Source organism: Trachypithecus francoisi, unplaced genomic scaffold (genome assembly GCF_009764315.1).
Source record: "Trachypithecus francoisi isolate TF-2019V2 unplaced genomic scaffold, Tfra_2.0 Lachesis_group10, whole genome shotgun sequence".
NCBI lineage: Eukaryota > Metazoa > Chordata > Mammalia > Primates > Cercopithecidae > Trachypithecus > Trachypithecus francoisi.
Window position 1 is genome coordinate 80,364,460 of NW_022681455.1, and position 144,179 is coordinate 80,508,638.

A 144,179-nucleotide genomic window follows, 5' to 3' on the forward strand; every position below is an offset into this window, starting at 1 on the left:
TACACATGCGTGCCCGCCATACTTGCAGCCCCAGCCCTATGCCCTGCTATTGCTCAAGTTGCTCCCTGTGCTTGCAATGCCCATCACCACTTATCTCCACAAATGTCCACAAACAGACCAACTCAGATGTCAAATTATCCACCCAACATTCCCTGATTCCTCCTTCTGAGACTTGTCTCTTCATCCTCTAAACTCTCACAGTTTCCCCATCTTCCCCTGATCTATCATTCCCTATAAGGCATCTCAGTTATCTTTGCTTGAAACAAGTTAGCATATGAGCTAAAACTGAGAAGGTGGGGAGGTTGGAGTCATGAGCTGCAAAACCTTAGGCAAGGTACTTAACCTCTCTGTGCTATAATTTTCTCACTGAATCCTTTGTTTATCCTCAGTCAACATGAGTTCACCACATATTCATTAAGAGCCTGAACTGCACCAATCCCAGTGTTTATCCTTGGAGAAAGAAAGGTGAACAAAATGCTAAGTTACTCCATTTTCATGAAGCTTACATTTTAATCACGGGAAATAGGTATCAATCAAAATACATCATAACAAATTTGTAGAGTTATTCCTGTGATGGGTACTTGAAAGAGAGATATATAGGGTATGCTATGGGAATTTGGTCTAAACAGGGTGTTCTGCTAGGGAAATTGAATTGAAATCTGAAATATAAGCAAGAGTTAAGTAGAGAAAAAGGTGAAAGAAGCCCAGTGATGGCACAGTGAAAAGCATGTGCAAAGGCCCTGGGGTGGCAGGCAGTATATTTATTAGAAAAAGCTCAAGGAAGGCCATTGTGGCTGCAGTGCAGAATTGAGAGAGGGTGTGCTCTAAGATGAGGCAGAAGAGATAGTCAAACACATTCAGAGCTTCCTCCAGGAAGCTCTCCTGGATTGATACAATGAAAATAAGAGGAGTCCTAGAGTCTCTGCTTTGGGACAGGTGTTAGGGTCTGAAAACCCTTTGTTTTACATGGGTTAGAAGAAACAATATGTCTGTGAATTCCTACGTGGTTAAAGTCATGTTATTCTTATGCTTATCTCAGGATATCATGCTTATTAGACATTAAAACATACCTGCTGTTGGTTCACACCTTTTCCTCAGTCACCTATGTTTGGACGAACGGAGGCAAGATGGTGCACTTCCGGATTCTTCTTCACCAACTTTTCCAGCGCGCGCGAAAATGCAGCCAGCACCAAGGGAGGGTGCAGACCAACTGGGCATGCGCCAGGTGACGTCAATTCGAAGAGACCAAGATTTACCTGGTCGCACCTGCGGAACGCCCCCTGACACGCCCGTGCCCCGCCTATTGCCCTCCCACTCCTAGAAAAGCCGCTCCGGATGGACACCACGCAGGGACTTCCCAGCCCCACTCCTGTCGGGATGTCGGGACTGTATCAGGAACCCCGCCAGAGAGCCCCACCAGGACGACTCTGCCGGCCTCCTTTGCCGGAGGCCGACAGACCTCTCCCCCACACCTTAGGTGACCAAAAATAAACTTGCAGTTTTGCTCCTACACTTGCCTACTCGCTGGTTCTTTTGTGCCCGCTCTGGTGGTCTTAGAAAAACAAATCAACCTAGAGTTTCATTTTGCTATTAGTTTGTGCATTTACTTGATTTGTTCACAATGAAGGCTCATGAATTTGAATTCTACTCATTCAAGAATTTGTGATACTAAAAGAAAAATTGAGTTGACATTAGGAAGCACATAAGAAAGTTTCAAGCCACATTAGAAGTATTCAATTAGATACAAACAATTACGAGGCTAATTATAAATCCTTCCTACCTATTCATTAAAGCAGGTCCAAGATGGTAGTTAAAAGTAATAAAGCTGCATCTCTTTGCAAACAGTCCATAACTCAGGATGTTGCTAATTCAAATTAGCCACCCCCTCAATCAAGGAGATTACTGAAGTGTGTTGGCTTGCTCGTTTTAAAATTAAATGGAACATCTTTCTTTTCTTATTATATAAGTGCACCTACAATGTAATAAATTTAGAAAAGTCGGAACAGGACTGTGAGCATAGTGATGTGGTTTTTCATTCTCTTTAAATACAGCTTGATAAATTAATAGATGGGTGGAGACATAGATGGATGAATAGGTAGATTTTTGGATTGGTCATAATTTCTAAATAGATATGCAGATTGATTTTCTAAAAATTGAGATCATAGCGTGTCAGAGATTGTCAATTTTAACCAACTACCCATGCTTTCCTGTATTTCTCTGCCTTCTTTAAAGCGAATTGGGCTATAAGACTCGGTCTGGTCAAAGAGATGGGATAGAATTAATACACACCATTTCCAGTCCTGGCAACACAAGTCCCTCTAGGATGAACCGCACCCTACCTCTGCCCTTCTGTCTTATGTTAAAAGTCACTTTGAGATCATCATGGCGGATGGGAGGCAGGACTAGATTGCAGCTCTACACAGGGCAGCATGTGGTGGCTTGCATTGTAAATTTTAGCTCCAGATTGACTGCAAGATCAAATCAGTAATTCCGGGAGGACCCATAGACCCTCTAACGGAAGCAGACTGCTCCTGCAGGACCTGGGAGACCCCTCAAAACTGTGAGTGCCCCAACCACGGAAGTGGGAAAGGGAGGCCGTCGTCTCCCAAACACACACGCCCACTGGAGAAGCTGAAGGTCTGTTTGCGGGAGAAGTTTTTGACTTTACCTGGAGCTGAGTGAATTTGGAGAGCTGAGGGAAATACAGGGTTAGAGGGAGCAGCAGAAAAGCTCTGGGAGCTCGCTGGGTCCCCAGGCAGCCCATCCCTGCCTGGCACCACAGGGATTCAATGGAAGAGGAGCAGGGGTTGAAACTACCCAAGGAAAAGGAAATCTCCAGCTGAGCTTTGTAGCAGTTTGAACCTGGCAAGAAGCCTCCTGGCCAGAACTCAGGGGAGGGCGCAAATCCAGTGTGCAGACTCCACCAGCAGGGAAAGAACCAAGCCCTTTTCTTTCACAGCTGGGAGGCGGGTACCCTGGGGCAGGTTTTCAAACGCATATTGCTCTCCGCAGACTCAGGGCTATAGGGGTGGTACTGTGGGAGTGAGACCGGCCCTTTGGTTTGCGTGGGAGCTGGGTGAGGCCTTTGACTGCTCGCTGCTTTCCCCCACTTCTCTGACAACCTGAATGACTCAGCAGAAGCCCCCGTAATCCTCCTAAGTACACAACTCCAGTGACCTGGGAATCTCATCCCCATCCCCCACAATAGCCGCAGCAAGACCTGCGCAAGGAGAGTTTGAGCTCAGATATGCCCAGCCCCACCCCCACCTAAGGGTCCTTCCCTACCCACCCTGGTAGTCTAAAACAAAGGGCATATAATCTTGGGAGTTTTAGGGCCCCGCCCACCACTGACCCCTCTATACTACCACAGCTGATGCTCTCGGGAAAGTGCCACCTCCTGGCCGGAGACCAACCAGCACAAAAGTAGAGCATTAAACCGCGAAAGCTAAGAGCTCTCTCACGGAGTCCATTGCACCCCCCCAACACCTCCACTGGAACAGGCACTAGTCTCCATGGCTGAGAGTCCCATAGATGGTTCACATCACAGGACTCTGTGCAGACAACCCCAGTATCAGCCCAGAACTGGGTAGACTCACCAGGTGGCTAGACCCAGAAGAGACAACAATCACTGCATTCAGACTCACAGGCAGCCACATCTGCAGGAAAAGTGGGAGAGTACTTTATCAAAGGAACAACACCTAGGACAAAATAATCTGAACAACAGCCTTCAGCCCTAGACCTTCCCTCTGACAGAGTCTACCCAAGTGAAAAGAAACCACAAAAGCAACTCTGGTAATATGACAAAACAAGGTTCTTCAACACCCCCAGAAAAATCACATTAGCTCATCAGCAATGGATCCAGACCAAGAAGAAATCCCTGATTTACCTGAAAAAGAACTCAGGAGGTTAGTTATTAAGCTAATCAAAGAGGGACCAGACAAAGGCAAGTCTAATGCAAGGAAATCTCAAAAAATGATACAAGAAGTGAAGGGAGAAATATTCAAAGAAATAGATAGCTTAAAGAAAAAGCAATAAAAAATTCAGGAAACATTAGACACACTTTTAGAAACGTGAAATGCTCTGGAAAGTCTCAGCAATAGAATTGAACAATAGAAGAAAGAAATTCGAGCTTGACGACAAGGTCTTCAAATTCAATCCAACAAAGACAAAGAAAAAAGAATAAGAAAATATGAATAAAGCCTCCAAGAAGTCTGGGATTACGTTAAATAACCAAACTTAAGAATAATTGGTGTTCCAGTCAGGGGCAGTGGCTCGCACCTGTAATCCCAGCACTTTGGGAGGCCAAGGCAGGTGAATCACCCGAGGTCAGGAGTTTGAGACCAGCCTGACCAACATGGAGAAACTCCATCTCTACTAAAAATACAAAATTAGCTGGATGTGGTGGCACATGCCTGTAATTCCAGCTACTAGAGAGACTGAGGCAGGAGAATCGCTTGAACCTGGGAGGTGGAGGTTGCGGTGAGCCGAGATTGTGCCATTGCACTTCAGCCTGGGTGACAAGAGGGAAGCTCCATCTCAAAAAGAAAAAAAAAAAATCGGTGTTCCTGAAGAAGAGAATTCTAAAAGCTTGGAAAACATATGTGGTGGCATAATCAAAGAAAACTTCCCTGGCCTTGCTAGAGACCTAGACATCCAAATACAAGAAGCACAAAGAACATCTTGCAAAAAGAGCTTTGCCTGGCCACATTGTCATCAGGTTACCCAAAGTTAAGAGAAAGCAAAGAATCTTAAGAGCTGTGAGACAGAAGCACCTGGTAACCTATAAAGGAAAACCTCTCAGATTAACAGCAGATTTCTCAACAGAAACCCTGCACGTTAAAAGGGATTGGGGCCCTATCTTCAGTCTCCTCAAATAAAACAATCATCAGCCAAGAATTTTGTATCCAGTGAAACTAAGCATCTTATATGAAGAAAAGATACAGTCATTTTCAGACAAACAAATGCTGAGAGAATTCTCCATTACCAAGCCATCACTACAAGAAACTGCTAAATGGAGCTCTAAATCTTGAAACAAATCCTGGAAACACATCAAAACAGAACCTCTTTAAAGCATAAATCACACAGGACCTATAAAACAAAAATACAAGTTAAAAAGCAAAAACAAAGAACAAGAAACCAAAGTACACAGGCAACAAAAAGCATGATGAATGTGGCAATACCTCACATTTAAATACTAACATTAAGTGTAAATGGCCTAAATGCTCCACTTAAAAGATATGGAACTGCAGAATGGATAAGAACTCACCAACCAACCATCTGCTGCCTTCAGGAGACTCACCTAACATATAAGGACTCACATAAACTTAAAGTAAGGGGGTGGAAAAAAGGCATTTCGTGCAAATGAACCCCAAAAGTGAACAGGGGTAGCTGTTCTTACATCAGACAAAACAAACTTTAAAGCAATAGCTGTTAAAAGAGATAAAGAGGGACATTATGTAATGGTAAAAGGCCTTGTTCAACAGGAAAATATCACAATCTTAAACATATATGCACCTAACACTGGAGCTCCCAAATTTATAAAATGATTACTAACAGACCAAGCAATAATATAGATAGCAGCACAATAGTGGGCAACTTCAATACTCCACTGACAGTACTAGACAGATCATCAAGACAGAAAGTCAACAAAGAAACAGTGGAATTATACTATACCTGGGAACAAATGGACTTAACAGGTATATACAGAACATTTCATCCAACAACTGCAGAATACACATTCTATTCAACAACACCTGGAACTTTCTCCAAGATAGACCATATGATAGGCCGTAAACTGAGCCTCAATAAATTTAGGAAAATTGAAATTATATCAAGCATTCTCTCAGATCACAGTGGAATAAAACTGGAAATCAACTTAAAAGGAACCTTCAAAATGATGCAAATAAATGGAAATTAAATAACCTACTCCTGAATGAGAATTGGGTCAAAAACACAATCAGGATGAGAATTTAAACATTTTTCAAACTGAATGACACAACCTATCCAAACTTCTGGGATACAGCAAAGGCAGTGCTAAGAGGAAAGTTCATAGCCCTAAATGCCTACATCAAAAAGACTGAAAGAGCACAAACCGACCCTCTAAGGTCACACCTCAAGGACCTAGAGAAACAAGAAAAAAATCAAGCCCAAACCCAGCAGAGGGAAAGGAAATAACCAAGATCAGAGCAGAACTAAATGAAATGGAAACCAAAAACATACAAAAGAGAAACAAAATGAAAAGCTGATTATTTGAAAAGATAAAATCGATAGACCATTGGCAAGGTTAACCAAGAAAAGAAGAGAAAAAATCCAAATAACCTCACTAAGAAATGAAACAGGAGATATTACAACTGACACCACTGAAATACAAAAGATTATTCAAGGCTACTATGAACACCTTTATGCACGTAAACTAGAAAACCTTGAAGAGATGGATAAACTCCTGAAACAATACAAACCTCCTAGCTTAAATCAGGAAGAATAAAATACCCTGAACAGACCAATAACAAGCAGTAAGATTGAAATGGTAATTTAAAATTACCATCAAAAGGAAGTCCAGGACAAGACAGATTCACAATATAATTCTACCAGACATTCAAAGAAGAATTTGTATCAAACCTTCTGACACTATTCCACAAGATAGAGAAAGAAGGAACCCTCCCTAATTCATCCTATGAACCCAGCATCACCCTAATACCAAAACCAGGAAAGAAACTACAGACCAAAAAAGAAAACTACAGACTGATATCCCTGATGAACATAGATGCTAAAATCCTTAGCAAAATACTAGCTAACTGAATCCAACAACATACCAAAAAGATACTCCACCATGATAAAGTGGGTTTCATACCAGGGATACAGGAATGGTTTAACATACAGAAGTCAATAAATGTGATACACAACATAAACAGAATTAAAAACAAAAATCACATGATCATCTCAATAGATGCAGAAAAAGCATTAGACAAAATTCAGTATCCCTTTATGATTAAAAGTCTCAGCAAAATTGGCATACAGGGGACATATCTTAATGTAATAAAAGCCATCTATGATAAACCCACAGCCTACGTAATACCAAATGGAGAAAAGTTGAAAGCATTCCCTTTGAGAACTGGAACAAGACAAGGATGCCGACTCCCACCACTCTTCTAGTACTGGAGGTCCTAGCCAGTGCAATCAGACAAGAGAAACAAATAAAAGGCATCCAAGTTGGTAAAGAGGAAGTCAGACTGTCACTGTTTGCTTATGATATGATCACTTACCTTGAAAACCCTAAGTACTCCTCCAGAAAGCTCCTAGAACTGATACACTTCTACACTGCTGGTGGGAATGTACACTACTACAGCTGCTATGGAGTTAAAACATACTACTTAATCACTTAACCACAAAAGAAGACAGTAAGAGAGAAAAAAAGAAGAAAGGATCTACAAAACAACCAGGAAACAAGTTACAAAATGACAGTAGCAAACCCTTACCTATCAATAATAACCTAGTTGTTGTAAGAATTAAAGAAAGACAAAAGAAACACAAAAGTTGGCTTGCCAGTTAAGACAGGTTTATTTTAGAGAAAACAAGCCTGATCGAGGCATTTGGGGAAGGTAGGTTAGAGGCACAATTTTTTTCTTAAAGACTAAGAGTTTTTAAGGATTTAGGGTGGGAGAGTTTATTAGAAACTTGGACTGCTTTTGTGTTTTTTTGTTATGCTTATTTGGGAGGGAGAGTTTTGTGTTTGTTTTTATACATTTTTCTGCAGCTGCAGGCATACACCCCTAGTCCGCTTTTAGCTTTCCTATTTTGGTGCACCTGAAGGGAAACAAATGTGCTTATTAAGGCCCACGGTCTTACTGGGGCCCATTGTATGAGGGTGAAGTTTGGCAGTTACTCAAGAGACGTTCCCTCAACCTCCCTCTATGCCTGAGCTGTTTTATCTGTGTTTCACTGCCTGCTTTTTCTGGCTGCTTGTAGTTAGAAAAGAAGTGATCTTTTTTGAAAAGCATGAGGCTAGAAAAGGAGTTGGAACTTAAAGTGGCAGTGTTTGTCCAAGATGACAGTGCTCCTGCTCTGTCAGATATAAATGGATTACATTCACCAACTAAAAGGCACAGAGTGGCTAAGTGAATTAAAAAAAAACAAGATCCAACTGTATGCTGTCTAAAAGAAACTCACTTCATCTATAATAACACAGACTAAAAGTGAACAAATAGAAAAACATATTTCATGCAAATGGAAACAAAAAAGAGCAGAAATAGCTATACTTATATGAGATTAAATAGATTTTAAGTCAAGAATGGTAAAAAAAAAAAAAAAAGACAAAGAATGTCATTATGTAATGATAAAGGGGCCAATACAGCAAGAGAATATATCAATTGTAAATATATATGCACTAAACACCAGGAACCCAAATGTGTAAGGCAAATATTAATAGATCTAAAGGGAGATATTAACTATATCTCCTACTATTACAATAACAGTAGGAAACTTCAACATCCTACTTTCAACAATGAGCTGATCATCCAGACAGAAAATAAAACATCAGAGTTAAGCTACACTGTAGCAAAAATGGACCTAACAAAAATTTATAGAACATTCCATCTAAAAGCTGCAGAATGCACATTATCTTAACAGCAATGGAACATTCTCCAGGATAAACCTACCATATGTTAGGTCATAAAACAAGCCTCAACAAGTTTTTAAAAATAGAAATCATAAGTATATTTCCTCACTACAATGGAATAACCCAGAAATTAATAATAAGGAATGTTGGAAATTATTAATTCATTGAAATTAAACAAAAACAAATGAGCCAATGATGAAATTAAACACGAAATAAAAAATTCCTTGAGACAAATGAAAATAGAAATGTGACATACCAAACCTATGGGATACAATAAAAGCAGCTCTAAGAAGTAAGTTTATAGCAAAAATGCCTACATCAAAAAAGTAGAATGATCACAACAAGGAAACAACTTAATACCTCAAAGAACTAGAAAAGTAAGAACAAATCAAACCCCAAATTAGTAGAAGGAAAGCAATAACAAAGCAGAAATACACAAAATAAAGATTTTTAAAAATCAATGCAAAGGGTCAACAAAACAGAGTTGGGTTTTTAAAAAGATAAAATAGACAAACCTTTAGCTAGACTTATGAAGACAAAAGAGAGAAGACCCAAATAAATACAATCAAATATAAAAGGAGACATAAGAAATTCAAAGGATCACAAAAGAATATTTTAAACAATTATACACCACAAAATTAGAAAATCTAGAAGAAATGTATACATTTCTGGATATGTACAACCTATTAATATTGAATCATGAAGAAATAGAAAATTGAATAGACCACTAATGAGTAATGAGGTGAAGCAGTAATAAAGGCTCTCCCATTAAAGAAGAGCCCAGGACTTGATGACTTCATGGATGCACCCTACTAAACATTTTTTTACAAAAACTTATATCAGTTATTCTCTAACTCTTCCAAAAAACTGAAGAGAAAGGAACACTGCCAAATTCATTTTATGAGTCCCACATTACCTTGATTCCAAAACTGGACGAGAACACAACAACAATAAAAGAAAACCACAGACCAATATCCCCTAGGTGCAAAAATCCCCAACAAAATACTAGCACACTGAATTAAATAACACATTTACAAAATGATTCACCATAATCAAGTGGGATTCATCCCAGGTATGCAATGGTAGTTCAATATATGCAAATCAATAAATATGTACATCACATTAACAGAATCAAAGACAAAAACATATGATCATATCAACAGATTCTGAAAAAGCATTTGGTAAAATTCAATATCCCTTTATAATAAAAAACAGGACACAAGTTGGGTGTAGAAGAAACGTACTTCAACACAATAAAGGCCAGTATGACACACAGTTAACATAATACTGAATGGGGAAAGATAGAAAGCTTTTTCTCTAAGATCTGGAACAAGACAAAGAGGGTCTACTTTTATCACTTTTTAAAAAATGTAGTACTGAACATTCTAGCCAGAGTCATTAGGCAAGAGAAAGAAATAAAGGTCATTCAAATAATTGGAAAGAAAGAAATTAAGTTGTCGCTATTTTCAAACAACATGATCATATATGTAGACCACCCTAAAGTCTCCACCAAAAAACTTTTAGAAGTAATAAATGAATTTAGCAAAGTTACAGGATACCAAAATAACATACAATATCAGTAGTGTTTCCATTGATATATGCCAGTAGCAAACTACCTGAAAAAGGAATAAAGAAAGCAATTTCATTTACAGAAGCTACCAAAAAAAAAAAAAAAAAAAAATACCTGGGCATAAACTTAACCAAGGAGATGAAAGATCTCTACAATTAAAACTATAAAACACTGTAAAAGAAATGAAGAAGACATAAATAAATAAAAAGATATACTGTATTCATAAGTTGGCTTTTGTTAAAAGACTATATCACCCCAAATGATCTTGGCTTTTGTTAAAAGACCATATCACCCCAAATGATCAACAGATTCAATTACATCTATCAAAATACCAATGATGTTCTCCAAAGAAATAGAATAAACAATCTTAAAATGTATATGGAAATACAAAAGACCCTGGATAGCCCAATTCATCTTGAGCAAAAAGAACAAAGCTAAGAGCATCATACTACCTAACTTCAAAATATACTACAAAGCTATACAAATCTAAACAGCACGGTACTCACATAAGAACAGAACCAAAGACCAATAGAATAGAATACAGAATGCAGAAATAAATCCGTGCATTTACAGTAACTAATTTTCAATAAAGACTTCAAAACAGACACTGGAGAAAGGACAATCTCTTCAATAAATGATGCTGAGAAAACTGGATGTTTACATATAGAGGAATGAAACTAGATCTCTATCTCTCATCATATACAAAGCTCAACATTAAATTGGCCAAAGACTTAAAATAAGACCCCCAAACTATGAAACTAGTGGGAAAAAAAAAAAAAAAAACACGGGAAATGACTCATGAAATTGGAACAGGCAAGGATTTTTTGAATAAGACCTCAAAAGCACAGGCAACAAAAGCAAAAATTGACAAATAGGATTACATCAAATCAAAAAGCTTCTGCAAAGCAAGGAAGCAATCAACAGAGTGAAGAAACAACCTACAGAATGGGAGAAATTATTTCCAAATTACGCATCTGACAAGAGGTTAATGCCTGGACTATGTAAGGAACTCAAAAATCTCAATAATGAAAAACCACAAATAATCCAACTTAAAAATGGGCAAAAACCTGAATAGACATTCCTCAAAAGAAGACATTCAAATGGCCAACAGCTATATTTTAAAAAGCTCATCATTACTAATTATCAGGGGAATCCAAATCAAAACTACAATGAGATATCATCTTATCCCTGAAAGTTCAAATGGCTATTACCAAACACAAAAATAACAAATGCTGGTAAGTATGTGGAGAAAAGGGAATTCTTATGTACTGCTGGTGCTAATGTAAATTAGTACAGTCCTTATGGAAAACAGTGTGGAGTTTCCTCAGAAAATTAAATGTAGAGTCACCATATGATCCAGCAGTACCCACTGGGTATATATCCAAAAAAGCCATAGAAAAAAAAATTAAAAGGAGCAAATAAAAATAAAGCTATGATAATTAAGACAATGTGAGATTAATAAAAACCAGTGAATCACAATAAATCAATGGGACAGGATATAGTATACAACTAAAGCCATTTATTTATGATCATTTTGATTTTCAAAAATGGTGTGCAAGCAGTTCAATGAAACATGATAGCCTTTTCAATAAAAGTTTCTGAAATAACTGGATATCCAGATGCAAAAAAGTGAATCTTGACTCATATCCCATGCCACACAAAAATGAATCAAAATGGACTACAGACCTAAATGCAAAATCTAAAACTGCAATGTTTTTAGAAAGTGACATAGGTGAAAATTGTTGCCTTCTTGCACTGGGGAAATATTGCTTAAAAATAACACCAAAAACTCAATTCATAAAAGAAAATTGACAAATTGGACTTCATCATAACGTAAAACATTTGCTCTTCAAAAGATATTATTACAAAAATAAAGAGGCAATTCAGAGACTGGTAGAAAATATTTATAAAACATATATCTATCAAATGGTTTATATCTTAAAAATGTAAGAAATTCTAACAACTCAATAACAAGAAGGCAGATGCCCTAAATTTTTAAAAAAGCAAAAGTTTTCAGCAGGCACTTTACACAAAAAGATAAATAGATGGCAAATAAGCACCTTAAAAGATACACAACATCATTAACCCTGGGAAAATTCAAATTCAAACAATAACAAGATAATATCATGTACCCACCAGAATGCCTAAAGTTAAAGATAAGTCATGCCAAATATTGGTAAAGATAGTAAACAGTTCTTACACACTGCTGGTGGAAATATAACATTGCATAACCTCTCTGGAAAACAATATGGCAGTTTCTTAAAAAGTTAATCATGTACGTATAATACCACATGGCCCAGCTATTCTTCTAGGTACTTATCCAAGAAAAATGAAAGCATATGGCTGCACAATTACTTCTAAATAAAAGCATATAGAAACATTACTTAAATTGGCAAAGACTGGAAAAAATGAAAATGTCCATCAACAGGAGAATGAATAAACTGTGGCATATCCACACAATGGTGTACTACTCAGCAATGAAAAGGAACAAAATATTGATAACTATTGAGTCCAGAATTGGTTCCTTCTGGTGGGTTCTTGGTCTCTCTGACTTCAAGAATGAAGTCTCAGACCCTTGTGGTGAGTGTTAACAGTTCTTAAAGATGGTGTGTCTGGAGTTTGTTCCTTCAGATGTTCAGATGTGTCCAGCGTTTCTTCCTTCCAGTGGGTTCGTGGTCTCACTTGACTTCAGGAGTGAAGCAGCAGACCTTCACAGGGAGTGTTACAGCTCTTAAAGGTGGCGCATCTGGAGCTGTTTGCTCCTCCTGGTGGGTTCGTGGTCTCACTGACTTCAGGAGTGAAGCCACAGACCTTCACAGTGAGTGTTACAGCTCATAAACATAGTGTGGACCCAAAGAGTCAGCAGCACCAAGATTTATTGTGAAGAACCAAAGAACAGAGCTTCCACACCACGGAAGGGAACTCCAGCAGGTTGCAGCTGTTGGGGCGGGTGGCCAGCTTTTATTTCCTTATTTGACCCCGCCCATGTCTTGCTGATCAGTCCGTTTTACAGATCACTGATTTGTCCATTTGACAGAGCGCTTAGAGTGGTCCGTTTTTACAGAGTGCTGATTGGTGTGTTTACAGACCTTTAGCTAGACACAGAGCGCTGATTGGTGCGTTTTTACAGAGTGCTGATTGGTGCATTTACAAACCTTTACCTAGACAAAAAAGTTCTCCAAGTCCCCATCCCACCCAGAAGTCCAGCCGGCTTCACCTCTCACTATTAAGTATAAGTGAATCCCAAAATTATTCTGAGTGTAAGAAGCCAGACAAAAAGAGTACACAGGGTATGATTCAATTCCTAAGAATTCTGCAGAATGAAAATTTGTCTATAGGAACAGAAAGCAGACCAGTGGCTGCCTGAGGATAGGTTGGGAGAAGGGAGTGATGAAGGATGTGGTGCAATTTGAACCCTCACACTTTGCAACTGCTTTGGAAAGGGGTTTGCTGGTTTCCTACAAAGTTAAATATACCCTTCCTATAGAATCTGGCAATTATATGACTAAAAGAGAAATAAAAATTATATGTTCATAAAAAGCCTTGTACACCAATATTTTATAGCATTTCTCATAATAACCCAAAACTGGAAACAACCAAATGTCTTACAAAAGGTAAAGGTGTGAAAAAGTGATATATTGGTGTAATGAGTACTTGATAGCAATTAAAAAGAACAAATTAGTGATACACACAATAATATGGATGAAACTCAAAAGCATTATGCTGAGCCAAAAAGTAAGATAAAAGGAAAGCAGGATCCCTTTAATTGAAGTTCTAAAATAGGCAAAACTATAGCCATAGATACTATATCAGCAACTGCTTGCATTATGCAGTCGGAGACGATTTACTGCAAAAGGCTCTTGAGGAAACTCTCTGACGTGGGAGAAACATTCTCTATCTTTATTGCGAATGAGGCTTACGTGGGTCCATAAACTGGCCAAAATTCATAGAACTATACACCTAAAATATGTCCTTCTTATTGTATGTAAATTATGCTTCAGTGCAGTTGATTTTGAAGTGGAGAGAGTATGGAGAATTGGAAACAGAAGTGAAAGAGAACAAGTCCCCGAGGCCTTAGGATTTGTGTTTCCCCAGCCACTTTATAAGAAACAGCAGGTGGCTCTTGCCAAATTGAGTTTATTTTTAGGCAAAGAGTTCATTGGTACACCCCAGAGGGTTATTTTCTAGCACTGAGTATTTCCTTTTGCATTTTGTTCTCTGCAAATAAAACAAAATAGTTGGAATGGAGCTTGGCTAAATAAAATTTGAGAGAGTTTTGTTCTTCCTGGGATACATAGTAGCGTATCCAAGGTTTTGCTTATGTGGTTTCACTCCTGCAGTTTCCATTACCAGTGGTCAACTGCAGTCTGAAAATATTAGGATATTTTGAGAGGAGGTCAGAGGAGAGAGAGAGAGAGAGAGCACATTTATATAGCTTTTATTATGGTATTTTATTATAACGGTTTTATTTTATTAGTTATTGCTGGTGTTAATATCTTACTGCGCCTAATTTATAAATTAAAGTTTTATTTATTCATTTATTTTAGAGACAACATCTCACTATGTTGCCCAGGATGGCCTCAAACCCCTGGGCTCATGTGATCCTCTCACCTGCCTCCTGAGTAGCTGGGACTACAGGTGCACGCCCCCACATCCAACTTATAATAGGCATGTATGTAAAGGAAAAAAAGTAGTGTACACAGGGTTAGGTACCATCTTTAGCTTCAGGCATCCACTGGGGTTCTGGGAACATATCCCCGGTGGATGAGGGGTGACTACTGCATCTGGAAATCAAAGTTTAATAGCATTTTCTCTAATTGTGATGATTAGTACTTTACACATGGCCTCTGGAATTATGAACATGAAAGGAAGAGTGATGGGCGGGGTATCAGAAGCCCCAAGGTGTTCATGCAGTGGCGATGAGCATGTTTGTGACCTCAGGAATGCCGCCACCTGACACTCAGCCTTGATCTCTTTATCTGGAGAAAAAGGGTGAGCGAGTCTCCGTTGGACTAAGCAGTTAAGAAAGATTCAAACATGATCGTGTCTGTGAATTCATTTTTGAAGTAAAACAGTGAAAAATAATATCTAAATATTAATTTCATTGATCACTTAACTTTAGAGAAACAAAGGATGTACTTTAGCCATAATTACGCAGGCTGGGGGAGGGAGAGCACCCACATTTCGTGGTGACCGTCTTAAGACCTGAAATTGTAATGTGGAATGGGTGAAGCAAAGACCGTAGAATCAGAAAATCTTGGTTGGTACTCCCAACAATTTAATATAGAAAAAACATAAACTGTTTAATAAGGGGCAAATTATTTAACCCCTCTGGACCTATGTTTTTCTAGCTATATAGATTTAATGATTATGTGGAGTTTTACAAGAATACATTGAAATAACTTCTGTGAAAACATATAATGCAGTGCCTGACCAATAACTTAGTTTTAAATTAAACTTTGGTTATATGTAATAAAATAATAAATGATAAAAATTTAATAAAATTTAACAATAAAAATAACAATAAATACATAATAAAAATTTTCTCTAAAGTGTAATGATTAGCCTTTTGAAAATAGTCCATGTAATCATGGAAGGCAAAGTAATGCAACAGGTGGTGTTCTGGTAATGACAGCAATGAGGATCATAAAAATCATAATTATTATTATAAACATTTATTGAGAAGTTATTATATACCAAACTCTGTACTAATTGTTTTTCCCACACATCTCACTCAATCTTTTTATTAACCTATAAGATAGGTACTAAATACAATTTATCCTCATCTTACATATAAAAGGTGAAGGTCAGATATGTTAAATCTCTTGCCTAGAGTTATATAGCTAGTGGTGCTAAGATGAGTTTGACTGTTCAGCTTGTTCCAGGCACCAGTCTAAACATACCAACTGAGCCATTGAAAAGATTTCACTATTGCCGAAATGTGCACTATATGCAGTTCAATGACAGTAAAATCATAGTGTGAGAGATCCCACAGTACAGAGGTCCTGCTGTCTGTCTCTCAGAGTGAAATCATTATTGAGGCCTTCAGGCTTTTGTCATTACAAAACATTTGTGCATCTCCAGACATACCTGCAACTAGATGCTCATTTGGTAAGATGCAATCAAAAGATTCCAGAGCAGGTGGCATTTACCCCCATTGATAAGCAAACATATCCATTGTACAGATGCACCTGCTGTTTGTAGGGATTCCTACACTTAATCCTTTTTAAAAAGAAAGAACATTTTGCAAGGTAGGAAATTCTTAGGCCCTCATTTAGAAGTCTCACAAATTCACATTTTTCTAAATATGCTTTCTTACATGTGGAAGAAAGAAGGGCACAAGATGGGAAACATTAAAAGATGACTATAGGTGGACTGTTTCTATCTTTTTATATATACCAGTCTTCTATTTGGATGACCAAATGGAAAATTGGTGTAAAAAAAGGTAAAAAAATGGTTCCTAAGCACTTGTTCTATGTCCAGCACCCTTTTAGATAGTTTTCACTTGAGCCTCAAAACAACCACACTACGTTGCATATGGTATTATAGGATTGCCTAGGTTATGCAGCAGTGAATCAGAGAACTCTGAAATTTCAGTGATTTCCCACAGCAATAGTTTATGTCTCATACTAAGTGCCCAATTGGTATCAGTAAGGAGTTCTGCTCCACATAGCCATTCAGGGACTCAGGTTGATGGATGCTCATCATGTGGCTGCCACAATTATTGTATTTTATTGTAGTGAGAGAAACAAAAGCTGAAGAGGCACACAATGGCTTTCAAATGTTTCAGCAAGAAGTGGCACATCACTTCTACTCACAGTGTATTGGGCTGAATTAGTTACATGGCTTTGCCTAACTGCAAGAAGGCTGGGAAATGAGTGGTGAGTAGGAGAACATTGATATTTGGGAGTAGATGTTTCTAACACAAATAAAGGTTATTATCTCCCATTTGACAAAGAAACTAACTGGATCAACGAGGTTATTTGACTTAAGGCACAGTTTTAAAGCAGCAAAATGGTATCACAAATACATGTCTTCTAAAATTTGATTTCTGAATTACTACATTGTCAAATTCAAATGTTCAGCTTTTAACAACAACAAAATCACAAAACATATACAGAGCAGGCAAGTATGACCTATTTAAAGGAAAAAATGAAATCAATAGAAACTGTCTCTGAAAAACCCCTGATGGCAGATCTACCAGACAAAGCCTTTAAAACAACCATCTTAACAATGGTCAAAGAACTAAAAATCAATGTGGATAAAGTTACAAAAATGATGTATAAACAACATGAAAACATCAATAAAGAAACAGAAAACCTAAAAAGAAATAAAAAATACATTCTGGAGCTAAAAAGTACAATAACTAGATTGAAAAATTTACTAGTGGAATGTAAAGACATATTTGAGCAGGTGGAAGGAAAAACAGCAAACATGAAGATTGGCAACAGGAATTACCAAGCCTGGGAATGAAAAGAAAAAAAGATTGAGGAAGAGTGAACAGAGTTTAAGAGACCTGTGGCACATAAACAGACCAACATACACATTATGGTAGTCCCAGAATGAGAAGAGAGGGAAAATAGGTGGAAAGAATATTTGAAGTAATAATGACTGAAAATTTCCCAAGTTTGAGAAAAAACATTAGTATAACCATCCAAAAAACTCAATGAACTTCAAGTAAGATAAGCTCAAAAAAACCAGACTAAGACACATTTTAATTAAGCTCTCAAAAGACAAAGAATAAAATAAATCCTAAAAGCAGCAAGAGAAAAGTGACTCATCTCAGACAAGGGATCCTTGATATGATCTTCAGCAGATTTCTCATCAGAAACTTTGGAGGACAGAAGGTAATGGACTAATATATTCAAAGTGCTAAGAAAAAAATACACAACTGTCAGCCAAGTATCTTTATATCTGGCAAAATTTTCCTTCAAATGTAAGAGAGAAATTAAGACATACTCAGAGAAACAAAAACTGAGGGAGTTTGTTACCACGAGACCTGCCCTGCAAGAAATGGTCAGTGGAGTCTTGCAAGGTGAAAGAGAAGTAGTCTAGGCAGTAAACTGAAGCCACATGAAGAAACAAAGATCAAAAAACCAGAGAATGGCATGAACAATTATAAAAGCTTCTGTTGTTGTAACAATAGTTTATAACCCTACTTTTTGTTTTCTAAATGGTTTAAGAGACTAATACATTTTAGAATTATTATTCTAAAAGCTACTATTATTGTAACTTTTTAACTCTACATTTTTTCTACATAATTTAGCATAATACTTCATTGAAAGAAATTGCTAATTTATGTTTTGAGGCATAAAATGTATAAAAAGGTAACCAAAATAGGTGGGGATGAAGCTGTTTACAAAACAGAGTTTTTGTGTTATTGAAATTAAGCTGGTATAAATTCAGTTCAAAGTGTTATAACTCTAGGATATCAAATGAAATCCTCATAGTAACAACAAAGAAAATAGCTATAAAATATATGCGAAAAGAAATGAGACAGTTATTTAAGCATTTCACTATAAAAAATCAACTGAACACAGCAGGAGGTAGCAATGCCGAAAATGAGGAACAAAAAACTATAAGACAAATAGAGAACAAACAGCAAAAAGACAGAAATAAATTCCTCCTTATCAGTAATTACTCAAGTGTAAATGAATTAAAATCTCCAATCAAAAGACAGAGACTGGTAAAATGGGTTTAAAAATATGGTCCAACTATATGTTGTTTATAACAGATTCAGTTTAGATTCAAAGACGTACATAGATTGAAAGGGAATGAATACAAAAAGATATTTTATTCAAATAATAATCAAAAGAGAACATGGGTATCCACACTAATATCAGACCAAATAGACTTCGTCACAAAGCTTACAAAAGACAAAAAATTATGTATTCACAAAAGTTTCAATACAGCAAGAAGCTATAACAAAATAAACCTTTACATACCTAATAATACATCTATAATATTTCCACAACAAACATAACACATCTGCATACAACATAAGAAATCTAAAACAAACATCTATAATATGTGCACATCTAATATTTGTTAATTATTTTTAATAACCATCAAAATGTATGAAGCAGAAGCTGACACAATTGAACAGAGAAACGGACATTTCTACAATAGTAATTGGAGACTTCAGTACTCCACTCAGATACAACCAGACAAAAGATAAGTAAGGGAATTGAGTACTTAAACAACACTATAATCCAACTGGATCTAACAAGTATTTACAGAACACTCCACCCAACAACAGCATGCATATTCTTCTCAAGTGTACATGGGATGTTTTCTAAACTAGACCATATACTAGGTCACATGTTAAGTCTCAATAGATTTTAAAAGATAGATATGAACCAAAGTCTCTTTCTCAACTATAATGGGATAAAGTTAGAAATCAATAACATAAGTAAAACTGTAAGATTTATAAAATTATAGAAATTAAACTACACCTTCTTAAATGATCAGTGAATGAAAGAAGAAATCAGAGGGGAAATTAGACAATACTTAAAGATGAATGAAAATGAAAGTATGACATACCAAAACTTATGGAACACAGCAAAAGCAGTGCTAGAGAAAAATTTATAGTCATAAATGTTTACAGTAAACAAACAAGAAAGATCTCAAAGCAACAACCCAACTTTACAACTTTAGTAACCAGAATAAGAACACACTGATGACAAAGCTAGCAGAAGAAGGAAATAATAAAGATGAGATATCAACAAAGTAGAGAAAGAAAAACAGAAAATATCAATGAAACCAAAAGTTAGTTCTTTGAAAAGATCAGTAAAATTGACAAAGCTAGCTAGATAGACTAAGAAAAAGAGAAAAGATTCAAATTTCTAAAATCAGAAATGAAAGTGGGAACATACTCCTGATTCTCTAGAAATAAAAGTGATTATGAGAGGATTGTGAACAATTGTAACCCAACAAATTGAATGGCATAGATGAAATGAACAAATTCCTAGAAACACAAAACCTACCAAGACTAAATCTGAATAGACCTATAATTAGTAAGGAGATTGAATAAGTAATTTTTTAAAATTCTTACAAAGAAAAGCCCAGGACATAATGGCTTCATTGGCGACATCTACCAAACATTTGAAGAAAAACTAATAGCAATTCTGTTCAAAGTTTTCCAAAACATTGAAGAGGAGGGAATACTTTCTAATTAATTCTATGAATTCAGTATTACCTTTACACCAAAGTCAGGCAAATAAGTTACAGAAAAAGAAAACTACAAACCAATATCCCTTATGAAAATTGATGCCAAAAGCCTCAAGTAAATACCTGCAAACTGAATTCAGCAGCATATTAAGAGGATTATGTGCCATAACCTAGTGGGATTTATTCCTAAAATGCAATGATGGTTCAAAATATAAAAATCAACTAATGAAGGAAGTTTGAAAAAATCCACATGATCATAGCAACTGAGGCAAATAAAAAGCATTTGACAAAATTTAACACTCTTTTTAAATCAAAACTCATAATAAACTAGAAATAGAAAAAAGTGACTTCAACATAATAAAAGCCACATATGAAAAATCCACAGTGAATATTTTACTGCCTAGTGAAATACTGAAAACTTTTCCTCTGAGATCAGGAACAAGAAAAAGAGGCCTGCTTTCACTACTTCTATTAAACATTATATATTCTAGCCAGATAATAAGGCAAGAAAAAAATAAAAGGCATCTTAGATGCCTTTTATTGTAAAGAAGTAAAATTATTTCTGTTTATGGCTGATATAATCATATATTTAGAAAATTCTAAAGAATTCTTACCAAAAACCTCTTAAAGCTAATAAATGAATTCACAGTAGCAGAATACAAAGTCAACACAGAAAAACCAGTTACATTTGTATACACTAACAATGAATAATCTAAAAATAAACTTATTAAAACAATTTCATTTACACTAGCATCACAAGAATAAAATACTTACAAATTAACTTAACCAAGGAGGTTAAAAACATATACAATGAAAAATACAAAACATTGCTGAAATATTTTTTTTAACTTTTATTTTAGGTTTGGGGGTACAAGTGACGATTTCTTACACAGATAAACTCACAGCACAGGGGTTTGCTGTACAGATTATTTCATCACCCAGGAATTAAGCCCAGTACCCAATAGTTATCTTTTCTGCTCCTCTCCCTCCTCCCACTCTTCACCCTCAAGTAGACCTGTGTCTGTTGTTTTCTTCTTTGTGTTCATAAGTTCTCAGAAATAAATTTTATAAGACAGAAATAAATGGAAACACATCCCATGTTCATGGATTGGAAAACTAATATTGTGAAGGTATCAATATTACCCAAAGCAATCTATTCAATGTAATCCCTCATCAAAATCCCAGTGATGAATTTGTAGAAATAAAAAAACCCATCCTAAAATTCATATGGAATCTCAAGAGCCCCAAATAACCACAGTAATATTGAAAGTAAAGGACAAAGATGGAGGACTCACATTTTCTGATTTCAAAGCTTACTACGATGCTACAGTAATTAAAACAGTGAGCTCCTGGCATACAGATAGACATATAGACCAAAGGAATATAATAGAAGTTCAGAAATAATCTGTCACTTCTTTGGCAAATAAGTTTTGACAAGGATGCCAAGACCATTGAATGGAAAAAAACCAGTCTCTTCAACAAATGTGCTTAAAAATATGAATGTCCACATGAAAAATAATGAAATTGTATTCTTACCTAACACCACATGTAAAAATCAACTTAATATGAATTAAAGTTCTAACTGCAAAATTTAAAAGTATAACGCTCTTAAGAAAAAATGTAGGGCCAAGGCTTTATGACGCTGGATTTAGCAGTGATTTCTTGCATATGACACCAAAAGCCTGGATGTCAACAATGATAAAAATACATAAATTAGGCTTTATTAAAATTTTAAAGTATTTGTGCCTCAAAATACAATATCAACAGAGTAAAAAGGTAACCAACCAATTGGAAGAATATATTTTCAAGTTATATGTCTGATAAGGTATTAATATCCAGAATATATAGAGAACTCCTAAAACTCAACCAAAAACCAAACTAACTGATTAAAAAATGGGCAAAACACTTGAGTAGACATTTCTCCAAAGAAAGTATATAAATAGCTATTTTCTTTAAAAAACACAGTAAACAACGAGTGTTAGTAAGAATAAGAAATTAATTGGAACCCTTGTGCACTGTTGCTTGGAATATAAAGTGATTCAGCTACTGTGGAAAACACTGTCATAATTTAGCAAAGCAAAAATAGAATTAGCATATTATCCAGCAATTCCACCTTGGGATATACACCCAGGGAATTGAAGGCAAGGCCTCAAACAGGTATTTATACACCCATGTTCAGAGCAGCATTATTCACAATAGCTAAGATGTGGAAGCAACACAGATGCTCGTTGACAGAGGAATGGATAAGCAAACTGTGGAATAGGGATGCAATGGAGTATTATTCAGCTGTTATATAAGAAGGAAATTCTGACACATATGGAGGAAACTTAAGGACATTATGCTAAATTAAATAAGCCAGACATAAACAGCCAAATACTGTATGAATCCAATTACATGAGATACCTAAAGTAGTCAAAATCATAGAGACAGAAAGTAGAATGGTGGTTGCCAGGGGCTTTGTATCGGGTAAGTGGAAATTTATTATTTAATACATAACATTTTGGTTTTACAGAATGAAAAATGTGAAGATGAGTGGTGGTGATAGCTGCACAACATTATGAATGTCTTTCATACCTTTGTGTGCTTAAAATGGTTAAAGTGGTAAATTTTATGTTATGTGTATTTTACCATAATTTTAAAACTTGGGAAAACATCTGTCTTCTGAGCTTCAAACAGTGATCATTTAAAATCTCTGCAGTGCCTCCATGGAATACAAAATCAAGAATCCTTCTATATTCTGTGGACAGATCTTTGGATACTATTTAGTCAAGCAGTATGAAGGAAAAGTTGCATATCAGTTAAGTTTTAGCAGAAAAGTAGAAAACTAGAATAATTCAGAAATTTGGAAAAGCAGAACCAGTAAGAGATTGTGTGTGTGTGTGTGTGTGTGTGTGTGTGTGAAGAGATTCCTTAGATAACTGACACGCAATTGTGGAATCTGGTTAAGCAGTCTCTGTAAGTTTCTGTGTCCATGTCTGATACTAGATTCTAAAGTCTTTAGAGCAGGCAGTTAGGAATGGAAGATCATGAGCATGCTGGAACCTAAAAACATTAGCTGAAGCCCCACAAAGATGAATTGGAAACCACATCTATTCTTGTTCACTATGACCTTGGTAATAAGGGTATCTTGAAGAAGCCAGGGCCCTTCATCATGGAACTAAGCACATAGTTCTAGTCTTGGAGTCAGAGAAGCTAAAGAGGAAAGTAAAGCACTTAAAGGTCAATATGCTACTTCACACCAAGAAGGTGAATCAGCAACGTGTGAGCTACAAAATTGCTGCTGCCTTTCTTCTGCCATCCAGATCCCCCCAAATCTTCTTTCTGCCCTACTCTAATACAAGAACATACAACAAAGTGAATTCTGGGGAGGATAGTTCATCCTTGCCAAATTGACACATTACACAACCAAAACACACGCTTTGCCAACTTATCTACCATACACATCTACTTAAACCATACCTAATCTCCAGCTCATGATAACAGTTATACATCTGATTCAAGTATCTTATATATAACAAAAACCATATTAACCCTCTCCCCAAAAGAGGATACAAAGTCCCTTTTTTTTTCTGTCCTTGAATGGTTTTTACTCTTCTCCTACCGAATTTACATTCCTCCTTGGATATCCTCTAATACAAACACTGAGATATAAAGTTAATTATCATGAATGCATTTTACTTTAAAAGATAAAGGCAAAAGAGAGGAATTAAACACAAATATTTGATGAATATATAAGGTCATGATGTAACTTGGAAAGCTTTGTGACTCCCCATACATACTAGAAATGTCTGGATTGACAGCCATGTGTAATTCCCTGCCCAGTTGCATGCCTCTGTCTGTTGACACACCTGACACTTGCCTTGGTCATGACAAGTGTGAAAATGTAGTAGTATGGAGCCTACAACAGGGATTCATCAGTTCACCAAGCTGCAGAGGACTGGGAATTTCCCACATCAAAACCAAGGTCAGGACTATATCTGCTTCATAAGGCTGCCCATTTCAATATTTTGTTTGGTTTTTGTTGTTGTTGTTTGTTCTTTGTAGAGATGCAGTCTTGTTATGTTGCCCAGGCTATTCTCAAACTCCTGGGCTCAAATAATCCTCCTGCTCCAGCCTCCCAAAGTGCTGGGATTACAGGCGAGAGCCTCCACACCCAGTCCATTCGAATGTCTTGATAATTAGTTGCTTCTGAATGTTATTGATCATAACAATCATAGAAACCATTTATTAAGTGCCTTCGTCAGAGGCATTTGAGCCAGAGCAACTGTATCTTGAATTGAAGCTGAGTAAAATAAGGCTGAGACCTACTGGGCTGCATTCCCAGACGATTAAGGCATTCGATGTCACAAGATGAGAGAGGAGGTTGGCACAAGACCCAGGTCATAAAGACCTTGCTGATAGAAACAGGTTCCAGTAAGGAAGCTGGCTAAAACCCACCAAAACCAAGATGGCCAAGAAAGTGACCTCTAGTTGTCCCCCCCTACATTCCCATCAGCACCATGACAATTTACAAATGCCATGGCAACGTCAGGAAGTTACCCTATATGGTCTAAAAGGGGGAGGCATGAATAATCCACCCCTTGTTTAGCATATCATCAAGAAATAACCTTAAAAATGGGCAACCAGCAGCCTTTGGGGCTGCTCTAGGGAGTAGCCATTCTTTTGTTCCTTTGCTTTCCTAATCAACTTGCTTTCACTTTACTCTTCGGACTCACCCTGAATTCTTTCCTGCCCGCCATCCAAGAACCCTCTCTTGGGGTCTGGATCGGGGCCGCTTTCCTGTAACATCTTTGATGTGGCTTGGGTTACCTTCATGTGTATTGTTTATTCCCATTTTATATGTACAGAAACTGAGGCTCAGAGGAGGTCTGTTACTGGGAATGCCCAGTTTACACATGGTTAAGGTGAGAGCTCAACCCAGATTAGTTTGATGTTAAAGTCTCTGTGCTTAACCATCAAATTTTCCTTCCTTTCGAGACACTTGCCCATGTTTTTTTTAAAACTAGTCAAAGAACATTTCTTACTCAGGCTTTTTCAAGGCAATTCCATTTTCTAGAAGCTTTCTATCCCCACTTCTGGTGAACATCAGGCTGCCTTGTTTGCCCTCAGATCATTCTGAGATTCAAATTGCATTCACTTATCAACTATTTATAAAGTTTATACCATATGTCAAGTACCGTTCTAGGCATTAAGAATACAGCAGTGAAAAAGACAACAAGACCCTGCTCTTAAACAGGAGTAAGATGGAAAATATACAAGCAAATGAAGAAGCTAAACAAGAAAATTTGATGAGAAAGATTAGCTATAAAAGAAACAAATAGAATGATGTGACAGTTTATGTTTAGTTACTGATTTCAACATAATTCATATTTTCATTTGATCTATACACCTTATAAAATGTTCCATTACATTAGGCTATAGCTTGGTGCCTGAATTCTGAATGCTCTCCTCACAGACCACTTTTGTGTGTTTTACCAGGGAAGAATTGGAGCACTGATAAATTTTAATTAGTCAAATTCACTTGTGGTCTGTTAAGTCTTAATGTCATTCAAGAGGGAGAATTTCCCAGCACATGGATTGTTGCTAACACCTCTTGCAGTGTCATGACATTGAGCAGGTTTAATAGTTCTTGAGCTATGCAAGCTTTAATCCAGATTTCTTCAGTGAATATGTGATGCCATCTGAGTGGACTTCACAGATTGAGGACCTCTACACAAGTCTTCATTAAAAATGGCTGAGATTGGCGGGGCATGGTGACTCATGACTGTAATCTCAGCACTTTGGGAGGCCAAGGCGGGTGGATTACCTGAGGACAGGAGTTCGAGACCAGCCTGGCCAACATGGTGAAACACCATCTCTACAAAAATTATCTGGGCGTGGTGGCAGACGCCTGTAATCCCAGCTACTCGGGAGGTTGAGGCAAGATAATTGCTTGAACCTGGGAGGCGGAGGTTTCAGTGAACCAAGATCGCACCATTGCGCTACACAGCCTAGGCGACAAGAGTGAGACTCCATCTCAAAAAAAAAAAAAAAGGCTGAGATTATGCTTAAATGGATATCGTGAAGTAGTGCAAATTGAAGTTCGTGTGAATGAAAGAAACACGTTCTTATCTTCAATCAAACAATTTTTATCCGGTGTTAGGCTTAGGCAATAGTTTTGACCAGGGCGATTTCATCCCCCAGGGTACATTTGATAAAGTATAGAGACATTTTTGATGTTCACAACTTGCAGTGGGGGAGGGTGAGGGTGAGTACAGGGGTCACCCAAGTGGACGGAAGCCAGGAATGCTTCTTAACATCTAGCAATGCACAGGACAGCTACCCACAACAAAGAATAATTAAAATTTCAATCGTGCTGAGGCTGAGACACACTGGGCTTGAGAATGTTTGACCTCTTTTGAAACCAAGAGTCTGGAAGACCCTCTTGCACATAAAAATCTAAAATTCTACATAGAACTGAGAGGACTCAGCTGCACGTTCACTGTCAGAAGGACAAGAAGCCATGAACCCATAAAAGGCATTGACTAATCCTTAAGCAGATTGAAAATGATCCCTCCTAAATCACCAACAGACCTCAGAAGCTGACTAAAACCTATAGCGAGGAATCGTTGCATCCTGGAGAAATCTATGGTAACATGTTGAGGATGAAGCATTGCAAAATCCAACCAGGAGCTACATGAAGCACAGGGCTCAATCTGCATAATTTTAACAAGTGCATTTAACAAATGGTTTTCTACTCTTTCTCAACTTTCTCCCTTCTCTTCCTCCTCTCCAAATTCAGAGGGCTGGGGATGCTGGAAGATAATCAAGGTGGAAGGTAAGAGGGGGTAGATGAAAAGGAAAAGAAATCATGTTTGATTCTTGTTCTCTAAACCCTGGATGGGAGGAAGGTGAGGAAAAAGAAGGGTCAGAGTTGGGGGCTGTGGAGGGGAGGATCCTAAGCCTATGGCCCCTTTTCTTCCTCCAAACCCTTCTCTGCATCCATCTCTGGCTTTTCCTTGTGAGAGTCACAGAATAAAATATCAGAGGAGAGGGAAATTAGAGATTTTCTTACTCAGTATTTCCCCAAATATGAAGCAAACTACTTGGGGCACAGAGATGAATGTAGATTATTTGCAGATGCGGCATAAGGTGCTATTCGAGAGAACTATTTGATAGCAATTATCAAGAATTTTTGACCTTATTTTTCCCTCTGCCTGAAATGCTCTTCCCCAGATCTTTATATGTTCTGACTTCTCATCTTTCAGGTTTTAGCTCAAAAGCTTCCAAGAGATCTTTCCTGAGCACCTTAGCAAAAGCAACACAACACTTCCATACACATACACAACCCTCTGGATTTCATTACCTTAGTTTGCTTTCTTTGTAGTACTTCCCACTCTCTGAAATGTTGTTATTTATTTAGTTATTTTGTTGCCCGTCTTCCTTTCCTCTGCCCTCTAAGAATCAAGTTCCATAAAGATAACTACCATCTTTATCATGCTTAAAGCTGCACAGGCTCTAAGGACTCACAACTGAGTCTGGAACATAGTAGGTTCTCAATATAAATCTGCTGAAATCGATTACCTTTTATCCTCCCAATTAAGTTTGGTGCACTCCTTAAAGCTAAACAAATTCTCTCTTGAAGGGAGATGATGCTGCACACCTGCAAGGTCGCCATGCTCAGTTTCTGTATTCACAAAGTGGAGGGACTGGCAGGGGAGGTGAAGAAGGAAGAATAGGGAAAGAAAAATGCAGGAGCCATAAAGACAAGCAGAAGTCAGAGGTGTATGGAGTTCCAGACTTGAAGGAAACGCACCCAGCCTGCCCCAGGTGACAGGGATTTTGTAGTTGCAGTGAAAGACCTTGAGTCAGTGGGAGTCCTGGCAAGACAGTGGCTCACCCAGTGCCTTGAAAATCTGCCCAAGCCTAGAAGCATGGGTGCATCGAATATTTGCTAACTGACATTCAGTGTCTCATTGCCTCACTCTGGGATCCTGAGACCTGCAATTTCCACTTACTGTGAGGAAGCCTTCCAGAGCCCAGAGGGGATTTTCCAGCAGAGGCAGCCCTCAGATGAAGATGAAAATCTTTCTTCTTTGGAAAGGGCTATTTACTGATTCAGAAGACAGGACTGAGGCATGAGAAGCACCGAGCCTATTCCATTCTCTCCCATGCTACGCAGAGAAAACTATCAAGGGTTCTCCTAGAGTGCAATAAGGAGTTAAGCACAGCCACCATTGTAAACACCTACTGTGGACCAGGTTGCGCATACATGCAACTACATGTACCTAAACAGATACATGGTAAAACGTGTGCAAACACATCTTTTTAATTATTCACAGTGTCTCTCCTCCATCTCATTCCAAAAGAGATTTGAAGTGTCTTATGCAAAAGTCACATATATTATGAGGAGTAAAATGAGAATAAGAGAAAGGCATAGTTCTGAGCAGCAGGAAAGTCTCTGGGCCAACCATGTGCCCTTTCTCCAAGACGAGTGTGTCTTAGGAAATACAAGTGTTGTTTAAAGGAAGTGGCAGTGGGCAATGTGAGGTCTGGATTCAGACAAATCTGGTTTAGCTACAAGCTGCACTAATCAGCCATAGGTACCTTACTCCATGTCTTCTAATGCCCTTATCCCTTACACTAGGAATGACTTTACTCACCTCCTGGCACTGGGGATTTAAAGGAGTTAATGGAATGGACCAGGTAGGCATTCAATAACTGTAAGTTTTATTTTTAATTCATGTTTTCCCTTCTATTTAAAGCTTTTTTACTTTTTTGGGGGGGGAGGGTGGGGAGACAGAGTCTCATCTGTCACCCAGGCTGGAGTGCAGGGCATGATCTCTGCTCACTGTAATGTCCGCCTCCCGGGTTCAAGCAATTCTCCTGCCTCAGCCTCCCGAGTAGCTGGGACTACAGGTGTGTGCCACCACGCTCAGCTGAATGTTGTATTTTTAGTAGAGATGGGGTTTCACCATGTTGGCCAGGCTGGTCTCGAACTCCTGACCTTGTGATCCACCCGCCTCGGCCTCTCAAAGTGCTAGGATTACAGGTGTGATCCACCGCACCCGGCCAACTTTTTACTATGTTAAAGCATAATAAAACAGTTATTAAAGTACCATGCACAGTTTTCTTGACAAAGTTCCTGTTTATAAGGAAGCTGGCATATCTCAATTAGTCTGCAGCTGTATGTTGGGATGTGCGTCCTCTGGAAAGAACCCAGGATAACTGTGGGTCGGGTACCTAGACCTTTACCATGCATCCCCTCAACACACAACACTGTGGGACCGTAGTGTCCACTGCACAGAAAGAAGACTGAGACTCAAATTGTGTGAAAGGTTTGCCTAGACTCTCACAGCTAGTATGTCGTAAGACAGGGACTTGAATGTACTGATTCTAAATCTCATGCTTCTACCTCCCTTCTCTTCTCTTGCAAGTCTATCTGAGCCAAAGAATCTGCCTTATATCGCAAATCAGGCCTAAAGTGGTGTTTGCTAAATCTTCATTCCCTGGAATGAGCCCAGACCTCAGTCCTGGGAGTAGCTGAGTCCTCAATAACTACTTTTGGAAGCTGCAACAGCCTCATGTCTCACTCCTGACTTTTCCATAAAAATATCTATAGTTCCTCCACAGCTGCGAAGTTCTCATTGGGTGGTCTGTCTTTCACTCCATTATGGCTCAATGAGCTTACTCCGGGCAACCATGGTTATCTCATAATGGAGCCCGAGTTTCAGAGGGAGCTAAACCTTTAGGTCAGAATTACCTCTCCCTACCACACTGCTATCTCTTAGCTCAACTATAAGGCAGAGTACGTTTTGTTTAGGCTTCAGTCAGGGTAGCAAGGTGTTTACACTCCGCGAAGCTTGTAGCAGCTAAGATCAATTGAGAACCCCTGATTTGTATATCCTACTTAACACTCACTCCAAGTGTATATGTTCCCTGGGCAAAGTGTCAGGGGAAACCATCAGAATTCTTTGACTCCGTTTTCCTCTCTCTCTGTCTCTCTCTCTGAACTGCGTAGTTGAATCATCATAGCTTATATGCATTTCATTATGGGCAATGCCTAGCGATGGAGCCCTCATTTAGTGTTTGACTATCTCAATCCACTTTTGGGGCTTCCCTTCCACCTATACCCTTAAGTATTCTCTGAGAATTTCTTGTTGTATTCTGTGCTCCTCCTTTGCTGAAGACTATCTGGAACCTCAGTCATATCCCCAGTCTTGCCCCTTTTATGTTCTGATGACTTTCAGATCTGTGCTTTTGCCCAGAATTCTCAGCTGAGTTCAGGCGCCATATAGCTTGCTGCCTCTTGGGGTGTACCCCACAGAATTTAAACTCAGAGGTTCACCTTAGCAGTCATTACCCTCTGTACAACCTGTCACCCCAAACGAAGGCTTCCTCCTTCATTCTAAGCAAACAAGCCAGAAAACGGGAACTATGCAACCTCTTTTGTCCACTCTTCCTTTACAGCCCATCCAAACTCCAGGTTCTGTAGATTTTGCCTCCTAAAAATCTTTGGGATTCATTCTGTCTTGGTTGCTGTGATAAAACAGAATTGTGATATAACAGCTTAAGAGCAGACGTGAGCTATTTTCATATGATTTTGGATTCTTGGTTCCTAGACATAAAAATCTGACTAATGAATAACATAATCATTAAGAGAATGAACATGGGAGAGAAAATGGGCCTTGTTTTTAGTGCGAGCTCTTCCACATAATGGTTGTGTGACTTTAGCCAATTTACTCAGCCACTCTGTGACTCAGTTTCCTTATCTACAAAATGGATAATATTACCTATCACCTTTAGAGCATATACTTTATGCCAGGCATATTCTAAATGCTATATATGGATTAACTCATTTAACATTCCCTAAAGTGTCTGAGATAGCTATTATTATTACCCTCATTTTATAGATGAGTAACCTGAGGCAAAGAGAAGTTATACAACTGACTGCATCCATTCAGCTAGCAAGCAGTAGAGCTGGGTTCTAGCTCAGATGCTGTGGCTCCAGAGCCCTTGCTCTTTGTTTGTTTGTTTGTTTGTTTGTTCGTTTTGTGAGACAGAGTCTCGCTCTGTCGGCCAGACTGGAGTGCAGTGGCATGATCTCGGCTCACTGAAACCTCCACCTCCCCGGTTCAAGCAATTCTCCTGCCTCAGCCTCCAGGGTAGCTGGGATTATAGGAATGTGCCACCTCACCCGGCTAATTTTTTTATTTTTAGTAGAGACGAGTTTCACCATGTTGGCCAGGCTGGTCTCGAACTCCTGACCTCAGGTAAACCACCTGCCTCTGCCTCCCAAAGGGCTGGGATTACAGGCGTGAGCCACCATGCCTGGCCCAGAGCCCTTGCTTTTAACCACCAGGTAATAAGACTTATCTCAAGGGACTGTTAGGAGGATTCAGTTCATGCATGTAAAATGCTTAGCACAATACCTGGTACACAGTAAGTGCTTGACAATTAGTTAACATATATACCCAATAATGGGCTTCCAGTCTCACAAGGAACACAAGGGTTTTAGTGATATATTTTCCTAAAGATAGAGATTCTAGATGACTTTGCTTATCAGTTGCATTCCTTGGGAACCTATGGCTGATTAATTGACACACATTTCAAGCCAATCTTAAAAATTTGATTACTGCACCTGCTCTGCTGTCTCTTACGATGACCAAACCCTCTTTCCCCTTTTGGTAATTAACTACACCATATGGGTCTAGCTATCTGGACTCATTTCTCCCCACTGAGTTCAGGGAGCCTATATCATTGGCATCCCTTGTTTTTTGAGGTTAGCCAATAAAATGTTAGGCATGAGTGTGTGTATTTTGTCAGTTCATTGCTTCATTTTTGTAGCCTTTCATTCACTCATTTATTTTTCTAATAATATTCATTGAATGCTGACTTTTAAAGATCCTGCTTTGAATTTACTTTGAAAGTTTTTAGCTCCTTCTCTTGCCTATTTTCTTTCACTCCCCTAGCAGAGTAAGGCAATTCCCCAGGGCCAGGGTAGCTTTTCTTGCCATTCCTCCGTCGCCACCCCCTCCTTCTACAACTCAGAGTAGAGGCATACAATGCACTTTATGAAGGACACAGGGTAATAACAAAATCGCTGATAATGCTAAAGATAGCTTTTAATGAATCTTGTTTCTGGGTATTACTGGAAGCATTTTTGCTGGCAAGAGAGACATTTTCAAGCTCCAAGAGTTTCACATTTGGAGATTTTACAGCATTGGGAGGGTTGTTTAGTATTGGCTGAAAAAACATTTCCTTTGACAAGAGCTAAATCTAATTTGTTAAACTGGTTGCTTTTGTTTTTCTGGTTCTATTATTTTTTAAAAATCTGTATACTTTCCTGGATGCAAAAATAGCCAGGGTACATTTAATTTTTTGTTTTGTTTTGCTTTTTTTTTTTTTTTTTTACTCCCTTGACTGTTGACAGCCTGTGCTGTTGAGTGCAGAAATGAAGCCTGTTTTCTTATTAAAATGCACTGAGTTTCCAAGGTAGGCACTGGGGGTTTGCAGGTGCACTGTCTCATTTACAGGGGATTCTATTGGGATGGGGCCGGATCGCACAGCCCTCGGACCCCTTGCTGAGTCATCTCAATAGTGACCTTTCACTCATGCTTCCTGAATACCTTTTGGGTGCCAGCTGCTTTGACATTGTGACTTAGTGAAGGAATAAATGTCATTATGCTACCTTTCGTACATGAACTCACTGAATCTCACTCATTCTTTTATTCATTTATTCAATAAATATTGGTTGAAGACCACCTATGCGCCAGACATCATTCTAGGTTCTGGCAATGTAGCAGTGAACAAATAAATGAAAAACCTTTGCCCATGATAAGCTTAAATTTTAGTAAGAGGAGCCAGAAATCAAATAATAAATACAGATGAACTCTCATAGTGACAAGAGCTATGGAAAAAAAGCAGAGAAATTGATAGGGAAACTTGGGGATTGCAATTATATGGAAAGGGGCTTCACTAAAATGATAGCATTAGAATAAAGACTTGAGGGATATGAGAGAGTTGGTGATACAGATATCTGGGGGTAGGGAAGGGGCATTTTTAGACAGAAAAAATGTAAGTGCAAAGGCACTGGGGCCAGAATGCTTAACATATAGGAAAGCAGCAAAGACCAGAGAGACGGGAGCGAAATGAGCAAGGCAGAAAGTACAAGGCAGTGGAGTCAGGGAGGTGATCCACGTTCTGCAAAGGTGTCGAGGATACTGCAAAGATGTTCGCTTTGATGCTAAGAGTCTGGGAGGCATCCGAGCGTTTTAACGGAGTGATGTGACTTGACCTGCACAGTCTGCAGCTGGGACTCAGTCCTCTCCATCCAAAAACTTGTGCATTTTCCTGTACTCTGACACTACTTCCTCCTCTTAAATTTCAGTATAATTTTTTGCGTATGTACCTGTCTGTCCCATGAGGCTGTGGCTCCTCCAGAGTATAGGCTGAAACTTGATCTTCTGAGCTTATTCTCTAGTTCTGACATGATGTAAGGACTCAGCAAAGACTTATATGGAAAAGACCATTTTGATACCTAGGAAAAGAAAAGGGAAGGCTTGATTATAAAATAATAATAATAATAATAAAATAATGCCTTTTGCAGCAACATGGATGGATCTGGATATCTTAAGTGAAATGAGGCAGAAACAGAACAAGAAATATTGCACATTATCACACATAAACGGATGTTACAACATGTACATGTAATAGAGAGCAGAATAACAGACAACAGAGACTCAGAAGGGTGAAGGGATGGGAGGGGGTAGAGGATAAGAAATTACTTAATGGGTAAAATGTGTGTTATTCAGGAGATGGATACCCTAAAAGCCCTGGCTTCACCACTGTGCAATCTCCATGTGACACAACATTGCACTTGTACCCGATACATATATACAAATTTTAAAAAGCAGACTTCAAAATTGGCTTTTTAAAATAAGGAGAACACAAGCAAAATATAACCATAAAATATATGCACATATTCTTTTCTTTCCATGTGTTTCCTTTCAGTGTTTTTCACCTGTAGATAAAATTCAGACCAAAAATAATCTCAGGGTAATCATTTTGTATTCGTCATTTTAAATTTAATATTGGAACCTAAGCATTTTCCAACGTTTCTATAGATCTTTTGTACCAAGCTTTTAAACAACTGATCAATATAGCTTTATAATGCTGTGTCATCATTCACTACCAGTTCAATTTTTGGTCATTTAGAAGCCTTCCAGGTAGGCGTATTTTGTTTCTTTTTGTTAATATAGATAATCCAGCAAAGAACATTTTCATGCATGTAGCTTTTTAATTTTGTTGTCTTCTTTTCTCAGGCTACATTCCTAGAAGTGAGATTCTCGGATCAAAGGGTATCAATACAGAGTACTTACTCTTTAGAACTTTCATTTCAATTTCCAATAATTACTGGAATAATTAGTGCAATTGTCATTACATGCATGGATCCCAGTATTGCCTTTCCAGTTCAAGCTGATGAAATTGCCTTGATTCTTTCTATATTCTAAGAGTGCTAAGGGTAAAGCATGCAGCCATTATATGATAATAGTAAAATCTATCCTTTGCCCAACATCTATTCTGCATCATTTTTCATTTAATCTTTACAATAGCCCTCACTGGCATTGAACAAATGCTCTTGTTCATATTGAACGAGGGAGGAAACCAAGCCACAAGAGATCCATAACTTGCCCACAATCCCAGATGCAGATGAGAGATTCAACCCCAGCTCTGTCGGACTCTTTCCTTTATATCACACGTCAGCCCATGAGTAAAGCAGTGTCTCTTCCATCTAGGTGTCCTCAACTTAGTGTGGGAGAGGCTGTGTTGGTATATGATCACAATGAGTTACAGTGTGGATATGCTAAAGGATCAGAGGTAGCACCTAATGTGACAATCATTAGATCTGTCACAGTGGGACAGAAAAGACTTCACAAAAGAGGTGACAGTGGAGAATAGGAATTTTCCAAATACAGAAAATGTGAGAAGCCATTTCAGAAAAAAAGAATATTGTGTTAAAAAAAAACTCAGAGGTAGGCCTGGTGCGGTGCTTCATGCCTGTAATCTCAGCACTTTGGGAGGTCGAGGTGGGTGAATCATGTAAGGTCAGGAGTTCGAGACCACCCTGGCCAACATGGTGAAAACCTGTCTCTACTAAAAATACAAAAAGTTAGCCGAGTGTGGTAGCTGGCACCTGTAATCTCAGCTACTCGGGAGGCTGAGGCAGGAGAATCACATGAACCCAGGAGGCGGAAGTTGCAGGTCGCAGTGAGCCAAGATTGTGCCATTACACTCTAGCCTGGGCAACAAGAGTGAAACTCCTTCCAAAAAGAAAAGGAACAATGTGACATATATGGAAACGCCCAGAAATGTGATGAGAAGGGAATGGCACAGGCCATGGACAGAGGATTAGTCTGGAGCCTGGAGCTGGAGCAGCAAGCAGAGCTGATGCCCTCCCATCCCCTTATACATGATCTGGGCTTGATATTGTAAATCAGTTTTTCTCAGTTCTGGCTGCACCTCAGGATCATTGGGGCAGATTTTAGTTTCAGGTTATGTAATTTTTTTTAATATATGAATTCTAGACCAACTGGATTAGCATCTTTGCAGGTGGGACCCCGGGTGATTCCACTGTGCTGCCAAGATACAAATTTCCCAAAATAAGAGAAATTCATATACTGTCAAATACAGAATAAAGTTTATACCCTTATATAATCTAAGAGCAGAAATGGAGCATCAGAATCAGCTCAGTGTTTGGAACACCCCTCCTGGAAGCTACCTGAGCTCACACTGTATAGGAGACGTACGGTCAGGCATGACAGCACCTAATGAGATGATCTTGCCCTGGCTGTGATGTCAACGAGGATGGGTGGTTTCCTGGAACTGAGCTTCCCAAAATGTGCTGCACAGTGGCATTATCTGGGGAGATTTGAGAAGTCCCAATGCCTAAGCATCACCAAAGTCAAAATCTTTGCTGATGGGACCAAGACATCGATTTCTGAGGTCCCTAGATGATCTCATTTTGTAGCCGAGTTTCAGAATCGGCGTTCTAGAACCCTGAAGACCAGCAGCATTCGTATATCCTGAGAGCTTGTTGGAAATGGAGCATTTCAGGCCCTATCCCCTACCTACTGAATCAGAATCTGCACTGTAACAAGATCTCTAGGGGATTTGTGTGCACGTGAAAAATCAAGAAACAGTGTTCCTAGGCAGATATCTTAAAAGGCAATATCAACATTAGGTAAAATAATTTTTACAAAAATTTCTATATGGTGGGGATATCATAATAAGTTAAATTCCCTTTAATTTGCAACTGTAGGATTTAACTGGTCACCACGTGTCTACGTTGCTAGACTCTTTGGGTGTGAGTTGTATATGACGAGTTCTGTATTTTTCTGGCCTTGGTTGGGAGTTTATGATGATGTTTGGGGTATGTCCATCTATATGTTCAGATGATTATATGAAGTTGACCTGTCCTTTGTGTGTGTGTGTCTGAGGGAACCTAATTGTGTGTGTGTGCCCTTGCTTGTTTTTGTGTTTTGCTCTTCAGAGTTTCCGAGTGGGGCACTATCGACATTTTGAATAGGCTGGTTTCAGAGTGGGTCTGCAGCAGGGGTCCTCAGTCCCCTGTTAGGTTCCTGTTAGTAACCAGGCCACACAGCAGGGGGTGAGCAGCAGGCAAGGTGTATTGTATGCTGCTCCGCATCACTGGCATTATTGCCTGAGCTCCACCTCTTGTCAGACCAACAGCAGCATTAGATTCTCATAGGAGTGTGAACCCTACTGTGAATTGTACATGCAAGGGATCTACGTCACAGGCTCCTTATGAGAATCTAATGCCTGATGATCTGTCACTTTTTCCCATCACCCCCATATGGGACTGTTTAGTTTCAGGAACACACGCTCGGGGGTCCCACTGATTCTACATTACAGTGAGTTATATACTTATTTCATTATATGTTACAATATAATAACAGTAGAAATAAAGTACACAGTAAATGTCATGTGCTTGAATCATCCCCACATCATCTCCCTCCCTGGTCCATAGAAAAACTGTCTCCCACAGAATCAGTCTCTGCTGCCAAAAGGATATACGTTATGAGAGACCTAATGTCCTGTGACCACACACACTAAATATTATAGCACACACAGGTCATGTGCTAATCATGCTCCTACGCATTTCCATAAGCCCCCGAGGGGGTTGAGAACATTACACATGTAAGTTACAAGTAAGTTTGGACTTTTGTATCCAAATCTTCTGCAAGTTGCTTTGTAGCTGAGAAGATCTCTGTGTGAGATGTGGCTGGAGGTGGGAGATGGTAACAGCTTGTGTCTAAAGGGAGAATCCTTTGTGTATCTAAGTGTGTGTGTGTGCCCCTGAGTGTGTGAGTGCATCCATCACTGTGTGCCTGTGCCTGTAGGCCTGGCTTTTTCTCAGACGGTGGTTCATAGACAATATCATGGAGCCATTTGAAGCAACACACAGATGTGCATACAGTCAGTCACACAGTGGGGTCACTCACACAAGGAATCTCACCTTGGAGACCAATAGCTGCATAAAGCCATACTCATACGGCCAATCACACACCTGACAGGTTGCACACAAAGTCATACACACACAGAATCATCATCCTTTTTAATGCCCAGATTCTAAGCCAGACTCAGGCACCGGCACAAAGAGAAATGCCAGCATTCAAGTCACACACACACAGCCCCCAAGGCAGGCTCTGTGCAGGTTCCAACCCCCGGAGGAACAAGAACTACAAACAGATTCTACAGAACAACACTCAAAGGGAAGCTCGAGTCCTGTTGTGCTGTGGGTGACCTTGAAAATGTTGCTTCTAATCCTCTGTTTAGAAAACTGAAAGGGTTTACACTGAATGATGAGACAAAGGGAGAGACGGAACCGCAGAGACTAGGACTGCTTGCCACTTGGATTCAGAGAAAACTCCCGAATTCAGGTTCCTGATGAGACAACATCCCCCATGAAGACGGTCTGCTCTCCTCCCTGTGCCCAGCCGTGCTTCCTCTACATCCTCCCAGGCTTTCAGTCTCACTTCGTGTCACTTCTAACGTCTAGCAGTGCATCTTGGGAAATCCAGAGAAATCTTGCCTTCTGCTTACAACTCTTTAACTGAACCAATACTCGTGTACTCTGAAGGTGGGGAGGCTGGGAGTGCATTTCTGGATTTTCTTTCACAAGGGGCTAAAGTATCCAATTATCATTGCATTTTGATTATTCACAACCAGAAGAATAGATGTTTCAAACGAGAAATAATCTCCATATCATTTATATTGAATTTCAAAATAACATGTCCCCAGTAGGATAGAAAGTTAAATAAACTTTGTTCACACACGAACACTCAGATTCATTCAAACGCTCGGACCAAGCAGTGCACATGGAGATACTCTCAGAAACCCATTCCCTCAGCCCCACCAATGATGTGGCACATAAGGAAGACCCCAGTGCCCAGATGCACATAGGAGCTCAGATGCCCATACGCAGCAACAACTGCACGTATGGAAACACATACAGCCGACACAGGCACCTCCAGCTGTGGATGCATCCATTTCTCTGGCCAACGCAGGCCTCTGCTTGGAAAGGAAGGCTTTCACTTTTACTTATTTATTTATTTTGAGACGGAGTCTCGCTCTGTCGCCCGGTCTGGTGTGCAGTGGTGCAATCTCAGCTCACTGCCACCTTCGTCTAGCAATTCTCCTGCCTCAGCCTCCCAAGTAGCTGGGACTACAGTCGTGTGCCATCATGCAAGGCTAATTTTTTGTATTTTTGGTAGAGACAGGATTTCACCATGTTAGCCAGGATGATCTCAATCTCCTGACCTTGTGATCTGCCCATCTCGGCCTCCCAAAGTGCTGGAATTACAGGTATGAGCCACCGCACCCAGCCTGGCTTCCGCTTTTACAGGAAGTCTCATAAAATCAACAGAAAGGCCAGTGCATTGGTGGTGAGGGAGGAGGTGGGACTTGACTCCAGAGGTGGGGCTCCAACTCCTGACCAGATTGAAGACTAGCTGAAACAAAGAAGAGGCTAAAGCACCTCTCCATAAGATGCAACCACCAGTGCCATGTTAGTTTACAATTGCCGTGGCAACACTCAGAAGTTACTGCCCCTTTCCGTGGCAACAGCCAAAGTTACCACCCCTGTTCTAGAAACTTCTGAATAACGATTTCCTTAATTTGCATGTAATTAAAAGTGGGTATAAACATGACTGCAGCCCTGCCTCTGAACTGCTACTCTGGGCACACTGCCTGTGGGGTAGCCCCACGCTGCAAGGAGCGATACCGCTGCTGCTGCTGTACGCTGCTGCTTCTGTGAAAGTTGCTAACACCAACGGCTCACCCTTGAATTCTTTTCTGGGCAAAGCAAAGAACCCTCCCTTGCTAAGCCCCAGTTTTGGGGCTCACCTGTCCTGCATCAGTGGGAGTTGATAGCAACCATCTTAAAATATCCTCTAAAATAAATGATAATTTGGAGACATCAGAAAGTTAAACCTCATTCACAGCGGCAAGGAATATCAGAAGACATTCTGCAACAAAAAGAGTGAGAATTTGTAAAATGTTTTCCCCCTTCCCTTTCAGCAATTATTTGTGAGCCTATTTGACCAAAGGACTATGTTTTCTTCCAAAGTCTTTGCTGTTGTTAATTTGTGGACAAATGTTGTTGTTAATTTGAGTTGTTAATTTGTTGTTGTGAATTTGTGGACACAATGAGAGAGAAGAGATACTCAGCAGTGGCTCCATGTGCCCAGATCTTGCTGGGAAAGCCTCTCAGAGTCATTTTTCCTGCTGAGAGCTGGGGCTGTGGTTAGCACCGGCCCCATTACACCTCAATCACTTACCAGAGAGGAAAGGGCCTCACAGAACTGAACTGGGTACATGGGGAGGGAAGAGAGAGATGAATCTTGGTAGACAGATGGAGAGAAAGAGAAGCACAGAGAGAAAAAACAAAAAGAAAAGAGGGTGGGGAAGAAATAATATGAGAGATGGAAAGAGAGGCAGAAAGTGACAGAATAGAATCTACGCATGTGAATTGCTCATGAGACAAAGACAACATGTTTATGACAAAAGATCACAGTGAGAGAAAACCTGTGTGTGTGTGTGCAGGTGTGTGAGTGTGTGTGCGCATGTCTCTGTGTGTGTGTCTGTGTGTGTGTGCGTGTCTCTCTGTGTGTGTGTGTGCGTGTCTGTGTGTGTGTGCACGCACACATACACGTGCAAGTCTGTCTAGAAACGGACAAGATGACGGGAAAAGAAAGCCAGAGACGGCATGCAGAAAAGCATGCACAAGTGAAGCGAGAAGGCTTTAGAAATTCCATGTGTAAGCATGAGAGTGTCTGAGAGAGAGGCTGAAAAAGACTGACTCAGAGAGAGAGAGAGACCATATCAAGGAAAGTACAATGTTCCCTGAAATTGGTTCAATGAAGGAGCAATTCTCCAAAATCCAGTTCACTCAATGATTTATTCTGGAAAACTATACAATTCATCTAATTACCAAAAATCCATTTCTTTTAAGTATGTATACAATTTCTGACAATTTCTATTAAAACAACTTTTGAAGTCTGGTAAAGATTTTAGTTAATTCATTTTCATTTTGTGTTACCAATAATATTTAAGGGAGTATTTAAATTTTATTTTTGCCAGTCCTGGTCTCTTCCTAGAGAAGAAAAGATAAAATGATACTCTGCTGGAAAAGGGAAAAGAGAATGAGAAGATCTCACAGAGAGAGGAAGACTGAGAAGGAAGAGGGACTGGAACAAAACAAACCAACACAAAATTACAGAGAGTCAGAAAGAAAAGGATCATGAGGGTCAGAGAGAAGGGATCTGAAACATCAGAAAAAGGGGAGACTGATAGGCAGAGAGAGAGAACACTCTGGGGTAAAGGAATAAAATAAAATTTTATTCCCCATAGACCATTCCAAAGTACCCTATACAGATTCATACAAACTTTACACGTTGTACAAAGAAATACATTGGTGGTAAATTAATACATTCAGAGCACTTGAAAAATGCATCATTTAGGGAAATAGTTTCTTGAAGATTTTTGTTCTTTGTTTTTGTCAAAGGTTCATTCAACAAATAATTTCCGAGATCTTCTGTATGTCAGCCTTCTCAGTTACAGGATACAAAAATGAAAAAAAAAAAAAAAAGTTGAAGCTGTTCCTGTCCCATTGATTGAAGGAGGCCGCCCTGGGTTCTGTGATGGAGTCAAGTCCCGGGCAATACGAGAGCTCTGGGAGCCAGCCCTACCCATGGCTGCCTGGAGAGGTGTTGCCTCGGGGAGCTTCAAGCACCGAGCAGGCAGAATCCAAAGGAGTTTGGAGGTGATGATGATAGTCTAAGATGGAGACCGTGAGACCAGAGCTGGAGCATTTGTACTTGGCTCTGGTTGGGAAAAGAAAAACCAGGAGTCCCTGGTGATGGCCAGATTCTGTCCTAGAAGACTCATCGGACAGTGAGTTTTCCAGTGGCAGAATAAATGGAAAAAGGTAAGTCAGAGAGAGAAATGATGAGATCAGTTTTGTATATTTGAGCTCAGGCCCTGGTCAGTCACCCTGGTGGAAGTAACCAGTAGGCCTCTGGGCACAGGACTGAGGCCTGGGAAGAGGTCAGGCTGGAGTGGAAGTTAACATCTCAGTGCAGAAATGATAGTCCAGGAAATGTGTGCAGAGTAAGAGAAAAAGGTCAAGAATAGAACCCAAGGAACAGCAACATTTCTTATTCTAGGCTCTCTTTCATAGAACCTTGCAGTGGCGCAATCTCAGCTCACTACAGCCTCTGCCTCCCAGGTTCAAGCGATTCTTGTGCCTCAGCTTCCCAAGTAGCTAGGATTTCAGGTGAGCACCACCACACCCAGCTAATTTTGTATTTTTAGTAGAGAGGGGTTTTGCCATGTTGGCCAGGCTAGCCGTGAACTCTTGACCTCAAGTGATCTGCCTGTCTCAGCCTCCCAAAGTGCTGGGATTACAAGCATGAGACACCATGCCCAGCCTATTTTGAATCTATTTTCTATTAATGATTTCAGTTTCAGGATCCACACGCCATGTAGTATCATGGGAGCCGTGGGTGCATACAGCTGCCCTGCAGATTTCAGGATAAATGTAGCTTCTTGTATCTCTTTTAATCACAGAGGTGTCCTCAAGACTTACAAGCAACAATCAGAAGCCATCCAAAGCTCTTTGTTCCTCTTTCCCCATGTGCCAAATGGGCTGAGAATTGTATTTATTTCATATCGTCGATATGAGATTAATTGAGTTACTATTTGTAGAATATATAGACAAATGGCCTGTATCTGACATTGTTAAACAAATGAAATAAACACCATAAGTATGGAGGCCTTACCAGAGATGCTAAAGGGAGGCTATGGGATCATCATGTAGCTGCGAGGACCATAACCACGTGAAAATGTAGATTTGCTCTGCTCTGAGAAGTTCAGTGTATAGATTCATGTCCAGCTAACCAGACTAACCAGCTCTGGTATCAGTGATGGGTTTAGGAATGGACAATTGACCCAAGCAAGTCAAAGAAAACCTGCCTGTGGAATTAATCTTTTGATTTTGTTAATATAGGTCTGTGGCTGCTAATGGCCATCTTTACAATTTCTTAGGGAAATAATATTTCAAAACACAAAAATACAGAGATTAGAGATAGAGACAGAGATTGGAGATAGAATCAGAGATAGAGACAGAGATAGATGATGATGATGATGATGAAGATAGATAGATACTTAATATTTTGAGAACCTGCATCCAATCATTCCTAAATTTAATATATTCCTGATTTTGCCAACTAGATGAATCAACACATTTCTTTTGATTTTGGATGTGCCTTTTGTTGTTGTTTAAACAAGTTTGAACTGAGTTTTCTTTCACTTCCAGATAAAATGGTCCCACTTAATGTTTGTCATGTTCTTTCTTACAGCTATGCCTTGCACAAGTTGTTCTTTTTACCTAGAATGTCTTTTCTGCCTTCTCTAACTGATGAACTCCTTTTCGTCTTCTGTTTTTTCCTTTTTTTTTTTTTTGAAATGGAGTCTCACACTGTTGCCCAGGCTGGAGTCCAGTGGTGTGATCTCAGCTCGCTGCAATCTCCACCTCCCAGGTTCAAGGGATTCTCCTGGCAGGGAAAATAGGCACCCATCACCACGTCTGGCTACTTTTTTTTGTATTTTTAGTAGAGACGGTGTTTCACTGTGTTGGCCAGGCTGGTCTCGAACTCCTGACCTCATGATCTGCCTGCCTCAGCTTCCCAAAGTGCTGGGATTACAGGCATGAGCCACCGTGCCTGGCCCTTTTCATCTTTCAAGTGCCAGTTCAAATGTCACCTCTTTAGTTGAGCTTCCCCAGGATCTCCTAGTAAGACAAGTCCTATTCTCTGTCCACCAGTATTTTGTGCAAACCACTTTGAAAGCATTGATGACATTGTTGTATATAAACAGTATCTATATCACCCACATTAGATTGGGCCAAAGTTAGTCTTATCTGCCTTTCTAACTTTATCAAGAGTGCAGTATCTATGGCATCGTGAACACACATAGCCGTTTTTCTTCTTCTGAATGAATGATTTTACCTAACGCATGTACTCTAGCTAAAAGCCACTGGAGAAGAGGTGGTTTAAGAAAACGTTAACACTATCTGGATGTCACAGAGGATAACACGTTAGTCTAACTGGGGTGCCCCTTTACATAAAGAAGCACACAAACTGGAAGTTATAGAATTCAGACATCAGGGACCCTGAGAGCACATGAGAAACAATGAGGGTCAGTGGGAAAATCTAACTTGAACTTTCATGAAGCCCCAACTGGCAAACCTTAAACCCAACCCTGATCTTCCTGGGAGTTGAGACCTAAAAGCTGAGTCCTCTGGTTCCTGTGTCACTTTCTAGGGCAAGAGTCCTCAAAGAGGTCCCTTCAGGATCTCTCTCCCAATACCTCTTGCTCCAATATTTCCAGTTATTTCCTTTAGGATTCAAATTCTTTCCTTCCCCTATTATGCTTTTTGGGACATATAATGCATCAGGGACTTGGACTTAAACACCTCTTAGCCCACTCTTTGTTTATTCTCCTTTTAGGACCTCTGGCTTGATCAATGACCAACTTGACTCCAGTTTCCCACATCCACACATTCTTAGGACATGAAGGAAGACAGGGAAGCTGCTGTCCTAGTGTCTGTCTACCTAGTTCATATCCCTCTCTATAGAAGATTTGGGGACTGAGCTAAAAGGTTAATATGGAGTGTCAGGTCTCAGTGACCCCTAAGGACCACATGCAAGTTCAAGCTGAAAGAGACACTCACCGTGGGAGTTAATAAATAAAGTAAACCAATCGGTACAGAGGAAAATAGCCACCGTAGGAGATGGAGCTAAGAGTTCCCTCTGTCCAGGCAGCTCTTAGTCTGCAAGGCCTGACTCTACGTTGATCCTACTAGGTCCCTATGAGCTCCCTGAGCAACCTTGCAGCAAAATGCAAGCCCCTGTGTATTAACAATATTGAATGTGTTTCTGTTGTTGTTTTTTTAAAACTAAATTAACCTGAGCTAAAACTGACAACTAAATGGATTTTGTTCAGATCTCGCTCTTCTGTTAGGAAGATCAGGGTGATCATGGCAACACAAGACAGGTGGGAACAGAGTGAGCCTGGAGCCTGAAAAAGATCTATACACTGGTGCAGAGTAGGATCTACAGTAGATGACCAACTTGCAAAGGCCAACTTTGGATTTTCCTTCAGGTTGATGGTAGATCGTGTCCCCAGAGTTCAAGGATCTCCGCCATCCTTCTGAATCAGTGACCAGGTGGACAGGACACGGTAGCAGAAGGGCTGAGTACAGCAGTCAGGAAAACAGTGGGTCATAAAGCTTAGGAAATTCTCCCATGGGATTCTTCCAGGCCTGGAGGGGCTAACAAGTAAGAAACATTTTAGGGCAAGAGATATCCAGTTATCATGATAGTAAAATTCACCATGAAGGGGGATTGGACAGTGAGGCCAGGGACCAAGGCAGAAAAATGAGTGCCACGGTCTAAGTCATAATGTTTGTGGTTAGGGAAAAAATGTCGCAACAGCATGACTGTTTAGTTATTAGGGGGCAGAAGAATTTCTTTGGACAATTTAAGAATATTAGGTGAAAGTTGGCCATGAAAGAGATTAGGGCAGCAGCACAAAAGATGGTTCATTGGCCACCAACTTCCAGAGTCCAGTTGAGTTAACTTGACTCTAAGACTTATTTGTTCTGAGGCCTCTAGCTATAGTTTCAGAAGTAGGGAAGAATGAGTCTGGAGTGGAGAAGAAGGGAGGGTTGATGCACCTTCAGACATACCAGGCAGATTTTGAAAATTCACTAACAGGAGAAATAAAGCTCTGTGCATCCCAGCATGCATTGCCCTTTCTGGAAAATTCTAACAAATCCACAAGAGTCTCTGCTTTTTGTGAATAAAGAGCTATCTTTTAGAGTGAGAGTGCAGTCCACAATACCCATTTACCAGCAGGTCTTGCCCCTCTGCCATCTGCAAAACAGCATTTCTGGGCTCAGAATACAGTTGGATGGATTAGTTTAACTTACTAAAGTTAAAGCTTGGTTCATGAGACTGTGCATTTGAATGTTATAATATAGAAAATTAATTTCTTAAGTTATTAGGACAGAAATTCAATAAGATTAATTCTCCTGGTTCAAAAATAATCAGAGGTCACCATGGCAACGCACATCACTGGAGCAACACACAATGAATGAAACGTTTCCAATGTTTGGCTGTTTATCGGAAGCCTCTCTCTTCCCTGTCCCTGGAGGGATTTGTTAGGATTTCTGAGGCCCCTGGGGCTCTATTCCTAAAATGCACAGGTCAAGGTGATTGTATCCAAGAACCACCAAGATTTACAAGATGAAGTCGAGCTTTGCAGCAGAGTTTCCTCTGGGTTAAACCCTCATCCCCCAGGGAATGAAAGGATAAGCTTTGGAGACAATACCAGTCATTGCTCAAAATGCATGGGGTGGCTGTGGAAATGAACCCAGCAATGGCACAGACTCAGGTCATTTACTGAGTGCCAAATGCAACACCTTGGAAATTAGAGAAACACAGCCTCTGAACATACTAAGAGGGATTTTCAAGGTTGAACAGCTCTGGCTGACTAAAACAAGAAGACCAAGGAACACTGAATCCCTTTCCCATTGGATTTTGCCTGGATTCAGCTGAGACAGGAGAATATTTCTCTGGGTCCCAAATTCTATTTTCATGAAAGGCAGTCTATCCGAGCTATTGAAAGCTTCCCTCAGCAGGAGCCAGTCTGGGCCTGAATGCTGGTTCCACCACCTTTTAAGCTTGGAAAATTTATTTCTCTGTCTGTCTCCTGATCTAATCACCCATAAAATAAGGTGTGTGTGTGTGTGTGTGTGTGTGTATGTGTGTGTGTGTGTTGGTGTTGTTATGCCCAGACCGTTTATTCCCCGAAGAAGACCACCAGAGTCCAGAGTCAAAGCCAAGCGGCAAGGATATTTACTGCAAGTTCGAACTTGGTCCCTCTGCTCTACAGCATACAAGAGGGCCCCGAACGATGCATGTGCTCGCTTTTTATAGCCCGATGTAAACAGGATATGTAAGGTTACAGAGAAACAAGGGAATTCTTTGGGTTACAGCATTACAATTGGTTAACATTTTAAGTTATACATTTAGCAGTTTTTTTATTGGTTCCCGCACTTTCAGTAAAACCACTCCACAAACGGTTGTGACCTTATTGGGGACTCTCCAGGTGGTGTTTTTCTAAAGTTGAGACAAATGGAGGAATGTTTGCACTGGGCCCAGGAAGTTGAGACAAATGGAGGAATGTTTGCACTGGGCCCAGGAAGTTGAGACAAATGGAGGAATGTTTGCACTGGGCCCAGGAAGTTGAGACAAATGGAGGAATGTTTGTACTGGGCCCAGGACTGAGATATATGGAGGAATGTGTTTGTACTGGGCCCAGGACTGAGATACATGTTTGATCTCTTACAGTGTGTGTGTGATATCAGTTCAGTTGATAAGGATTGCTGTGCAGATGCCATTAAATAATACTTAATGTAGTTCCAGGTACATGGTAGGCACTTGATTCCTCTTCTTACAGAAATATAAACTCAAGGGCACATATATGGATTTCTCAAACTCTTGTTCTAAAGAACAGGGACTATCCAGAAAAGGTGTCTTGAGGGCAGAAGGGTAGTTTATGCCTTTTACTCCAGATGTAATTTATATTTACATTAAAGAATACAGACATGTAACTATAGTATTAGGAAACATGAGTTACAGTGTTATTCACATCTCTAAAAAACAAAAAGGGCTGGGCACAGTGGCTCAAGCTTGTAATCCCAGCACTTTGGGAGGCTGAGGTGGGCAGATTACCTGAGCTCAGGAGTTCGAGACCAGCCTGAGCAAAACAGTGAAACCCTGTCTCTACTAAAATACAAAATATTAGCTGGGCGTGGCAGCGTGTACCTGTAATCCCAGCTACTCAGGAGGTTGAGGCAGGAGAATTGCTTGAGCCCAGGAGGCGGAGGTTGCAGTGAGCCAAGATCATGCCACTGCACTCCAGCCTGGGCAACAGAGCAAGACTCCATCTCAAAACAAAAACAAAAAGACATGGAGTTTTTGGGGACCCCCAAATGCCTTTAGAACCATCAGAGGGATATTTGACAAGGCCAGCTACTACAAACATGGAAAAACCAAGCTCAGAAAGAAGAAAGCAAATTTTCCACTGCTCTTACCTCCTGCCCCACCTGACCTGGAATCTGTATTTTCATCCCATGAACAGATTTTCCAGGAGCTTTTCGGATAATGTGGTGAGAAAGTGGTGAGGCACCTAGAAACTAATCAAATAAAGAGCAGTAGAAGGTACCAGACTTATAACAATCAATTCATCAGTCAATGGGCCTTGTTTGGCATTTTTTTGATGGTTCAAATAATTGTCATAGAGAAAATGTTACAAACGATGGGAGGGGAGTCTTAGATATTTCTCCTCTCGGCAAGCTTACCTTCCATATCCCTGCCCAAAGCAGCAGAGGTTGCTATTTGGATCAGTCCATGGTTGCCAGCGGGTGAGTTCATTGAGTTGTAACAAGTAGGTACTGCTTATGTATGGTGCTCCTTGTTTTTTTTCTCACTTTTTATGTCTAAATGCATAAGCTAAGTCAAGGACCCCCTTGAGATACTCTCTCTCTCTCTCTTTCTGACTCCGTATCAATGAATGGGTAAGTAAATTCAGGGTTACTCTAGAGACTTAGCCAGCTTTTTCTTACAGAGGCTATGTGTGTGACCTATCATGGCCCTGATAGAAAATAGAATTCCATTCCCAATGGCTCAAACCTTTAATAAATATATTATTTATGGAGGTGTGGGGAGGGTTAAGGAAACCCACAAAAGATAATGAGACACCAAGGGACCAGCAAAAATGCGACTCCAACACTACTTCCCCAAGCCGGAAAGTGCAAGGTGAGAAACTGGCATTTGAGAGCTCAATGAGATGTGGAGCCGTGGAGAAGGGGGCTGCCCTAAAGGAGCCATAGATGCACTGACCTTCTACAAATACAAAGGCACCAAAACAGGGGTGAGGCAGAGGAAAATATCTCAGCTGCTTTTTCCTCCCACTCTCTGAGCTCCTGCAAGTGCTGTCGTTGCTTTAACTCAATAGGAAGAGAGTCAGTAAAGGGGTCCCCGTGATGTGGTATATATACATCCAGCCTCTTGGGGTACCAGGCCTAGCTTAGAAGGCTGAAAAATGGATAGGGGGTAGCTACAGAATAACCAGCAGATAGGCTCACACGAGGCTGTTTTCCCAGTTTTATGTATGTATGTATTTTTAGCACAAGGTCTTGCTCTGTCACCCAGGCTGAAATGCAGTGGCACGATCATAGTTCACTGCAGCCTTGACCTCCTGAGCTCAAGCAATCCTCCTGCCTCAGCCTCCCAAGTAGCTGGGACTGCAAGCATGTGCCACTGAGAAGTGAAGCCAGCTGGACTTCCTAGGTCGAGTGGGGACTTGGGGAGCTTTTCTGTCTAGCTAAAGGATTGTAAATGCACCAATCAGCACTCTGTAAAAACGCACCAATCAGTGCTCTGTGTCTAGCTAAAGGATTGTGAACACACCAATCAGCACTCTGTAAAAATGCACCAATCAGCAAAAAATGCACCAATCAGCACTCTGTGTCTAAAGGATTTAAATGCACCATTCAGCACTCTGTAAAAATGCACCAAGCAGTGCTCTGTGTCTAGCTAAAGGATTGTGAATGCACCCAGTCAGCACTCTGTAAAATGGACCAATCAGCAGGATGTGGGCGGGGCCAAATAAAGGAATAAAAGCTGACCAGGGCAACCCGCTGGGGTCTCCTTCCATGCTGTGGAAGCTTAGTTCTTTCGCTCTTCACAGTAAATCTTGCTGCCACTCACTGTTTAGGTCCACACTACCTTTATGAGCTGTAACATTCACTGCCAGGGTCTGTGGCTTCATTCCTGAAGTCAGTGAGACCACAAACCCACCGGGAGGAACAAACAACTCCGGGCATGCTGATCTTGTTCACGCTGATCTTGAACTCCTGGGCTTAAGTGATCCTCTTGCCTTAGCCTCCTAAAGCGCTGGGATTACAGGTGTGAGCCTGTAAAATTAGTCAGGTGTGGTGGTGGTGGTGGTGCAAGCCTGTAGTCCCAGCTACTCAGGAGGCTGAAGTGGGAGGATTGCTCAAGCCCAGGAGTTCAAGACCAGCCTGTCTATACAAAGAAACTTTTTAAAATGCAAAAAACAGCTGGGCATCATGGCATATTCCTGTTGTCCCAGCTACTCAGGAAGTTGAGGCAGGAGGATAGCTGAAATTCAGGAGTTTGAGGCTTCAGTGAGCTATTGTCATGCCATCATACTCCAGTCTGGGCAACAGAGCCTATGTAAAAGTAGCTCTGGCTTTCCGCAAGGCTGCCTGTGATTGGAACAAACTTCAAATCCATTAACTTAACCAGACTGTTGCAGATGCTGCAAACATGTTGGAAAACAAGACACGTGAGGTTTCTTCTGCCACAGAGTTTGTCTTGTCTATGTAAATGACCTTGTCTATGTAAAAGAAAACGAACAAATAAAAGTGGCTCCATGGACATCATTTGCCTTCCCACTTACCCAGGAAGCAGCCAGTCTAGCCACAGAGATGGGAAGGATGTTACTAGATTGACCCAGGTGATCCGTAGAAGTTGGGGGATGGGAGGGGAAGGGAATAACAAAGTCTGGATGGTAGCTATGTTCGTTTTGCCTAAAAAAACTAGGACCAGAAACACATATGCAGAAATTGGGCAAGCAACATGAGTGGCTACAGCATAGTGGTGAAGAGCACAGATTCGGAGACTAGATGACTTGGGTTTAAATCCCTGCTCCATTACTTGCAAGCTGTTTCAGAAACTTCAGCAAGTTTCTTCACTACCTTATGCCTCAGTTTCCCCATCTGGAAGTGGGCATGATAATGTAATCCTTTAATAGGATTGGTAAAATAATTATATGAGTTAATATTTGCAAAGCCCATAGGATAGTGCCTGTCACATAAGAAGTACTATGTAAGTGTTTGTCAAACAAATCCAAGAACAAAGTGCAAGGATGGGAGGGATAGCATAGGGAGCCTGTGGCCAATCTCTGGGGAGAGTAAGAGACAACAGCCCAGCTCCAGCCAGGTTTTGCCATGTAGGGTGAAGGAACTGTGTTGCTAAATTTCTCGAGGTTTTAAAAGAAAGTGAAAATTCAGAGATGTTTTCATCCCCCGGGACTCAGTTGCTTCATCTGACAAATGGGTTTACTGACTCTTGTATCTCAGACTAGAGTGAAGTTCATGGCAGGTTTGCACAATGCAGGGACCAAGAGGATAGAGGAACAAGGGCACCCAAGGCATGTTTCTTGCTCTATTTGTGAGAGAAGAGTAGATTCTTTGGGAGCCATGCAGACTTTCTTCCTATTCAAAGACCATGGAAAGGACTTTCTTCCTCAGGGTACTGGGAGACAGGGTACTTGTCACTAGCTCCTCTAACAAATACCTCCCACCTGAAAGCTGAAAGATTTAACACAATAAGTTCTTTTTTGTTGTTCACTCTCATCTCAGCCCAAAATAGGTCCATGGCAGGGAGGGGCTCCTTGGGTACTACAGCTGATGGAGGCTCTTCCATCTTCAACTCGTGGCTCCTGAGGGCTTTACTGAGTGGTGGTATTTGACCAGCAGACAGGAGCCAATGGAGAACACTGAGGAACATGTCAGAGGCTTGTGCGGCCAGGCCTGGAGGTAGTGGACGTCACTTCCATCTGTATAGTATAGGCCAGAGCTCAGTCAGGAGGCCCTCCCCTACCACAAAGGGGCTGGAAATGCGGTCCAGTAATGCACCCAGGAAAGCAGGGAGAAACTCAGATCTAGGCAAGCTCCAGCATTCACTGCCACAGGGCCTTTGCACTTACTATCCTCTCCATCTTGAGCATTCTCCTCCTCATCCCTGTCCTCACCATTCAGCTCAAAAATTCCCCAAACAGACCTTCTCTGACATGCCCATTTACAGTAGCTTCTCCCCTCCCACCCTCATATTCTTTACCACTTCAGCCCACTTCTTCCTGGCATTTGCCACTTTCTGAAGTCATCCAATGTATTTTTTTTTTTGTACATCCTATGGCTCTGCCTCCTCCTTTCAGTTGGAATAAAAACTCTGTGGCAGCAGAAACCTCATGTGTCTTGTTTTCCAACATATTTGCAGCATCTGCAACAGTCCGGTTGAGTTAATAGATTTGAAGTTTGTTCCAATCACAGACAGCCTTGCGGAAAGCCAGAGCTACTCTGCTTCTGCAGGGACCAAAGATGAAATTCTAACTCTGAGATCTCATATCTCTGTGGTCCAGCGTCCTGGGTGCAGCCCAGAAGTTGCCACGCAGAGGGCTAACAACAGCATCCAGTGGTGTCTGTGCTACCTGTTTCCTGAAGCCAGGCTTCTAGGATGGATTATTTCATCTGTTTTACAGTATCCACTGCAGCACCCTCCTCTACTCACTCTGTTATTCTGGAATATGTACAGAGGATTTTGAAATGTTTCTTCTATTTCAGGTCTACTTGTTAAGCATGAGAGAAAATGTCAGTAGAGAAGAATGTATAAGGGATTTTGATGTGTGTGTGTGTTCACAATTGCATGCTGGAAAATGAATAGGGGGTGAGGGTGGTGATGAATGCAAAATAAATCAATACCTATGACTGCAAAAACAAAGCAGCAGCAAATCTCAATGACTTACAATGGCAAGAGTTTGTTTCTTGCTTATGCTATAAGGTGTTGGCTGTGGGTCAACCAGGCCCTGCTCCATGGATCTTCCCATTGCAGAACCCAGGCTGAAAGAGTATCTGGGACTTGTCTTTCTCAAGGAAGAGGAAAAAAATAAGAGGCAGGCAGGCACACACAAGAAGTCTCAGAGCTCTTGCTTAGGCTGACATATGACCACTTCTTGTTGGCTCAAGCAAATCATACAACCCAGCCTGATGTCCAGGGCATGGGGAAGTAGCCTCTTTCCCCAATCACTGCTCAAAAAAGTGAAAAAAGTGGCAAAATTACAGAGAGGAAAAGGGAATCATTGAAAACAACAGTGTGAATGTACCACAGTCCTCATTTTTGTTGTTGATGGTGGTGTTCTTGTTTTTGAGATGGAGTCTCCCACTGTCACCTGGGCTGGAGTGCAGTGGCGTGATCTCGGCTCACTGCAACCTCTGCCTCCCGGGTTCAAACAATTCTCCTGCCTCAGCTTCCCATATAGCTGGGATATCAGGCGCCCACCATCATGCCCAGCTAGTTTCTGTATTTTTTTTAGTACAGAGTTTCACTACATTGGCTAGGCCATTCTCAAACCCCTGACCTCGTGATACTCCCGTCTCGGCCTCTCAATCTATAGAGGATTTAAGGTGACTATATCAGCTGGAATTGTTTCAGTTGTATCAAACAGAAAATCAGCTCAAACAGGCTTAATTTGGAAAGAGGAAATATATCTGGCTTTGGTCAAGGCTGAATGCAGGGTGACATGTGTTAAAGGCCATATTCAAGGTCTCTCTGTTTCTTGTGTCTATTTCTTTTTGTAGTATTAGTCTCAGGTAGACTGTGTCTATGCTATAGACTGTTGTAATTCTAATCTTCTGCCTTATAAAGGGATGATGGCCCTTCACCATAATTCTAGCCTGTGTTCCAGAGTTGGATCTCATTGGATCATCTTGAGTGACATGAACAGATATAAACTCAATACTATGGATAGGGAATAAAATGTGGGGACTGGCCATGCTGCATAGATTCCATAAGGACTCTTAGGAACTGGAAGTGGCAGGGGTTTTCTTCTCAACTAGAAAATCGTAGACTGAGAATGAAGAACCAATTGTTCCCCTAAACAAAGCTAAAATGGTTATAGTTGAGGGCAGGTTGCCGGGGAGTTGTAAACAACAGAGTCTATTGTGGGTTTGTTGTTGTTTTTGAGACGGAGTCTCGCTTTGTCACCTGGGCTGGAGTGCAATGGCGTCATCTTGGCTCACTGCAACCTCCGCCTCCCGGGTTCAGGAGATTCTTGTGCCTCAGCCTCCTGAGTAGCTGGGATTACAGGCGCCCGCCACCATGCCCGGCTAATTTTTGTATTTTTAGTAGAGACAGGGTTTCACCATGTTGGCTGGGCTGGTCTTGAACTCCTGACCTCTGGTGATCCACCCACCTCAGCCTCCCAGAGTTCTGGGATTACAGGCATGAGCCACCACACCCGGCCAACAGATTCTATTAAAGTGACTTTTAATGAATTCATGTATAAGCATGTCTCTGAACCAAGGAAAATGTAACTCAGAATAGTACATCGAAACCAGGGATTAACACAAAACACATAAGCAGCCCATGAGGGCTAATGAATGTGCTCTATTAGTGTTGACAGTTCAACTCTGAACTTCCTGATCATCATGTTGACTTGACAAAAAAAAATACACTGTCATCATCCACCTATTTCTGCTGCTAAAACCATAGCATAAATTATCTAGATCAAGGACTTTCAAAATTCTTATGTTGTCACCCATAATGCACTCACTCTCCACCAACCACCTACATACATATAGTTATGCCTGTATGTATATGTTTATATTGTTATATATGCATATGTAGATATAATCTATGTTTCTCAAGAAATAATATTAACCTGATATGCAAAGTACATTCTGACAATTTCTATCTTATCTTGTTCTAGTCTGGCTTAGCCTGGCATACCCCACCCTTTCCCATTTTATCCTATTTCATTGAATTCTACAGCTTTTATGTATTTAATTTTATTTTTTGAGATAGGATCTCTCTCTGTCACCCAGGATACAGTACAGTAGTGTGATCACAGCTCACTGCAGCCTCGACCTCCTGGGTTCAAGCCATCGTCTTGCCTTACCCTTCCAAGTAGCTAGGACTACAGGCCAGTACCACCATGCTTGGTTAGTTTTTTCTTATTTTTTGTAGAAACAGAGTCTCACTATGTTAACCAGGCTGGTCTCAAACTCTTGCCTCAAGTGATCCTCCCACCTTGGCCTTTAAAAGCATTGGGTTTACGACATGAGCTGCTGTGCCTGGCCTGCTTTTTATGTTCTTAATGCTACTTTCAATCTGCTATTGGATTGTAATCCACATTTTGAAAGATACGGAAGGCAAAGCATCTACAGTGCCTTATAAACATCTATTGAGTAACAGATGATGAATGAAAGACATCCATTTAGTCTAGTCTGTAATTATTACGTACTCTACTATTAGGTATAATTATGTGTGCCAGGTACTGGGGGTGCGGTTAGGAACAAAACTCTGTCCCTAGCCTTGATCTCACCTTTCAACAGGGGCGAGGAAGATCCTAACAGACAAGAACAATGGGGCATATGGCTCTGTCATGGAGGCGAGTCAGGGGCCAGAGACGCACAGATGAAAAATCACACTGGTTCTCCCAGAATGCAAGGCGCGCTCGAGAAAAATGCACTGAGGAGGTATCAGAAGAGGGATGTGAAATTCACAGAGGGCTTCTATGCCACATGAGGTTGGAAAACCTTCAGACTGAAGCAAACCAGCATGGGAGACAGCAAGAAGGCCAAGGCTGTGGAGGGGATATTTGGGAAGCTTGTGTAACTCAAGGCCTCTCTGGCTTCTGCTCAGATAGAGTTGTTCCACATTGATTTAGTTTTTTTTTTTTTTTTATGTTACTTGGGGTTTATGTTGAGATTAGGCAAGTGCCGGCATATGCCGACCAGCCTCGATTCAGAGCAATCATGGGAAGCAGCAGTGGGCGTCTCAGCTGGGTGAAGAATTCTTTCTTCAAACAGTCTCTTCTAGCCATAAATACAGAGAATGTTTCTTTCTTCCTTTTTTAAAACTTCTTTTCCTGTTTAAGGCCATCACTTTTCATTTTATTTACCTCCAGCTGTCTAGATGGTATTTCAACCTTTTTTAATATTTTTCTAAGTCTTGTATTTAAAGTAGAATTTCTAGGGCAGAATGCCCTAGAAATTGCCATCTGATCTGAAAGAATCAGATCTTAACTTTCAGCACTGGGAATGTGGAAACACAAAGACAAGGAGGATTTTTGGAGCACGTGGATGGTTGATATATGGAAAGAAGACGATTGTGTCTGATTGCATCTGTAATGAACCCTCATAATTTTAGATTACGGTTATGTGGATATCCCAATTAATGGGCAATAGATTGTGTGGAGATAATTCTAGTTGATCATACTTTTTCTTCAATATCAATTACTTTGAATGCTTAAATGTCCAATTTCCTGAGATTTTTATTGTTCAATTTTCTTCTTAAGTGACCCTCCCTTCCCTCAAGTTAAAGTTACTAAAGCAATGAGGTATGAGTCTCGGCAGCCTAAAATGAGCGAAGCTGGCCGGCTCAGGTTCAACGAGGGAATGGTTTATGGTTCCGAATGCTTGGAATATTCCATAACAAATGCTGCCAGAGATTGGAGACTCAGATCTTTTCCCCAGCGCTCAGACAGAATTAAAAAAGGAGAAAATTAAAGACAGGTTTAATTAACCTGCCAAAAAGGAAAAAAAAAAATCACAGAACTTCTGCGTGTGAGATTAAGAGCAAATCTAATGATCAAAAAGATTGGGAAGGGATAAAGGCACATTTCATATTCACTCAACTAATATCACTGAATCTCCTTAGAATCAAATCATCAAATTATTTCAGCCTTGGGTCTGTTGCAGCAGAGACAATTTCTGGAGGTGGACTTTGACTGACAGGAAGAGTCGGTCACCAGGCCTGGCCTGAAGTCTCCACTTCAGTGCCCAGTTTGTGGTGACTCTGGTCCTGACTGCTCTAAAAAAAAAATTCCCTTTGTCATTAGGAAAAAGTATAGGCAGACATCAGGGCAAAGACACAGAAAAAAAGTGAAGGCCAGGCAACAAGCAACAGAATTTCAGCAATGACCAGATGAAATGGCAAGTATCAGTGCTGGGCAGTGTATGAGTGAGTGTGGGGTGAGTGTAACTTCTACCTGGTAAGGGGTGTGAGTGTAGGTGAACACGTGACTGTTGTTACTCACCAGTACCCATGTAATATGCCATTTCCTTGACACACACACAGACCATATTCCCCAGTCCTCCTTGGGGATGGGAGGGGCAGGGGGTGGGGGCATATGACTTTTTATTTTATTTTATATTTTGTTTTGTGAGAGAGGGTCTTGCTCTGTTGCCCAGGCTGGAGTGCAGTGGCATCATCTACTCACTGTAACTGCGAACTTCTGAGCCTATGTGATCCTCCTGCCTCAGCCTCCTTTAGTAGTGGGACTGCAGGCACGCACCACCACACATGGCTAATTTTCTTATTTTCTATTTTCTTGTAGAGATGGAGTCTCTCTATGTTGGCCAGGCTGGTCTTGAACTCCTGGCCTCAGGCAGTCTTCCTGCCTTAGCTTTCCAAAGAACTGAGATTAGAGGCATAAGTCGCCAGGCTCTGGCCCAGCCACCACATGACTGATTTCATCAGTGGTCTGGGAGCAGGAGTGGGGTAAACCACCTCGGTCAAGCTGGTTAACATGTAGTGACCTTCCTCCACATCCCCCTTCCTCATCTAGCAGATGGTACAAAGCAGGACATGACCCTGGGAGAGGTTAGAGCCCCACAATTAAAGGGGCCAGGTGTCTGAATGACTGCAGAAGAATCCGCCCTGCCCACCCGTATAGGGCTTGAAATGAGCAAGAAACAACTTTCATGGTGTGTGGATACTGATGTTAGGGGACTGTTTGTACAGTCTAGCTTAACTAACACAACATCAATCTTGAGCAAACGACCAAACCTTTTTTTTTTTTTTTTTTTTTTGAGACATCATTTCATTCTGTCATCCAAGCTGGAGTGCAGTGGGGTGATCTTGGCTCACTGCAGCCTCCACCTCCCGGATTCAAGCTATTCTCCTGTCTCAGCCTCCTGAGTAGCTGAAATTACAGGCATGTGCCACCATGCCCGGCTAATTTTTGTATTTTTAGTAGAGACAGGATTCCACCATGTTGGCCAGGCTGGTCTCAAACTCCTGACCTCATTCATGTAATCCACCTGCCTCGGCCTCCCAAAGTGCTGGGATCACAGGCATGAGCCACTGTGTCTGGCCGACCTAACCTTTTTGAGCCTCATTTGTAAATAGGGGTAATAAAATCTTTGCCTTTATGGAATTGTTGTGAAGATTAAATGAGATATTGAAATTAAAGGGCTTAGCATATTATTTGGCACATATAATCATCTGATAAATACCAGTTAACAGATATGTAGCAGGAGGCTGCTTTTCATGGAACTCTGCTTCATTTTATTGTTTAAACACTACAGTTATCATCATCATATTAGTAGCAGCAGTAGCAGGAGCTGTTCTGTTTTAATATACTTTCACTAATTACTGAATATTTCTTGATCACCTACTATGTATCAGGCATGGTGAGAGAAATACTGAGAGCAGAGGAGCAAATAAGACAAACTCTCGTGTGTCTCTAACCTCAATGGACTCTTAATTTCACCACGTTCTTCTAAGATGTGGAATTCATCTTTCCATTCGCATCCTGATTTTTCACTCTGCCCCAGAGACTAGAATCCCTGACCACAGCATCCTTCACTGAGGCCGGCTCCTTTCCCTTGGTGTTAGGAACCAAAAAGCTATGTCCTAAATAAAGAGAATAATGTTATTTTTGCCTAACCCGAATTCATTGCCATTGCACTCCAATTACCCCATGAGAAGCTGTCCCAACAGAATTTTACAACTGTGCCTTTTTCATGGAGATGGTCTCATACAGGGTCTAGTTCTTGATGTGAACACATGACCTAAGCTGGCCAGCCAGGCCCCGCCATGATCCCTGAGAACAGTAATCAGGGAATAGGCATGTGGCCAAAGCTGGGGTAATAAAAATTTCGTGACTTCCACAGAAGTATTGTCCTAGAGACGCTCCTTGATGGGAATATTTGGTAGGTAGGATATAAGCCCAAAGCTCTCGAGTTGCTTATGGCCATCTCTGGGACCATATGGTAAGAACCTGCCTGAGACAAAGGCAACATTAGGGAAACTGAGTCAAGAGACTAAAAGAACACAAGTTCCTAAGGGTGTCATTTGAGCATCTGGACCCAACTATTCCTAAAATTCTACCCTTGACCTTTTTAGTTAGTTTAACCGAATAAAATCACTGCTTCAGGCAATTTGATTTGGTGCTTTATTGTTTGCATCCAAAATATTCCTGGGTAATATCGGGGATGAGCTTTGGAGATGCTGAATGGTCTAAATCACTATTCACCCACCTAAGAAGAGATAGTCCCTGTCTTTTAGACAGCTGGGTGGCATGCTTCCCACTAAGTCACCCTTGGGTGAGGTCACCTTCCAGGAACACCTCCAGACTCTCAAGCTTATGTATGCTATTAAAGACCTTCTGGGGGTTATCCCTGTAGCTCAGCCAAATGTCCCAGTCTCCCTCCTGCCTGGTCCCAGCTCTTTCTTCCTATTTACCAGCCATGTTACTCATGTCCCACCATGCCTCTTAGGTGAGATCTCCCCATTAAGGACAAAGTCACCGTTTTGGCATAGAAGATTATCTTTTTAAACTTTTTGCTTCATAAGTTGACAGACTATAACCTCTGGGGAAATTTAGGAGGCCCCCATCTCTTCTCTGGCATCCTACTCCCTGAACTTGCATAGAAATGCTATTTTCTCCCCAAGACAGAAATCACTTTGGCTTAGTTTTTTTTCATTAAAATTCAAATTAATTTAATAAAATGTGAAACTGTAAATTAATGAACCACTTGCAGAATCTACACAATATATGCCTCTCATGTAATTATGAAGTTTTTTTCTATTAACAATGTCTGGGGCTCCCCAGGGGGACTTAGTCAGCTACAATTACTCTTATCACATCAGCCCAGTTAATAGCAGGCCTCTTCACTCAAACACAGACTCATAAACATTTGCTGAGCACCTACTGTGTACTAAATCCTATGCATGACATTCCACTGCATTATCTTCTAGAATCCTCATAGCCACTTGTGATAGACTGAATGGTTATGCCCCCTAACCGAATTCATCTGGTGAAGCTCAAACCACTGATATGATGATATTTGGAGATGGAGCCTTTTGGGATATGATTTCATATAGATGAGGGCGATGGGTGGGACCTCTGTGATGGGGTCAGTGTCCTTATGAGAAGAAAAAGAGACAAGAACTTTTGCTGTCTTTATCATGTGAGGACACAGTGAGAAGGCGGCTGTCTGCCAGTGAGCAAGAGAGCCCTCACCAAGAACCCGACCATACCGGCACCATGACCTTGGACTTCCCAGCCTCCAGAAATGTGAGAAATGAATGTCTTGCTACACAAACCCAGTCTATGGCATTTTATTACAGCAGCCTAAGCACATTAAGTCACCACTCTAGATAGAAGTGGTATAAGAATAATCTACACAGCTATAGTTCCAACCCTTTTAGGAACTCAACTCACCCAGGAGAAAATACACAGACTCATGAAGAACCATGGTAACCATATCCTATATCCCTCACATCAGGAAGACATTGCAATCCCTGGAAGATAAGGAAGGGGTATATTTAAAAGTGATAATAGGCTAAGTGTTGTGGCTCACGCCTGTAATCTCAGCACTTCGGAAGGTCAAGGTGGGTGGATCACCTGAGGTCAGGAGTTCGAGAGCAGCCTGACCAACAAGGTGAAACCCCATCTCTACTGAAAATACAAAAGTTAACCAGGAGTGTTGGTGTGTGCCAGCTACTCAGGAGACTGAGGCAGGAGAATTGCTTGAACCTGGGAGGCAGAGGTTGCAGTGAGCCGAGATTGTGCCATTGCACTCCAGCCTGGGTAACAATAGTGAAAACTGTGTCTCAAAAAATAATAATAATAATAATAATAATAAAATTATGTGACTATGTTATACCTTCCACTCTCCATTTTTAATACTCCATTGTATGAAGTAGTTCGGTGGGAGGTAGTAATGCAGAAAGCAGCCACCTCTACCCGTAAGCTAATATGTAATATGTACAATTTAAGGTTATTGAAAGATAACTACAGCCAGGCATGGTTGTTATCAAATCACTGGGTAAGCACAACAAACATATCTATTGCAATTTGGTACTGGCATCCTTCATTTAAAGATTAAAAAAAAAAAACAGTTGCTTAAATTCACCCAGTTAATAAATAGAGAATCAGGAATTTAACCCAGACAGAAAATAATTGCTCCAGAGCACCAAAGCCTAACTACCATGCTCTTCATCCTTATATATCTTAAAGATATTAGTACATCAAGCAGGTAATAAGGAAGCTACACATTCAGATGACTTATGGTGATGGAGAGCTATGATAAATATTTTACGAAAATAGGGTGATATGTATTTGTTTATTTGGTGCCTACATTGTGTCAGCAACTATGGTAGAAATTCTAGACCCATTAATTTTGTATCCTGAGACTTTGCTGAAGTTGTTTATCAGCTTAAGGAGATTTTGGGCTGAGACAATGGGTTTTCTAAATATACAATCATGTCATCTGCAAACAGGGACAATTTGACTTCTTCTTTTCCTAACTGAATACCCTTGATTTCTTTCTCTTGCCTGATTGCCCTAGCCAGAACTTCCAACACTATGTTGAATAGGAGTGGTGAGGAGGGCATCCCTGTCTTGTGCCAGTTTTCAAAGGGAATTTTTCCAGTTTTTGCCCATTCAGTATGATATTAGCTGTGGCTTTGTCATAAATAGCTCTTATGATTTTGAGGTACATTCCATCAATACCGAATTTATTGAGCGTTTTTAACATGAAGGGCTGTTGAATATTGTCAAAAGCCTTTTCTGCATCTATTGAGATAATCATGTGGTACTTGTCTTTGGTTCTGTTTATATGCTGGATTACGTTTATTGATTTGCGAATGTTGAACCAGCCTTGCATCCCAGGGATGAAGCCCACTTGATCATGGTGGATAAGCTTTTTGATGTGCTGCTGAATCCGGTTTGCCAGTATTTTATTGAGGATTTTTGCATCGATGTTCATCAGGGATATTGGTCTAAAATTCTCTTTTTTTGTTGTGTCTCTGCCAGGCTTTGGTATCAGGATGATGTTGGCCTCATAAAATGAGTTAGGGAGGATTCTCTCTTTTCCTATTGATTGGAATAGTTTCAGAAGGAATGGTACCAGCTCCTCCTTGTACCTCTGGTAGAATTCAGCTGTGAATCCATCTGGTCCTGGACTTTTTTTGGTTGGTAGGCTCTTAATTATTGCCTCAATTTCAGAGCCTGCTATTGGTCTATTCAGGGATTCAACTTCTTCCTGGTTTAGTCTTGGAAGAGTGTAAGTGTCCAGGAAATTATCCATTTCTTCTAGATTTTCTAGTTGATTTGCGTAGAGGTGTTTATAGTATTCTCTGATGGTAGTTTGTATTTCTGTGGGGTCAGTGGTGATATCCCCTTTATCATTTTTTATTGCGTCTATTTGATTTCTCTCTCTTTTCTTCTTTATAAGTCTTGCTAGCGGTCTGTCAATTTTGTTGATCTTTTCAGAAAACCAACTCCTGGATTCATTGATTTTTTGGAGGGTTTTTTGTGTCTCTATCTCCTTCAGTTCTGCTCTGATCTTAGTTGTTTCTTGCCTTCTGCTAGCTTTTGAATGTGTTTGCTCTTGCCTCTCTAGTTCTTTTAATTGTGATGTTAGAGTGTCAATTTTAGATCTTTCCAGCTTTCTCTTGTGGGCATTTAGTGCTATAAATTTCCCTCTACACACTGCTTTAAATGTGTCCCAGAGATTCTGGTATGTTGTATCTTTTTCCTCATTGGTTTCAAAGAACATCTTTATTTCTGCCTTCATTTCGTTATGTACCCAGTAGTCATTCAGGAGCAGGTTGTTCAGTTTCCATGTAGTTGAGCGGTTTTGATTGAGTTTCTTAGTCCTGAGTTCTAGTTTGATTGCACTGTGGTCTGAGAGACAGTTTGTTATAATTTCTGTTCTTTGACATTTGCTGAGGAGTGCTTTACTTCCAATTATGTGGTCAATTTTGGAATAAGTGGGATGTGGTGCTGAGAAGAATGTATATTCTGTTGATTTGGGGTGGAGAGTTCTATAGATGTCTATTAGGTCCGCTTGGTGCAGAGATGAGTTCAATTCCTGGATATCCTTGTTAACTTTCTGTCTCGTTGATCTGTCTAATGTTGACAGTGGAGTGTTGAAGTCTCCCATTATTATTGTATGGGAGTCTAAGTCTCTTTGTAAGTCTCTAAGGCCTTGCTTTATGAATCTGGGTGCTCCTGTATTGGGTGCATATATATTTAGGAGAGTTAGCTCTTCCTGTGGAATTGATCCCTTTACCATTATGTAATGGCCTTCTTTGTCTCTTTTGATCTTTGATGGTTTGAAGTCTGTTTTATCAGAGACTAGGATTGCAACCCCTGCTTTTTTTGTTCTCCATTTGCTTGGTAGATCTTCCTCCATCCCTTTATTTTGAGCCTATGTATGTCTCTGCATGTGAGATGGGTCTCCTGAATACAGCAGACTGATGGGTCTTGACTCTTTATCCAGTTTGCCAGTCTGTGTCTTTTAATTGGAGCATTTAGTCCATTTACATTTAAGGTTAATATTGTTATGTGTGACCTTGATCCAGCCATTATGATATTAACTGGTTATTTTGCTCGTTAGTTGATGCAGTTTCTTCCTAGCCTTGATGGTCTTTACATTTTGGCATGTTTTTGCAATGGCTGGTACCGGTTGTTCCTTTCCATGTTTAGGGCTTCCTTCAGGGTCTCTTGTAAGGCAGGCCTGGTGGTGACGAAATCTCTAAGCATTTGCTTATCTGTAAAGGATTTTATTTCTCCTTCACTGATGAAACTTAGTTTGGCTGGATATGAAATTCTGGGTTTAAAATTATTTTCTTTAAGAATGTTGAATATTGGCCCCCACTCTCTTCTGGCTTGTAGAGTTTCTGCCGAGAGATCTGCTGTTAGTCTGATGGGCTTCCCTTTGTGGGTAACCGACCTTTCTCTCTGGCTGCCCTTAAGATTCTTTCCTTCATTTCAACTTTGGTGAATCTGGCAATTATGTGTCTTGGTGTTGCTCTTCTGGAGGAGTATCTTTGTGGTGTTCTCTGTATTTCCTGAATTTGAATGTTGGCCTGCCCTACTAGGTTGGGGAAGTTCTCCTGGATGATATCCTGAAGAGTGTTTTCCAACTTGGTTCCACTTTCCCCCTTAATTTCAGGCACCCCAATCAGACGTAGATTTGGTCTTTTTACATAATCCCATACTTCTTGCAGGCTTTGTTCATTTCTTTTTCTTCTTTTTTCTTTTGGTTTCTCTTCTCGCTTCATTCCATTCATTTGATCCTCAATCGCTGATACTTTCTTCCAGTTGATCGAGTTGGTTACTGAAGCTTGTGCATTTGTCACGTATTTCTCGTGTCATGGTTTTCATCTCTGTCATTGCATTTATGACCTTCTCTGCATTAATTAGTCTAGCTGTCAATTCTTCCACTCTTTTTTCAAGATTTTTAGTTTCTTTGCGTTGGGTACGTAATTCCTCCTTTAGCTCTGAGAAATTTGATGGACTGAAGCCTTCTTCTCTCATCTCGTCAAAGTCATTCTCTGACCAGCTTTGATCCGTTGCTGGTGATGGGCTGCGCGCCTTTGCAGGGGGAGATGCGCTCTTATTTTTTGAATTTCCAGCTTTTCTGCCCTGCTTATTCCCCATCTTTGTGGTTTTATCTGCCTCTGGTCTTTGATGATGGTGACGTACTGATGGGGTTTTGGTATAGGTGTCCTTCCTGTTTGATAGTATTCCTTCTAACAGTCAGGACCCACAAGCATTGTTATACACCAGTAACAGACAAACAGAGAGCCAAATCATGAAGGAATTTCCATTCACAATTGCTTCAAAGAGAATAAAATACCTAGGAATCCAACTTACAAGGGATGTAAAGGACCTCTTCAAGGAGAACTACAAACCACTGCTCAGTGAAATAAAAGAGGACACAAACAAATGGAAGAACATACCATGCTCATGGATAGGAAGAATCAATATCATGAAAATGGCCATACTGCCCAAGGTTATTTATAGATTCAATGCCATCCCCATCAAGCTACCAATGAGTTTCTTCACAGAATTGGAAAAAACGGCTTTAAAGTTCATATGGAACCAAAAAAGAGCCCGTATTGCCAAGACAATCCTAAGACAAAAGGACAAAGCTGGAGGCGTCACGCTACCTGACTTCAAACTATACTACAAGGCTACAGTAACCAAAACAGCATGGTACTGGTACCAAAACAGAGATATAGACCAATGGAACAGAACAGAGTCCTCAGAAATAATACCACACATCTACAGCCATCTGATCTTTGACAAATCTGAGAGAAACAAGAAATGGGGAAAGGATTCCCTATTTAATAAATGGTGCTGGGAAAATTGGCTAGCCATAGTAGAAAGCTGAAACTGGATCCTTTCCTTACTCCTTATACGAAGATTAATTCAAGATGGATTAGAGACTTAAATGTTAGACCTAATACCATAAAAACCCTAGAAGAAAACTAGGTAGTACCATTCAGGACATAGGCATGGGCAAGGACTTCATGTCTAAAACACCAAAAGCAATGGCAGCAAAAGCCAAAATTGACAAATGGGATCTCATTAAACTAAAGAGCTTCTGCACAGCAAAAGAAACTACCATCAGAGTGAACAGGCAACCTACAGAATGGGAGAAAATTTTGCAATCTACTCATCTGACAAAGGGCTAATATCCAGAATCTACAAAGAACTCAAACAAATAGACAAGAAGAAAACAAACAACCCCATCAAAAAGTGGGCAAAGGATATGAACAGACATTTCTCAAAAGAAGACAATCATACAGCCAACAGACACATGAAAAAATGCTCATCATCACTCGCCATCAGAGAAATGCAAATCAAAACCACAATGAGATACCATCTCACACCAGTTAGAATGGCAATCATTAAAAAGTCAGGAAACAACAGGTGTTGGAGAGGATGTGGAGAAATAGGAACACTTTTACACTGTTGGTGGGATTGTAAACTAGCTCAACCATTATGGAAAACAGTATGGCAATTCCTCAAGGATCTAGAACTAGATGTACCATATGACCCAGCCATCCCACTACTGGGTATATACCCAAAGGATTATAAATCATGCTGCTATAAAGACACATGCACACGTATGTTTATTGCGGCACTATTCACAATAGCAAAGACTTGGCATCAACCCAAATGTCCATCTGTGACAGACTGGATTAAGAAAATGTGGCACATATACACCATGGAATACTATGCAGTCATAAAAAAGGATGAGTTTGCGTCCTTTGTAGGGACATGGATGCAGCTGGAAACCATCATTCTTAGCAAACTATCACAAGAACAGAAAACGAAACACCGCATGTTCTCACTCATAGGTGGGAACTGAACAATGAGGAAACTTGGACTCAGGAAGGGGAACATCACACACTGGGGCCTAGCGTGGGGAGGGGGAGGGGGGAGGGATTGCATTGGGGAGTTATACATGATATAAATGATGACTTGATGGGTGCTGACGAGTTGATGGGTGCAGCACACCAACATGGCACAAGTATACATATGTAACAAACCTGTACGTTATGCACATGTACCCTAGAACTTAAAGTATAATAAAAAAAAATTAAAAAAAAAAAAAAGAAATTCTAGACCCAATGCTGAACAAGAAAAACAAACAAACAAACAAAATGATCTGGACCCTGACTTTATGAATATGGTATGCAAAGGCCCTGTGGCATGTGAAAAAACCCAGAGAAGAGCAGTAAAACCAGAACAAAAGAATAAGAGCCAGTTGACAGCCAAGGCAGAGGTCAGCAGAAGCCAGGCATGCAAGGAATTGTAGCCCATGCACCATTTTTGTTTTTATTCTGAAAGCAATGGAATGTCAACAGAGTTTTAAGTAGAATACCTTGAGGGACATTATCTTTAGTGATCTAAGCAGTTTCAAGATTTCACAGTACTGTGGTTTAGATATAGTTTGATTGGCCCCACCAAGTCTCACATTAAAATTTGAACCCCAGTATAGAAGGTGGAATCTGATAGGAGGTGTTTCGGTCATGGAGTGAATCTCTCATGAATGACTTGGTGCCATTCTCTAGGGAGTTAGTGAGTTCTCACTCTTATTCTTTGTGAAAAGAATGAACCTCCTTCCTCCCCCTCTTGCTTCCTCTCTTACCATGTGGTCTCTGCACACAGCAGCTCGCCCTCACCTTCTGCCATGACTGGAAGCAGCCTGAAGCTCTCGCCAGAAGCAGATACTGGTGCCTTGCTTCCTTTACAGCCTGCAGAGCCATGAGCCAAATACACATGCTCAATAAAATTTTAAATTATCCAGGTTCAAGTATTCCTTTAGAGCAACACAAACTGATTAAGACAGACAGTATAGCAAACCCATGAAAAACACAGATGGAATGGCAATTCTAATGACCCACCTTTTCTGGGTGCATCAGCCTAAGATATAGTCTGATGAGTTGTTTATCATTCAATATGGGTGGTTCTATTGGGTAGAGTTGCCATCAAGGTCCTTAAGGTATATGATCTCCATTATTCTAATTCATCACTGATGGCCTTTGCTTTAGAAACCAGGACCTAAAACAATTTGCTGTAACCATCATAGAAGGGCTGTTTTAATTCTCACACTTGGAAAAATGCATGTGAGAATTAAACAGACAAACAAACTCTTTGTACTATGAAAAGCAATCTGAGGTTGCTTTCCTTAGAAGAAAGCTGTGGGTATGAAAGAAATATAGAGTTCCTTAGAATTTTCTCCAGATAAAGTATACTTCAAGGAAGAGGTATTGCTTGAGTGAAAATGTAAGAGATTGTTTTACTAATGGAGAAGATGAATCAAAAAGGTTCATTACTCTGACCTGAGCCATAAAATCCATAGGTAGCAGTGCTCGGATGAGCTCATATCCTTTCTTAAGTCTGACTCTCCTATCTGTGCACCAATCCTTGCCATTGATCTTGGGGCTAAGCCTTCCAATGACGTGGTGTTTCATTCCTTCCCATAACACCAAACTGAGCAGGAAGGTAAATTTCAAGTAAGCAGAAAAATCATCTCTGCTCTTATTTTCCCAAAACAGTACTTAGCACATAATAAGTGCCCACTCAATACTTGTTGAATGAGTGGCCCTGTCACAACATCTCCGATGCTGGCAAGCTTTTGCCTATGAACATCAAAGGGCGAATATAACACAGCCTCCTGGATCAGGGTTAAATTATTTCTTATAATGCAGCAAAATATCTTTCTTCATAACTCATGTCCTCTGGAGCTTTCCCAAACCAGTGAAGTCTTCCTTTCTCATGATACTCATTGAGATTTCTGAAAACAATTATTAAGACCTTCTTGGCACATCTTCCCCAATGAAACAACTTTAGCTCCTCAAAATGTTCTTCATGTTGTGGTTTTGTGTGGTTTTAAATGTTCTTACTTTCCTTTGGGGAGAACATTCACGTTTCTTACTTCAACCAACCCCGAAAAGGTTAACCACTGAGGACATCTTTAGACGTTTATCAGCCTAGTGATAACATCAGAGGCTTAATAACCTTTAATCCTACATTAACAAACTTTATTAACTAACCTTTACCTGTCAGTTATTTTTTCTTCCCCAAGTTGCCACCCCTAGAATCTCAAAGTCCTTTTCTTGTTGTCTTGTCACATCTCTAAAAATGTACTGTTCTTTATTGGATATGGCATTCTCATATTGGAACTCAAAGCTACCGTTTTGAGAACTATGCATTCCTTATGCATAGTAGGGTATTACTTAGGGTATCTCCTATGTGTATATGAAATGCTCATGTTAATAGACTTCTGTTTTTCACTTGTTAATCTGTCTTTTGTGATAGGGGTCTCCTCCAACTAAGAACCTATAGGGATTATTCTTGCTGCACATATGTATTAAAACAAGGGAATAATTTAACTATTTTAACCAAAATGCTAGTAAACTTGCTATATTTTCATGGAGGAATTATTTCTGGAACTAACTCTTCAAACCTGTTTAACTCTTGGATCAATTTTCTGCATAGTATGCTTAAACTGCTTCCAATTATTTTCTATTTTCATTCTACTGAAATTATTTATATATGGATCTATTTCACAGCAATTATTTCACTCTTATTATAGATGCAAGCAGTGATTTTGATAAGAACAACACCAGAGCTGGCCAGACCAGTCTCATATCTACCAACAGGACATCTGTCTTTATGCCAAAACCCAACACCTCATATAAATAGTTCATTCTCTCTTATGCCCTCATCCTTTTTCCTTAAACTTCTTTATGCTTTTTTTTCTTGATCTTTTTGTTTTCTTCTCAGGTTTTCTATAAGTCAAATCTTTCTGTTTCCACGGAAATAATGCCAACTCAAAATCATACGGTAAATATTGGAATGTATTATTTTATAACTAGCTTCAAGTACAGCTAGATTCGGGGACTTAAATAATGTCATGGGCATCCAGGATTGCCTTCTATTTCTCTGAGACATGCTTTATTTTCTCTCAAATAGTTACTTTACAGCCAGAGCCCTCTCCATGTGGTGGGCCGTAACAGCACATAGATGTATATTTTACCACCTAGCAACTGCAGAGAAAAAAAAAGAAAGAAAGAAAGAAAAGAAAAGGGAAAAACCATCTTCCTTTCAAACTTTCTGGTAAGCATTGCAGGACCGAGTCTATCTTTGGGTCATACACCCACACATAAGCCAATTATGTAGCCAAGGGGATGTAAGTCCCTGACTGGCTAGTTCATTCTTCAAGGCAGGGGGTACCGCCAAGCCCTCCTTGTCCCATATCATAGGAAGTGATTGTCCTATAAGAAAAATACAGCTATTAATAACAAAATAAGTGGAAACAGATGCTGGGCAGTGACGACTGCAGTTCCTGAGGCTGTAACAGCTTTCTATCCACAGCTCCACAGTTTCCCTTCACAACTGTATTTCTTCAGTTATGGCTTACGCTTGGCCTTTCAGTCATCTTGCTTCCTAGAGTTCTAGTTCACTCCTCATCTGGCCCAGCATTTCTCTGTTCTCCAACCTTAATAGGGGACCTCATTAATGGATTCACCTGAGACCTAAAGTAAGCTCCAGATTAAAAAAAAAAAAAAATCTATAGATGGGGTTGATTGCCAAAACAGCTCTAAGTCCCTAGTTGGAGGGACGGTTTCTCTTTCTCCATCCCCTGCAGCCTCAAATTGCTGGGCCAATGCTTAATTCAGAGGCTGGAATCCATTAAAACCCAAAACAAGAAACGGAGAAGAAATCCCCTTATTAAATCTGTGTTCAGTGGGGTGTGTGCATAATTCATCCCAACACCATCAAATATAAATGTCCCAGTGTCAGGGAAAATGGAGCCGGCACCACAAAAGTCTGAACCCACTTAGAGGGAGATGTCAGAAAGAGACAAGCCTTGCAAGAACCTTCTCAGAGCAGTAATGAGATCTGGCACCAGAGTGTTTCCACCAAGGATCCTAGACGAGGACATGCTCAAAAGTGGTGCTCCCCTCAGCATCTCTGTGGGCATCTGCATGTTTATAAACTCAGCTCCACATTCCTTCTGAGCTGGTGATGGGCTGCCAGAGCTTCTGAAGTATATGGAATGAAGGTTTCCTGAGCTGTGGATTAGACTGGTAAATTGCATGCAGGGACTGTCAGCTCCAGCAGTCCAGCTCTGCTCAACTGCAGAAAGCGTCATCTACAACCTGTAGCTCCAACTCCAACTAGCTCCAGAGCCAGAACTAACCATAGTGGGAAGAGCTATTGGGAACCCCTTTGTTCCCAAGCCCATCAGGTAGAGATAAAGAGCTGATGATCTAAGGGGAAGTTTTCCTACCAAGTGGAAGGCTTACTATGCACCTTACCAAAATGACAGATGCGGCTGGGCATGGTGGCTCATGCCTGTAATCCCAGCACTTCGGGAGGCTGAGGTGGGCAGACCACCTAAGGTCAGGAGTTCAAGACAAGCCTGGGCAACATGATGAAACCCCATGTCTACAAAAAACACAAAAATTAGTTGGGTATGGGAGTGCAAGCCTGTGGTCTCAGCTACTCGGGGGGCTGAGGTGGGAGGATCACCTGAGCCCAGGAGGTCAAGGCTGCAGTGACTTGTGATCATGCCACCACAGCCCAGCCTGAGTGACAGAGTGAGACCCTGTCTCAAAAAAAATTACAGATACATCTGTTCTGTACTCTGCTCTGAACAACAGCTCATATTGCCTTGTGCTTGCTGATCTCTTTTCAGAGAGATTACCTGTTACTCACTATGGTCAGATCCTAATGATAACTTATAATTTCCTCCTCCTTCTTCTCCTTCATCTCCTCCTCCTCCTCTCCATTGTCATCATCACCATTACCATCATCATCACCATCATCATCACCATTACCATCACCACAATCGTCACCAACACCATCAGCATCCTCAACACCGTCACTATCACCATCACCATCAGCATCACTATCACCCCATCATCATCACCATTACCATCACCACCATCATCACCAACACCATCACCATCCTCATCACCATCACTATCACCATCACCATCATCATCACTATCACCATCATCATCATCATCATGGCTAATATTCACTTACCATTTATCATGTACTAGGCACTCTGTGAAATACTCTGCATCCATAATCTCATTTAATCTTCAAACATACAAAGTCTTCCATTTTCAAGACTATTGCAACAGCTTCCTAGAATGCTCTTTAAAAAAACTGCCACCTAATTATTGTCCCTAGTCTCAAGCTAAATATCAATTCTCTTTGGAGAAGACTTTCCTGATGACCCCAGTTGTAGAGAGACATCATCTGGCCCAGTCACAATCACTTACATTTTTTAAAATTTTCTCTCACCATAGTTAACATTGTACAAGCAGTCATGATTACTTATTTGTGTATTTGTTTATATCAGTCTCCTCCAGTAGAATGTAAGCAGTTGGAGGTAGAAGGAAGGAAGATGTTTTCCTTCTTTGCTGTATTTTCACAGCCCATAAGAATATTTTGAACAAAGTCAGTACTCAAAAGGTATCTGTGGAATGCAAGAACAACTCTATGTTGAAGGCAATATTACAATCCCCATTTTTTCTTAACAAAACTGAAATGCAGACAGTATATATAATTAAATAGTTTCCCCAGGTTTCATGGAAGAAAGACCTTAGTACTAAGTTAGGGAGTGGGTATTACTATTCATTGCAGGTTTCCCTAGTAGTAGAGCCCCAAGCCATCATGCTGCCAAAACACTTCTTTCTACTCTTGTGGAATATCTACTCTATCTTGGATCAGTACTAAGTTCACCAAAAGCCAATGGACTGTGCCCTGGATAATAGTTCACTGGAGCTTAGCTCTCTCAGAAAAAATGTACCTTTCTATGTATTCTCATTCTAACCTAGGCTTGTATCACCAATTCTTTCATGTTTATATATTCGTTTAGAATACTTGAGAGCACCTGTGGTGTTAGAGGCACTGGCCAGGTACATACTCCTTTCTGAATATGTCAATGACACCTGACTTTCTGAATGAGAAAGATATGGCATAGCCAATTCCTATAGTTTGAATGTTTGTGCCACTCAAAAGAGTTCATGTTGAAACTTAATCACCAATGTTGAAACTTCATCACCAATGCAACAGTATTAAGGGATGGGGCTTCAGGAGATTATTAGGCCACAGAAGCTTTGTCCTCATGAGCAGAACTAATGCCCTCATAAAAGAAGCATGTAAGAACTAGTGATGCCCTTCTGTTCTTAACATGTGAGGACACAGCAAGAGTTGCTATCTGTGAAGCAGAGAGCAAGCCTTCACCAGACACCAAATCTGCTGGTGGTGCCTTTACCTTAGACTTACCAGCCTATGGAACTATAAGAAATAAATGTCTGTTGGTATAAATTGCCCAGTCTAAGGTATTTTTCTTATAGCACCTGGAAGGGACTAAGATACCAGGCTTCTGGTTGACAATAGTAATAAAATATTTAATTGTGTTAGGAATTAGGAACACTCTGTTTGAGTTTCTGTCATCCCTTCTTGTCCTGACCACTGGTTTGGTTCTCAAAAATATTGGGGAAGGTGAACTGAATTAAGCTTTCCCTAAACTGATTCCAGCTGATTTCTGCCCTATCAGAGAGATTGAAGAGTTTTTGTGTTTTAAGAGTTATGGTATTCACAGTGTTGTTGGAAATTGGAAGATCAGGGTAATAAACAGTAAATATTCTGCTTAATATTTGATGTAGAGTGTAATTAGTCAATTCTCTTACAGCTTAAAGAAGCTCATGTGAGTCTAACTCCAATTTACAATGCTGTTATTTGAGAAAGCCCATTCTTATTTCAGAGAGCTAGCTTGCTGAGAAACCCAAGGGACTGTAATGGTCCAGGAGCTCTGTCTCCTAGGATTTAAAGATGAGACACTCAGAGATCACTTAGCTTGTTTTAAATGGGTTTTAAGAATATATAGGATCATAAAATGCAAGAGGTATTCATCCATCACCAAGAAGTCACACAGTTCCCCAGCCTTCCTGGTTCTCGGATGCATCTCAGGCTACCTAAGAAGCTAGGAAGATTGCCAAACCCTGCTGAGGATAATGACCTGCAGTTTGGAGACCCTGTTCCTTCCCCTGTGCCCTCTGCATTTATGCTTCACACAGGAAAAAGGGACTGGATGGGCTTAGTGTCATTCAATGTGAGGCATTGTCACTCGAGTGAGGCTGCTGAGCTCTGTCTATACCCTGCAAACAAATGCATGGCATTAGGTAAGACACTGTACCTCTGCACCCCAGGCTTCACAAATGTAAAATGAGGATAATAATATCTTCTAGCTCATAGTGCTGTTGTGAGAGAAAAAAAAAAATGCATATGACAACCCCAGCACTGTACTTGTTGCATGACAAACATCCATTAAGTGGAGGCCATTGTTATACCATCTTTTCTCCTGTGTGGTTACAGTTTTCCTGCCTAAGAGGACACCTAAGGTCATTGTGGGGATCAATGAGATTTCATCTGTGACTGTACTTGATTGTGCTCATGAAAGCCATGTCTTGATTTTGCTAAGAGCATCCTTGGAGAAGATCTAGCCCCTGTCCCTCTCCTCACTTCACCTACCAGCACTCTTTCTTGCATTCTACAATCTATCCACATATCTAAATTGTTTCATGTCATGGTTGGGAGCGGTGGCTCACGCTTGTAATCCCAGCACTTTGGGAGGCCGAGGCAGGTGGATCACCTGAGGTCAGAAGTTTGAGACCAGCCTGGGCAACGTGGTGAAACCCCGTCTCTACTAAAAATACAAAAATTAGCCGGGTATGGTGGCACATGCCTGTAATTTCAGCTACTCAGGAGGCTGAGACAGGAGAATAGCTTGAACCCAAAAGTCGGAGGTTGCAGTGAGTGGAGATTATGGCTTTACACTCCAGCCTCGGTGACAGAGCAAGACTCCAACTCAAAATAAATAAATAAATAAATAAAAATCCATGTCTTGAACATGCTGTCCTGTTTCTCATTTTCATATAACGGTGCATGATGTTCTTGCTGCCTTGATCACTACCTCCTCCTGCACAGTACCCCATACCCACCCTCACCTCTCATTCAATAATTCTGTATTTTTGGGGTCTCTCCTTAACTGTCACACACTTCAGAGTCTTCTCCAGCTTCCCTAAACCACTTAGGTATCCCTACTGTGACTCCTTCAAGTCCCATATGTAAGTTTAGTGCCTTTCCAGCTGTTCATTCTTCTTTCTTCCTGAAATTCCTCTACCTCAATTTGTCCAAAGATATTTTGAAATTAGGATTGCTAAGTTTACCAAATACAAATTTAAAATACCTAATTAAATTTGAATTTCAAATTCAAGTTGGTAAAGAATGAATAATTTTTTAGTATAAAATTACCAAGTATTAAAAATAAATATTTGTTGTTTATCTTGAAATTTAAATTTAACTGGGCACTCTGTTTATTATCATCAAGTCTATGTGAAATGCTTATTTACCTTCAAAGGCACTGGATGTCTCACTGCTAGAAATGGGGCTCATCTGCCTTAGGAAGTCAGGCTGAAAGTCATAGTGACTACTACAAAGCCTGATTCTTCCTGAATTTACCATCACACCATTGTTTTTTGTTTTTTTATTGTTGTTGTTGAGACAGGCTCTTGCTGTGTTGCCCAGGCTGGAGTGAAGTGGAGTGATCATGCCTGACTGCAGCCTCAACTTCCCAGTCTCAAGTGATCCTCCCATCTCAGCCATCTGAGTGGCTGAAACTGTAGCCACTCACCACCATGCCCAGCTAATGTTTTCTTTGTTTGTTTGTTTTGTTTATGTTTGGTAGAGATGGAGTAACACTATGTTGCCTAGGCTGGTGTTGAATTCCTAGGCTCAAGCAATCTTCCCATCTTGGCCTCCCAACATGTTGAGATTACAGACCTCCCACTGCGCCCAGCGATCACACCATTGTTGGGAACAAAACGAGAGGCTTGTTATTGTCAGCCATTGAAATAATTGTAATCCAACAAATAGAGCTGTGGTTCATCTGCAAGATCCAGCCACTTCAGGGGTGCACTCCCAGTGCCATCTTGGTTCAAGCTTTAAGCAAGACAAGCCTTCCCTGAGTGCTAATCTCCTGCATATGCTCTATGGCAAAACAGGACTAGACCGAGACAAATTGCTGTAACTAGCACCTTAGGGACTCAAAACCACCATGTACTTTCAGACTAGACAACAGTTTTGTAATTTCCATCTCCAAGGTAATTTTATCTCAAGAGTACCATTACTTTTTCGGCTACCTGACCTTGGTAATGACCATCTTGATAGGTTTAATTAAATTTGAATTTCAAGAGAAGTATTTGGGTGTTGCAAACCCATTTTTCACTAAAAAACAGGTTATTATTAAAATTTCCCACTTTCTCCCCAACATCCTGAAGCTCCTTATAATAGTTATTTTAAAGTTCTGTGTCAAAGGATCCCACTACAGATGTTTGCTAAATGAATAAATAGAATACAGAAAAATGCATGTATTCAACATCTACTGTAAGGCAATGGGCCAAGTGCTTTGTATCTCATTTAAATTTCACAGGGAACACTATTGGGTCAGAGGCAATTTTCACAGGCTTAGGGGAGAAAACTGAAGCAAAAAGAGGTTAAATAAATAGCCTGAGTTCATCTGGGTTGTGTAACACTTTGGACTTTTAAAGCACTGTGGGAGGAGTATATTTCCTCACCTCATTGATTTTGGACTCAGTTATGTGACTTACTTTGCCTGGAGATATTCATAGATGGGACACAAAAAGAGATCTTAAGTATGCTTGTGTGCTTTGGCTTGGCTCCGATGCTCTGGAAATTTGCCATGCAAACAGGCCCCGCTAGCTGTTGAGACAGGAAGGTGAGACACGTATTGCTGAGTAAACCCAAACTCTCACCAAAGCCAAGCCTAGCTCACTTGTGGCCTGGTGCAGAGTCACCCAGCTGAACAAGTCTAGATCAGCTGAACTGCAGTTGCCTCACAGACCTGGAACCCATTGAGATTCCAAGGTTGTGTTTTCCAAGGAACAAAAGCCAATTATTGCAGCTAGGAGATCACATTTCCCAGATCTCAACCCATAGCATCTGAATCTGTGAGCTCATCCAGAACTCACCCCTGGAGCATGGCAAGCTCCATCTGTCAGAGAGAGAGTGCTAAACCCACAGGCTCCGGATTTCAGAGATGCGGGAAACTTGCAGAGTGAGGGACAGCCTCTAAGGAATTCTCTAGGCAGAGCTTTGGTGTAGGAAACAAGATTGTCAATATTTATTTCCCTGGAAAAATCAAAGGCCTTGACGCTGGCTTTGGAGAAATCAGGAGTTGCACATTGTCACAGTCACAAAATGCATCCCTCACCTTTGCCTCCCTGAGTTCTAGCAGGAATTGTCAAGGATGCCTTCAGGACTATTCTCATTGTAAAATGACATGAGTATGAACAGGAGGCTCCGGGGACCTACACTCTCCAGAAGCCTCCATAGGCATCTTGTGCCTCAAGGCGAGTCCTGGAATGTCACAACACTGCTGGATGTGGTTCAGCTGTGAGAAGTATTGCAAACAAATTGTTACCAGTGGTGAAAAGCACACAGTTCTTTGAAAAACAGACTGTACTACACAGTTTAACATGGATTCTCAGAGCAAAAACTTATCAGACCCTTGCCTCTCACCCAATTCTTAGTTGGGTTTCTGTATCCAGAAGTAATCTGAGGTCATGCTTCTGCCTATGAATGAATGAAAATCACCTCCAATGTGCTAACCTTGTCCTATGGGGGGGGGGGGGTCAACGGACTCACCAAAATTTCCAAGAGTTAGTATTCTCAGAGGTGCGTGTGGCTTTGCCTTTTCATTGCTGTGGGTTTTTATATTTATAGTCATTTTCTAATTATGACCTAACTTAAATACAGTCAATTTACTATTTTTAGTTGTATAGATCTGTACGTTTTGACAAACACTGTATGTGTATATATAGCATAACCATCACCATTATCAAGATAGAAAAATAGCTCAAGCACCCCCTAAACATTTCTTCTGATCCTTTCTAAAAACTGATCATCCCAACCCCAAACTATAGAAACTACTGATTTTGTTTGGCCTAATAATTTTGCTTTTTCCAGAATGTCATATAAGTTGAATGTAGCCTTTTGAGTCTGTCTTCCTTCACTTGGCATGATGCATTTGAGATTCATGTTGCTAATGTGTGTGTCCGTAACTTGTTCCTTTTTAATTGCTGAGAGTAACATTTAATTGTATGGAAATGCCACATGTTTATCCGTGTACCAGTGCAAGGACATGTGGATGATTTCCAGGTTAAGGTGAATATGGATAGATCCAACATAAATATTCGTGTACAGATTTGTTTCTGTAAATTTAAATCTTTATTTCTCTTAGGAAAACATCTAGGAGAGGGATTGCGGGTTCCTAGAGTAAATGCATATTTGACTTCAAAAGAAACTGTAGTACATCTGCAAAATAGCAGCGTAAAGAACTCCAAATTCCACTCATCTGGAAAGGCAACAAAACCCCTGAAAAGACCTATGAGAATCAACCTTTGTTTTGGAACTCTGGAAAATAACCAAAGGCTTGCAGAAACCTGCAAAATGCTTATTCAAAAAACAAGCAAACACGCTAAAACCAAAGAACAATGCTCATTGTAAGTAAGAACAGTGAACTTAGTCTTGACAGTAGCTGTGAAAATAAGGCCACACTCCTGATACTAAAGAGAGAAGAGACATCATTAGCAAAGAATTGTAATTCATTATTTGTTCTTACCTGTCTAGCAGCTCTCTGGGACCAATTCAAAACTCCTGTCTTTATAGAGCCAGCCTCCTGCTAAAGCTGCTTTTGAGAGGGAAAGGGATTTATCAGAAACATTTATAAACTAGTGTCTTATGTTAGGTTGCTGCTGCTTGAGGCAATAGATAACAGCGTGGCAAATAATAACACCAACTAAAAATCTTGAGAATAAAGGTAGCGAGATGAGATGTCCTTAAGGACTTTGAAAAGCTCCAACTTATTTCTGGGAATCTGGAAGGCCGCATATACACAGCTCAGGGCTGTGTGCCTACTCAGAAAAGATTTGAGACAGCTCTAAACTCTCTTCTGGTGACCTTAAGGCTCTGCAGAAGTAATCAGTAAATGGTAAGGTAGAATTGTAAACTTCCTGACTGTCAAAGGTGTGCACCCCCCACCCCAAGAACCACATGGCAAAGACAAATAATTTTTAGTTCAGGCATTTAAGAAAAACTCTGTTCAACCATTAGCTGGCCACTAACTCAGTGGAACAGAGACTTCAGGGGCCACACGTAACAAAGAATATAAACTTTCCAGAAGTAATTCATTAAACAGCATCAACAACAAGCAGCAATAACGACAAACCCTGGGGAGGGGAAAGAATCTGATTTTCCCAGATGACACATTATAATATCCAAAATCCCACTTTTCAACAATAAAAAAAATTACAAGACATGCAGAGACAAGAAAGTATGGCTCATACACAGGGAAAAAACAAATCAATAGAAACTGTGCTTGAGGAGGCAGAAATATTCACCTCTCTAGACAACAGTTTGAAATCAGCTATTTTAAACATACCAGTGATCTGAAGAAAATGTGGCCTAAAGAAAAAAGGAAAGTATGAGAATGATGCTTTACCAAATTGAGATTATCGATAAATAAATTGAAATTATAAAAAAGAAACTAAAAATTTTGGAGTTGAAAAATACAATAATTAAAATGAAAATTCACTGAACAGGCAGAAGAAAGAATCAGCAAAACGAAGACAGGCCAATTGAAATTATCCAGTCTGAGGAAAAGAAAGAGAAAATAAAATGAAGAGAAGTGAAAAGAATTTCAGAGACCTGTGGGACACCAAAGAGTATACCATCATATGCATAATGGAGTTCCAAAAGTAGAGAAAAGAGAGAATAAAGAAAAAAAATTAAATGATGGCGTCAAACCTCAAATTTCATGAAAAAGCATTAATTCACATACCCAAGAATCTCAACATACTCCAAGAAGGATAAACTCAAAGAGGTTCACACCAATACGCATAATAAGAAAACCGGTGAAAGCCAAGGATAAACAGAAATCTTGAAAGTAGCAAGACAGAAATGACTTATGATGTAGAAGCATCCACAATAAGATAAATATCTGATTCTCATCAAAAACTGTGGAGGCCAGAAGACAGTGAAATGGCATATTCAAAATGCTGAAAGAAAAAACTATAAATCAAGAATCTCATATTCAGCAAAACTATTCCTTAAAAATGAACGAGAAATGAAGACATTCCTAGATAAAGAAGGAAGTAATTCATTTCTGTTAGACCTCCCACACAAAAAATGCCAAAAAGGAAAAAAGAAAAAAAAAGAAAAAACTCCTTCAGGCTGAAGTGAAAAGACTAACTAACTAGATACTAGTTAGTACTCAACTCCACATAATGCAATAAAAAACACCGGGACTGGGCGCGGTGGCTCACGCCTGTAATCCCAACACTTTGGGAGGCTGAGGAGGGTGGATCACGAGGTCAGGAGATCAAGACCTTCTGGCCAGCATGGTGAAACCCCATCTCTACTAAAAATACAAAACTTAGCTGGGTGTGGTGGTGTATGCCTGTAATCCTAGTCATTCGAGAAGCTGAGGCAGGAGAATCACTTGAACCAGGGAGGTAAAAGTTGTAGTGAGCCAAGATTGTGCCACCGCACTCCAGCCTGGTGACAGAGTGAGACTCCATCTCAAAAAGAAAAAAAAAAAAAAAACTAGGAAAAGTAGCAAGTTAGACAAATATGAAAGACGGTACAAATGAATTTTTGCTTGCAACTCCATTTTCCCTCCAATTTAAGGACAGTATAAGACAATACTTAAAGAGTATAAATCTAGGATTTATATTATCACTTAGACAATGATAGAATAGAATTAAAAATAAATGACAGAAAGAAAACTAAAAAAATTTATAAATATGTAGAAATTAAACAACATAACCTTAAACAACAAATATATCAAAGACGAAATGACAAGGGAAATTGAAAATACTTCAACGAGTATAAAAATATAAACACAAAATAACGAAATCCGTGAAAGGCAGCAAAAGCAGTGTTCAGAGGGAAATCAACAGCTTTAAACACCTCCCTTAAAAAAGAAGATCTCAAGTCAACAACCTAATCTGCCACCTTAAAAAACTAGAAAATAATGAGGAAAAGGCACACTAAACTCCAAGCAAAAAGAGGTAAGAAAGTAATATATATTAGAAGAAAAATACAGGAAAGAGAACAAAAAATATATATACAGAAGATAGACAAAAACAAAGTTTGTCTTTTGAAAAAATAAACAAAATTGACAAACCTTTAGCTATACTGACCAAGAAAAAAAAAAAAAAGGCTACTGATATTACTAAAACCAAGAACAAAAGAGGAGACATTATTACTGACCTAACAGAAATAAGAAGGATTATAAAGGAGTACTATGAACAACTCTGGGCCCACAAACTTGAAAGCTTATATAAAATGGACTAATTCTTTGGAAGACGCAAATACTAAAATTCAGACAAGGAGAAATAGATAATATCAATAGGCCTATCTATATCTTTAACAAAATTGACTAATAATCGATAATTTTTCCATAGAGGAAAGTTTAGTTCAACCAGTCATTTAAGGAAGAAATGATAGCAATTCTCCACAATCGATTTAAAAAAAAAAGCAGAAGCAACACTTCTTATCTCATATCCTAATACAAAAACCAGATAAATACAAGACAGAAAAACAATAGACCAACATCTCTCATGAACATAGATGCAGAAATCCTCAGCAGAATATTAGCAAATTGAATCTGACGATGTATAAAAAACTATTATGCAGCACAGCCAAGTAGCATTTAGTTCAAGTATGCAAGACTAGTTCCACGTTCAAAAATCAATTAATGTAACCCACTACATCAGCAAGCTAAAGAAGAAAAATCACATGATCATATCAATAGAAGCAGAAAAAGCATTTGACAAAATCCAAAACCCGATCATGATAAAAACTCTCAGCAAATTGAGAACTGAACAGTTAAGTAAATGGACAGCAGGTAATGGGAGCTGGATTTCTCACTGTTGAAGTGGAAATTCATACATCAGCAAGGGGAGGTGAGAGTTATCTGTGTGGTAATGGGTTAGAGTTAGAGACATCAGTATGAATTTACATTGAGTTTAATGTGGATACACATTACTTCACACGGACATAATTACAGATACATGTAAGTACTCAGGCTAATGTACACACATTTATTTCCTTGCTCCGTTGTCTGAGAGAGCCTAAATATAACGATACTCCAGGGGCGACCAGAATATGTAGCACAACTAAAGGTCATGTAATATCCTACGTGGTACCCTGAAAGAGAAAATGGACCCTAAATAAAACCTAAGGGGATCTGAATCATATTCATTTTAGTTCATAATAATGTATGAATATTGGTATTGTAACAAATATACCATAATAATGTAAAACACTAATATTAAAGAAAGGAAATAAGGTATAGGGTATATAGAACTCTATTATCTTTACAGGTTTTCAGTAAATCTAAAACTCTAAATAAAGTCTATTTTTAAAACAGAAAGGCAGATATTCTTTGTGCACATTTTAGAAGTAAAAAAAATTGTCTTTCACAGAACAAGAGGTTTTATTTTTTAATTTTAATAAAGTATATTTTATCAATTCTTATTCCTTTCATGAATGTTTTTGGACTGTTTATGTGGTGAGTTACACTGATTGATTTTCTAATTTCGAACCAGGCTTTTCTTCCTTGGATAAGCACTACTTGGTCATCATATACTATTCTTATTGCATATTGATGATTAGGTTTGCAAACTTTCATTTAAAATGTATTTGTGTTTATTAAGGGTCTTGGTCTGTAGTTTGTTTTTCTTGTAGTGTTGGTTCTAGTTTTGGCATTAGCATAATGCTGAACCCATAAAAGGAGTTTAGAAGTGTTTCCTCTCCCTCAATTTTCTGGAAGACTTTGTGTAGAATTGGTATAATTTTTTTCCAAAAATATTTGGCATAATTTGCTAGTGAAACCATCTGAGACTGGAGACTTCTGTGTTGGAAGATTTTAAACTACAAATTCAATTTTTTAAAGAAAAGTAGAACTGTTGAGGTTATCTGTTTTGAGCGAGCTTTGGTAGTTTATGTCAAATACATTTTTTAAATTTTGTCTAAGTAATCAAATTTATTGACAGAATTTTTGTTTTATTTTGAATCATTCTTTATTTTTTTTTGAGATGGAGTTTCACTCTTGTTGCCCAGGCTGGAGTGCAATGGTGCAATCTTGGCTCACTGCAACGTCTGCCACCCAGGTTCAAGCAATTCTGCCTCAGCCTCCCAAGTAGCTGGGATTGCAAGCATGTGCCACCACGCCTGGCTAATTTTTTGTATTTTTAGTACAGGCAGGGTTTCACCATGTTGGCCAGGCTGATCTTGAACTCCTGACCTCGGGTGATTCACCCGCCTCAGCCTCCCAAAGTGCTGGGATTGCAGGCATGAGCTACTGCGCCCAGCCTGTATCGTTATTTTGATGTGTATGAGATCTGTCATGATCTTTATTTATTGCTGTTATTTGTAATTGGTGACTTCTCTGTTTTATTCCTGGTCAGTCTTGGTAATGGTTTATCACTTATATTGGTCTTCCAAAAGAACCAGCTTTTGGCTTTATCCATTTCGTCTATTGCTTTTCTGTTTTCTGTTTCAATGATTTCTTCTCTAATCTATAGTATTTCCTTTTATGTGCTTACTTAGTTTAATTAATTTGTCTTTTTCAGCTTTTCTAAAGGTGAAAGCTAAAGCATTTATCTGAGACCCTGTTTCTTTTTTAATACAGGTGTATAGCATAATACTTTTTTTTTCTAATTTTTGCTTTATTTGTATCCCACAAATTTTGATATGTTTGGCTTTGTTTTCATACATATAAAATATTATCTGATTTTCTTTTTTAACCCATGGATAATTTTTTAAAAGTCTGTCATTCAGCTTCCAGAATTTGGAGATTCCTGAAATATTTTTCTTTTATTGATTTGTAATTCAATTCTAGAGTGGTAAAAGACAGCATTTCACATAATTTGAATCCTTTTGTATTTATTGAGTCTTATGATATGTCCCAGAATACATATTTGGAAAACATTCTGTGTGGACTTGAAAATATTGTGTATTCTCATCCTCTTGGATGGAGTGTTGTGTAATTGACAATGAGGTCATTTTGGTTTCCTAACTGACTCTCACCCTAATCGTTAAATTGATTGTTAAGAGAAGAGTGGGCCAGGTGCAGTGGCTCATGCCTGTAATCCCAGACAGCACTTTGGGAGGCCAAGGCAGGCGGATCACCTGAGTTCAGGAGTTCAAGATCAGCCTGGCCAACATGGTGAAACCCCGTCTCTACTAAAAATACAAAAAAAAAATCGCTGGGCTTAGTGGTGGGTGCCTGTAATCCCAGCTATTCAGGAGGCTGAGGCAAGAGAATCACTTGAACCTGGAAGGTGGAGGTTGCAGCCTGGGCAACAAGAGCGAAACTGCTGGGCAACAAGAGCGAAACTCCGTCTAAAAAAAAATAATAAAATAATCAATTAATTTAAAAATGAGGGAAGAGTGGTGAAATCACTAGCAGAATTATACATTTAATATAATATGCTATGGTCAAAAAAATCTATCATTTTTCAATTTTTATTATAATTACTCCATCTGTTCATCATCCTTCTTTTCTCACTTTCTTCCTTCTTTGAAATTAATCAAAGATTTTATGTTCTGTTTGATCTCCTTCATCGAGTTATTCCCTCTCTTTTTCTCCTTCTCGCTAGCTTTGCATTTGTTTTAGAATTTATATTGTATATGTTTAACTTACCACTGTCTGCCTTCAACTGGTAATGTAGTGCTGTACATATAGTACAAAAACTTGACTACTGAATATTTTCATTTTTCTCTCTGACTTCTAGGCTACTGTGCTATTGTTGCTGAGCATTTTATTTCTACATATGTTAAATACCCCACAGTAAATATTTTTTGACATCTATTTACATAATCTTGCATTTCTAGGCTATTAATAGAATGTATTATGTTACGTAATTTTTTTTTTTTTTTTTTTTGAGACGGAGTCTTGCTCTGTCGCCCAGGCTAGAGTGCGGTGACACAATCTCAGCTCACTGCAACCTCTACTTCCCGGGTTCAAGAGATTTTCCTGCCTCAGTCTCCTGAGTAGCTGGGATTATAGGCATCCACCACTGCACTTGGCTAATTTTTGTACTTTTTAGTAGAGACAGGGTTTCACCATCTTGGCCAGGCTGGTCTCAAACTCCTGACCTCATGATCCACCTGCCTCGGCCTCTCAAAGTGCTGGGATTACAGGCATGAGCCACCGAGCCCAGCCTATGTGACTTTTGTTTGTTTGTTTTTGTTTTGTTTTGTTTTTTGTTTTTTAGGTGGAGTCTCACTCTGTTGCCCAGGCTGGAGTGCAGTGGCACCATATTGGCTCACTGCAACCTCTGTCTCCTAGGTTCAAGCAATTCTCCTGCCTCAGCCTCCTGAGTAGCTGGGATTACAGGCGCCCACCACCACGCCCTGCTAATTTTTGTATTCTTTACCAGAGAAGGGGTTTCACCATGTTGGCCAGGCTAGTCTTGAACTCCGGACCTCAGGTGATCCACCCGCCTCGGTCTCCCAAAGTGCTAGAATTACAGGTGTGAGCCACCACGACCAGCCCTGTGATTTTTAATTGAGAAAGAAATCTTGCCTTCCTATGATAAGCTCCACTTTATCATACACTTTTCATTTTATATACTGCTGGATTCTGTTTTTTAAAATTTTGTTAAGGAGTTTTGCATCCATGTTAATGACAAAAAAAATTGTTTTGTTTTCTTTTTTGTACATATTTTTACGTATTTTGCAAACTTTATTATACTTGTCTTATATACACTACACACTAAAATGACCTTTAGTTTATGCAATCCGTTATCTTTTACATGGATTAAAAATTAAAAACACTGTATTTTATATTTACTCACCTTTTTTTTTGATCAGGTCAGTTTCTCCCTATGTTTCCCTGGCTGGTCTTGAACCCCAGGGCTCAAGTGATCTTACTGCCTTGGTCTCCCAAAGTGCTAGGATTACAGGCATGAGCCACCATGTCCAGCCTTTTACTAACATTTTTACCTTTTCCAGTGGTCTTCATTCCTTTATGTATAGGCAGTTTTCTATCTCGTATCATATTTCTCTTGTGGGAAGAATTTTATTTAATATTTCTTATAGTGGAAGTCTGATAAAAAGTCTAGTCTCTGATTTTGTGTGATGGAAAAACATTTATTTAGCCTGTAAACATTTATTTATTTAGCCATTTATTTAAAGAAAAAAACTAATTAATACAGACAGATTCCCCTTACATCCGGAGAACACTCAAGAATTCTAAGCCGTCATGCCTTCCCTGACTTGATCCTTAAGAATTTTTAAAATACTGTGGTTTTTTTTTAAATTCTTATTATCTTTTATGGTGACTACCCCTTCCCAATGTTCTGCAAAAGATATAATCATTTGTATGTCCCATCTGTCCTCAGAGAGGCTTGTTTCCTTTTGGAATTCAGTAGCATGTATATATAATGTGTGTGTGTGTGTATGTGTGTATATATATGTGTGTGTGTACACACACATGTATGTGCTAAGTATGCTATATATGTATATATGATATATATGTATATATACACACATATGTATATGTATGCTATATATGTGTGTGTATATATACACACACACGCATATATGTGATTTTTTTTTTTTTTTTTTGAGATGGAGTCTTGCTCTATTGCCAAGGCTGGAGTGCAGTGGTGCAATCTAGACTCACTACAACCTCCTCCTCCTGGGTTCAAGCCATTCTTCTGCCTCAGCCTCCCAAGTAGCTGGGATTACAGGTGCACACCGCCATGTCTGGCAAATTTTTTAATTTTTTTAGTAGAGACAGGGTTTCACCACATTGGCCAGGCTGGTCTCAAACTCCTGACCTTGTGATCTGCCCGCCTCGGCCTCCCAAAGTGCTGGGATTACAGGCATGAGCCACTGCCCCCAGCCAGCCTTATACATATGTATATTTTAAAAACCTGAACTCTCTGTTGGGCTTCAAAAAATGTTAATATACAGATGATATGGCTTTTTCCAACCATTAGCATAAGAGCAACATTCTCCTATCATTTTAACATCTAAGGAAACTGCAGAATCATTCTTGGTAGATTCTCAAGCTCATACCAATACTATCTCAGCTCCTCTGGGTGCCTCTTGTTCACTGACTTCAGTAGAACAACTTTTTTAGCCCTTGATTGGTCCCCAAACCATTAACCTAGTTACATGTGTGTAAAAGACTTTTCTGAGAGTTTGCGGAGCAGTAGGAGTTACATTTCAGAAAGACAAATAACTGAAACGTTAGCATCATCAAAAGTTGGCCTAAAGTGTCACCCATTGACCCCACAATTGCCAGGATCTTATATCACTGCCTCTTTTTGAAATCAAATTCAGAATTCTGCCATGTTTCCTCGGCACCCAGATTTCACCCCACCTCAGACTCTTCTCTCACTCCCTGTTTTCTCGTTTTCTGGGAAATTGTCCTCAGTTTAGGAATGGTGCTTAGCAATCTTTCAATGCAAGCAAGGAGTAAGCACAATTCAATCTGCAATGCCTTCCCTGACTTGTCTCCAATGGAAATAGAAACTAACTTATTGGTGCTTCATGTAAATACTGTGGAGGAATAGAACTGTGCATGGATCTGCCTTTGAAGGGTGGAACCGTGGAAGCCAAAGTTTCTGTGTTAACAAATGTCTTTCTAATGATCGAATCCGCTTCTTTCTTTATTACCATCATTCTCAGAAGGGCATTCTCTAGGTGGAGACAAAGATTAAAGTTAGACTCTCTTTAAAGCGAGAACCTCAGGGAGGGGGATACCTTCATTACCCATAGCTCCAGCAATGTCAAGGGTACAAACCCTACAGGCTGTGGTCTCAGTCATATGCCTATTCCCAGAGTCAGGGGAAAGGCTCAGCACTGCTAAAATCATAAGCCCAGAGAATAAAGAGGGCTAGTTTCCCAGGAAGTAAACATTTGAAACAGACAAAACAAGTTCCAGACATTGTTACAATCAACTTTTCATCTCTATGATGAAGCCAGTGTAAAGAAATCATTACTCCGGGTAGATTCCAGAGTTTATATTTCAAATGGGAATGTCATTCTGTGGGTGGGGCATAAGGCTGAGGCTATCAATGATGAGAACTGTGACCTTGGGGAAGAAGGTGTTTGCTAGCTATAAGCTCCCCACCTGGCTGTCTAGTCTGCAATTCTGACTCTGCTTTCCTGGACCTTGGGCAGTGTCCATTCCATCATCACTTGCATGGGTGCACGATTTATTGCTGTCTTCCCTACACTCCGGGCCTTCTCTGAGATGACACTCTGGGGAGGAATTCTTTACAACTCCCAGCTCGAAACTAAAATCTGATTAGAAGCCAAGCGACCTCAATTTCTTAAGCTTTGAGTGGAATCATGCTAACACTCCTAATTCAGCACAAATAACTGCTAATAAATAAAGACTAGGTCAGGCTGGTACTGTGGTTTTAACAGTGAGGGAGCATTAAGGGACCAATTTTTGTGGTCTTGGGAACTCAGTCTTAACAGGTTCACAAGTCAATATTGGTCTTTTGAAGATTTCAAAGAAGGGCAACCATTCATTGCACAACTCCTTGAGGTGAATGTGCACCCATGAAATTGTGCAACATGGAGGTACTGCATTGAAAGATACTCTGGTCTGCCCCAGTATTATGGTGGGAAGAAAGTGACTCACTAAACACTTCCCCTAAGGAACATGCCAGAAATCAAGGTCAAGAACAGAGGTCCAATGTAAACAACCAAGTGGGTGAGAACATTTGAAGTCAGAACCTAGAAGATTTTAGAAAAGTTGCACATCTTTGCCCTGGAGAGGAGAGGCTTGGAACCAGTTCTGAGTTCAGAGAGAAGAAATATAATTCCAGGAAAAAAAGGTGTGATGTCTTCTGAGTGATTCCAGGTGCTGGAAATAGAAACCTGAGAGAAGGAGAAGCAAGGCTCAGATTTTGATTAAAAAGTTGAAAGAAGGTTTTAATTCTGCAAGGTATCCACCCCTGCTTCAGTGCCTTTGAGGATGTGTGCATTGCCTGTTACATGGTTTCTCTGCCTTCTCGTCTTTTGCAAAATATCTTCCCCTGAGTAGAAAATCCTTTTACTTTTGACCCACCTCCCTGTTTCAACCCTTTTTCTTGTTCTTACTTACTTTGAAAACTTGTTTTAGGAATCATTTCTCCTGGGAAACTCTCACTAAGTATCTTTCTCTCATTCTCAATTCTATACTGTTTCCAGAATGTGCTGTGATTCCTTCTGTGTTCACCACCACCCTGATAACCACCACTACCACTACCACCATTACCACCATCATTATCATCATAACTGCCACCACACAACCACTACTACCACAACCATTACCATTTCCACCATCATCACCGCCACCATCATCATAACTACCACCACCACCATCACCGTTTCTACCATAATCACCACCACCATCATCATCACTACAACCACCACCACCATCAATATCACCATTCTACCATCATCATCACCACCTTCATCTCCACTATCACCACCTTCACTATCACTACCAACACCATCAACACCACCATCATCATTACTACCACCACCACCACCACAACCACCATCTCTGTCACCACGACCACCATTATCATCACCATCTCTGCCATCACCAACACCACCATCATATGTCCACCATCACCATCATGTTCAGCATCACCACCTCCACTATCACTACCAATATCAACACTATCATCATCATCACTGCCATCACCACACAACCACTACCCACTACTATCATCACCACTACCACCATGACCATTTTCACCATCATCATCACCATGACCACTGTATTATTCAGGGTTCTCTAGAGGGACAGAACTAATACGAGATATATATATATGGAGAGAGAGAGAGAGAGTAAGTATTAACCCACATTATCACAAGGTCCCACAATAGGCCATCTGCAAGCTGAGGAGTAAGGAGAGCCAGTCTGAGTCCCAAAACTGAAGAACTTGGAGTCCAATGTTTGAGGGCAGGAAGCATTCAGTATGGGAGAAAGATGTAGGCTGGGAGGCTAGGCCAGTCTAGTCTTTTCACGTTTTTCTGCCTGCTTTATATTTTAGCCATGCTGGCAGCTGATTAGATGGTGCCCACCCAGGGCGGGTCTGCCCTTCCCAGCTCACTGACTCAAATGTGAATCTTCTTTGGCAACACCCTCACAGACACACCCAGGATCGAAACTTGCATCCTTCAATCCAATCAAGTTGACACTTAGTATCAACCATCACAACCACAGTCTCCATCATCACTACCACCATCATCATTACCATCTCCATCATCATCACCACCATCACCACCTCCACTATCACCACTTCCACTATCACTACCAACACAACAAAACAATCAACACCACTGCCATCATCATCATCTTCACAATTTATTCATATTACTATTGGGCCCTTTTTATGTGTCTGTCACTGAGATGAATACTTTTATATGCATTATCTCACAACTACCTTACAAGGTAAGTATTATCTCATGCTCTGTCTTCCCTACTCCTCCCAGGATGAGGAAACTGAGACTTAGATAAACAGATTAAGTTCCTTAAGGGATGTGTTGTGAGTAAGTGAAGGAGCTCAAATTTGAACTCAGGTCTATCTGACACCTTACCATGTGGCTTTGTGATTGCCTCTTCTTACTTGGTCCTTTCCAACTCTACTAAGAACAACTAAATGGAGGCTGAGGCACAAAGGAGGAACTCTACAAACCTACAAACCCCAAAAATATTTTACCGCTGATCGAATCTGGTGAATGTTTGAGAAGGAGGTGTCGTCTGTCCATGGTGTTAGGGAAGGAAGCGTTGAGAAGAGGGAAGAGTGCGATGACCCCTAAACTGAAAGGACTCAAGCCCTAGTGAGCTTCCAATGACCAGGCCAGAGAACAAACCAGTGACAAGATAGCAAAGGGCATAGGCAGTGGCCTAAACCACCAGGAGTTTCTGGAAACAGCCACTTCCCCAACCTTGTCCCTCTGTCATTTCTAGCTTGTTCCTTCACAGGAATAAGAGGCACTTTAGCAGTGGAATTGAGGAGAAGTCTCAGACCATGTCCTTCAGGATGGAAAAGTGTGGTCCAAGAACAGAGGAGATGACACCAGAGCAGAGATAATGCTCACTGGAGTTGATGAGTTGGCAGAAAGGGTCAGGAGAGGCACGAGAGCCCCACCCCTATGGCAGGGGTCTGTTTAGGTTCAGATGACGGTAACACAGAGTACAGACTTAGGAGTCTTAGGGGTCAGAGTTTAAACCAGGCTCTGCCACATACAACATGCCATCGTTTCTACTTCTCTGAATTTCAGCCCCCTCACCTTTAACACAGACTTATGGTACCTCTATTTCACAGAATGCCAAAAGAGGGAGGGTTAAACGAGTTAGCGTATGTAAATCCCTTTGCTCAGTACGTGGCAGATGGTTATCTCTTACTTCTATCATAATTGCTCTTTTCATAATAAGACTCAGAGTCTGTGACGTCTGCTTAGAATGCCTAGCAGGGAAAACGGTGCTCATACAGGGAATCAAGGGAGTTCGGGGCGGGTAAGCTACAGACAAATTCTCCCAGTCCTAAGGGGTATGGATGGAGGTATAATAAGTGTAAGCAGGTGGATGTGGTATCCAAGGGGTCAGAGAGGAGGAACTGTGAGAATAGCCATCACTTTGAGTTGAATGATGACCAGGGTTACATGCAGGTGGGCCAGACAAGTTCTGAACAGAAACCAAAAACCAGGTTGGAATTCCTGTGGTCTGAACCAGAAGTCAAAGACAGACACTGGAGAGACATTATCAAGTATCTAGCATCTGAACTGGGCTGGAGGAAGAAAGAGCCAGAAAAGATGTTGAGGGTATGAGTAACAGACCTACGCTCTTTGAAAATGGAAAGGAAGATGGTGAAAGATTGTGGATGGTGGAAGAAAGGGCAAGGTGTCCATTCTTTTGGCTAAAAGACAGTACAGAGCATTGATAAACCATGTGGAATCCTAACCACACCCACTTGCTAGCTTTATGAGCTTTGGCAAGATGTTAAACCTCTCTAGGCTTTAGAGTCATCGTCTATTACCTGAGGACGAAGGTAATGATATTACCTAACATTTAGAGTTGTGTGAAGATTCAAGGAGGAAACACACATTTCAAAGTGCCTGGAACATAATCAGAGTTCAAATAAGTATTAGCTGTTGCTATTATTTGATGAACTCCAGCTCTAGGATTTTTAGAATAAGGTTGAAGGGAGCACTTGAAGTTTCCAATTTGTTCATCACAACTCACTGGGGTAAGAAAGCGGAGGGAACGGAGTGTAGGGATCCCAGCTGAGAACCAGGAGGATGCTAAAGACGAAGAGTATCTGGAAAGGATTGTTAACGAAGAAAGGTAATGGGAAGGAGATGAGAAGTTAGGCCAAGCCAAGAAGAGGTTATTCACATGTGCGCCATTGCCAGAATCTTGGGGAGCATCACCATGGAATTTAAATGTCTGGACACACACACAATCTACAGTCATATTCCAGAATTGTTCATTGCTCTTCCATAATTGTTCGTTGCAATTATTCATTGCAGATCAGTATGGATCTGCAATGTGTCGGGGTCTATGCTGGGTGCTATTGTCTAAGACCGATGTCCTTCCTGCCTCATTGAACATATGGTCCAGTGGAAGAGAGGTGGCTTCCTGAAGAAAGTAGGATCCTGGCACTGAACAGGAGTCAGCTGTGGGGGGAGTCAGTGAGAGGAGTGTGGGGTGGGGAGATTTGGCTGTTGAGAGGGGAGTGTAAAAAAGGCAAAGGGTCTGGGTGAGGTGGTTCACCCCTGCAATCCCAGCACTTCTTGAGGCCAAGACAGGCAGAGGTCAGGAGTTTGAGACCAGCTTGGTCAGTATGGTGAAAGCCTGTCTCTACTAAAAATACAAAAATGAGCTGGGCATTGTGGCACGTGCCTGTAATCCCAGCTACTTGAGAGACTGAGGCAGAAGAATCGCTTGAACCTGGGAGGCAGAGGTTACAGTGAGCCAAGATCATCCCACTGCACTCCAGCCTGGGCAACAAAATGAGACTCTATTTCAAAAAAAAAAAAAAAAAAAAAAGGCAAAGGGACATAAGGGACATCATGTGCAAAAAGGCCAAAGGTGTAAGGCACCACAGCACATTAAAACGGGCCAGAGTGCCGGTACCAGAAGCAGCAGCACAGGATGCTGAGCACCAAAGGAGCAGGTGCTTTTATGTTTATTGGTAAGGAAACCTAAGCCAAGTGAACATGACTTTCCGAGGTCAATCATCAGGTAAATGACAAGACTGGAATTCAAATCCAAATAGAATGCACCCTGAAATTCCTGTGTTTATTCAGTGCTGCCTGGACCTGCTCAGGTGTACCCGGGGTGAGCAGCCCCTGCCCACACCAGCAGAAGGCAGGGGTTTCCGCAACTAACCACACATTTTTCTCTTTGCCTAAGGAGAATATTTGGGTGGGAGACGGGGCAGCCATAGGGGAGCCAAGCTTTGCTCCACTAGCCCTTGCCTCCCTCTTTTACCTCCCTCTTTTACCTCCCTCTCTGAAAGTGCAATATTGAAAATCAATGGAGAGAAAGTGTCAGAACGGGGAACTAAATCAAATATCCCAATATGGGGGAGTTAATCATCCAAAATTAACCTTATAACATCTAGTATCAAACTGATCTATAAAGAAAATCAATGAGAACAAATAAAACCCCAAAGCCTTTTGCCTCCTCCCTGGATGCTACTGTTACAGGAGAGTGGTGATTGTGCACTATTACCTGGAAACCATCTCTCAGCAGTTGATATATTTAGCCACAGGCTTTCAATGGATAGTTTTCATATACATTTCTCCTCCTGCATTTGCCTAAACTGCCATTCTTAGAGCCTTAAATAAGATGCACTTAGCTGAAAATTGTCCTTCACTGAGGAGACACGCTGTTCCTACTGAGGGAGATAATCCAGCATTGTATATTTTTGTGCACGGAGGAAAGCAAGATACTCATCAGAGACTCAGCTATTCCTCCATCCTGAAGCAGCCCAGAGGAATTTCTGAGGTCAGGAGGGAATCCTGAGAGACAGAGTGAGCAGAACAGAAGAAGACTTCTGGGGACAGATTCAGGAAGGTAATTTGGTCAAGCTATTAGGTTGATGCAAAAGTAGTTGCAGTTTTTGCCATTTAAAAATATTTCCAAAAGGAGCAATTACTTTGACACCAACCTAATAGGTGTAAAAAAAAAATGCTGGGGCCATTAGCTTCATGGTTTGGCAGAATGAAAGAAAATGCCAGGAGTATCCAGGGCAGGGGCTGGGCACTTAAATCCTGTTCTCTCCAGGCTATTTTTTAAATTTAAATAGGAGTAATTTACTTTCATATAAAAATATTGTTAGGGGGTTGTTCATTGTTGTTGCTTCTCATGAGATGTAAGCTCTGTGAGAATGGAGGCCTTGTGTACTGTCTTCACTACCAGAGAAAACATCATTCTGGGGTTCAGAATAATGCCTAGCATTTAGCAGAAATTCTCTACATATTGACGAATAAATGGAAACAGTTCAGCAAAGTTCAGTACCTGATTTCTAGTAAAAGTTCTTATATAATAAATAGTAGTGAGATGCTATTGGTGATCATATTAATGATAATGACACAAATAAGGAGCCTACTGTACACACTGTACTCATTGCCTGTCTTGTATTTTTATTAGATCTTTATGAAACTATCTTATGGTAAAATTATTATCATCCTCACTGTATAGATCAGAACGTAAGGACAGGCTTCGTGGTGGGCCCAACTTTACAGAGCTAGTGGTGGGGAAAATCTAGATAAGGAAACTGAGTTCTTAGCCTCTATTCTATACAAATAATGACCATAATGATGATGATGTTGATGATGATAAGAATGATGGTGGTGGTGATGATAATGATGATGATAATTATGATGGTGATGAAGTTGTTGGTGATGATGATGGTGATTTTATCGGTGAGTATGGTGATAATGACGGTGATGTTGTTGGTGAATATGGTGATAATGTTGGTGATGGTGGTCATGATAGTGATGATGGTGACGATGACCACAAAGATCCCAAAGTTGAAAAAGAAGCAAAAAGAAGCAGCCATGAACTTGCTCCTAAGGCTGGTTCTATCAAAGCATTTGGGAAACATATAGTTTCTAAACTCCAGTTTGATTTCTGGCCATAGTTGCCCTCTGGCAAGGAGCACATGTAGACAAACTATAGCTAAAGGAACTCAAGAAGGAATCAGGCTGTTCCACTTGGTCACCCCTGCTGGTGTTGCAAGATTCCAGATAGTGGTGAGGCTTCAGGATTCAGAAGCCAGCTCACCAAGGAAAGAGCATGGCAAGATCTGAGCAGAGTATCGCAGCCCTAACCAAGTCAACCTCAGCTTAGGGACAGGGCCACGTACTCACCGGAAATGGTGAGCCAAGTAGAGAAGCCAAGGCAGCTATCCAAGTATAGGACCTGGTTCAATGGATGGAAGAGTTTGGCAATGTCAAAACTGAATAGAACTGTGGATGCCCATGGCTGCTCCTCTCACACACATTAATCACAGATGTGTTATAAATATTCATCCCCAAATATTTATAACACATCTACTGTCTGCTAATACTGGGACACAACAAAAATGAAACCACCTAGCTCACACTCTCATGCATTTCAAATTCTAGTTGACCCAATACATACCATCCCAATAAACGAATAAGTCAGCAAGGTAGTACAGGATTGTGCTAAGAGTTATAAAGTAAATAGATATGGTCATGTGGAAGAATGAGTGAGAATAGTACTTTAGGTAGAGTCATTTGAATATAACTCCTCGAGGAGGTAAGAATTTGATCTGCAACATAGTGCCCTGGATAGCAGCTCCAGAGCATTAGCACTAATTCCAGATGCTTCTGACTGGTAGCCTGAAGCTGTTACATGGCCCTATAACTCAACCTAGGACAGCCTTCAAAAGATCAGGGATGTTAATGGCCTCCAAAGGTAGAAACTGAGGAAGCAAGAGAATGAGGCACACTAGACCTACACTGCACACTTTAGATTTGTTATTTATCCAAGCTCTTTTACAATCCTATGAGGTGGGCATTAATTGCTGTTTTACAGATGAGGATACTGAGATGCAGAGAGGCCACCTATTTTGCATAACTATTAAATAGCACAGCTTAGATGTGAATCTAAATTCAAATGATTCCAATGATAATTCATTCTATTTCTGCTATTCCCCTAGCTAAGTGAAGGGGACACTTATTCTCAGGTTTTAATGCTGAGAGGAGCTCTTTCTGTGTCCTCACGGAAGAGGGGATTGGAGACCCTCACATTCAAGGAAAAGGTAATGCTAGAAGTATGAACACAAAGGGACTGTTACGACTGTCTCAGAGAGGGAGTGAGGCTTCTCCTGCATAATAGCTGAGAAGTCTGGAAGATTCTGGAAGCTTTGTCCAGGCCCTATATCTGCACATTTCTTTCTCCTTCATGACATAATACCTGATGATCCGCAGTAAAATCATGTTGGAGAAAGGGCCAGTAAGAGATTTCTTGGAGAGGTGCATGGGCTTAAAATACAGTGAGAAATTGAGAAACGATTGAGACTGGACCGTGCTGTCCATCAGGGTGAGATAGGGTCCTAACGGAGGTGAAGACACCCCAGGCATGCTCAGGACCTGTGTTATGAAGAAGTTCGGCAGCTTCAAATTATCTAGAAGGGATAAAATGACGGGGGGAGGCAATGTTGCGGAAAAGAGTAAAAAAAGTAAATGAGTTAATTCATGTAAACCACTCGATGTGTCTGTTGAGAGTTGAAAACCCTGAGCTTGGACACTCTACATTCATTAACTTGTTTCACTTTCATGATAACCACCTTGAGTACATTTTTTCTATTTTATATAGGAGGAAGCTGAATCCCAGAGTGGTGAAATTAACGGCTGCTGAGTAGTGGTAAAAAATGTATTCAAAGTTTCAGGACTAGGATGTGTTGAAACTGCGATTCAGACCCTGGTCTGTCTGCCTCCAAAACCTTAGTCCTTTCACCCATACCAAGTAACTCTCCTAGAAAAGAAGCAGAGTCAGTCTTCTGTGATGCCTCATGGTAATCATTGCTTTCTTTTCTGAGTGTTCATATCTTTTATAACCTAATCAAGGAGCACACCTCTGAATTCTATCAGAATTTCCAAGTCTCTGGCTTGCAAAATTCACTTTGTCTCCTTTTTTTTTTTTTTTGGTCTATCTTTTTTTTTTTTTTTTTTTTTTTTTTTTTTTTGAGACGGAGTCTCGCTCTGCCGCCAGGCTGGAGTGCAGTGGCCGGATCTCGACTCACTGCAAGCTCCGCCTCCCGGGTTCACGCCATTCTCCTGCCTCAGCCTCCCGAGTAGCTGGGACTACAGGCGCCCGCCACGTCGCCCGGCTAGTTTTTTGTATTTTTAGTAGAGACGGGTTTCACCATGGTAGCCAGGATGGTCTCGATCTCCTGACCTCGTGATCCGCCCGTCTCGGCCTCCCAAAGTGCTGGGATTACAGGCTTGAGCCACCGCGCCCGGCCCTTTTTTTTTTTTTTTTTTTGAGATGGAGTCTTGCTCTGTCGCCCAGGCTGGACTGCAGTCGCCAGATCTCAGCTCACTGCAAGCTCCACCTCCCAGGTTTATGCCATTCTCCTGCCTCAGCCTCCCAAGTAGCTGGGACTACAGGCACCCGCCACCTCGCCCGGCTTTTTTGGTCTATCTTAAATCCACTGGCATCTCACTGAGTTCTCATAAGACTAATAGTAGCAGTGAATAATTATTTGAACAACTATAATAACAACAGAGACGTCAAAGTCTTTCTCAATTACCCCTGTCCTCCATCCTTTTGTCCTGAGGATCCTATCTCTTAAACCCCTCATCCAGTTTTTCTCTTCTTCCTTTCCTGCTCTTCTCATCTCTCACCTGTAGGTCAACTAGCCTCCTTCCCTCCAGCTGATTTCTCTACTCAACACCCGCATGAGGTCCCATCTTTCCAAGCTGGAGTCATGAATAGTCCCTCCCCTGCTTAACACCGTTTTTGGCCTTGCCATCACCTCTGACTACCAGATTCCTTCACTGTCTGTCCTGGAAGACGTGACATTGGGATCTTGCCTTTGTCCTTCCTTCCAAGAACATTTCTTCTCATCCTGGCATAGGTGCTCAAAAGACTAGCTACCAGAATGGGCCCCGTGACCTCTAACTCTTACACATTTAAGTGAACAACTCCTTCTGCCTTGAACACACAATCCTCTACCTTCACCCAGCTCACTTCTTGAGAGCTGAAGGTTTGCCTCCTTCAGATGTCTTCCCTGATTACACTGTTTTAGGCACTCTGCCTTTGTGCCCGCTTAGTGCTCTGTGCTACACCTATCCCTTTGCTGATTCCTCCTGTGATTGCTGGAAATATTGCTCAGCAAATATTCACTTGCTTGCCCTCCCACTGTTAGGGGGTAGGGTATGGGTTCCTGCCCCACTGAGGCTGGGCTTGGCCATGCAATGTACTTTGGCCAATAAAATGTTAGCAGGGATGATAGAAGCAGAGGCTTAAATGTGCTTGCCCAGTTGGGCTTGCCCTCCTGTGCTCCTATGATCCATTATGAGAAGAGAATGCCCTGAGTAGTTGCTGACCCTTTAGACTGGCTGCATAATGAATCCACAGGGAATAGACCCGAACCAAACTCTCAGCCTGGAGCCAAACCCAGCTGACTGGCCAGGTACAGCAGAGGTGACTAGCTGAGCTCAGTGCTGGAGTATTCCTGCCCTACAATATTCCAGGCTGGAATATTCTCACAGACCTGCAAACATGAGAACACATAGTTGTTAAAAGCCAATGGTATACTGCATAGGATAAGTTTCAATTGACAATAAATATTTATTTTGTACTTGCTTTTCCCCTCTCTGATGCTATGAGCAACTGAAAACTGAAGGGCAAAGACTGTCTCTTACATATAAAACTGCATCTCCCACCTCCAACATGTGATTTGGCATCTAGGAAGTATCTTACGTGTGTTTGAAGAAAGAAGGAAGAGAGAAGGAAAGAAAAGAAGGAGAGTAGAAAAGACGGTAAGGGGATGGGAGGGAGAAAGAAAAGGAAGAAAGGGATCAGGAAGTATTCTCAGTAAAGTGCGAAAGACTTTGTTAAAACAGCCTTTATTGGCGCTTGAATTTAATGCTTGAACCCCACGCTGATGAAACTGTCAGGGAAAATACAGAAAGGAAGAAATAAAATGAAAAGTTACCAAAATGACCATCTATCAACCTAATTTCATTCCCGAAAGACTGAAATTAGACTACTTTGCCATCTTCAAGGCTAAGTCCTACAAAAATGAAATTACTTATAGCAGTGGTTGGACATTGATTGACACAGGACATCTCCTGAAGAAGATGAAGTGGGTTATCAGAGAAAAGAGTCCAAGAGCCATGAAGCAGAAATTATTCTCGGGCCACAGAAGTGACCATCATGGACATGACCTCCTGCTTCCTTTACCGACTCTGCCTAGTTGGGGATGATTACGATATTGAGTATCGTATGTAAAAATTGAGTGGGCATCAGTGAGAGGGAATTTGTGACAGATAGGTGGGTGTGTTAGAAGTCAGGATTTTATAGCTGCTGATGATTTGGCATAACTATCTTCCTTAAGCATTCCCATTTGTAGAAATAATTTTTACTTTTATTTTCATCTTTCCTGACACCTCAGAGAGCACCAAAAGAAGTTCAGATTTCTGATCCAAAGGTTTTTCAGTTCCCAGGGTTGTACTTTATCCAGACCAGGAAGATAAAAAATAATTTAAACCTTCCTTAGAGGTTCCCCAACTAACACAAAGAATCCAATGACAATTAGGCTGCCTTGAGCACTTGGGTCAGGCACTTTACCTCAATTATCTCCTTTAATCCTCACAAGAATGGGATGGGTGGAAAGGGAGGAGAAGAGGAGGAGGAATAAGTATTGCTTTTTCACACAGGAGGAAATTGGGGCTCAGAAAGCTACATAACCTGTTCTTGGTCATATGGTTAGGAACCGGCAGAACTGAAACTCAACGCCAGCACTGTTGGAAGCAGGTTCAGGCTCACTCCATCCTACAACACCATCTCTTACTTTTGGCTTCAGTTCTTCGCTACCAAGGGATGTCTTTGCCAGTCCAAAGATGATGTGCTCTGGCTGACAGAGAAAGCTGAAGCAAGCAGAGTGAGAAGTTTAGAATGTTCAGTCACTTAGAAAAATTAGCATGTCAAAAAAATCTTTCCTTGCTCATGAGAGCTCTAGTCTCCAGGGAAACAGGGTTACAATGCAATGCCAGAGGCAGCAGACAAAACCTGCATGCAGGTAGATTGCTAAATGCTCAAGCTGGGTGTGCCAGCAAGCACTGCCCTAGGAATGAGAATACAGGATTTACAGTCACAGCTCCACTGTCTTCTAACCATGAGCAAGCTGCTTAGCTTTTTCCAGTTTCACTCTGTTTCCTCCTTTGAAAAACAGAAATGAGAGTGTTTGCTCTGCATATTCTATATTCTATAGTAGTGAAAGAATTGGAAACAGCATAAATCTCTAACAATGGGAGATTGATTAAATTATGTCATGCCTATGCAATGACATATCATGGTCATTGAGATATATTTAATAATTTGGTAGAATACAAATCCATTTGATGTTTAACTCTATTCTGAGCACCATGTATTACACATATCAGCTCAATTAATTTTCCCCCAAATTTACAAGGTAGATATTATTAAACCCATTTTAGCTTGCCCAAAATCATAGCTAATATGCGGAGAAGTCAGAATTTAAATTGAGGCAGTCTGATCCAGTACTGACTCCTAACCACAACACAATTACAAAGAAATAGGTCTACTTTTAAGCTTAAAAATGCAAATTATAACATTGTATACATTATCTGTTACTATGTAATGAATCACCCCAAAAGGCTGTGGCTTAATAATCACGTTTATTACAATTTTTAACACTGTTGCAATTCAGCAATCCAGGATGGGTTTTGCTGAGTGGCTATTTTGCCAGTGTTGCTGGTGGTCTTTCTCGTGGGTTCTTCCAGCAAGAAAATTGGGTGGAGGCTGGGCTGAGCTGGAAGGCAGGACTATCTGGGCCTCTTTTTCCGTAAAGTACAGGGTCTCTTCTTACTTGTGAGGTTTCTTCAGCAACACAGGCATACTTCTTGTATGGCTGCTCAGAACTCTCAGGAAAGCTAAAACAAAAACTGCTAGATTTTCTAAGGCTTAAACCTGGAATTGGTGCAGCCTCATTTGGCTTCATTCTTTTCTCATTCTGTTGGTTCAAACAAGTCACAGGATGAACCCAGATGTAAGGAGAGAAAACTACACAATCCTGTAAATTCTGAGAACATGATACGTTGGAGGTCATCAATGTAATATACCACCGCAGCATGTGGTAATGGAATCCTCATTATGAGAAAGTATATTTACAGATGTACCTAAACAATTATTCTTTAAAAAATTAACAGTGCTTATTTAAGCACAGGGACAGACTATAGGTAGGAATTTTTCTTATCATAGCTGTCTATTTTTATTTTCCAAATTGTGTAAAGTGAACATTGGCTTATTTTATGTAAGTAAAATAATAAGGGTTACCTTTTGTTTTCAAGAATAAGCAAATAATTTCTGGTCATATTTAACAAAAAAAAATTAGTCAAAACTTATCTAGCATTTACTATGTGCTTACACATATGGACCCTTAATTTCCCCAATACCCTATGAGGCAGGTTCCATTAGTATCCCTGTTTTACAAATGCATGAGCTGAGGCACAATGAGGTCAGATAACTTCCCAAGGGCATAGGGCTGGGAAGAGCCACAGCCAAGTATCAAGACCAGGCACTCTGGCCCTAGAGTGAACCTCAGTGCTTGGGTTTCCTTGGGCCCTCTGAATGTAGATATCAACATGTGGGACATCCTGTTCTGTTGTGATTCTTTCTTTTTGTGCAAACAATGTGGCTTCTAGGAAACTAAAAGGAACTAAACTTCACTCAGGGAAGTCCCATAACTTCAACTGCTCTCCTTGAGTCCAGGGAAACTTGTGTATAAGGGTAGATCTCAAGTTAGAAGTCTCTGAACCCTGTCTGCTCATTTTACCCCATTTTTTATAAACCATATTAGCCAACACACAAACTATACCCCCTCATTACGGCATACACGTATGTGTGGGCATACACATGTGGATAGATGTGTATGTTTCCATATTTGTGCACATATGTGGCCTGAGATAGTTTAGGCATGTACAGGTCCCCACAGGAAGGCATAGACCTATTTAAATGTATACGCCCACAGACACACACATATTCCCAAGCACACACTTATCAAACTGAACCCAGGTTCAGCTGCTCACTGCTTGAAAGCCAGATGCAAGAGATGAGGGTTGGTGGGAAGAAAGGCAGGTTTATTCAGAAAGTCAGCAAAACCAAGAAGATGGTGAATTATGGTCACAAAGACCATTTTAAGTCAGTGCAAATTTTAGTCTCTTTTCATATTCAGGGCAGGGGGAACAGGAGAGGGTTGAGGTCAAGAGGTAACCAACAGCTGCAGTTGTCTGGTGGCAGGCAGGGTCTGAAGAGGTTAGAAATTTCTTTGTCCTTGGTCAGGTCACAATACTCCTATACATCTTTAACGAAACATAATTAGTTGTTTACATACTTTCCCTTTAGCCTCAGACTAGTTTTAAAAACTATATGATTGCTGTTTTTGCATATTATCTCAGTGCTTAAAATTATCCTAGCCTACATGCAGAAATGGATAAAGGCCTCTTAAACAAAAATAAAGTGAGTTATATTAGTTCTTTTGCTGTTTCACTGTTATACATACAACTATCTGTAGGAACACAAGTGGATATATGTATACATCCATGTACTCCCACTCTGCATTTATATGCACTCATGCATTCACATACTGTGATCTCCTATATGTATGCAAATACATAATTTGCACATTCTTATAGACCCATGGACACAGCCATGCAAATTTCTATCCTGCTCACCTTTTAGACCAGATGAACCCTAGAGAATTTCAAGGACAAGCAGGCTCTGAGATATTCCTAACCTTCAGGGAAACCGGGAGAAGTTCACATCTGTGTCTCCAGAGATTATTTTTACAGATTCATTAATTCACTCATTTAACAAATGTTGATTGAGTGTTCGCTATGTGTTAGGCATAGCTCTGGGTGTTGGGGATTTAATAGTAAATAAAACATACAAAGAAGTTCATCCTTCATGGAGTTTACAGTCTGGATTCCCAAACAGACACATATAGAACCAAAAAGATTCACTTTAGCTTTCAGAACACAGTGCCATGAGAATTGCCCAGGGAAATTCTACCCTCCCAAGATTAGGAACAACTCACCAGGCAGTGTCAGTGCTAAACAATGGCACCATAGACCATGAGAAGCCTAGGTCCATCTCCCGTAGCCCTGACATCATCAGTGGACATAACCCAGTCTGCAGAAGGTTTATCCACCTTGTTTCTAAGTGTAGCCTAGGAAGGCTGAGAATGCTGGATACACCTGGGCCCAGGGCCCAGGTGGAGAGTAAGAAGCAGGTAAACGGGGGAAGGGAAGGGAGAGGCAATGTCAAAACTGCGGAGATGGGCAGCACTGAAAACAGGAGTCAGTAGCTGGAATCGTGAAAGCAAGAAAGAGGCATTCCCCTTTCCTTCTTCCTCCTAGTGCATCCCATATACTGGGACCCACAGGAGCAGATGGAGAGAAAACAAGGAGAGTGATGACCGGGCCAGCAACGAGAGCTATGGGTGGGGCTGCTACAATTGACTTCCTGAGACACGTTGTACATTTATGCCTGTCGAGAGGCCTCACATCAAACTGACTTCACTTTCTTTCAGATCAGCAGCAGACTCCAATAAACCCTGCTTCAAAGAGTCTAGTACATGCCAAGCATCAGCAAAGATTGTTTAATGAATGAATGGATAAATAAAATGAATGAACAATTTAACAACACTCACTGAGCCCTTATTTTGCACCAGGCACTGTTAAAGTGCTTTACGTTAACATTATATTATTTTCCTTAATCTTCACATCTGCCCTTTGAAGGTGAAGAAACTAAGACACATGAAGTTTAAATAACTTTCCGGTTTCTACTGAATAGTTGGATAGGTAAATGGATGGATAGATGAAGAAACAGTGCAGAAAAAGTGACAAAGATGAAAACTATAAGTTGCATCTAGTTAAGATTGCACAATCCTGCTTGTTCCAGAAATACTGTACTCCCTAGTTCTGAAACACTATTTATTTTAAGATTTGCTATGGATTTATATATAGCTTTTCAGAGGAAAATAAGCAACAGATCAACACATATGCAAACCTAATCACATCACATACATCCATCAGTTGTTAGATAAGTCCCAATGCAGACACTTTAACATGTGGGGATATGTGTGTCTTTGAATCAAGGAGTTGGGGTATTGACAGTGGAAGCCTGGTACTCAAACAGCATTGGCAGGTACTGAACTGAGTGCACACCTGTGTCCCTGCCTCTGTATTCTGCCTGGGACTTGATGGTTCATCCTATTTTCTTTGTTTGCAGCTAATTGCCATAGAATACCCTGTTGATAACAAGGCTCCAGATCTTTGCACTGGCTGCAACCCTTAGAAGATCAGGGTGCAGACAGAAAATGGGACAGAAAAATCACTTATTCGTCTGGCGAATGCAACCTCTGAAAGTCAGGATTTGTGCTTGGATCTCCAAGCACACCGGGTCCCAGCCAATTCATTGGTCATGTGAATCAAGAAATGTCAACAGGATAAGCACGTCTCCATTCCTGATCCCAAAATAATTATCAGAACCTTCTCCAAAGCTTTAGTCCAGAAACGGGAGCAGAAAAGGGATGCTCTGATACTGAGATTTATAAGATATGGAAGAACCTTAGGTTAAGGAAACATGTCTCCTAAATTTCTAAAAACCAGTACAACCTTGGCTTACTGCAAAGAACTCCAAAGGACAACCTTAATTGCAAAAGAGGTACTGGTCCCTGTGACATGCTTGATACTCCCTGCATATACAGCTTCAGTTCTTTGTAGCAGCCCAAGAGGACCCTGTTTTCTGACATATAAATTAGAGCATGTATAATGCCACCATGATTTTTTTTTCTGATGTGTAAATAGAAATATATAATCTTTTGTTAACAATAGTTAGAATTTAAATCATCTTTGTATTCCTGCTCTTTTTAACCCTCAAATAAGATTTTATGATGAAATGGTTTCTAGCTAACATCAAATAATTATTGGCATAACAGTCCCTGAGAGCTGTTCCAATGTCAGCCTGTATCCACTTGGCATTGTAATCGCAGTTTCACGGGCTTTATAGGCAAGATTCTGGTGAATATCACAACCCTAGGTGTCTAACAACTGAGTCAGGCTGGAGAGAGGAGTGACAAGACTCAAAAGATGAAGAAACAACCACCTGTGTAGTCAGCCATTTGGAAGAGCACAGTGTTAAAATTGCAGGCAGGGTCAAGGATTTACAAAGGGTCACCATGGCCTCAGACTCCTTCCAAGAATTCCCAAGAAGGTCTTTCTTATACCATGGATATAAATTGTCTTTGCTTGGCTAACGTTCAGGCCACTGGGGAGCTGTACCCCCACTTTTTTAGGGAACTACCCTTCAAATACACTACATCTAGCAGTACTATGCTAGACTATAGGGTGACTATACTTCTTCCTCCTGGGATCCAGAAAAATCCATGTGACTCAGACCTAGTTCAGTCAGCCTATTCCCCTTCCACCCCACCTTGAGGCTGAGTCCATCCAATGAGAGTCAACCTTTGGTGGAAACAAGAAGAGACACTCCATAAGATTGCTACACTGGCTTGTTTAATGTAAGCCTGAAGCTACCAGGGGACACTGCATGATACAAACTAAGAATGAAGCCAATGAGAGGAGAATGAGCCCAGAAATGGAGATACAGAAAGACCAAGTCTACATTGCATGGAAACTTGTCTGAAATCCATATAACTGTCTATACTCAATTGTGCACCTATTTGTGTGATGTTCATCTTCTCCATCAGTCTAGGGTCTCTCTGATGTTCTGGGCTCTGATAAGTGTGTTATCTCCAGGGCCTATCACCTGCAAGTTCTTTATAGATATTTGTTGACTGAATGAATCAATGGAAGTGAAGAAACTGTTTAAGGCTATCCTGGGAAATCTGGTTGAAAGCATGCCAGATCAATGTACCATTCATACTTTAGACAACTCTGTAACCATCCACCAAGACCAATTTATTGGGTACTACCAAGTGTGAATGGGAGAGATGGTCAAGCCAGTTAGGCTTGGGAGCCAGAGAGCCTTTGGTCTAATGGTGAATGTCACTGTGTGATCAATTTTTTTTCCTCCAGAAAACAAAGAAGCCTGGAGCCACACAGCACCCTCTGCAACCCATGTAGCTAATTCTCCAGGAGTTATTATTTAATCTCTCATGGGTGACATACTGCCTCAATCCTGTGAAAACACACTTTCCTGCAAACATAATGAAGTGGAAATGCTAATGGTAGATTTTCAAGCAACATGGCCCATGAGGGCTTTCAGTAGCCCACAGATGACTTTATAAAAGCAACTGTTCAGTCTGCCTCTGCATAAAGCATCCTTATTGTCAGTGTGTGGACATCTCATTTTCCAAGTCCCTCTCCCAGGTCTTCTCCAGCAGTAAGTCACCATCTTCCCCAAGTGAGATTAAGTGGAGGTGCTGCCCTACCCTTCCATTCCAGCTGCAACAGCTGAGACTCTACAGGTCCCTGAGGATCAGCCCACTCCAATGCTAGGTTTTCTGCTAGGAGGAATCACTTGTGCTAATCAGTTAGGACCACACAAGGGGAGCCATTTGTTGCAGCCTGTTCACTGTGAATACCCACTCTTTGTCTAACCTCTTTGCTCTCACAGCTTTTGGTGAATCTTTTCCATTACAGCAAACATTGAATTTTAATGATAGCTATAATAATAATAGTAGCTCAGACTGATTGAGTATTTATATTTTGTTGGGAACTCTTCTAAGTGCTTTATTACATTAATTTATTTTCTCCTTACATCTGTTCTGTGAGACAGAGACAATTATTACCATCACCTCCAAAATACAGAAGATAAACTGAGTTACAGAAAGCATCAGCATTTGGCACATGATCACTCTGCCAGTGTTTGGAGGAACTGAAGCATAAAACTATATTTAGAACCTTTCTTTCTTTCTTTCTTTCTTTCTTTCTTTCTTTCTTTCTTTCTTTCTTTCTTTCTTTCTTTTCTTTCTTTCTTTCTTCTTTTCTTTCTTTCTTGGCTCTCTGTTGAGCCAATCCACAAGAATTAATTTAACCCCCTTCCTCATGCATGATGAAGACAGAAAGAATGGCATAGTAAAAATAAGATGGATTTAGAGTGAGACAAATATAGCTCCAGCCACAACTCTACTACCTCCTACTTTAACCTCTCTGAGCTTTAGTTCCCTCATCTGTGAAGTGGGGATAGTAAGAGTATCTACCTTACAAGTCTGTTGTGAGGATTAAATAACAGCATGCATATCTTTCAGGATTGTGTCTATCTGAATGCTACAGTGGCTTAACCACAAGAGGCGAATTTTTCTCATAAAACAAGAAATCAAAGGTAGGCAGTACTTGATGCCATCACCATCAAAACCCAGATTATTTTCTTTTCCTGTGCTGCCATGCTGAGCATGAGTTTCTTTTCCTCTTGGTCACAACATGGCTGCTGCACCCTTATCATTGTATCAACATTCCAGGCACAGAAAGAGGGAAAGTGAAGGCAAAGATCAACTTTCCCAGAAGCATCATCAAATCAACCTCTACCTGCATCTCATTGGCCAGAACCGTACCACATGACCACCTTCAGCCACAAGCCATCCTGGGAATTTTTCTGAGCTTTTTTGCCATTCTGAAAAAACCACAGCTCTGTTAATAAAGCAGAAAGGGAGATGAATATAAGTATGCAATTAGCAGTATCTGCTGTCGCAGCAAAAGCACTTTACACAGCTTCTGACATGTAGTAAATGTCCAATAAGGGTTAGCTATCATGATGATGAAAATAATTTATGATTTTTATATAATCCTCGCTCCTGTTGGGACTGAAATCTAACCCTGAAATCACATTCATGCCATCTATATCCAGGGTCTGTCATCCTACTGAGCTCTTGCCAGCATCATCCAAGGCTTTTTCCTTTGTCCCAGTCACTGCTCAGAATCAGCCTTCTGTGGTTTTCAGGGTCTCTAAGAACCACTACACAGCCCCTCCTGGCCTCATCATTTGTTGCCATGCTCTGCCTCCCTGACTATGAGCCCAGATTGTATCCTGTATTATCCAATGACTAGCCAGGTACATACGTTCTCCTGGGAATTTGCTAATAGAGCCTAGATGAGGCACAGGGACTCCTTCCAGTGTTACTTGCCCTTCACATCCCTGGAGTCCCATAGAAGCTGTCAGATTTCTTCTTACAGACCCCCTCAAGTCTCTCTCCCAATCACACGATTCCCTTCAGTAGAAAATCCTCTTAAGGAACACTGCTGAGAGAGGGTGGGTGTGTGCTCAATTTCAGACGCTAAGGGAGCCACTTCTTCCACTAAAGCAACCCCGAGACAAACACAGCTGCAACAAACTTTCACATCCAAGTTTTCTTGTGCAAATGTATGAGACTTTCTTTAAAAAATAAACCTAGAAATGAAATTGCATAGCCATTGATTCTGCCTATTTTTAAGTTCACTATATATTTCCAAATTGCCTACCGAAGCCGTTGTTCAAATGTACACTTCCACCAACTGTGGATAAGATTTTCAGTCTCTCAGTATCCTGACCAACAGTTAATACTGTTGGACTTTTTTAATGTTTTGCAATTAAAGGAGTATAAAATGCCATTTGGTTGATGTTGTACTTTGCATTTTTATGATTGCTGAGGAGATGGGCATCGTCTTACATTTTTCTCAGCTGTTCATAACCCAGAGAATCTTAAAGGAACTGCTCGTGTGTAACTGTGTTTTCTAATGTATAACTACAAGTCTGATCTATAGAAAAGTCCATTCATTGGGAACAGTAAAAACACTTTGCAAGAAAGAGCCTGTGGACCTTCACTAGGGTCTTCTGAGTCAGAAATCAGGGATCAAGGTCCATGGAAAGAGAGCCAGGTGTAAGCCAGGTGGAGAGATAACAAATAGACCCACATTCAAAACCAGGAGTCACCAGCAGAGCAGGACCCACGTTATTCATATTGGACTCCAGTCAGGGTTCAAACAGGATTCTAGGGGTCCCGAACTGAAACTGAAAGAAAAAGTGATTTACGAGAACTAAACACACACACAAAAACGATTATTTCAATATATGCAGAAAAGGCTTTATTTATTTATTGGAGTCTCCATCTCCAATAAATAAATAAATAGATAGATAAATAAATAAAATTAATATGGAATCACAATAGAGCCCGAATAGCCAAGATAATCTTGAACAAAAAAGAATAAAGCAGGAGGCATTATGCTACCTAACTTCAAACTATACTACAGGGCTACAGTAACCAAAAGAACATGTTACCGGTACAAAACCAGACACGTAGACCAATGGAACAGAACAGAGGACCCAGAGATAGAGCCACACACCTACAACCATCTGATCTTCAACAAAGTTGACAAAAACAAGCAATGGAGAAAGGACTCCCTATTCCGTAAATGGTACAGGAATAACTGGCTAGGCATATGCAGAAGATTGAAATTGGACCCTCTCCTTACACCAAATACAAAAATCAACTCAAGATGGACCAAATACTTAAAGGTAAAACCCAAAACTATAAAAACTCTGGAAGACAACCTAGGCAATATCATTCTGGACATAGGAAAGGGCAAAGATTTCCTGACAAAAACAGTAAAAGAAATTGCAACAAAAGCAAAAATTGGCAAATGGGATCCAATTAAACTAAAGAGCTTCTGCACAGCAAAAGAAACTATCAGTAGAGCAAACAGACGACCCACAGAATGGAAAAAGAAAATTTGCAAACTATGCATCTGATAAAGGTCTAATATCCAGCATTGATAAGAAACTTAAATTTATAAGAGAAACTCTAACAACCCCATTTTAAAGTGGGCAAAGAACATGAACAGACACTTTTCAAAAGAAGACATACATGTGGCCAAGAAGCATATGAAAAAAAGCTCAATATCACTGATCATTAGAGAAATGCAAATCAAAACCACCATGAGATACCATTTCACACCAGTCAGAATGGCTATTATTAAAAAGTAAAAAACTAATAGATGCTGGCAAGGTTGCAGAGAAAAGGGAATGTTTACACACTGTTGGTGGGAGTGTAAACTAGTTCAGCTATTGTGGAAAGCAGTGTGGTGGTTTCTCAAAGAACTAAAAACAGAACTACCATTTGATTGAGCAATCCCATTACTGGGTATATGCCCAAAGGAATATAAAGTGTTCTATCATAAAGACACATGCACATGTATGTTCATTGCAGCACTGTTCACAATAGCAAAGACATGGAATCAACCCAAATGCCCATCAACAGCAAATTTGATAAAGAAAATGTGGTACATATACACCGTGGAATACTATGCAGCCATAGAAAGAATGAGATCATGTTCTTTGCAAGAACATCATGGAGCTACAGCCATTATCCTTAGTAAACTAATGTAGGAACAGAAAACCAAATACTACATGTTCTCACTTATAAGTGGGATCTCAATGATGAGAACACATGGACACATTGAGGGGAACAACAGACACTAAGGCCTCCTTAAGGGTGAAGGATGGGAGGAGGGAGAGGATCAGAAATAATAACTATTGGGTACTGGGCTTAGTACTTGGATGATGAAATAATCTGTACAGTAAACCCTAAGACACAAGTTTACCTATATCACAAGTTTTAAAAAATATCACAAGTTTAAACAAAATAAAAATAAAAAGTGGGTTGAAAATTAGGGTTCTCACAAAGGAGAAACTTGGAGAACTGGGAACTAGGTTGCCAGCAGCAGAAGACTCTGCCCAAGTTTCATCCAAATAGGACAGGATTTCTGAAGTGCAGAGTAAGAGCTCACAAGGCAAACTGGAAGTGAGAAGAAGGATTGTCGGAGCAGGAGAATGGCACGGGTTTTACAGGCCGTGCATAGCATGGAGGAGCAGGGATATGAAAAGACCAGGATGACAAGGATGTCTTAGTTAGACAAGAGGGGGGCAATGTGGCAGAGACTGCTGTTTACCTGCTCAATATTAATTCTCTCCTCTTCCTTTAAAAGTACACTCCTATTTTATTTGGGGTCTTCATGTGCCCAGTGAAAACACTATTTCTTCAAGTCTCTTTTTAGCTGGGCTTTGCCAATGATTTGCTAGAAGTCATTGAGTAGAGCTTCTGGAAAATCTCTTTAAAGGAGAATGATTGAGGAGGAAGAGACTCATTCCTTGCTCTTTCTCTTCTTCTTGCTTGGTGGCATGAAGGCTGGCACCCTAGCATCCATCGTATGACTTTGAGGATAATGGAACAGAAAATAGAGGAGCGTGGATCTCTGATGACTCTGGGAACCATCAAATCACCTTTGAATTACTTATGTCTGGATTTTCTTTATGTGATCGAATATGCCCCTACTTTGTTGAAAGCACTGCAATGGGATTCTGTTACTACTAAAAGTAGAGTGAAGTATTTAGAGATCTACTGGGATCCCAGAATACAGGCATATATGAAAAGAGGAGGTGTTAATAAGAGTCACAGCAGTACAGAGTTTCATTAAACATCTGAAAGATGCATGTGTAAAGCCTGCAATTCCTGTCTGGGCTTTGCATCTTTAAATGTGACATCACACTGAATCTGTTCAGTAGCAGTCATGGATCTCTAAAGAGACATAATCACTGGCTTTAGAAGTAATTCCAAACTTCTAATTCCAATTTCCAGTTTCCATTTAGAAATATTCCAAGCCGGGCACGGTGGCTCACACCTGTAATCCCAGCACTTTGGGAAGCTGAGGCAGATGGATCACCTGAGGTCAGGAGTTTGAGACCAGCCTGGCCAACATGGTGAAACCCCGTCTCTACTAAATACAAAAAATTAGCCAGAAGGTGGCACATGCCTATAATCCCAGTACTTGGGTGGCTAAGGGAGGAGAATCGCTTGAATCTGGGAGGCAGAGGTTGCAGTGAGCTGAGATTGTGCCATTGCATTCCAGCCTGGGCAACAAGAGCACCCATCTCAAAAAAAAAAAATTCCAACCTTCCCATTGTACAGATGGGAAAACTGGGTTACAGAGATGACATTATTTGTCCAAGGTCATACAGCAGCATCCCAAACCAGGTTACCTGACTCTTTCCAATGTCCATGCTTGCACCCTCTTTTGTCCTTCAGACTCCCTACCTGTAAAATAAGAAGATTGGGGTGGAATGCCATGCAAATGCTAGGACTTTATTATCCTAAGAAATCCACCTTCTGGGTATCAGACAAGTCATACATATCTAGCACTGTTTCCATAGATATTGCACTCCCATTGACGTAGAAATTTTGGCATGCCATCAAGTTCATTAAAATGGGATTTTTGCTGCATTTACCTTTGTTCCTGAGCAATAACCATTTTCTCTCTGGGTCATTTATTCTCAAGGAATTTCCATAATCTATTTTTGGTTGGATGTAATGAGCTACCCCTGAATGCAGTGCCAAAAGTTTGCTTATGTGTGAAATAAAAAAAAAGATTAAAGCATTTGCCTTGAACTTCTTTGGCCTTTACCCATGCTCTTCTGTCGTGGTGAGCAGTAACACTCTGCTCTGCTCCTGACCCACCCTCAACCCTGAAATTGTTCGGGTCACCCTGGAGTAAGTCCTTCCATGGCCAACTTGAGGGCAAAGTTCACTGGGACTGGTCAGGACAGACGGCAAGGATGGTGTTAGATAGGACTATGCTGGGTTGGACAGGCACCCACAGCAGACACCTGTGTGGTCTGAGAACTGAGTCCAGAGGGAAAAAGACAATCCCAGTGTTTGTTTTACAGGTCATTATCAAAATCTCTAATCAGGCGGGGGCTACCATATCAGGGCCTCTGCTGAAGGTGAAGCTTTCACCCTGAGAGGCAGTGTGGATAGCTCTGGGAGATCTGCTTTTCAACAGTGACTTGAAAGAATCAGAGACAAGGTCAAGAGTGAAGGACAAGGTGCTGTGAGATCTCTGGGAGCAGCACTGACTTGTTCCTGTTCAGCCTTTATTGATCATCAGCTGCAAGAAGGCTGGAGGAGTAAAGATGGAAAGGAAGTGGGACTAAACTATACAGGAACATACAATGGACTAGGAATGAAGCCAAACAGACTGAGACCTATATGGATATCCAGGATCAGGCATGGTGGCCTGAATTCCAAGTAGAACAGCCTACTAGGACCACTCATTGAAGGAGATGGGTGAGGGTGGGTCCTGTCCTATCACAGATCCCAACTCAGATGCCTGGAGCGTGCGGGAAGGAAACAGAAATGATTGGGGAATAGCTATAAGATGATGGAGAGTGCAGTGAACTGGAGAATATGTGCCTTGTCCAAAAATGGTCAAATTAGCTGTTTGCCAAACATCAGTCTGGCTAGATAAAAGGCAGCTGCAGACGATATTTGGCATGCAGGCTAACAAATTGTAACCTCTGATGAGGTGCGTAGTTTGAGACAGTCAGGAAAACTTGCAACTTGGAGGTCACTTCAGTCTCCAAACTTTGCATTTGGATTCAGCCTCTGATGGGCATTAAGAGGAACAAAGAGCAAGACATGTCCAGCACCGAATACTCATTAATTTAGCCAACACATATTGATCAGCTACTCTGTGCTCGGCTGCATGCCTGGCACTGGGGACCCAGAGATGAACAAAGGTCTCAGTTATAGCTGGGACAATGAATGTGGGTTCGGGGGAGAAGGGATGACTTCATTCCAAGCACCTTTGGGTAAAAACCAAGACTACTGGTTAGTATTGGCTCAGGAATGGGAAGAGTGGATAAATGCACCATTGAGTTAGCCTCAGGGAGCTGAGAAAGGCTGAAGCAGAAGTCCCAGACTGGATACAAAGCCAGAACAGGGCTGTGCAGCCGTGATTAGACAAGTGAGGGAGGCGGGTCCAATTAAAGTGGCCACTGCAGGAATTTAATAAGCACAGGAACGTTTACAGAGACAGCTCCCAATTGGAGAACATGGCCTCATTTCTGAGCACCGAAATGTTTGATGTTGGACATTTGGCTCTCTTCCAAGTTCCCAGCGAGTTCTGCAGAGGGCCCACGTCCCAGGGAGCAGCCTTTGAAGGAGCCAGGGCTGTCAATGGAGTTATACTAATTAAGCAACAGGAGTGGCCTCAAATGCGTGTCCTCATTTGCAATTCAGTGTGTCTTTAATTTGCCAGAAATACACATATATATATCCTCTCTGGATATAAAAAAATATATCCAGGTTGGTGAGAGAGACTAACTTGACTACCATTTACAAAGTGCTTAAAGTACCAGGCAGTTGCTCAATATCTACATACATAAGGTAGGTAGGCACTATGTTTTTCATCCCCATTTGACAGGTAAGGAAACTGAGGCTCAAGGAAAGGAAGCACTCCCCTAATGCTCACAAAGCTGGTAAGGGGCAAAGTCTGGGTTTCTATCATTGTGTTTATAGCAACTGTTCTTAACCAGGGCAACCTGGTCCCTCAGGGGACATTTGGCAATGTGTAGAGATATTTTTGGTTGCCACAACTTGAGGGGAGTGGGAGAGTTGCTCCTGGCATTTGGGGAATAGAGACCAGAGATGCCAATGAACATCCTTCCCTGCAAAGGACAGCTTCTCAAAACACAGAATTATTTGGCCCAAAATGTCAACAGTGTGGAACTGAGCTTAAGAAATCCCGACATGGCCGGGCGCGGTGGCTCAAGCCTGTAATCCCAGCACTTTGGGAGGCCGAGATGGGTGGATCACGAGGTCAGGAGATCGAGGCCATCCTGGCTAACACGGTGAAACCCCGTCTCTACTAAAAAATACAAAAAAAAACTAGCCGGGCGAGGTGGCGGGCGCCGGTAGTCCCAGCTACTCAGGAGGCTGAGGCAGGAGAATGGCGTAAACCTGGGAGGCGGAGCTTGCAGTGAGCTGAGATCTGGCCACTGCACTCCAGCCTGGGCCACAGAGCGAAACTCCGTCTCAAAAAAAAAAAAAAGAAATCCCGACATATAGAGAAAATTAGTCCTAAACAGGAGATTTTAAGTCTGTGAGCCTGTCATCAACTGTGATTTGGGAAAGTCACTTAACTTCTCTGTGCCTCATTTATCATCATCTTTAAAATAGAAAGTGTGAAGACTGCGGAAGATAATACATGTGAAAGTAACTGCCTCATGCTCTCTGCCTTTCTATCTGTCTCAGTCTCTGTCTCTCTGTGTTTGTCTCTGTCTCTGTCTCTCTCTCTCTCTACATATATATATACACACATATATATATATATATACACATGCACACACATATACAGGGAAGTGGGACTAAACTATACAGGAGCATACAATGGACTAGGACTGAAGCCAAATAGGCTGAGACCTATATGGATATCTAGGATCAGGCATGGGGGCCTGAATTCCAAGTGTGTGTATGTGTGTGTGTGTGTATCTATATACACACACATATATGTATGTGTATATATAGAGAGAGATACAAACATATATATGTATGTGTGTGTGTATATACACACAGTTGGCTCTCTCATCCAGGGGTTCCAGCAACTGTAGGGTCCACAGCCATGGACCAAAAATATTTGGAGGCCGGGCATGCTGGCTCATGCCTCTAGTCCCAGCACTTTGGGAGGCCAAGGCAGAAGGATCACTTGAGCCTGGGAGTTTGAGACTAGCCTGGGCAACATAGTGAGACTTAGCCTCTACAATAAAAAATTAAAAAAATAAGCATTAGCCGGGCTTGGTGGTACACACCTGTAGTCCCAGTTACTTTTGAGGCTGAGGCAGGAGGATTGATTGAACCCAGGAGGCAGAGGTTGCAGTGAGCCAAGATCATGCCTCTGCTCTCCAGCCTAGGTGAGAGAGCAAGATTCTGTCTCAAAAAAAAAAAAAAAAGAAAAATTCCCACAAAATCTCATATGGGGAAAAAACAAAAAAACAACAAAAAAAGTGGCAATTAAAAATACAAAATAAAACATGCAGTGTTTACATAACATTTACATTGTACTAGGTATTATAAGTAATCTAGAGATGACAAAGTATATGGGAGGACATGCATGATTATATGCAAATACTGTGCTATTTTATATCAGGGACTTGAGCATTGGGAGACTTGGTATCTGCGGGGGTGTGGGGGGGCGGTTCTTGGAATGCGTCTTCCATAGATACCAAGGGATGACTGTATAATCTTTCTCTCTTTCTGAAACCAATGAGGCACACTACCAGAAATTAAAGACTTGGGAAAGTTAATTATTAATTGGTCACTTCTGCTAATCACAGACATGACACCCGCTGCCTTGCACCAAGAGTTCCATCAGGACCAAAATCATGCAATCTTAGTGTTAAAGAGAGGGTATCTTGGAGTTCAGCATTCAACCCAAATCACAGGTGGAAACCCTGAGGCACTGAATGTATGTCACAGACAGCTATGGATGCCTTTCCAGCATGCAGTACCTCTTCTTCTGGTGTCAGTGCCTTAACTTCCCCTGGGAGGGTATCCTCCCTGAGTTATGGCAATGTGATTTCGGTGGAAGTGACTCCACCCCTGATTCCAGGAGTAGATACCTGACACTGGTCTGGCCAATCATCATACTCCATCTCCCTGGCTTTGTCAGTTGGCTCAGCAACGTGCACATGAGCCACTTTTAGCCAATGAGGTAAGCATTCGCCTCTTTTGTGGGAACAAAAAGATGAGCTTTCATTCTGCTGGACACGTCAGCAGTGAGGATGTTAAGAGTGACACCCAGTGGAGAAAGTCGGCCTGGAGTCAAGGCAGCTCAGAGGAAAGCAGTGGCAAGAAGCAGAGAAAGAGAATACCAGAGATCCCACCCAGGCATATTTTTGGAATGTCTGGATCCAGCCATGCCTGAGGACTGATCTTTTCATTCATATGAGAGTCCAAGAATTTTTTTTTTTTTTTTTTTTGCTTAAACCAGTTTGAATTGCACTTTTGTTTCTTGGAAACAAATTAGCTCTGAGAAACACAGGTAACACAGAACCCAAGTTCTTTGTCTAAGTCAGGGACTAGGCTATGTAAGCTATACAGGAACCAAGCATCCAGATCTTAGGCTAGTACATTTTTTCTCTTTTTAATGAAGTGTAACACATATGCACATCTCTCTCTATAAAGATAGATAGATATAGATAGATAGATAGATAGATAGATAGATTTACATGACTTATCTATTGAAAGTGCACAAACCATCAACATACAGCTCAATAAATTTCTACAAGTTGAACATACCTATATAACCAGCATCCAGATAAAAGCACAGAATATTACCACCATCTCTCCCTCCACCCACCAGAGCTTCCTTTATCTTTGATTCCTCCTCCAAGGGTAACCACTATTCTTATTTCTAACATCACAGGTTAGTTTTGCCTGTGGTTTGTTTACTGGTTGGCTAGTTTTATTTTATTTTGTTCACTAATCTGCAGTCTGGGCAGGTGGGAGGATCTTTTGAGGCCAGGAGTTTGAGACCAGCCTGGAAACATAGCAAGACCCCATCTAAAAAAATTTAGCTGGCCAGGTGCGGTGGCTCATGTTTGTAATCCTAGCACTTTGGAAGGCCGAGGCAGGTGAATTGCCTGAGCTCAGGGAATTCTTTCTTCACTTGTATCTCCTTCTGTATTTTTAAAATTTGGAAACATGTATCTCACTAAAATATACATGTATATACAAAAATATCAGTGCCAGCCAACTATGGTTTCAGCTTTTTCTGGGGCAAAGCCCCCTGCTATTTATGATTGCAACTTAAACTTTCACCATAGGGTCTGGCATGAAGCAGGCAGCATTGTGTAGTGGTTAGGAATGCAGCTTCAGAATCAGACAAACCTGGATTAAAATCCTGTTGCTACCAGTTACTACCTGTGTGAACACAAGCACATTTCTTTATTTCTCTAAACCTCAGTTTGTTCATTTATAATGTATCATAATATTATGACCTATGTCATAGAATTATTGGAAAGATGATAGTTTAGTCCATTTTGTGATGCTATAACACAATAGCACATTATTAATAAGGTAATGAATAGTGAACAGAAATTTATTGGCTCATGGCTCTGGAGGCTGGGAAGTCTAAGGTTGAGGGGCCAGCATCTGGTGAGGGCCTTCTTGCTGCATTATAATATGCTGGGAAGGGTAAAGAGAGAGTGGGAGAGAGAGGCAGCAAGAGTAGGTGAATCTGCTCCCACAATAATGGCATTAGTCCATTCATGAGGGTGGAGCCCTCATGACCTAAACACTTTTCCAAGGTCCTACCTCCCAGTGGCAATTAAATTGCAACGTAAGTTTTGGAGGGGACAACTATTCAAACCATAATATGACTCCTGGCTTCTCCAAAATCATGTCCTTCTCACATATAAAATACATTAATTCCAATCCAATAGCCCCAGTCTTAACTCCAGCATCAACTCAAAGGTCTACAGTCCAGAGTCTCATCTAAATCAGATGGTGAGATTCAAAGCATGATTCATCCTAAGGCAAAGTTTTCTCCAGCCCTAAGCTTGTGAAATAAAAAAAAATTATCTTTTCCTAAAATACGATGGCAGGATAGGCATGGGATAGACCATTCCAGAAAGGGAAAAATAGGGTAGAAGAAAAGGTACCCAGGTCTACATAAGACCAAAACTCAGCAGGGCAAACAGTATTAAATCTTAAACTCCAGAATAATCTTTGACTTCATGTCCTGCCTTCCAGGTACACTAGGGTAGGAGTCGGGCCATCAAAGCCTCTATGGTGTTGTTGGGCTCAGTCCACCCAGTAGCTCTCATGGGTTGGGGTCTCCTGTCTGCAGCTCCCCCAGGCTGGTGCTACATGTTGATAGCTCTGCAGTTCTGGGGTCTTGGTGGTGGCTTCACCCCCACAGTCCCACTGGGCCTAGTAAGGACTCTCTGTGGCAGGTCTGACCTTACAGTTATGCCCAGATATTGCCCTCCTGGGGACTGTCTGAGGTAGTCCTGCCCCTTTGATGAGTCTCTATCTGGGCCTCCAGGTTGTATGTGACATCCTTTGAAATCCAGCTGGAGGCTGTCAGGGCCCCCACAGCTTTATTCTATGCACCTGCAGAATTAGCGCCACATGGATGCCACCACGGTTTACTGCATGCACTCTTCTGAGCAGTGACCCCGGGTGCATCCACGGTCATTTAAGCCACAGCTGGGGCAGCCAAGGAATGCTATGCTGGAATGTGAGGAGCAGAGTGCAGAGGTGGCCTTGCACAGGGAGCCCACTGGGAGGTGTCCCAGGCTCACCCCCTGAAACCATTCTACCCTCCTAAAGCCCTGGGCTTGTGATGGAAAGGGCAGCCCCATTTTGGAGGAGACAAACGTTCAAACTACAGCAGACCATATGAGACACTGGGTGCCAGCACAGTGCATGACGTGGAGTAACTGCTCAACAAACGTTAGCTATCCTAATTAGACATTGAGTAAATGTTTTTTGAATTCCTGTTGAACTGAACAGCCAGATCCTGTTCAAAATTAAACAAACAAACAAAAAATAACCCAAATATCCACGCATCCTGAATTAGTGCTGTCTAGGTTAGTTTGTCTGAATTTATCTAGACTGTAATATAATCAAACAGCCACAAAACAGTGCTGCAGAGGTCTTTCCTCTACTCTGTCCTTTTCATCTTATTTGACGGTTATTGATAGCCATTTAGAGAGAATGTTTATTTCCTACACAATAATATTTTCAGAATGAGTGAACAAGGAAGGAAAGTGGATCATAATGAGGAAATTTTATTAAGAAATTATTTAAGATAATTGATGCTTTGCACCAAGAGTCAAGGAAATGCACCTATTGATAGATGTCCACATTCATGCTTAATCTACTTTTAGTCCTTTGCTGGGATATTTTATATGTATTTATTTATTTATTCATAGGAGGGCAAGATCTTGCTCTGTCACGCAGGCTGGAGAGTAGCGGCACAGTCATAGCTTACTGTAGCTTTGACCACCTGTGCTCAAGTGATCCTTCTGCCTCAGCCTGTTGAGTAGCTAGGACTACGGGTGCATGCCATCATGCCTGGCTATTTTTTAATGCTTTGTGGAGATGAGGTCTCCCTCTGTTGCACAGGTGGATCTCACACTTCTGTCCTCAAGTGATCCTCTTGCCTAGGTCTCCGGAAGTGCTGGGATTACAGGTGTGAGCCACTGCGTCTGGCCTGCTGGGGTATTTAATTAGCTTGTGATTTGGAAAATCGCATGGTATACACATGGCAATTAATATTCTAGAACTAAAAGCAGAGTGATTATTTTGCTTCCAGCATCTTATGAAAAGGAATGACTGGAAAATGTAGCAACGTGTAGAAAGCTTGAAACAGGCAAGATAAAGGTGAAGAAACCCTAAAGGGAAAGCTTATTTGGGGCTTCATATTTACTCAAATGTATGTTTGTGTCATTTAAATCTTGCTTTCTCTCTATGAGGTTGCTTTATTTTTTTATTTGGTAGATAAGGAAATAAATCTTGGCTTAAGTATTTAAGTAGTTTGCTCTGAATTTTGCTATTGGTAAGCGTATTACCGAATTTTGCTATTGGTAAGGGTCAGTTCCTTCTACTTTGGAATGTCAAGGTTATTAACTTTGAGATCTGGAAAAGGTTCTCTGACCTTCTATTTTTCCCATCATTGTCTCAGGGAATGGCAGGGAGCAGAAATGCTAAAATATTTATTTTTGAGGGCTGGGAAAAGTGACAGGTGGAACAACAGCCTCTCAACTTGAAACCTCTGCATATATTATGTTACGTGGTAAAGGGAGATTAAGATTGAAGATGGATTAAGGTTACTAATCATCTGACTTTGAAATATCATCCTGGATTATCTTGGTGGGCCCAATGTAATCACAAAAGTCCTTGTAAGTAGGAGAGGGAGGCAGGAGAGAGAGCCAGGCTGATGGAAATGTGACATGGAGTTAGCCTGACGTTGCTGACTTTGAAAATGGAGAAAAGGGCCAAGAGCTGAGAAATATGGGTGTTCTCTAGAAGCTGGAAAAGGCCAGGGAATAGATTTTCCTCCAAAGCCTCTAGAAGGCATGCAGCTCTGCTGACACTTTGATTTTAATCCAGCGAGGCCAATGTGGGACTCCTGACCTTCTGAATTGAAATAAATTTGTGTTGTTTCAAACCACTAAGTTTTGGTAATTTGTTACAGCAGGGATAGCATACTCATACATGCAACATCATTTTATGGTGGGACTCTACTTGTCCTTGCATTTGAATTGCTCTTCACACAGTCCTGCCCATCTCTCAGAAAAAGAAATGTCTACTCTGATCAGGTCCTAGTCTAGGGCAGTGGTTGAGTCATGTTTATTAGTGAGTGGGATAAAAGGAAACGAATGCAAGTCTCTGTTGCTTGTTTCAGCCTTCTATTTCTCACAGAATGTAAGTCTTAGGGATGTAAACCAAAAACAAAACTCCAAGCCTTTGAACATTAGAATGGACCCCTCTTCTCAGCAATGGCATTCCAAAGCTAATCTGAAAGATTAGTTCAGGCCATGATGGGAAGAGGGAGCTGGACATGCCTCCTTTTTGGAATTACTGACAGAAAAGGCTCGTTAAGTCTGAAACAAAACATGTACAATCTATTCTCTCTGAAGCCTGCTACCTGGAGACTTCATTTGCATGATAAAACTTGGTCTCCACAATGCCCCAGCATAACCCAGACATTCCTTCCTATTGATAACTCTTTTAACCAATTCCCAATCGGAAAATTTTTGAATCCATCTGTGACCTGGAAGCCCCCACTTCCAGCTGTCCTGCCTTTCCAGACCAAACCATTGTACACATTACATGGATTGATTGATGCCTTATGTCTCCCTAAAATGTATAAAACCAAGATGCTGGGTGTGGTGGCTCACGCCTGTAATCCCAGCACTCTGGGAGGCTGAGAGGGGGTGGATCACATGAGGTCAGGAGTTTGAGACCAGCCTGGTCAACATGGTGAAACCCCATCTCTCCTAAAAATACAAAATCAGCCAGGTGTGGTGGTGTATGCCTGTAATCCCAGCTACTTGAGAGGCTGAGGCAGAGGAATCACTTGAACTCGGGAGGCGAAGGTTGCAGTGAGCTGAGTTAGCCCCACTGCACTCCAGCCTGGGCAACAAGAGTGAGACTCCATTGCAAAAAATAAAACTTAAGGTGTGACCTGACCATCTTGGGCACATGTCATCAGGACCTCTTGAGGTGGGTCATAGGTGCATCCTTAACCTTGGCAAAACAAACTTTCTAAATAGATTGACACCTGCCTCAGATACTTTGGTTTACAAAACGTAGTCCTACTTGGGAGAAGTTATGCCCAGTGTGCCCGTGCTCTCTCTCTCTCTGTCTGTCTGTCTCTCTCTCTCTCTCTCTCTCTATCTTTCTGCCTATGTTTACCTTTACCCCTTAAATCTACCATCCTAGATGTTGACAAGCCGATGGCATTATTTGAACTTAGGTTGAAGGAAGATGGCAAGCCTAAACTACATGCTCCAGCTAGTTTATTCACATGATCTGCTCTGGCATTTCAGGTTCATGTCATATTCATACTGAAGTGTGCCCTGATTCCAATTTTTCTTTATCCTTCGTGTTTCTGGTTTTCTTGGGGTTCTCATGGGAGAAGAGTTTGTGGTTTGGGACAGTACCCAAACTACCTCAATGCTATTTTAATTATCTTTATCTTAATGCTAACCATCTCAATGCTATCTTAATTTCACTGAGATCCCACCTTAACCCTGAGACATACTCCTTCCTTTTTCCCATTTCCTTCCCTGTTCAACAGCTAATGAAGGAGGCTGCCTTCATGGCAAAGGGCCTAGAGTGTGGCTTTATTATGAGAAATTAACTTACATGATTACAGAGGCTGGAAAGTCCCACAATCTGCAGCCTGCAAACTGGAGACCCAAGAAATACAGTGGTGTCATTCCAGTCTGAGTCTGAAGGCCTGAAAACCAGGAGCTGAGCCAATGAGATGGTGTAAATCCCAGTCCAGGGGTGGGAGATTGATGTCCCAGCTCAGAAAAAAGACAGAAAGCAAAAAAGGCAGATTTCTCCTTCCTCCACTTTTTGTTCTAATCAGACCCTGAATGGATTGAAGGATTCCCACCACAACTGGGGAGGGGGCAATCTACTTTACTGAGCCCACCAGTTCAAATGCTAATCTACTCCGGAAACACCTTCAGACACAGTGCTTTATCTGGGCACCCCAAGGCATAGTTATGACACATAAAATTAATCTAGCAGCCAGGTCCTTGGAGGGTGTTCAAAGTGACAGGAACATTTCCCATGATATTCTCATACCTTACGAGATGGTATTGTAACTTTCATCACCCACCTGTTTATATCCAATCGGTCCTTCCAGACCAAACTCAACTGTCACCTCCTCCAGGAAACTCTCCTTAATCCTCTGATCAGACATGTGCTCTCTCCCCTGCAAACCACCCTCCACCCCTAGCCCTTTTTGCTTCCTTTGAAACAACACTAATCAATGAGAAATGATATTGCCTGAATGGTTAGAAACAAACAAAATAAAATAAAAATCAGGCTTTGCAGTCCCCTTGCCTGGGGCTGACTTCAGGCTTCGTCCCTCATCAGTTTTGTGTTCTTGGGAACATTACTTACTATCTCTAAGCAGTGATTTTCTCATCTGCAAAAGGAGGTTATGGATATTGTAAGAACAAAATGATATGACATGTAGTAAGTTGAGTACTGCAGGAGACTCTTAGTCATTGTGAGCCATTAGAACAAGCATGATTATGGAAGGAATTTGAAAATAGAGTTGAGGCTGAGCACGGTGGCTCATGCCTGTAATTCCAGCACTTTGGGAGTCCTAGGCAGGTGGATCACTTGAGGTCAGGAGTTCGAGACCAGCCTGGGCAACATGGTGAAACACTGTCTCTACTAAAATTACAAAAATTAGCCAGGCATGGTGTCAGGCACCTGTAATCCCAGCTTCTCAGGAGGCTGAGGCAGGAGAATTGCTTGAACCCGGGAGGCAGAGGTTGTAGTGAGCTGAGATCTCACCATTGCACTTCAGCCTGGGTGACAAAGTGAGACTCCATCTTAAAAAAACAAACAGCAACAACAAAACAGAGTCTAAATCTTACTATGTTTCTTCTCTACCAAACAAACTATGTTTAAGTGAATGAATGCTTGTGATCACTGTGATTTTCATGCGCTACATCTGGGGTATACCAGGGTGCCTCAGCTGGCCTGCTGAGTACTTGCATGGGGATGGGGGGCCCTCCTGTCTTCCTAGGCTCCCTGGCATGACCCTTTATCCCTGAGCATCTTTCCTGCTGTTCTCCAGGCACCCCTCCTCACTGCCTGTGAGGCTGTAAGATCCCCAATGCAATCGGCTCCGTCACTGTGGCGAATTACCTTGTTCCCATGCTGTTCTTCAGCCAGAAGGATTTATGGTGAGGATAGAGCTCTTCTTGCAGACTTTCATCTTCCCTTAGCTCACAGGCTCTCCACCACCCCTCCTCCCAGTTTCCATCCATCAGTGGCCCTGAGTGTATACATATATTTTCCTACCTGCTTCCTCTGTTACCTTTTCTTCCTGGCTTGCTTTCTTTGAGCCAAACACAGGTAAGGGGTGGCAGAGAAGATGCACAGCCCAGTTTGCTTTGGCAGGAGAAATCTCCGAGACTGTTTAGGAATGAGCCTTCTCCTCATTCACGGTTCTTTGGGGCTGAAATATGGTTGTGGGGAGCTTGGGAAACAGGCCCCATCCTCTTCTCCCAATAGAATTGAGTCATCTTTTTCCTAGTTGCTGCCTGCCACCTGTGCTGAAAGGTTAATCTGTTCCTCTTCTCAACTAGTCCATTTATCATAGGGAAGTGGTCTGTTGAGGAAAATATTGATCAAAGGCCTGCCAGGTCCTCTGCTGGGTTGAAATTGAGTGTTGCAGTCAATCAATGGCTTGGCATTTGGTGGAGTGGAGAGAAGGCAGTGGCCTCTGCATGTGGCAAGGCTGATGGACGGAAGGAGGTCATTGGAGGGGGAGGAGGTCTTTCTTCCAACTGCCCCACCTGGTTTGTGTAAAGGGCAGGTGCAACCACTGTAGCTGGTTAGGATTGGGAATTGCTGGCAGGTGGTCTTGTGATCCTCAATGTCCTCTCAGATGGGGACAGGATCTGTGTGTTGGAAAACTGACTCAACAGAGTCTATGGAAATAACCTCTCGATGTATATGTGATGCTCAGAAAATTGAATTCATTTGAGATGGCAGGAGTGGGTTACACTCTCTACAAGTAAGTTTTTGTTTCCAGAAACCCTGACAAACTCCTTGCACAAATTATGCTGTAATTTAGTATTAATTCTTGCCTTCCAACCCATCAGTAATTTTAATCTTTTCTTCCTTCCTTCCTTCCTTCCTTCCTTCCCTCCCTCCCTCCTCCTTCCTTCCCTCCTTCCTTCCTTCCTTCCTTCTTCTCCTCCTTCCTGCCTGCCTCCCTCAGTACTTGCCACCAAGTAGCTGCTATGTGCCAGGTACTTTGCTATACTCTAGGAACAGATAGAAGACTGGAGACCTTGCCTCTCCTCAAGTTTCTCCCATCCTTGGGTGGAGAAAGAATCTGCATAGGGTAGTGTCTTATAATTCACTAAGCTGTCTGGTTGAAGGATGACCAAGGTGAGGCAACTGAGATGAGAAGGCATACCCTGCTAAAGGGAGTAGCATAGCCGGGAGGGGTTCAAAAAGGAGGTGGCTTTGGATCAGTACCTGAGAAAAGGGCAAAGAATGCATCAAAGAAGTAATATAGGGTGGAGATGAGAGTATGCAGATAGAAGGAACCACCGACGTGAAAAAGCCAAAATATAAATTTGATGTGGCAGGCATAAAGACCTATTGGGCCATAGAGGCAAATAGAGCCACTTTATGAAGGTCTGTGTGACAAGCTAAGAAATCATGTAAGTGCAGGGCTTAGCACAATGCTGAGATAAAGGAGGTACTTCAACTACATTTCCTGTAATAATTGGGATTCTTGGTATTAAGTGACAGAAAACTATCTGTATCAGTCAGGAGCTCAGCAGAAAGTAGATGGAACACTCAATTTGGATATAGAATTTAATAAAGTATCTATTTAAAAAAGTGTGAAATAACTGTAAAAAACCAGCACATGGATAGTGCAGCACCCCAGAGAACAGTAACAATGGGGCACCATTACTACACCGAGCTTGAAGTAGCAAGAGAAAGAGCTGTTACTAGATCCATCCTAAAGAGAGAGAAGGGAAAGACACAGAGAAAGAGGAAGGGGAGTAGAAGTGAGAAGCAGGCTGTCTGTGACCTTTGGTTGAGATCATCTAGCCATGACCTCAGTGATGTCATGGGAATCAAGGAATAAATGGCCTCACTCTCCTCCCTTCCTCCAGTCTCCGCCAGTGCTCCCTGTTGGCCAATCCTGCTGGAAGCTCAACACTTTGGGAGCTGCTGGTGAAGTCATAGCTCAGCTTCCTGGGTAGTGATTCAGTTGAAGTAGGGAAGTATATAAATCCACAAGGCAAACAAGAGATAGGCAGCCTACCAGCTCAAACTGAATTAAGCCAAAGAGTAATTCATCAGGTTATGGGTGTAGAGCTGCCTCAAGCATTGCTTGTTCCAAGTCACCTTGTAGCCCTGCTTTTCTTGGTGCTGGCAGAACTTTCAGACCATATAAGAGGGCCCAATACCTTGGACCTAACCTACATCCCAGCTTAGCAACCCAAATAGACAGAGGTCGTATCTTTCCTAGAAATTCCAGGACTAGTTTAGGTCCACATTGGGTCCTACTTCCATTGGTGAAATGACTGTCACTTAAATATTCTGAGCCTCAGTTTTCTCATCCTTAGAAAGAAACAATGCTATCTTCATCTAGTAGTAGAAAGGAAGTAGAGAATCACGGTTAAAATTGTGGGCTTCAGAGCCATACTGCCTATATTCAAATCCCAGATCATCCACCTACAGGCTAGTGGCCTTGGCTGTGTCTTCATTTTTGTAAACCATACTTTCTACATCCATAAGGTAGGGATGATAATAGTAGCTACTTCATGAAGTTGTTCAACAGCAGATTAGGTAAGACAATGCATTAGAACTCTTAATAGAATGCCAGAAATCTAGTAAGAGCTTGATAAGTGTTGGTTGATGTTTTTGTTCCTATTATTATTATTATTCATACAAAGATTCCATTCCAGTGAGAAAAACCCTTTTCTTTTGAGTTTTCAGAAGGAGGATCCTTCCAGCTATCCTGCAAGAGACTCCCCTCTGCTGCGCTGAGAATAATACTCAGGTATAAATATCTTTTTTTGAGATGGAGTCTCACTCTGTCGCCCAGGCTGGAGAACAGTGGTGCAGTCTCAACTCACTGCAGCCTCTGCCTCCCAGGTTCAAGCGATTCTTCTGCCTCAGCCTCCTGATTAGCTGGGACTACAGGCGCCTGCCACCACACCTGGCTAATTTTTGTTATTTTTAGTAGAGACGGAGTTTCACCATGTTGGCCAGGCTGGTCTCGAACTCCTGACCTCAAGTGATCTGCCCGCCTCGGTCTCCCAAAGTGCTGGGATTACAGGCGTAAGCCACCGCGCCCAGCCTCAGGTATAAATTTCTAAACTCTAGTCATGGGAGGAAACAATCATGTTGATTTGTTTTGCCTCTCTCATCCCACTGCTACTGTCTTCTGTGAACTTACTTCTTGTTGATTCTAACTCTCCCATGTCATTGAAAATAATCTTCTCAACCATAATAGTTGGTTCCTCTTACCCTGTGTAGGCCAGTGTTTTAGTCTTTTTTGTGTTGCTATCAAGGAACACCTGAGGCTGGGTAATTTATAAAGGAAAGAGGTTTGTTTTGGTTCATGGTTCTGCAGGCTATACAAGAAGCATGGTGCTGGCATCTGCTCCTGGTGAGGCTTCAGGAAGCTTCCAATCATGGTAGAAGGCAAAGGGGTAGCTGGCATACCACATGGTGAGAGGGAGAATAAGAGAGAGAAGATGAGGTGTCAGCCCCTTTTGAACAACCAGCTTTCGCATGAACTCATTGCCACAGGGAAGGCACCAAACCATTCTTGATGGGTCTGCCCCCATAACCCAAATCCCTTATATCAGGCCCCACCTTCAAATTAAAGGTCACATTTCAGCATGAGATTTGAAAGGGACAAGCCTTTAAAGCGTATCAGGCAGGTAGCAGTGACCTGCTGGTCTACCTATCGAGCCCAAATTTTCAGTGTTCCCTGTTGGAGATGCATTCTTGATAGTGTCTGGTGAGAGTCCAGGTGTTTGTGACATTCATAGTAGTATCATTAGGGAGAGTGGAGAGGGGCTCCCGGGTTGGGTTCCCGCTCCATAATGGACTTTCTTTCTCTGGGAAATGTCCGTGCTGGAAAGAAGGGGAAATGGTTTTTTATTTTGTTTTGCTTTGTGAAACAACCAATTGTTCATGACATCAGATAAAGGTGAAATACACATTAAAATACTGTGGGTCTGGTAACATCAGTTCGATGAAAAAAATAAAAGCTCCAAAATAATGCCAGTCCATGCCTCTGAGATTTATAATCATATTACATTGCTTGTAGTTTAGTAACAACAACAACAAAAATATAAGTGTGTAAGTTTAAAATATGATTCTAGGCAGTAATGTGTATTGTAATAAATAAATAAATAAATAAACAACAAAGAAACCTCTCAAGCAGAAATCATGGGGTCAGATTCCATTTTGCATCCATCTAACTCCACACCGAGACATTATAGTCCCCTTAAGACTCAGTTCTTCCAACCATAAGATTTGGGGGTGAGGCTTGGCACAGTCTAGAGACCACCCCAGCATCTACATTGCTTCTTCTATTATGGTTTGATTGCAGAGAATGTTCAATAGGGTTTTTTAACTTGAAGAGTAAAGTGATGGACGAAGCCAGCTGAAACCTTTGCAAACCCACTTTGCTTCGGTAACTTTTTTAAGCTCTAATGCCTACTAGTTGCCAAAAGGTGGCTGCTCACCATTGTTCCAGAAAGGGGAATATATTGAGCTGGGCTTGTTTTTCCCACATAGATGTAGGTAGGGTAGAAGGTGCTTTTAAGTCCCTGCCTCATCAGGAGCCCAAGCCCAGTCTTCAGCTCACTCTCAGAGATGGAATGTATGAGCTGCCTAGGTTATAGAAAGGTGACCCACACAGAGCCCAGCTAGGTGTAGATTGAATCATGGAGTAGATGGGTGTCAATGCTGTTAGAAGGTCGGTTGGTCATTGGATGCTGCTGAGAGTGAAACGTCCTGCCCAATGCCAGTGCTCCCAGAAAGACCCACGGCAATGAAGTCTGGATAGCTGGGGGCAGTGACTCAGCCCTACTTAGCCCTTGGACAGCCCTCCCTTGAGAGATGGTTGGGTGGCATGGGCTGAAGCCCCTTTCCTCTCCGTGGAAACATTCCATGTCTTGCTTGTTTTCCCTTCTGAGCTCTACTTACCTCTGCCTCTGAATTAGTTTTCTATTGTTGCTATTATACGTTAACTCAAACTTACTGGCTTAAAACAACACAAATGTGTTGCCTTGTAGTTCTGGAGGTCAGAAATCCAAAATGGCTCTCAGTGGGCTAAATCAAGCTGTCAACAGGATTGCATTCCTTCTGACAATTTTAGGGGAGAATCTGTTTCCTTGCCTTTTCTAGCTTCTAGAGGTGACCTGTTTCCTTGGCTCATGGCCCCTTCCTCCACTTAAAAGCCAGCAGTGGCATCATTTTGACTTCTGCTTCCATCAACAGCCTCTGACCCCTCTGTCTTCCTCTTATAATAAAGATCCTGGTGATTACATGGGACCCACTCAGATAATCCAGGGTAATCTCCCCATCTCAACACCTTTGACTTAATCACATTTGCAAAGTCCTATTTCCGTGTAAGGTAACGTATTTACAGATTGCAGGTATTCAAAGATGGACATCTTTGGGGGATCATTATTCTGCCAACTACTCCCCTCATCCCAGTCTTTTCTGTTTGTCTCCTGTCCCCAGTCCTGGAAACTTCTATTATTCTTGGAACAAAAAGAGATTTTATAGATATTTTAGTCTTCCAAAAGCTCCAGGCTGGTTTTTTATCTAAAAGCATTTTTCTCTGCTTTTTTTCTGCTCTAAAACCCTTCCCTGAGGCTACTAATGTCTCGTAGTCTACGTTTTAAAACAATGACAGGCATGGAGCAAACAAATAATTACCGGGAACAGAAAGGGTGTGAATAAATGCATTACCATATTATCCCAACAAGAAAAAAATCCATCAGTCGGTGACTCATTCCGCCTACTTTTCATTTGCTTCTCTGCTGGAAAGAAGAGTCCATAGTTCTTACAGCAGTCCAGGATCTTAAGTCACAACTACTACACAATGCTGCCTGCTTCACGCCAGACCCTATGGTGAAAGTTTAAGATGCAATCATAAGTAGTAGGGGGCTTTGCCTCAGAAAAAGCTGAAACCATAGTGGGCTGGCACTGATATTTGTGTATATATATGTATATCTGTATATTTTAATGAGATACAGGTTTCCAAATTTTACAAATACAAAAAGATACGCAAGTGAAGAAAGAATAAGTCTTCCTTTCATTCTTATCTTTCAGTCCTAGTTAATTACTTTCCCATTAAATACAATACCTTTTTGTCCTTTCTAAAATAATAAACACTTTCAAAGCAAATGGAACAGGTAAACAAGATTAAAAGGAGGTGTTTAATGTTCTGTCTTCATTATGCTCTATTTTATCAATGCTGAGCAGAGAATGACCAAGCTGAAAGCCAGCTGCTATACTACTTGGTCAAGCCAAAGAAAAGCACAGGTAAAGCATCAAATTCAAGCCCAAAGGAATAAAACATGAGGTCTATTAATCAGGATATACTAACTCCTGTAACAAGTAATTCTGAAATCTTAGTTGCTAAACAAAACAAGTTTACTTTTCACAGCACACATTCATCAGCAGAAGGATCTGCTCCACACAGTCATTCAGAAACTCAGGCATCTTCCATATTGTAGCTCTTTCTTCCTCTAGGTCCTTTGGAATCCGCCTACTTGCAGCAGGTTTCCCCAGAGTATGTGGATGTCTACATGGAAGGATTCTATGGGGAGGTCAAAACATAGTATGCATCATTTCTGCCCACATTCTCTGGAACATATTTTAGTCTCAGGAACTTAGCTAACTGTAAGGAAGGCTGAAGAGTGGAATCTAGCTCTGTGTCCAGAAAGAAGAGGCAAGAGGATGAGCACAGAACTTCATGGATCATGTAGAGGACCAAATCCTGTGAGAGCAAATAGCAGGTGAAAAGTTTAAATGGAATCTATTGCTGAGGCTGCAGCTACAGGGAACACAAGCAAATTCTACACATGCTTTGCAATTTCCATTCTAGGTCCCACAGAGTCAATTCTTCACACAGTGATATGTTAAAAAAGTGAATTTGACCATGTTTTTCTCCCAAGTTAGTAGCCAACTCACTACTCTCTTATGCTTATATATTGTGGGTGTTCAATGGTGTAAGCACTTTGGAAAACAGTTTGGCAATTACTTATTAATTAAATCTACACTTAATCATATTGCACAGCAATTCCACTCCTAGATATTTACTCAAAATAAACGAAAACATACGTTCATAAAAAGACCTATATGTGAAGGTTCTTAGTAGCAATACTCATAAAAGCCCAAATCTCAAATTCTTATCAACAAATACACAGAACAACAACTTTTGGAATATCTATGGCATAAAATACTCCTTAGAATAAAAAAGAACACAAACGTATACACAACATGATATATGTCAAAAACATTATGTTGAGTAAAAGAAGCCAGTACCAACAGGTATATACTGTATTATTTATCAGAATATCTAGAAAATGCAAACTAAACTATGGGGACAGAAAGCAGATCTGTGGTTGCCTAGGTGGAATGGAATTGATTGCAAAATGGTTAGGACTTTCTGGAGTGATGGAAATATTCTGTATCCTGAGTGGTAGTGACGGAGGTGTGGTCATTTGCCAAAACTCATTAAACTATATGCTTAAAAGGGGAGCATTTTATTGTATGCAAATTATGCCTCAATAAAGTTGACTTTAAAAGATTTTTTTAAATCTCATTTTTTAAAATCTCATTCAGAATAAATTCCAAAGTCATCACCACAGCTCCACAAATCTCTTTCCTCTCTTGCCCTTCTTCCCCTTGCTCCCTGTGCCCAGACACACTGGCCTGCTCTTCCTCACACACGCCATGCCTTCTCCCACATCAATGCATTGACACTTCCAGTTCCTTCCACATGGACAGCTAATTCCCTAGATGTCTTTCTGGCTCCTGTTCTTGCTGCACCCAGGTCGCTGCTCAAATGTGGCCTCCTCAGAGAACCTCCCCTGATCTCCCCTTTCCATCACTCACAATATCTTTATTTTAATTTTCCTTCATGTAGCTGATCATTACCTGAAATTATGGCCTAAGTCATTTATTGCTGGAAAGGAAGTTCTGAGGGCAGGAATTTTGCTCAGCCATCTCCATAGAGTCAATACCTATTATTGTGCCTAGTATGCGATAGCTTCTTAGCAAACATGAATTTAATTTATAAGAATATATTTGTGTGTCTGTATATATATATATACACACACATACACATACATATATATACACACACACGTATTAATATATACACACATATATGCACAGGTACATATTACATAAAGCACTAAGGGCTACAAAGAAAAATAAAGCAGAGTATGAACACAGGGAGTGATGCGTGTGTGTAACGGGGGATATTTTGGATGGTGTAGTCAATGAAAATATCTCCAAGAAAGTGAGTTTCGAACAAATACATAAATATAATGAGGGAGCAAATTATGCAGATATCTGAGTGAGAGCATTCTGGCAGAGGGAACAGCAGGTGCAAAGGCCCTGAGGTTGCCACTTGCTTGAGGTGTTCAGTAACAACAGTGAGACCAGTGTGGCTAGAAAATACAAGATGCAACACCCCGCCCACCCACACCATCCACAGTAATATTTTCTACCACTGCATCCGATTCCTTTCCACTGTCACACTTTTGACCATTTGAAATTATATACGTATTTAATGTTATGGATCGCTTGTTTCTTCCCCAGCACTATAAGTTCCATGAAGGAAAGCCCATGTCCATTTTATTCAACAGAATATACCTGCACTGAACATTAAAAACCTCCTTTTAATCTTGTTTACCTGTTTCATTTATTTTGAAAGTGTTTATTATTTTAGAAAGGGCAAAACGGTATTGTATTTAATGTGAAAGTAATTAACTAGGACTGGAAGATAAGAATGAAAGGAAGGCTTATTCTTTCTTCACTTATATATCCTTTTGTATTTGTAAAATTTTGAAACAGGTATTTCTTTAAAATGTACATATATACAGCTCCTGGAACAAGGTAGGTGCAAACTGAAGCATGTGTGGAAGGCATTAATTATGTAATGAATGAGTGAGAGGCAGAGAAGAAGAGAAAAGCACCAAGTTGGCCCTGGGCAAGGAACTCTTAGTTTCAAGGTTCCAAATGAGAATACTGGTGTTATGCTGGAGGTGGGGTCACTTGGAAATCTTGTGACAGAGTGGGCAGTAGGAATCAGGCAACCTCCTGGTTTTGAGTCAGACAGTTTGGGTAGATGGCAAACAAAGCCACTTCCCTCTCATCTCAGAAGCGTGGCTTCTGTGGACACCACAGGTTCTGCTGTTCACCTGATCTTATTTGGTTACATGGGGGACAGCTGAGAAGATTTTTAAAGTAATTTATGAATCTTTGATGCATTTTTTAGAGAGACAAATACACCATCCTCCCTCTGACACCTGTATTCCTAGCACTAGAACTTTCTTACCTGAAGAATTATTTTCCTGATGGCCAAAAAGTAACAGTGTGTTACTATAAAACATACAGACACAGACAGACAGACAGACACACATATCACCCATAATTCACCAAACATACATATCACCCATAATTCACCAATTGAAAAGCAACCATCATTTATATTTTGTTGTGTTCTAGTCCAGTCTTTCGGTATATTGAAAATGCATAATTTTTTTTAGCAATGTAAACATCATACTAGAAATGCTATTTTGTAACAACCTTAAATACAGCAACTGATTTTAATGATTTCTCTTGTCATTGAATAGTCCACTAAAACTCAAATTTTGAGACTACTTTGAAAGGAGGTATTGTAATTTTATCTCACCCTGGTATTGAGCATTAAGATTTTTTATGGTTGTTGTTGTGCTTATATAGAGCTACAAGGGAAGTCTATGCACGTATCTTTTTTGTCACCATCTGTGAATTTCTTACCTGGGGGTACGTTCTGAGAGGTTTGCTGGATGAAAGGAGGAAAGGAATCGTATGTGAAGTGGATGTTCTGCCATTTTATCCTCCAGAAATGCTGGACCCCCCTTCCACCAAGTGTGCTTAAGTTTCTCCTATGTCCAACTCTTTCTCAAATGTATTACCTTTTTATCTCATAATTACTTACACCAGGACTAGTCATTGAATGATTTATTTGTTAACCAACCTTGTCATTTTTATCAACACGATGCATGAATGAGAAGACAGATGAGAAGAGCCAATGACAAAAAAGCAAACATCTCCCACCCTAGTCTTCTGCATCCTAAGTTCAATGACCCATGGATGCCTCTTAAATCACCAAGATTTTATTTCTTCTAATGATTACTTCCACACAATGGTAAGATATACAGGCACTTCTATTTATTATAAAATAGTTACCCTCTCCTTGATACTAAATGGTACAGCTTATTATCACTTACGATACATCATCTTCTTCTCCTCCGGTTCTTCCTATATTTCATAGTGATATATTCCTTCTTATTCTTGTGTTGGCCACATTTTTGAACTTTTTGCTGTGAAATAATCCCAAATTTACAGAAAATTATAGACATACTAAAGGAATGTCTGTATATTCTTCACCGAGATTCCCCAAACAACATTCTCATTCTTTCTAACTATATAAATGTAAGCATGCATATAGATACAGATGAGGATATATATATACACTAATAAATAATAGTTATATATACTAAGAATTTAAAGTAATGTATTTGTAAAGTTATATACAAATATAATTTAAAGTTGTATATGTACTAATAAATAATAGTTACATACATATATAAACTACTATTCTGAAGTGTTTGAATTGAGTTGCAAATAAGATGCTCCATTACTTCTAAACACATCTGTGTGTACTTCCTGAGAATCAGGACATGCTCTTATACAACCACAGTACAATGATGAAAATCAAGAAATTACATTGACACAACACTCTTATCTAATCTACAGCCCTTATTCAAATCTTTCCAATTGCCCACTACTGTCTAAAAAAATAATTGGCTGCCTTTTAAACTTTGAATGTTAAATATAGATCACCATCTCCAGTTTCATTTGCTTTATTCATGTCATCTTTTATATCCCTTAATAAATGTAGTACATTTCTTATTGTAGGTCTCGTACAATGCTGGTTAAGTGTATTCCTAGACATTTTAATTTGTTTTTGCTGATATTATTGTAAATGGTATCTATTAATTTTTCATAATGTATCTTACTGAACTCTTAATATTAGTTCAAAACCTGTTTTACCCAATTTTCTAAGTAGACAGCCATATTATCTGCAAATAATAATTATTGCATTGCTTCCTGTCTAAAAATTTAACTTATTTCTTTATCTTGTCCTTCTGCACTGGCCATAATGTCCAGACTATAAATTGTTCTTATTTATTTTCTCAATTTTAAAATTTAGAATGACTACAGATTCACAGGAAATTGCAAAGAACTGTACAAGGAGGCCCTGTGCATACTTGACCTCGCCTTGTCCACATTGCCGTCTTCCCTAACTGTAGGACAATAACAAAATCAGGAAATCAGCATTGGCATAATCCACAGAGTCAGGCGTATTTTACCATTCACGCATGCACTCACACACACATGTGAGTATGTGTGTGTGTGGTTCTATGCATTTTTTTTTTTTTTTTTTTTTTTTTGAGACGGAGTCTCGCTCTGTCCCCCAGGCTGGAGTGCAGTGGCCGGATCTCAGCTCACTGCAAGCTCCGCCTCCCGGGTTCACGCCATTCTCCTGCCTCAGCCTCCCGGAGTAGCTGGGACTACAGGCGCCCGCTACCTCGCCCGGCTAGTTTTTGTATTTTTTTAGTAGAGACGGGGTTTCACCGTGTTAGCCAGGATGGTCTCGATCTCCTGACCTCGTGATCCGCCCGTCTCGGCCTCCCAAAGTGCTGGGAATACAGGTGTGAGCCACTGCGCCCGGCAGGTTCTGTGCAATTTTATGTGTGTAGCTTCATATGACTAATCCTGTAATCCATTTTCTTTTTTAAATAAAGAAAAGGAAAACAGAAATTAAGCCAGAGACCCTTCCAAAGGTATATCAAAACATCTTATGAGGTGTTCAACCAGCCCCAGAAATTTAGAAAATCTTGAGTCAAATACATGAAGTTTTTTGACAAGTAAATTTTTTCCTAAATTAATGCAAACTTATGAATAGACTCATCCAGCCACAGTCTAAGACATAAAAACAAAGTAATGCCATCTTATCAACAATGCAAATTAACATGTAGAATTGGGTCAATTTTACTGAGCAATTTCCAAGAAAAGAAAAGCAAGCAATAAAGGGCATTTGGGAGAGCTTCCTCTGAACTAAGGGAGATGAACTGTTATTTCCACTTCTGCCATGGGCTTCTCACTCTGACTCATCAGTCTTGTCTCTCGTTCTCCCAGCTTTTTCATCCGAATCTTCCAATCCTGTGAGACAGTATGTAAAGGACACAGAGTCATCTATGAAATATTCTGGGCAAAACATGTTTAAGTGTTTTATTTTAACTTCCAGTTTCTAAGAAATACAAAGAATAGAGGAACAAGTTAAAGACTCCCACAAGGAAATAAGTAGAGAAATCCAAAATGTGGGCTACACTATAAGATAAGAGGAGGAGATGCTGTTCCAGATTAAAAGGAAAACAAAAACCAAATGGGAACTGTCACAGCCAAGAGGAGTCTAAGGGGACATGATGACTAAATGTAATGTAGGATCTTGGGTAAGACCACAGGACAGAAAAAGGACATTAGGTAAAACCAACAAAACCTAAATGAAAAATTGACTTTAGCCAATAATAATGCATGAATGCATCAATATTGGTTCAATAACTGTGACAAAAGTTCCATACTAATGCAGGATGTTAATAATCAGGGATGCCAGGCGTGATGGCTCACAACTATAATCCCAGTGCTTTGGGAGGCCGAGGCGGGTGGATCACCTGAGGTCAAGAGTTCAAGACCAGCCTGGCCAACATAGTGAAACCCTGTCTCTACTAAAATACAAAAGTTAGTCGGATGTGGTGTGTGTCTGTAATCCCAGCTACTCAGGAGGCTGAGGCATGAGAATCGCTTGAACCTGGGAGGCGGAGGTTGCAGTGAGCCAAGATCGCACCACTCACTCCAGCCTGGGTGATAAGAGTGAGACTCTGTCTCAAATAATAATCATAATCATAGTAATCATAGGGGAAACTGGGTATGGGATATATGAGACCTCTTATACTATCAATTATTTCTGTAACTCTAAAACTATTCTAAAATAAAAAGATTATTCAAGAACATATACAGATACTTGGGAGATTTTCTTAACATGAACTGGATGTTAAATAATATTAGAGTTATAGGTATTATTTCATTAGATGGGATAAAGATGTTGAGTTATGAGGATAGTGTCCTTACTTTTTGGCAATATGTGCTGTAAGTATTTAAGAATAAAGTGGCTTGGTATATGAACTTACTTTGAAATGATTCAGCCCAACTTCTAGGGAATGACCGTCAGTGTAAACCTATTAGGTGAAAAGCTGTCAGGGACTTTACAATGGGTAGATTAAATGGTGCAACACTAGAACGTGTTTAACATCGCAAAAAGAGACAACCAGACATTACAACTCTCCTGATGGAACCACACGGATGCTGCTTATAAAATACTCTGGCCCAAAATCAGATATGGATCTGATCAAGGCTCAATAGCTAAATCCCAGTTTACAGGAGATAAAAGGAAAGGCAGAACATGTTAAATAGCACCAGAAGGCTGACTCTGCAAAATTTCAAAAGTAGGGAAATTGTACAGGAGAAACAATGCAGATTTTTCAGCAAATACATTGCACTAGGGGAACCAGAATAATAACAAACAGAAAAACAAGAAGAGAAAACCCAGGGACTTAAATAATTATCAACCAAATTCATCGTGGAGATTTTTGTTTTAATCCCAATTAAAAGAGAACAACTGTAAAAACACAGGACAAAGAGAGAGAGGAAAAGCAGGAATCAAGAAATTTGCATACTGGCAAGGTATTTGGTGATACCCAAAAGTGTTTATTATTTCAGATGTGAAAGTGACATTATGATTATATATATATATATTTTTTTGAGATGGAGTCTTGCTCTGTCGCCCAGGCCAGAGTGCAGTGGCACAATCTCGGCTCACTGCAAGCTCCACGTCCCGGGTTCACGCCATTCTCCTGCCTCAGCCTCCCAAGTAGCTGGGATTACAGGCGCCAGCCAGCATATCTGGCTAGTTTTTTGTGTTTTTTAGTAGAGATGGGGTTTCACTGTGTTAGCCAGGATGGTCTCGATCTCCTGACCTCGTGATCCGCCCACCTCGGCCTCCCAGAGTGCTGGAATTACAGGTGTGATCCACCATGCCCAGCCATGATTATATTTTCGAAAGAGTCCTTATCGTTCAGAGAGACAGGCTGAAATATTTACAGATAAACGTCTGGAGCTGGGGAAGAACAGGCATGGAATGATTGAGAGAACAAATGAAATGAGATTGTCCACACATCGAAGATATTGAAGCTGGAATGGATCCACTTTACCAGTCTCTCTGCTTTCATATACAGGGGATATTTTACAAAATAAAATGCTTAAACAATGGCTAAGCAAATAAAAATACAGAGCAAATAAAAGCTAAACATTAAAAACTTGTTGAATGTAGTTGTTCAATTATAGGTATATCATAGTCAATAGTACTATCCTTTCTAATTTTCTGCATGTTTGATCATTTTCATAAAAGATTAAAATGAATGACTGCATGACTGAATAAATAAAATAATGCAAAATTCAGGAAAGCAGCACCCTGCAGAGAGAAGGGGCAAGATGGAATTAGAGAGACACACACAAAGCTACTAAGCTATGGCTAAAATCATATTTCTTAAAAACCATGGTGAACTCACAGATGTTCATCTTATTAATGGCTCATAAACTATGAATGTATGCTCTATTCACCTTTATGCATGACACAAAAAGAAATTACAAGAGTACTTTTTTTTTTTAAGGTTAAAGATGGTTTGAGATCTTCCCTGCAACGTCTTTGCCTTGGCACTTGGCTCCCGGGGAGTCTCATTTATGTGTCCCACCATAAATCTTGGCTAGCTTAGAGACTAGAAGTGGGAAGTGACCACACCTCTACCTGCTTTCCTGGAAGAAGATGAAACAGAGTTATCAGCAGTGGGAGTTAAAGAGAACTAATAAAGAAAGGAATAAACACCACAGACATGTCACTCTCCAGTCTGTAATTCCTCCTGCCTTCTCTTCTTTCTTCCTTCCTCCCTTCTCCCTCTTTTTCCCTTTCTCTCCTCTTTCTTTTAAGATGAAGTCAAATTTTAAAAGTCTCCACTAGCTTTCATCCTCCTAAAAGGTTCAACCCTTATTCATGTTGAGGTATTTGACAAGAACAAGGCTTTCATATAAACTGTTAAAATAACCTGTGAGCAGGGTAGCCCCTCTAGGGGTGCTTAAGTAGACACGATCTGACCCAGAGAATGTGACCCAACAGGAGGCTGAAGTAGGTCAGCCATAGAGGAGACAGCAAGGGACAGAGAGACACAGGATATCAGAGAACCAGATAGCTCTGTCTCACAATATAAATGAGTGCCCGCCGGAACGACGTTTCCTTAGGTTTGCTGTGTGACTTCTGACCAGTAACTACTCCTCTCTAAGCAGCAATTTTCACTCCAGTAAAATGGACTTAGTCAGTTGCTGCCAACTGCAGGGACCAGGTAGAGGAAGTAAAGGAGCAAAGCGAGCTAGGGCTGGGGGTGAGGGCGGGAAGGGGTCTGAACTAGAGAACAATGCGTGCACCTCATCGAACTGAAAGTCAAGACTCAGCTCCAGGTGGGAGTGAAGCCCCCTTTCAGTCAGAGCACCCATTTCTTTCTGAACAACACAAAAGTCTGATATTTGAAAGTGCCATCTCCCTCTTTTCAAAAGCTAACAATAAATTCAATCTAAAAAGGAAAGAGAAGCAACAATCAAAGAAAAAGCAACCATAAACCCATTGGGCAGCTCCTAACTAAAGCTATCTGGGAGTTGAAGGTGGGATTCACCTTGCAAACCACCATTTCCCAATCTCTGTATTAGATAATATCTAAAGAACCTCTGAAGTTCTAACAGTCTATGTTAAAAGTCTGACTTAGGGGTTAGGAAGATATACTTTGGATTTGGAAAGAACTGTGTTCAAACCCATTTCAGGCTCTTTCTCTTCCTACATGTGTGATATCGGACAAGTTTCTTAACCTCTCTGAGTTTCAACATCTTCCCCTGATATTGTGCATCTGCAAGGATGGAACGAGAAAACATGCGCAAAATGTTAACCCCAGTGCCTAGCACAGTGCTCAATAAATGACAATTATTATAATTCTCTACCTTCACCAGTATATGATAGCTGCATACTTTTACATCCAGATGACTCTAAGCAAATAAATAATTGGATGAACTTCTGGTTGCATGGGTTCCCCAGGAACACAGCAGGAAATTCCACTGGGGGAGCACCAACCAAGACACAGATGACACAGAAAGGCTTCATTTCAGCCACTGCAGGTGACAGACTGCTCTTGAGTTCATCTCCTGAATCACTAAGTCTGGGGACCTTGTGGGTAAAAAATGAAATTGATGTCCACAACTAAACTAAGATTAAATCAAAAGCAATTCAATATTTTATTTTAAAAGCTGTATTTTAAGTATTTCTCTCTTGTGTAATAATTTTAGATTTATCAAATGGCTTTAAAGATAGTACAGGAGGTTCCCATATATCCTCGCCAAGTTTCCCCAGTTAAAAGAAAATTTTTACTTGAGATGGGATCTCACTATGTTGCCTAGGCTGGTCTCGAACTCCTGGGCTCAAGCATTCCTCCCACCTCAGCCACCCAAAGTGCTGGAATCTGTGAACGCAAGCTAAATATGGACTGAAAAGGACTCTGTACTTCTACGTTTAGGTCCTTGTGGACAAACTGCAACCTAACTTAATAGGTAGACAAAATTGAAAACCTAACATAGGTGTATGCACCTGTAACAACAGCTAAGTCTTGGCCAATCCCAGCATACAGTGCTGAGTGTTAGAGCTGTGTTCAAATGAGGTAAACGCCAACCTGTAACCAATCCAGCTCTTCTGTACCTCACTTCTGATTTGTATACATCATTTCCCTTTTTTTTTTTTTTTGAGACAGAATCTCGCTCTGTCACCCAGGGTGGAATGCAGTTGTGCGATCTCAACTCACTGCAAGCTCCACCTCCCGGGTTCACGCCATTCCCTGCCTCAGCCTCCCGAGTAGCTGAGACTACAGGCGCCTGCCACCATGCCTGGCTAATTTTTTGTAATTTTAGTAGATACGGAGTTTCACCATGCTAGCCAGGATAGTCTCAATCTCCTGACCTTGTGATCTACCTGCCTTGGCCTCCCAAAGTGTTGGGATTAGAGGCGTGAGCCACCGTACCCGCCCCCTTTTTTTTTGTCTATAAATCTTCTTCCATACCTGGTTGTGCTGGAGTCTCTTTGAATCAGCTGTGATTCCGGGAGATGCCCGATCCCTGAATCGTTCATTGCTCAATTAAACTCCTTTACATTCAATTTGGCTGGAGTTTTACTTTTTCTTTTTTCTTTTTTCTTTTTTTTTTTAAGATGGAGTCTTGCACTGTCGCCCGGTCTAGAGTGCAATGGCATGATCTCAGTTCACTGCAACCTCCACCTCCCAGTTCAAGTGATTCTCCTGCCTCAGCCTCCTAAGTAGCTGGGATTACAGGTACCTGCCACCATGCCTGACTAACTTTTTGTATTTTTAGTAAACAGGATTTCACCACGTTGGCCAAGCTGGAGTGCAATGGTCAGATCTCAAACTCCTGACCTCAGGTGATCCGCCCACCTTGGCCTCCCAAAGTGCTGGGATTACAGGCCTGAGCCACTGCACTTGGCTGAAGTTTTTCCTTTATCAGATGACAGGCATGAGCCAGTAGTTTTGGCCAGCCATTTTCTCCTCTTGTTAACATCTTACGTAACCTGAGTCAATTTGTCACAACTGAAAAACCAACACTGGTTCATGATTATTAACTAAATTCTGGACTTCATTACAATTTCACCTGTCTCCACATGTATGTCCTCTTTCTGTTCCAGTATCCGATCCACGGTATCACATTGTGTTCAGTTGTAGCATCTTCTCAGTCTCCTCTGACGTGTCCATTCTCAGTCTTTCCTTGGTTTTCATGACCTTGGCAGTCCTAGCGGGGATACTGGCCAGGTGTTTTGCAGAATGTCCTCCACTCTGGGTTTGGTGGATTTCTCATGAGTAGACTTGAGTCTGGGTTTGGGGAAAGAACAACACAAAACGGAAGCATCTTCCTCTTCATGTCTTATCCAAGGTTGCACGAGAGCCACCTGGCTTCCTCAGTGAGGCTGGCATTCATCACTTGGGTAGCATTTGCCGGGTTTTGCCACTTTTTTTTTTTTTTTTTGAGAGGGAGTCTCCCTCTGTCACCCAGTTTGGAGTGCAGCATTGCTATCTCGGCTCACTGCAGCCTCCACCTCCCAGGTTCAAGCAATTCTCCTGCCTCAACCTCCTGAGTAGCTGGGATTACAGGCACGTGCAACCACACCTGGCTAATTTTCATATTTTTAATAGAGACGGGGTTTCACCATGTTGACCAGGATGGTCTCGAACGCCTGACCTCGTGATCCCCCCGCCTTGGCCTCCCAAAGTGTTGGGATTACAAGCGGGAGCCACCGCGCCCAGTCTCCACTTTCTAATTAGTGTATTTTCCCTTCTCATACCTTACTCTTTGGAAGCAAACCACTAAGTCAAGCCCACTTTCTGTGGGACGTGGGAGGTGATGAGGAAGATTAAGTAGCTCCTCCCGGAGTGGGAGTGCCTACACATAGTAAATGTAAGCAGCAACTGGCCAGGTGCTGGGGCTCATGCCTGCAATCCCAGCACTTTGGGAGGCTTTTGGAAGGACTGCTCAAGGCCAGGAGTTTGAGACCAGTCTGGGCAACATAATGAGACCCCATCTCTACTAAAAATTTGAAAATTATCTGGGCATGGTGGCATGTGACTGTCATCCCAGCTACTCAGGAGGCTGAGGCAGGAGGACTGCTTGAGCTCAGGACTTGGACGCTGCAGTGAGCCATGATTGTGCCACTGCACTCTAGGCTGGGAGACCCTACAAGACCCTGCCTCTCGAAAAAAAATATATATATATAGATATATATATATATTTATCTATATAGTTGTGTATATAATTATACCTATACACATATATGTGTGTATATATACATATATATGTATATGTATAATGTCATGATCTTTCATTCTTATGTGGTACTGTACCCCTACTTTACAAAAGTGGAAATGGAGGTCCCAGAAAGGTTAAATGACTTGCCCACAGTGGCTACATTTATAGATAACAAAGCTTAGGTTCAAACCTCCATCTTTCTGCCTGCAAAGCCCATCTTCCTACCCCTGCATTGGATGCCAGACTCCACCAGCACTGGCTCTAGTTACCTTCACAGTCTCCTCTGGCTCTAGTTATCTCCATAGGAAACCGTGAGTCTGATGATCTCATCTTTGCCATCTCTTTCAGGTCTACAGTGATTGGTTTCTACCATCTATGGCGTGAGTTAAATCATGGATGTAGAAAAACAACCTGGCCCAGTCTTTCTCAGAATTGCTGTGCCCTCGTGGTCACCAAAACTGAGTCAGGAGTGAGTCACACTTATTTCCAGGTACTGGTGAAATCTTGTGGGGGCAACTGTCATCACAGCCTCTTAACAGCTCAGCAAGGTGCAAACTTACTTACGCAAGCCCCTGGCACTCTTGAAAGTAAAATGCACAAGAAAGGATAGAAACACTTGTTTTTGTTACTACCTGGAATTGGGGGAAACAGCCATGTTTTACTAGACTCTTGACTTTCCAGCAGGGGCACATTTATAATGCATTACTTTTCACAATACATTGAAAATATACCTACTGATCAGGACTCTATGACAACGTGGGGTTAAAAATCCAACCTAAGTTGACTGTAGCAAAAAATAGAAGATAACATTCAGTTCATTTAAGTGAAAAGTCTGGTTTAGTTGTTACAGGCATGGTTTGAACCTGGAACTCAAGAAACACTGTTAGAATTCTTCCTTCTTATTTTAAAATTTATATTCTTCTGTGTTGGTGTCATTCTCAGACACCCTTTCTCCAAGGTGACATGTCATCTTCCAGCTGCTCTAGGCTTAGAGCTTTACAGCACAAAAGTATTGATAGAAAAATAA